At 36.6% G+C, this 144,179-nt stretch overlaps 2 protein-coding genes and 2 long non-coding RNA genes across 6 annotated transcripts; 2 read left to right on the forward strand and 2 right to left on the reverse strand.

Annotated features, from left to right (window-relative positions):
* Positions 1–35,169: 35,169 nt before the first annotated feature.
* Positions 35,170–87,133, forward strand: LOC149817055 (uncharacterized protein At2g38710-like). Of its 3 annotated transcripts, XR_016427603.1 has the most exons (7): positions 35,170–35,469; positions 54,050–54,169; positions 64,563–64,677; positions 66,479–66,569; positions 66,808–67,076; positions 86,748–86,819; positions 86,914–87,133. XR_016427603.1 is itself a non-coding variant. In XM_089987074.1 (5 exons), exons 1-5 carry the CDS (start codon positions 35,366–35,368, stop codon positions 67,005–67,007), a joined length of 630 nt encoding a protein of 209 aa, XP_089843200.1. In that variant the 5' UTR covers positions 35,170–35,365; the 3' UTR covers positions 67,008–67,156. The 3 variants fall into 3 exon arrangements, 1 of the variants encoding a protein (XP_089843200.1); XR_016427602.1 differs by lacking the exons at positions 86,748–86,819; positions 86,914–87,133 and adding an exon at positions 69,566–69,693; XM_089987074.1 differs by lacking the exons at positions 86,748–86,819; positions 86,914–87,133 and having other exon boundaries at positions 66,808–67,156.
* LOC149817056 (uncharacterized) lies at positions 47,051–47,863 on the forward strand. Its single transcript, XR_016427617.1, has 2 exons — positions 47,051–47,377; positions 47,470–47,863. It is a non-coding gene; the product is annotated as an uncharacterized LOC149817056 (long non-coding RNA).
* A 24,032-nt stretch (positions 87,134–111,165) lies between the features above and the next one.
* LOC149817057 (uncharacterized) lies at positions 111,166–112,502 on the reverse strand. The gene has a single exon (XM_089987514.1). The coding sequence runs from the start codon at positions 112,183–112,185 to the stop codon at positions 111,451–111,453; it is 735 nt and encodes a 244-aa protein (XP_089843640.1). The 5' UTR covers positions 112,186–112,502; the 3' UTR covers positions 111,166–111,450.
* A 5,851-nt stretch (positions 112,503–118,353) lies between these two features.
* Positions 118,354–119,407, reverse strand: LOC149817058 (uncharacterized). Its single transcript, XR_016427759.1, has 3 exons — positions 118,940–119,407; positions 118,637–118,703; positions 118,354–118,476 (listed from the first exon to the last, which is right to left on the reverse strand). It is a non-coding gene; the product is annotated as an uncharacterized LOC149817058 (long non-coding RNA).
* Between the last annotated feature and the right edge of the window lie 24,772 nt (positions 119,408–144,179).

A 144,179-nucleotide genomic window follows, 5' to 3' on the forward strand; every position in this document is an offset into this window, starting at 1 on the left:
CTGTCAAACACACAAACAGGTAGGGGGCGAAGCCCTTGCCTGACGCCAAAGAAGAGGGAGTAGGGAGGGGGCTCGACCCCTCCCCTGAACAATGGGGGTGCAAGGAGGGGCTCAACCCCTCCCCTGCTAAAGGTGGTGCAGGGAGAGGGTTCAACCCCTCCCTTGGGCACAAGGAGGGCTCGGCCCCTCCCTTGCCATACCAGTGAGTAGGGAGGGGCTCGACCCCCTCCCCTGCCGTAAGGAGATGAAGGGATGGACATCGACCCCTCCCCTGCAGCCAGAGGACACCGGGAGGGGGCTCGGCCCCTCCCTTACCAAACATGGCACAGGGAGGGGATCCACCCCTCCCTCGCTAAAAGAAGTCGCAAGGAGGGGGGCTTTGCCCCTCCCCTGCGATCTAGAGCAGCATGGAGGCGGCTCACCCCCCTCCTTGCGCAACAGAGAAGTGAGGGAGAGAGAGAGTCGAGGGAGTGAGAGGGGAAAATGAAAAAAAGATGGGAGGTGGATGCGTACCTGGGGCTGCCAGAAGGAGCTCGCCGGAAGGAGGGGGTCGTCGGTGGCGGTGCTCGGCAACACAGAGGAGAGGGAGTCAGCCGGGGGAGAGACGAGAGAGCAAAGAGGGCAAAGGGGGTTTCGAGACCCCCCCCCCCCTTTGTCTCGTTGTTCAGCGAGGGTGGCGGTGCCTCCAAAGGGTCCGGGTCGGGTCCGGATCCAACCCGAATCTAAATAAATTTTTTTTTTTGGTTTTACAGTAGTCACTGATGACTATTAACTATGACTCATGGTCGTCGCTAATGGTATTTTTTTAACATGTGCACTTGAAAGATCTAGGACTAATTCACGTTGAACACATATATGTCATGTGAAGTAGCATAAATCAATCCACTATAAATAAATATATCAAAACAAAAGTACATGTTGATAGTCACGAGCTCATAAAGCACAAATACAAAAGCGGAGACCTTTTTATTGATGCAAGATGGTAACTGACCAACAGGCCTTAGAGGAGCCATGATTTTCAACAGAAAAAGGAAAGGAAAATATCCATTGCAGAGATATATATTAGCACAAACTAAAACTACAGCAAGAAAGCATTGCAATTTACCTGTCGAGCATCAAACTGTATATAAACTTCTTGAAAACCCCTAATAGTTTTGTAAACTCCTTGAACAAATATCTTCCGTAAATCAAGAAAGAAAAAGAACAAACTTCTACGTAAGGTGATAGAATCATTATCTATATCAAAAAATGAAAATTCATACTGCAACTAAAAAAACCTTTTAGACTGTACATCACATACATGACCAAATAATATTGCAAAAGCTAAGAAACATGTGATTGTGAGGAGATAAAGGAAAAATGATAAGAGGGAGAAGAGTAGGGCAACTTGATAAATCTCATTTCAGCCACATGGAGCATCTTTACATGTCCACTAGACAAAAATGTCCCTAGAGAAAACAAAAAGTGATATAAATGATACTCGGGTAAAAGACAAAAAATACCCCTGAAAACAACTAAAGAATAAGAAAGTGTATGCATGCTATCAGTGCGTAAACATCTTGAGAACCCCTAATAATTTCGTAAATGTGTAAGCATGATGTCAATGTGTAAACTACTAATGGATGGATAAAAACTGTTGATGGTTTGCTTGAGAAGATGCAGCTTACATCCATGATTTCTAGTAGATGGGTGTAGGTGTTCCAGAAGCACCATAGTTTCTCTCTCTCTCTCTCTCGATATATATATATATATATATATATATATATATATATATATATATATATATATATATATATATATATATATATGTGTGTGTGTGTGTGTGTGTGTATCTATACACACACATAGGATGATACCCAAATAGTAATAGGATGGTTAGAGACAGAAACTAATCTGATTGAAACAGTTTAAGAGAGGTAATGACTTGACATAAACTCCTCATCAGATCTGATATGATCTGGTTCAGAAACACATATGGATCTCAAACCAGGTCTTGAAAAATGCACAGCAAAACAGAAAGAGTACTGGTCAAAGGAGGATCGATTGGGAGATTAGATATGAAAATAAATGTCAAAGAAAATACGAGTTTCTTAAACAGGAAGCAGAAACTGAGATGAAGAAAGAAGAATGGAATATCAAGAGTCAATATTTCTGAATGTACCCGAATAGGATTTGGCCCCTAAGGAATTGGAGAATAGAGAGAGATTTCTGAATATGGGGCTGAGGCTGCATGACTCCCAATGCAGGTAGTTCTATTTATAGATGGATTTGGTTACATAAGGATGAAGATACAAAAGGATAAAGATAACCACTATAGGTGGTTATCTCATGTTACAATCGCAGAACTACCCTTAATGGTAGATTTTACAACAGTACCAACTCAAATATAATACAATAATGTTTCAAAAGATAATATACAAAAATACCCTTTTTAATATGTTCTTTTTCACGTGTTCTGCCATCCTTATGTTATCCAATATTATAGACCTCCTAGAAGCATTGTCATTAGGACCATTGATCAAATTCTTACAACATTGCCAAGCCATTTTTTAGTGACTATAACAACAGATGCCATGAAAAACATATGTAATTTATATGGGAGTGGATATATAAAAAAATAAATATGTGCTCCTATTTGGGAGGTGCCACTTTTTAAACTGTCCAAGAGTCAAAGTTTTCCATGTACATTTCAAAATCTTTCTGTAGTAAAATGGCCATATATTATTTGGCCATCTAAGAATCTGAAATATAGTAGTGCTGCTATGGTGACTCAGATGATGGCCAAATGTCAAAGTCTTGAACATTTCATGCTGGCAGCTATAGAAAATTTGGCTTGTTTTTGGAATTAATGTGAATTTGATTTTAGGGAGAAAACTTTCACTACATTGCATGGCATCTATCAGCTATCAAGACCATTGTGACAAATATCGCAATATTTATTAAAATCTCGCGAAAAAAATGTGATATGTATTGTAAACGTTTTAAACGGTTAAATCTAGCGAGATTTACAAAATCTCGCGAGAATTTTGTTTTATGACAAATTCTCGCGATATTATCGGGAGATTTACTAAATCTCGTGATAATATCGCGATATTGTTTGTCACAAATTTTTTTCCCACTTGAAACCCTAGGTGAATCCCCAGACTCCCCGGTTGTTTGCTAAAAACACAAAAAACTGTTTGCGGCTCTGCCTGTGAGAGCACTGAGAGGCAACCCGACTGCAAGTATGCAACAGCCAGGTTCAGTGAGAGAACTGAGAGACAAAACCCCCGCTTGTTTGTTGCAGGGCTCCATGCTGGATTCTTGCACCGTACAAGGAGCTTTTTTCTTAGCATTATGTGGTTATTAATTATAATTAGCTTTCTTGTTCTAAAATTTACGCTTTTCATGTCCAACATCTCATTTCCAAGGTGAGGTGCGGTTCTCCTTTCTCCAGGTTATTGAATGTAGGAATGCCTTTTCAGGATATATTATTCCATTTCATTCAGTGAGATCGATTCATGTTTGTGGGGGATATCAAGGGCTAGAATCTGAATATGCTGCTGATGTTCTTCAGTTTATTCTATTCTGGTTGGGAACCATGACCTTATGAAAATGGTTCCTTCTGATGATCTACTGAATGTATTTGCATGAGCGATGCATATGGTGCCATCCATAGTGACAAAAGTTTAAAACGGCAATTTATAGTGAATGAAAGTGCATTTGCATTTATACTTTTTAGTAATTTATTTGAATGAAAGTAAAAATACTTTTTAGTTTAATTTGTGCCATCTATAGTGAATGAAAGTGCATTTTATACTTTTTTTCATGTAAAATTAAATTAGTTTGTTTTTTTGTTTTTTTTTGTAGATTTTTTGAGAATTTATTTAATTTTTTAAATTTTTTCCGAGATTTTGCCAAAAAAAACTCGAGAAATATTCAAAAAGTTGAAAATCTCTCGAGAAATTCACTATCGAGAAATTGCCGTTTTAAACTTTTGTCACTATGATCAAGACTTATCTTTTGAAACCAATGGCTGGGTCAAGAAATGACCACTAAAATTTAATGTCATTAGACAATTAGTTGTTCTTATATGCACCCATAATATGGTTGTCTAAAACCTTAAATTTCAATAACCTTGAATTATGAGCATGAAATCTTTCTCTGATGAAGATTACTTGTTCTGCCAGGTTTTGCTGGTCAATCAACTGCAAAATATCTTGTTGATTCAGGATATGAACCTCTGCTATTGGAGGCAAGAGATGTTTTGGGTGGAAAGGTTCGAAGAAATGATCTACAATAATTCTGATAACTTTTTGTCCATCTTTTTAGCTGATTTATCTGTCCCCTGTCACATAATGTCTAGCAATTCTTTAAGTTTCAATTTTGAAAATGTTTGTGCTCATATACCTTGCCAAGTATGTCATGCATGGACAATTGATGTTTCATATGTACTTACATGTGATTCATGTAAGAAAGGAGTGCATCTGAAGTGTCGTTGATCCAGAGCATTCAGATATTATCGAGGAGCAGAAAAGCCGATCTGGATTGCAAGACCCACGACCCCATGTCAAAATTGCCCATTTAGGGTCTATTTGGGGTCGAGGGTATTTTGGTCATTTTATGCATTTAATTTTCTGAAATTTTTGCTTCATTCATCTCAAAAAACATATTTTGTCTTGTGGTTCCATTTTTTGTGATTTTTTAAATCATCTTTGTATTTTTATGTTTTATTTTTTTATTTTTTCTAGGTGCCAGATTCTACGGATCTAGATAGTTCTGGTGCCCTATAGGAATTATTTTGTGCCACTAGAGGGTATACGTGGATAATTGGGTAGTTTTTATTTTTATTTTTATTTTTATTTATTTTTTGGATCTAAAAGTCACTTCAATTTTCGAGATCCATTTGCCAGTAAAGTTGGATCCATATTGGCACCCTTGAGGCGAGACCAATATGGACCCACATCAATTTACCATTGACCATCCAGAAAAGTCATTTAGGGTGAGTTATGAGCCCATTCAGAAAATTGTGTGAGGTGATTTAAGAGGGTTCCAAAATTTGTATTGGCCCCTTTATGATAATTTTGACTGTTAGAAAGTTAATTCAAACCTTGAGCTTTTATTGGCCACAATTAGAGGTGGCTTTGGAATCACACTACAACCTTAACTCAGCTTGTGTTGAGTCCTATAAAGCTTTGGAGAAAAATATGAAGGGGGCTTTTCTCTTTTACTATCTTTGAAAAAAGTTCGCCTAAAAAATGATGGAAGTCTCTTAGATGTCTCCTACCTTGGACGACTCTTACTGAACAACTGCTGCAACCAGACCTTGGTGCAAGCAATCATGGTTGTTGTGTGAGTGAAGGATTTGCTGGTGTGAAGCTCTAGTTGGTTCATGTGAATCTTTATTGTTGTTCAAGCCCCTCCTGTCCATCCTTATGTGTTGGAATTTTGTTACTGCCATTAGATCAAGCTTCGAACTAGTGGTGACTTACTGCCATTCCTCACGTTGTTGGGAAAATCTTATGAATGAGTTGTAGGTCGTGGGTGTATTGTTTCTGTGACCCACGTAATTTCTCGAGTTCATCTCCATTCCTTAGTTACTGCAATTCTTCCTTTGCCATGTTGACAAGGAAGTCGTGTTTGTTGTTCGTGATTTGTCCGTGCCTGCGTGAACCTTCGCGTATTGTTGGAACCTTTGTCTTGTACTTACAAACCCAGTTTGACTAGAACTCACTACATTAGACTTAAGTTTGTTGCAAACTTGATTGAAGAAAAAATGTTTTGTTAAAGTATATTTCTGTTTAAAAATCATGTTTAGTTGTTTTAGCTTGTGGTGTGTTATTGTTTCCTTTTTGCTTAGACTAATCAGAGTTGAGGTAAGGTGGAAGAGAAAATTTATATTGTAGAATTCATCATTGAAGTGTTTGTGTGTGCAGGTTGAACAGTAAACACTAAAACTAAAATTTGTTTAACTAAATTGATGTTTGAAAATGTATGAATGCTTATTTTTATTTTTCTAAACTCTATCTATAAGGACCAGTCGTTGTTGTTTGAATCATATCTCTCTGTTTCGGTATCAAAATCCTATGTGTGATAGCTCGTTGAAAAGCTATTAAACACGTCTACAAGTTTCATGTTCAGACTTTTCTGAATCTGGCATCTGTTATAGCAAAAACACCCCAGAACAAGGTGAACAATTTTGTGTGTGACTGTTTTGGATTATACCAGTCCATCCCATTAATTAGGCCATATATGAGTCATATGATCTCTAATTACTAATTTTTATTTTCTTGGATTCATAATCAAATTACCTAAAACATTTGTATTTAGACTTTTGGCAGAATCTGCAATGATCAACCTCATTCTGGTATGTCCCAACTGAACTATTACAATGGTTCCAGCTTGTGGAAACTAGTCCATTGTCCTGGTGTCTGTCCTGTTTCTCGACCTCCTATGGTCAAAAAATTACAAGCATAGACTTGTTGGAAATGTGAGTATGTATCCTACAAATCCGATGTTGTCACCTTTGGCCAGTTAGGAACATAACTAGATCAAAACAACCTCGAACCTAATCCTGTCAGAACCCAATATCCCATTCTTTAGCTTCCATGCATGACAATCCAATTGGATCTTGGGTCATAGATCGACCTGCTATCAGATCTACATCATTTTGGTATCAGAGCGTTATAGTAGGATCCATTATTATCCTAAAATATTCTTGGCTTTTTTGCCATGTCTAGGCTATTGATTAGTCGTGGTGGAGGTGAACCTAACCTCAAAAATAAAAACCAAGACCTTAGGTATGAGAATTATTACTTGCGACAACAAGTTGAAGAATTAAATATAAGAATAGAAGAATTAACCAAGGAGAGAGAAAGACAATCCGAGCATAGCATGCATGGATCTTGAGGATGTCATGACACTAGCTTATATGATTGGGATAGTGAGTTTGACACCCATAAGCAAGTATATTTCGATAGAAATCTGAACCAGCCTAGGAGATCGAATTGAGAATCCAAACTTAACTTTGAAATCACTAAGTTTAAAGAATCTAGTACCTCTAAAGAATTTTTAGATTGGATAAGCGAGGTTTGAGAAATTCTATAATTTAAAGAGGTTCCTAAAGAAAAACATTTTGGGCTAGTCGCCCTTAGGTTAAAGGGTAGAGTTGTAGCTTGGTGGAGACAACTGAAGCATACCCGCACACATTAGGGTCGTGCACCTATCGAGCATTGGGAGCATATGGAACAAAAGCTACGAGCTTAGTTTCTTTCTCTCATTTATCATCGAGAATTATATCAGAAATGCCAGAACCTAAAACAGGGTACAAAGTCAATTGAGGAGTACACTTAGGAGTTCTATTATCTAATTACTAGGAACGATATGCGTGAGTGCGAAGAGCAATTAGTGTCCAAATACATTGGTGGACTAAGTTTTCATCTGCAGTATATGTTAAATTTTGTCGAATGTTGGATTGTGTCTGAAGCTCATCAGCTAGACAGTGGGAGAAGTTTTCGCAAAGGAAGGCTTTAGCTAGGGTTTGTTCGCCAGTGAAGTTCCCTAGTCGTGCACTAGTGACCCCAAATAGCACGATTGTTCTGCCTTACTGACACCCCAATGCCACTTCTCATCGTGGGACAACGAGCCAAAATGTGATAGGTCTATCCCAGTCTAGGCCGACAAGTTTGGGTGCCCCCATTAAGTGTTATACTTGTGAAAAATTGGGTCATAAATCCACTAAATGTCATGAAAAAACTTTGTTTACTAAAGGTATCCATGAAGAAGACGACTCAGGATTTGATCCAGAGTCTGATCTTGTATATGATTTGGAAAATAAACAAGTTGAAGAAAGAATTGAAGAGATCGAGGGCGAGGATTTGTTTTTGCTTGACAGAGGAGAGGCATTGATCTTGAGGAGAGTGTGTTTGGCCCCTCATCAGGATACAAATGATAGATGGCTTAGAACCCATATCTTTGAGTCTGCTTGTACCATTAATGGTAACGTTTGTAAATTCATTATAGATTCAGAGTGTTGCAAAAATGTTATTTCTGTAGAAGTCGTATCAAAATTAAAGTTGAGAACTAGAGCTCATCCTCGACCTTATCAAATGTCGTGGCTCCAAAAGAGCATAGATGTTCGAGTTGATCGACAATGCTTGGTCAAGTTCTCGATAGAAAACACCTATTTTAACCAGGTTTGGTGTGATGTGTTCCCGATGGATGCGAGTCATTTGGTCTTAGGGAGGCCATGACAGTACGATAGGTCTATCATGCAGAATGGTAGGACTAACACCTATTCATTTATGTATGAGAGAAAGAAGATACATTTGTTAAGTTGAAGATTCTCGTAAAGAACCTTCTCGTATCATCTTTGACAATCTGATATTCGACGATGTCGATGAGGAAGTCCAAGGAGAATCCTTACCTATTTTTGAAGAGGTCCTATTAGTTGATGAGGTTCGTAAGGAACCTATATGCAAAGTTGATGATCCATCTATTTTTTTCGATTGTGAGAGCAGTGAGGATCAACAAGAAAATCATTTTGCTGAGCATTTAGGAGTTGAGAAAAAAGTTTCTCATGTTGAGCCTTTAGAGCATGCAATTATCCATTTTATTTCAAGATATAAGTCAAACACATTAGATATTTCAAGCATAGCAACCTCAATTTTTTTTTGGGCTCATCAAGATTTGATTGGGGTTAAAAATGATTTGCATACTGCCTTTGCATTTAGAGAAAACTCATGTAGTAAGTTTGCATTGTTGATTTATTCGATGTGTTTCATTTTTAACTCTAAAAAAGGAAGTGCACCTTATAGTAAATTTAGAAAGCGATTTTTTTTTTTTTTGAAATGTTAAATAAAAATTTTCTATATCTTGATGATTCAAATATTTCTAAAATTGTTAAATCATTAACTCTAGGCAAAATTGTTAAGTATCATGTCTTGGATAAAATTTTGCTTCCAGAAAGTCTTTATGCATTGAATTTTGGAAAGAATATTGATGTGTATATTTATGTTGGATCTTTAGATATTTGATGAGTTTACCTGAATATTTGCATGAATATCCAGTTATTTTTACATTATCTTATAAATTATTTTATGCATTGATGATTAAAAAATATGTTGTGCAACCCATGATTGAAAGGATTTTGCAAAATTTACATTGCGGACATACTTATTCTCACACTTACCTAATTTTGTTTGCCTTGCATAGTTCATCTGTTATTTTGGGAGACAGATTTTGCGTTGATTTTATTTTGAATTTTTTTAGAGATTATGGAGCTTCGCTTGAAAAGAACAAGGCTCTGAAGACGAAGCCTTTCGACCTAAGAGGAGATGATGTAGAGCATCCGAATATTCGCGAAGAGCAGAAGACCCGATCCAGATTGCATGACCCGTGACCCCATGTCAAAATTGCCATTTTTTTATCCATTTAGGGTTGATGGGTATTTTGGTTATTTTATGTATTTAATTTTATGAGATTTTTGCTTCATTCATCTCAGAAAATATATTTTATCTTGCAGTTCAATTTTTTGTTATTTTTGGAATCATCTTTGTATTTATCTATTTTTCTTTTAGGTGTCAGATTCTACGAATCCGAATACTTCTGGTGCCCTGTAGGGTTTATTTTGTGGCACTAGAGGGTGTATGGAAACAATTGAGTAGATTTTATATATTTTTAATTTTTTTTGCAATTTTTATTTTGGATCTAAAAGTCACTTCAATTTTTTAGATCCATTTGCTACTATTGGATCTTGCAAAAGATCTAATACCGCAAGTTGGATTCATATTGGCGCCCTTGAGGCTGGACTAATATGGACCCACATCAATTTACCATTGACCATCCAAAAAAATCTTATAGGGTGAAGTATGAGCCCATCCAAAAAACCGTGTGAGATGATTTAAGAGGGTTCCAAAATTTGTATAGGCCCTTTTATGATAATTTTGACTATTACAAAGTTAATTCAAAACTTAAGCTTCTATTGACCACAATTGGAGGTGGCTTTGGAATCACACTACACCCTTAACTCAGCTTGTGCTGAGTCCTATAAGGCTTTGGAAAAAAATGTGAAGGGGGCTTTTCTCTTTTTCTATCTTTAAAAAAAGTTTGACTAAAAAATGGTGGAAGTCTCTTAGTCGTCTCCTACCTTGAACGACTCTTGCTGAACATCTACTACAACCAGACCTTGGTGCAAGCAATCATTGTTGCAGTGTGAGTGAAGGATTTGCTTATGTGAAGCTTCAGTTGGTTCCTGTGAATCTTTATTGTTGTTCAAGCTTTTGTTGTCCATCCTTATGTGTTGAAATCTTGTTACTGCCATTAGACCAAGTTTCGAACTAATGGTGACTTACTGTCATTCCTCATGTTGTTGGGAAAACCTTCTGAATGAGCTATAGGTCGTGGGTGTGTTGTTGTTGTGACCCACGCCATTTATCGAGTTCATCTCCATTCCTTAGTTATTGCAATTCTTCCTTTGCCGTGTTGACAAGGAAGTCATGTCTCTGTTGTTTGTGATTTGTCCGTGCCTACGTGAACCTTCGCGTATTGTTAGAACCTTTGTCTTGTACTTATGAACCCAATTTGACTAGAACTCACTACATTAGACTTAAGTTTGTTGCAATCTTGAATGAGGAAAAAACATTTTGACCAAGTTGATGTTTGAAAAAGTGTGAATGCTTATTTTTAATTTTTGGAACTCTATCTACAAGGACCAGTCATTGTTATTTGAATCATATCTCTCTCTTTAGGTATCTAAACCCTACGTGTGATAACTTATTGAAAAGCTATTGAACACATCTACAAGTTTCATGTTTGGACCTTTTTTCGAATCTAGCGTTTGTTTTGGCAAAAATGCATTGGAATAGGGTAAACAATTTTGCGTGACTGTTCAGGACTGTACCAGTTCGTCTCATTGATCGGGTCGTATCTGAGTCATACAATCTTCAATTAGCCCAATTTTTATTTTTTTGGATTCATAATTAAATTACCTAAAACTTTTGTGTTTGAACTTTTGGAAGAATCTATAAGGATCAACCTTGTTCTGGTATGTCCCAACCTGTCTATTCCCGTGGTTCCAGCTTGTGGAAACCAGTCCACTGTCCTGGTGTCCATCATGTTTCTCGACCTCCTGTGGTCAGAAAATTACAAGCATAGACTCGTTAAAAAGGCAAGCACATGTCCTACAAATCCCGTGTTGTCACCTTTGGGTAGTTAGGAATGTAACTAGGTCAAAATGACTCCGAACTGAATCCTGTTAGAACCCAATATCCCAACCTTTAGCTTCCGCACATGAAGGTATAATTTGATCTTGGATCGTGGATCAACCCGCTGTCGGATCCACATAAGTTGTCAATCCTCTAATCAGGTGGGAGTCCTTAATAATGAATGGCACTGCCCGAAGTGTCTATATTTAAGCAATAGAAAGCCATTTCCTCCTACCTTAATTATACCAAGTGGACTGGGATGGTGATAGCTCCTTCAATCTCGAAGGAAGGACATATTACCAATCTTGTACTAATGGAATTATCTACAAGGCTCGAGATTATGCCAAGTTGATTATCCAAATTTTCTGGCATATATTGCTAAGTTGCAGGTTAGTGAGATTGCCATATTATTTTCATTGATCACACCTCAATACCTCATTTAGTAACTCCTTTTCTAGCATTGTGGTTATGGAAATATAGAATGCTTGTTTAGAAGTTGGATCACTTTCTGAAATGTGCAGTCTCTTCTAGTAGTTTCATGATACACAATATTATGGACTTATCATTAAAACGTGTGGAGCTAGAGATGTATGACTAACTCCAAGTTGCTTATTTTAGGAGCACTAGAATTCCTTTGTTGTTTCACGTATAACTTTTATTTTGTTTAGTTGATGGGGGGGTTCTAGTGACAGACACTTTGGGAAGATGGTAGGACATGACTAAAATGAACTCATGTAAATTGGTGCTATTAACCAAAGGATCTGTCACAACCTGCTGAATGTCCTGTTAGCACATTGAAGAATGAGGTTTGCAATGTGATAGTACCTTAGTGGCTTGATTGGATATCAATTTTCATCTTATCTCATAACTAATCAAAGCAAAAAAGAACTTCACCTTTAAAGACAGACATGCATATCATTGTGGTTATCATATGCATTCTCCATTGTATAGATACATGTATTCTTGCATATTTATGTAGGAAAAAGGAACTATAAATAGAAAAAGTTAGTTATCTAGATGGTATTGAAAATGAACACATGCAAATCCCAATACATAAAAATGATAGAAGATTGCTCACCTTTAAGAAACTAAAACTTGTAGATGATCATCAGCTCTCTTGTCAGGATGATGATGATGAATGTTGCAAAATTAAAATAAACAATTGTTAAGTAAATATACCATAAAAACTAATGATCCTTTAATATATATATATATATATATATAGTTATAAGATTCAATATATACCTGAGACCTTTGGGTTTGAGTAATCATCTTCTTGAGCTTGGCCAATTGTCTCTCCATTGCATTTACCCTAGTAACCAAGTCCTGTTTTTTCTGCCTCAAGGAACTATAATCTTGTGATGACCCAGATGATGAATGGCCTAGAATGTGGACGCTCATCCCGAAATCCCGCATACTGCCTCACGTGTCTCGACCCAAGACTTGAGACAATACATCATTTCGGCTATTAATGTCGTCTATCCCCTCCTATGACAACTGAGCATGTCGCTCATCTATCCTAGCTTATATTTGTTCAAATTTAATTTAAGTTAATTTGCGAAAAATTTATTATCAAATATGCTTAATAAAATTTTTCTTACAAAGATTTCATATGTCTGGGTATTCAGAGCTCCTTTTGTCTTCCTGATATAACATTGTTTTCATGTTTTTGACCTAGGAGGTGATTTGCCATTGTTCTTTTTTTTTAGCTACAAATAAATAAACCAAAGTCATAGTCAATCCGAAATTATACAACACTTTCAAATTCACAATACTTTTAAATAATAAAGTAAAGTTTAGTTTTATATATAGTCAATGAATTTTGCATGTATTGGGTAAAAACTTACATCATAATGGGTATTCATGTGATTGTATATGCCATATATAATAATTTGTGCTCGATTTGCTTTGTTTTGATCCCTATTTCCCTGTAAGATAAACCTACATTTGTTAAAAAAAAACATAAATTCAATGAAGATGAATCAATGGTTATAGTTTAGAATTTAACCTCAACACCCTCAGTCTCCCAATGTTGAACTAGTACTTGCCACTGGTGATGGGCATAATGCTCAGCAGTAGTCTGAAATGGAACAAATCCTTCTTTCTTTGCCTTGTGCTTATGTCACCTCCATGCGTTGTTTATCGTATCATGCAACCATTTTTCAATCACCTCGTACTCCGGCAAATGAAAATAAACCTACAAGAACCAGTTTGGTAATAAATTAGCATCATCATCCATTATTACTATGAATGAATCTCATTTAATATACAAATATTACCGCTAATTCATTGTAGACATCTAAAACTGGGGTACTAGGCATATCTTTGAAATTTAAAATTTTAAGTACTCCCTTGCAAAAAGACATGCCTTGGTACCTAGCTTTTGCTTCTCCCTATTCTTATCGACAGGTACACCATGTTCACAAGTAATGGAAAGTTTCTCCCCAACTTTTAGCTTTGCAAGTCATTGCAATGAAGCTTCTCTCCTTGTTTTTTTTTTTTGAGATGCCATCTCTAAGCAAGAGAATAATCAAAAGCAATAAATGTTAAAGAAAGAGACAAAAATAAAGATGCATTCAATTTTCAGATTGCAAAACCTAAAGACAACAATGGAAAAGTATGAAGTCTAAGAAAAATGCAAAAGACCATATGTAAAAAAACATACCCAACAAATATTGACACCAGAACCTCAACTGTTAAGAAAAAAATGGAAACCCTTATGATGACAACATATCTGGTGGAAAATGCAAAAGCATAGCAACACAAAAATTTTCAAACTACTGCTTTTACATTGCCAAGCATGTATATAGATAGAAGCTTTGATTTTAACAACCTAAGAAATAGAAAATGCAGCTAAACCCAATAAGGGGGAAACACCTAGACTGGCTGCTACAATTTGCAATGCTGAATTCAAGATGCCTAGAAATAACAAAATATGATAGGTTGGAGCCAACTTTGTGCATGTGATGCCTCATCAAACTCATTTTGACCTGACAAATAATCATGAACCAGCCATATTGTAGTTCAGACCAAAATTGGTTTTGACCAAACATTTAGGCATTAATATACCTATTTAGTTCAAGAAACAGGTCGGGCAAACTCAGCATGAACAATACCTAATACAGGACCATGATCTGAGCCTGACTTGAAAAGACCAAAACTATGACACACAAAGTGGGTCAAACCCACATGCGACATTTATCAAATCAAGTATAGCTTTGACGAACAATACCTAATACAAAGTGGGTCAACAGTTGGACACACAAAGTGGGTCAACATACAAAGTAGAGCTATTTGCACCTCCACCCGGCCCGTACAGTCATCAACTGTTGGACCATGATCTGAGCCTGACTTGAAAAGACCAAAACTATGACACACAAAGTGGGTCAAACCCACATGAGACATTTATCAAATCAAGTATAGCTTTGACGAACAATACCTAATACAGGACCAAAATCACTAGGAAAGCTTCATGGACATTATAGGACTATGTCTGGTTGGATAATATTTAGGCAGAATTCAGGCCTAGTTATAGAACAGATAATCGGCAGAACAATTCAAAGATGGAAGCTATAGTCAGAAGCCTAACAACGGAAGCAATTTACTGCAGAATATAGGATCCATACTAAAAAGGAGTGCAAAACTAGATTTGAAACTTTACAACGAAACAAAAAGCTTTTTATAGGAAACAAAAAACTAGATTTGAAAAGAGCTTCATACTAGCATCAGAAGCAAAAAAGTGCATAGGCTGCGGACTGCTGAACATCTATAGACACCAGCATTACTTTGTGTCTTGTTAAAATTAGGAAAATGGTGATAGAAACTCACAGCTCTAGGGGCTTCCTTCACTACAAGCTTTCCCTTCTGACAGTAAACTATAGACATTGGCAATCCTGTTCACATAGCAAAAGGACACATAAAATAAGAAAATAGCACCATATAACAAGAACAGTAGAAGCAACCTAATGTCAGCCACTGAATATAAACAGACTTTACAGTCTGCCACCAGTAAACAGATATTGTCTGGTTTTGCTGTGCCTATCATTTGAATGTCATTAATTAGGACAAAGAATCACATGTCATCTATAGGATTAATTACTAACTAATTGCTTTCTCTTTTAAGCTTTTTGCTGCATAACAACAGTTTCAGATGGTGAAAATGGTCACATGGCAGCTGACATCTAATCTGCAATAGATCATATCCAACATTTAACATCATACTGAATTCATCCTGAAGTAAATATGCACTAGTTTCACCTTTTTTTTAATTGACTAAAAACCTGCCAAGGAACAACACCCAGTAGCAAACAAACCTGCAAAAAAAAAAAAAAAGACAACAAACCTTGGCTGGGAGCCTAGCCCACTAAAGCATACACACCAGGTAAGTCGCACAACTGCAATTTAACCTGTTTCCTGTAAAACTGAAACAAGGAAAGTTTAAGGCTTCATGGATCCATAACAACCAAAACCATTTACAACAGATTATAACAAGTGCTTATTGAAAGATTCCTAGACAAAACTATCAATGTTTCCTAAAGGTATAATCATGCAGCAAACTGCATACATATGAAAGTGAAAAAATGAATGCAGATAAAGCAGAAGACAATTACCCATGAGGATGTTAGTTCGTTAAGTGGATTCTGTAATGTAAAAAAATTATTCAGTAATGGATTCAGTAATGGGCAACAACTAAATGTGAACATACAAGATGACTCCATAAAGCTAACAACAATGCATTAAATACCAAAAAGTATTTCTTTTTCATGCATAAAGCAGCAGCGTTTTTACCTCTCTCTCTCTCTCTCTCTTCCTTTAATAATAGAGAGTTGTATTGTTGGACCTCATTGGTTTCTTCTCGTACATAGGTAAGAACAAATTACATATCTACAATTGCTTCAGCCATATTAACCCTTACAAAATTGAATTCAGTTACCAATTATGTAGGTCTGCCCTGATCCTTATTTCCAAACGGGTTTATTGTTGTCTCCACCCATATTGTAGGTGTCTCTAAGCTTATTCTTACATACAACATGCCAATCAAGTTCTATTGGATCTCCAACGTAGAAAACTTGGTTCACTTGAGATTCCAACACATAGGGTTCTTTGTTCTGAGATGGAAGTAAATGCGAGAAGTTCACCAGTGTAAACGCATGCCCGTCAATTTTTCTACCGTTATTTAATAGCACATCCACCCAATCACATTTGAATAGCACAAAGTTTAGCCCTCGATAATGCAGTATCTCAATTGTATTTGTTAAACATCCATAAAATTGTATAACATCAACAACTAGATGTTTGTCCTTAGCAGTTGCAAAACTCGAAATCTCTGATATAACCATCACACCACTACTTTGAGTTTTAGCTGATTTATTCTTGTCATAAGTTAAAAATTATATCCATTGATGGTGTATCCAGTTTGCAAGATGGAACAGACCTGAGGCAAGAGACTCAAGAACATCTTCTAATTGTCAGTCGGCCTCCTTAATCAGTCTAATCTTGGACTTAAACCAATCATTGAACTCTTTTTTATGGATTGCTTGCTTCTCCCTTGCATTTTTTTTGCAGTACATCATGTTCAAAACCCTTTGATGTTGTGTGCATAAAAAGAGCATCCCATGGTTATAATTTGTTGAAATTGAAAATCTCAATTAATGATCTTATTATATTAATTTCTTAGTGACATCATTGTGGTTGGACAACATATAGTTATGTGCTTGATCTACCTTTGTATTAGTGAGGTTGAAGAGTACGATACCCCCTCCCCAATTACAATTTCCTCAGCGTGTCTGGACGGTCGATTCAACCGGGTTTCAATATTTCCTAAGTACCTCGAGCAAAATATGAAGGATTCATATGTGAGGTACCCTTCTGCAATGGAAGCTTTGGGGTGGGATCGATTACGCACATGAGTTTTGAGTGCGTACAAGTTCCTAGTGACAAAATAATTTGGTTAATTCATTTACACCTTGATAAAATAAAATTCAATAAATCACTTGGTTCATACCTTTCCACTTTACATCAAATGATAATGGACAAGTCTACCAAGCATTCTCTATGAAGGCAAGTGCACCATAGCATAAAAAAATGTAGGTAAAAAAATATGCTCTAAATTGCACAAAATTACTAGAATGCTTCCATGAAAATACTGAAGATCCTTAACCTACAAAACTTTAGAACATAAATCTTGAAAAAATGAGCATAGCTCAATAAAAATGGAAGCCACCTTTTTAGACAATATCTTCTGAACAACAAGAGGTAAGAATTGTTTTAGACATGTAAAACATGACTTTTTAGCCCAAATATTGTATGATCTTTGATATTTACACACCTTATAATGTTAGAGGAGTAACCTTCAGGGACTTTAATGCCCTCTAGTATCGTGAGAAACATTTTCATCTCAAGTCTAGACATGGTGTAACAAGCAAGATGAATGATTCTTTTGTTATTGTCTATATGTTGTGGCCAAAGCTCGGGTCTTATGTTCATCTCCTTTAAGTCAAGACGAGCATTCAAACCATCATTTGATTTAAACTTAAGATACAACAGGGTTCTAAGCACATTATCACATACATTTTTTTAATATGCATAACATCTAGATTGTGTATGAGTTTGATCTCAAACCAATATGGTAGCTGGTAGAGTATACTCAATTTTTTTTAGTTACTAGGAAATGTTGGCATCTTCTCCTCATTTGGTACTATGTTAACTTTCTTCCTCTTCTGCTTTCCTATAGTCTTAGTCAGATTTTTACCAAGTGTATTTGGAATATGACTTAGCATTTCATCAACCTCTTTTCTTGTTAATAGGGTGGAAGCTCCTCTAAGTTCAATAGTACCATCAATCCATCTTTTGTTTCTACGAAACTGATGTTCTTCGTGTAGGAATTTATGGTTATTCATATAGAAAATCTTACTACTATGTTTCAAATACATGCTACAAGTACCATCTTGGCATACAAGACAAGTCTTATAACCTTTTAGTGCTATAACCCGATACCATACTATATCATGGAAAGTTATGTATTGTCCACAATAACATACACACAATTTAAATATGTCCTTTGAAGAATCATATATTTTCAACCTTTTTTCATATAACTCATTCAACTCATCAACCAAAGGTTTCATATAAACATTTATGGCATTCCCAGGATCTGAAGGACCAGGTATAAGCAACGAGAGGATCATGTTTGACTGCTTCATTGCTACCCATGGAGGCATATTTAAAGGGATAAGAATAATTGGCCACATGTTGTGTCAAAGAGTAATGTTGTGAAAAGAATTGAAATTGTCTGACATTTCGACTCTCCTCCGCAAATGTTGGATACATTGTATCCAAGTATTTTCATGCTACATAATTGACATGATGTCTTAACACCACATCTTTAGTGCGCTCCTCATAATGTCATCTCATGTTTGTTGTAAGTTTTTCATTTTGCTTTAACCTTATAACAAATGACACATACTCTAGGTATCAAACTTTCAATCTCCTTCAACTTGAAAGCCTTGAGCCAAATCTCCTAGCCAAGTGAGTGGAGCTTTTATGAGCAAGAGTCACGTCTAAGTTAATTTACTAAGTGATAAATATAAAAAAGAATAACATTTGTTTGTCTTTATGTCAATGTCAACGGGTCGGGTTTGGTTCAAACCCAGATAGAACCATACTTGGATTAGATTTTTGGGTATGGTATCGGGTTCAAACTCGAGTCTACTATAAGAGAAACCATACCTAGACCTGATAAAAACTACATGAACCAGACACAGACCATACTCGGTAAAATAATATTTTTATCATTTTTACAATGAAAATTTAAGGGTCTTAATCGGAACTTGGGTCGGGCCTGAGTCTGGTATAAAATTTCACAAACTATACCAGGTCCAAGTATTAATCAGACATTCAAGTCTGGACCCGGGTCTTAATCATGTCTTCTTATTCGTCACCTGGATCCTATAGGGTTTGGTCCGGGTCGTCGGGTCTGGGTAAACCCAACCCATTGACACCCCTAATGTCAATACATGTTTGCACCTCCATGAGCATCTTAGTGGAAGTCTTGCACTGGGACATAAACACTGTTTCTATGTGTCGCCAAAATATAGTTGTGGGAATAGAGTTTCCAAAAACATCCGCTTGTCAATGGTATTAAAATGTGGTCTTGGGTTGTCAACTCTATCCATGAAACCAATGTTGCTAGTATCTGTATCATCCCTGTATCGTTTGGCCAATGATTCAGGTGAATCGTTCTGAATCAACAAAAAATAATTAAAAAATATTACATGTCAATTAGAACGTGACACATGTTAAAGCTATTAAAATAATCATTTCAACTGCTTTTTATATTTATTAAAAAATAGCAGGTTCAGGGATGAATGTTTCTACTTTCTTCCTATACATGTATTGGCCGATACACACCGATACTGACAACATTGCTTAAAACAGTCCTCTGGCAACATAATTTCTCCCAAATAACAAAGGGTGCTTAGAGAACAACAATGTGCTGCCGCCAAACAACAGAGGATGCTAGGAAAACCACTATCCACCTCCAATTCAAGGCTCCCAAACAGCACTTCACACAGTTTGGAAGATGGCAGTGGACCGGGGGAAAGAGGGGCCCCGCCTCACCCCGTTTGGACCGGGGATGAAGGGTATGAAACGGGGATGGAGGCGGGGATGAAGGTTAAAATCCATCCCCGTTCAGGGATGGAGGCGGGGATGGACTTACACTTTTCCCTGCCCCGCCCCATCCCCCGTCCTTCTAAAGGATGGCAATAGACTACGGGGAAAGGGGTCCCTCCCCACCTCATCCCCGTTTGAACCGGGGATGGAGGACATGAAACGGGGATGAAGGCGGGGGTGGAGGTTAAAATCCATCCCTGTGTGGGGATGGAGGTTCTAATCTTGAGACGGGGCGGGGGTGGAGACCCTGTCCCCCGCCTCCGCCCTGGTCCATTGCCATCCCTAAATGAATGTGGTAGTCTAATGCATGAGTAGTCAACCTAATGATTATAGAATCCATTTATGTGGCATGAACATAACATTAGGTGGTTTTGATGCTACAAAGTGTTTGAACTCTGTGAGGTAGCACTGTTGTCGGAAGATTTGTGCTCTAGCACCCTTACCATCTGTTTGGGCGCCTTGCATTAAGATGGAAACGCCATTTCCACGTGTTTCCAAAATATGAAGTTGCCAAAAACATCCTCTTGTGATGTTGAAATGGAGAGTGGATCCTGTAAAACGCTGGGTGAGAGTAGAAATTTCATCCAGCGTTTACAACCACAAACCCCACCCCACTGTACTGTAGCTTGTACAGTGGAGTGGGTTTTGTGGTTGTAAACGCTGGGTGAGATTGCTAATCTCACCCAGTGTTTTACAGGATCCGCTCTCTTTGAAATGTGGTGTTCAGGCTGCCAACTTCATTCACAATGCAGTGTTTTGGTAACGCCATTGCTTCCAAACAGTAGAGAGCATTGGGAGAAACGGAAAAGCACTACCTATTCAAGGCTCCTAAATAGTGCCTTAGCGATTATGTTATCAATGATTCTCCTGTCTTGAAACTGTTGTAAAATTGGGGAAGCCATTAAGGCAATAAATTCATACAAATAAGAGAATGAACAAGTAATTATACAGCTTATAAAGGAAAAGAAAATAGGAAATCAAGAACTATGATCAAAACACTTATTCAAGAGCATGTATGAAATCTCATATGTAAAAGAACAATGACTAATGTAAACTCATGACCCTGAATGGTTAAGACTGTTCATGTAGATATGACTTGGGAGTCCAGCTATTGTACAACAGGCTGTCTGCCTACACAAACACAACCTAGATCGAGTCCTAAATTGATAAAAAAGTTATTAGGCATTTCCCAAATTGGGATGTGGGGCCCAAATCACACATATGGAGGTTATATATATATATATATATATATATATATATATATATATATATATATATATATATATATATATATATATATAACGCTTACATACTAAAGCTTCAAGATGGGATTCTAATTTTATAAATTTATCAACTAAATATAATCATGCCTTTTTCACACTTGTTATCCCTAACAAACAAAAAAACAAGTCTGGCCTTCAACTAAAAAAGTTGTCATTTATCTTAAAATGCAACCATGGTTTGTTAAGGACAGAGTGAGGTTCGTATGCAGATTGGTTAGACTTCAATCAAAGTCAAGTTGGCTGATGCAAAACCAAGTAGGATGTGGGTCTATTTGGTTTATTTAAGTCTAGCTCGATGTGGTTCACATGTTGGTTAAATCTTATTTTGACCAAAGCCAAGCATCGGTTGTTTACAGCGGCTCATCCATCTCAACACTACTTAAGACCCATAGCCTATGATATCTTTTTCTTTGTTTTCTTTTGTTTGTTTTTTTAATTTGGGTGTACCAGTAAAATATGATCCCTTTTGGCAAAACGAGAAAAGTTAGTGTAATCCAACCAGTGGTAACTACTAGGGGTGGCAATCGGGTCGGGTTGGCGTGTCAGCATACCTCAACCCGAACCCGACCCGTTTATTAAACGGGTCGGCTGTGGCAAACACGAACCCGACCCGTTTAATAAACGGGTAACCCGACACTACCCGCCAACCCATTTAATAAATGGGTTGGGTCGGGTAAACGGGTTTTCAGGTTCACGGGTCGGGTTGGCGGGTTGACGGATCGGGTTGGCAGGTTGGAGGGTCGGGTTGACGGGTCGGGTTGGCGGGTTGACGGGTCGGCAGACGGGTTGGCGGGTTGACCCACCCGCCTAACCCGTTTATTAAACGGGTCAGCCGGGTTGGCATACCCCCAACCCGAACCCGACCTGTTTAATAAATGGGTTACGCAGGTCGACCCGTTTATTAAACGGGTTGGCTTAAGCCCAACCCGAACCCGCCTAAGAGGCGGGTTGGCGGGTCGGGTTGGCGGGTCGTGTCAGAAATTGCCACCCCTAGTAACTACCAAGCACTTGGATGCTTTGTCCAAGTGATCAACTAGATTTTCTGAGACCAAAAGCCCATTTAAGTTGGAACACTTTATGGGACCTAAAGGAGGCCATTGCTCGGTCTTATGGTGGAGTGCTTGGGCTGTCACCATGAAAATCTAAATTTAGAGTTCCGAGAGCTGCCACCCTGTGTAAAAAGGCAAAAATGTTAGGACCACCCCAAGTATGCCACTCCACAGCATCTGGGATGCAGACCACAGTAGGTATGTACCGAACACTCTGGGTACGACCTTTATTGAATGGCACCTAAGGGTTTGTGTAGATCATAGTCATCACATATTGCAATATATTGAATTTGGCATGTTTTTAAAGCTTTAAAAACTCCAAAATAGCACAGTAATTTTAAGAAGCTCTAAAAGTGAAAATATTGCATTAATATTGTGATATATATGATATTTGTAAGAAATGAGATTCTTTAAATTCTTTAAATGTAATCCTTTTATTGTCATTCATTTTTAAAACCCTGATATTTTCACAATGTTTTCCCCAGAAATGCCACTCTTTTTTTTTCTTGAAAAAAACTCGTCAACATTTTCATGAAGCTGTTATTGGTGACTGTGGTTTAGATATAACTCATCAATTTAATTTAGAATACAAGCCTCAGACAGAGGATAGTTGACAATGGGACTGGAAAACATGCATGCACTTCAGTTATCATTACTCTTCTAGGTTGCTCTGTAGATTTCCTATTGTTTATGAGTGGGACAGGCCCTTGAGCACCTTATTCCAGAGGTTCTTGTATTATACCACAGCAAAGATGCATTGACTGGTCCATAGAGTTCACCTTGTGCCCAGTTGTGGTGTTGATTCCATTGCATCACTTTAATAAGTTTGAGTGTTACGTAAGGATCACAGATTCACAATTAATGCCCTGGTGTGATATTTGCTTTGCATGTTGAGAAATGCTCATGATGCATGATATGCTTATCCGACAACCACAATGGTTGGTACATATGATTATAATATCAAAACTTGTAATGTTTGCGGGAGCGAAATCATAAATCATCATTCAATTTTAGTTTATGCATATCAAAGATGACATGTATTTTATGAACTTGCTAGTATATGATTTTTTTCTTTCAGAAAAAAGGTATGTAATTTGTTGCATTGCTGATATTTAAAAGAGATGAGCAGCTGTTGCATTCAATATCTTTGACTTTGCTGGGAGTCATGTATCAAGAGTAATGATTTGGTAATTGTATGAGATTGATTTAGAAAATTTCAGAACTTAAAGCTTGTTCTTGCAATGATAGGTAAACTTAGCATTTAGTTTTAGAGCCTGCAAGGAATAGATTTTGTGATTAAAATGATGCGTAATTAAACACTCGGGAATATGGTCCATGATGCATCATCAAATGAGGAGGTAGGACATGATAGACTTTTAACCTAATTAAGAGTGACAAAAAAGATAACAGGTTAACCGCAGTTGGATATGTTTTGCGTTTGATTAGGAATTATAGAAGGTTAGTGCTCTTCTTTGTCCTCTACCATAGAGTTGTATCACATAGAGCTAAGTCAATGGATTTATTGATAATGATGGCCAGTATGTCACCACAGCCAGGAGTAGGAAACAAACTCAAAACCCTTTTAAGGGATTTGGCTCGTGATACTGACTCGGACTAGGTTACAATAGGTTGAAACGCCAGCAGCTTGTCTTGAAATTGGATGCATTGCAATAGAAATGGTTGCCTGGATTGGATAATTCAGCGGTTCCTAAATTTTATGGTAGCCTTTTGGCTCAACTTCAGTTATAAGCTTCATGTTTTAGACGCAATAGTTGTACTCTAAGGGCATGTTTGCAGCGCCCTGTGATTCTGGAATTTTCATAGATTCTTGTGATTCTAAATCACAATTACAGCAGAATCACTAGGCATTGCAAACATAAGAAAGTTTGCATGTGGTTGTGACTACCCTTGTGAAAGTTTCAAGCCTTATAGCTTGTGAAAGTTTGGTCACAGGTGCGACCCTATGACCAACTTTCGTTGTAAATTCTCAACTGAGAATCTGAAAAAACAATGATTTGACATCGCTTTATCTTTGATAAAGGCTGATTTGACATTTTACTTTTTTTTAGGGAAGTGGTTATGCTTTTTCACACAAAAGCAAACATGAGAAATTTTGTCCTTGAGCATTCTCTAGCACATTCCTAAGGACAAACTTTCACATCTTGTGAAGCCTGTGATCAAAGCAAACATGCTCTAAATTATTGCACTTTCATGACGCATTTTACTAAGTTTTGGATGGATTTCCTTATTGGGTTATATATTTGGTTCTTAGGTGCGGCATTGACAAAGACTCCTACTGCTAAACAAAATGCTGCTCTAACTTACCCCAGCTAGGCTATTTACATTAAGGGCACATTTGGAAGTGAGAAAATAGTAGGAAAAGTGAAGGAAAGAAAAAAGTACATCTTTTCTAACCGTTCCAAATGAGAGAAATTTTTTCAAAATGAAAGTTTTTCTAAAAAGTATGATTTTTTATAGGAAAAATTCCTCCCACCTGGGGGTTGAGGAATTTTTTCTAGCAAAATAAAATTTTGAATTTGGGTCATTGTCGCTACATCGTCCCCAGCTAGTTTCTCATCGTCAACCCCAAGGGCCATGCCATCGTGATCATTGCCTGCGAGAACTAGAAGCTCGTCTACTCCATCGCTGTCGTCGACTATAGCTTCGACAACCCCGTCTGCGCCACCATCGAACTCAACTACTTTGAGGCTGACCAAGACTCTTCTGGCCAGACCGCCATCGACGACCAGTAGCACCTCACCTTCTACGAGCTCGACCACGGCCTCAACCACGTCTCTGTAATGAACAATGCGGAAATACAAATAACAAGATAACTCTTAGAAGAGTTTAACAAAGAGCCAAGAATTACGAGCACATAATGTGCACAATACACAAACCCACTAAGGGGAAATGCCAAAAAGGCAAATGCAATATTATTGAGAGGTAAAAAGATGAGTACAAGCCACACTTACAAGAGGGGAGAGCCCCTCAATTTATAGAAGGGAAAAAGGCAACTAAGAGGGGGCCATTGGGGCTCCCAATATAGTCGTTGGGGAGCCCCAACAGTCATATTAATGACCGTTGGGGACCCCAACAACTATATTGGTGGGCCCCCCAATGGTCCCAATTGCATAAAAAAATAAAAAAAAGAATACACAAAATGAAAAAGAAAAAAACTTAAGAAAAAATAAATGTTACAGTGAAATTACCAAAATACCCCTATCATGTATTTTGATATAAATACATAAAGAATATATATATATATATATATATATTTTAACACCCCTCCTCAAACTTTACATGGAGAAAATCAAAAGTTTGCTATGGAGAAACAAGAAGCGAGGAGTCGGAAGCACCTTGGTGAAGAAGTCAGCCAATTGATGTTTTGATATAACAAAGGGTAATGTAATAGTTCTCCTGAGGTATTCATCTCGAACATAGTAACAGTCCATTTTAATATGCTTGGTGCGCTAATGAAAAGTATGATTGCTTGCAATGTAGATCGCACTCTTGTTGTCACAACATATCTTGGAAAAAGTTGAGATGATGACCCCCATATCACTGAGAAGACTTCTAAGCCATACAATCTCCATGATTGTAGTCTCCATGGCACGATATTCAGCTTCAGTTGACAACAAAGATACTTTTTGTTGCTTCTTGCACCTCCAAGAGATAAGTGAGTCCCCTAAGAAAATACAAAACCCAGTAGTTGAAATTCAATCATTGGGATTACCTCCCAAATCTGCATCAATATAAGTAGTCAAATCAAAAAAAGAAGAGGAGGATAAAAAAAGTCCCTTAGAGATAATATTCTTTATATATCACATAATTCTCATGACAACGGCCATATGAACTGTCATAGGGGCATGCTGAAACTGCTTACATAATGAACGTGAGCAATATCCGGCTAGGTGATAGACAAGTAAGTAAGTGATCCAATTAATTGTTGATACAGAGTAGGATCATCAAGCAGAACACCATCTTCAAGTCTTAATTTGGCATTTATAACTTCAGGAGTTTTTACTTTCTTATCATCAGAAATCTCCGACTTAGCACAAATGTCTGCTACCAGTTTCATTTGAGATAAAATATATCTTTGCTGCGAATAAGCCATCTCAATACCTAGAAAGTATCTCAAAAAACCCAAGTCTAACATATCAAAAATTTTCCTTAACATAGATTTAATGTCATTTACTCCCTTTTTGTCACTTCCTGTGATGATCATATCAACATAGAGGAGCAAAATTACAATAGAATCACCTCTTTGCTTAACAAAGAGAGCAATGTCAGTATAGCAAAAAACAAAACCCAAGTTAATTAGTACATTACTAAACATGTCATACTAAGCCTTGGGAGCTTGTTTAAGACCATACAATGCTTTCTTAAGTTTCAAACCTTTTCCATTTAAAATCATACCAGAAGGAGGATTCATATAAACCTCTTCACTAAGATCTCCATTTAAAAAGGCAATTTTAACATCAAGTTGATAAATATGATATTTTTTGATAGAAGCAATTGCAATAAGAGCTCGAACACTTGTCATTCGAGCAACCAGAGCAAACGTCTCATCATAATCTATCCCATATTCTTGTGCATATCCTTTAACTACCAATGTAGCTTTATATCTTTCTAAAGATCCATCACTTTTATTTTTTACTTTAAAAACCCATCTACATCCTATGAGTTTCTTTTCTTGAAAAGAATCCACAATTTCCCAAGTTTGGGCATTCTTAAGAGCATTAAGTTCATGTTCCGTGGCTTCATTCCAATTGTGTATATTGTTTAACATCATTGTAATGAGATGGTTCGTAAAAGGAGTGAATGACTAATAGACAAGTTCGAAAATGTGGTGAAAAAGACTCATAAGACACAAATCTATTTGGTGCTTCAGAAATACGGTTTGACCTTCTTTGAGATGATTCTTCTAAAGACATATTTTGAGAAAATTTATCAAAAGCACATGGATAAGTATTTTCACTTCTTCTAGTATAAATTTGAGTATTATTTGTTACATGCTCATCTATATTTTCATGAGATTCATTTCTTTCATTGTCAAAAAATTGATTATTTTGATTTTAAACTTCATTGAGAGGTTCAATATTCTCAATTGATTCATCTTGTCGGGGTAGTAAATCAAATAAGAAAGAGAAATTATTGTTTTCTTTTGGCTCATTATTTGCAAAACCATCTTCTTTTTCAAGGAAAGTAACATCTTTTGAGATATAAAGTTTATTATTTGATATATCAAAGCATTGTATCCCTTTTGTTTTTCATCATATCCTAAGAAAATACATTCAATAGCCTTCGAATAAATCTTATCATTTTTGTGAGTAAGTACATAACATTTACAACAAAAAATCCTTAGTCTTTTGAAATCCGGAGACATTATAAAGTTTTTCAAATGGAGAAACATTTTTTAAAGATGATGAAGGTGTTCTATTAATAAGATATGTTGAAGTTAAAGCGGCTTCGGTCTCAAAAAGATTTTGGAATATTTTTAGAAATTAGAAGGGTTCTAGTTGTTTCCATAATATGCCTATGTTTTCTTTCCGAATGACCATTTTGTTGCGGTGTGTTAGGACAAGATCTTTGATGATAAATTCTATTTTGTCGCAAATAAGTTTGAAACTCATTTGACATATATTCTCCTCCAGAATTAGATCTTAGAATAGACAAATTACTTAAAAATTGATTTTTGATCATTGCATGAAAATCTTTAAAGATGGAAAACACTTCGGATTTTCTACTCAGAAAGAAAATCTATGTGTATCTAGTGAAATCGTCTACAAAGATTACATAATATGAGAAACCTCCCTTAAACATGATAAAAGAAGGTCCTCAAACATCAGAATGATCTAATTCAAACGGTCGTGTAGAGACAAAACTTCTTTGAGGAAAAGGAGTGGCTTTTGATTTACCAAAGATGCAATCTTTACAAGGTATAACTTTTTCATTACAAGAATTTCTAAAAAAAGAGAAGAGAGACATCTTTGAAAAATTCGAATGGTTAAGTCTCTTGTGCCAAACATCTATACTTTTGACATTTACAAAATTACAAAAAGACTTGGATGGTAGTGTCAAAAAATCCATGAAATACGGATCACCTCTCCTATGGCCTTGCCAAATCAGCTTCCCTGACTGAAGATCCTGCACGGTGCAATCCTTAGGTGAGAAAGAGACTTGACATCCTTGATTGGTAATTTGAGAAATAAAAAATAAGTTTAAATTGATTTTTGGAACCACCCTTACTTTTGAAACAAAAATTTTTTGACAATGTTTTAAATTAAGTGTTCCAATGTTTTCAATTTTCAAAGAAGTCCCATCGACCGTTTAAACATACGATGTTATGAGAATGAAATGAACATTAGAAAGGGTGTGTTTATGAGATGTCATGTGAAAAGAAGCACCGGAGTCCAAAATCCATGTACTTGGAAGAGATGAAGAGGTTGCTATAGCGGCTCCCGAAGTAGAGTAACACTTAAGAAGATGTTGAAGTGCCTTTAAAATTTGATTTAGAGTGTCTTTAATGTCTCCTTCGTTGTTGCTCACCTCTTCTTTATTTTGGACATTTTCACCAACCGTAGCCACTTTTCCTTTGAGCTTAGGACAAACCGGTTTCTGTGAACTGGTTCATTACAATAGTGGTAAATGAGACTCTTTCTAAATCCATTATTTTTGGTAAAATGGGGAGGTCTATAAGGCTTAACATTGAATCTCGGCCTAGTGACAACCAAAATCTCATCACTTTTATGAGTCATGCCAAGACGAGTTTCCTCTTGGCACACTTTGGCAAGGGCAGAAGGGATGCTCTTGTTCAAATTCCGGTCTAAGACCATGGAGAAATTGAAAGAAATGTTCTTTCTCAACTTATTCTCTTCTTAATTCAACATCTTTTGGAGCCACCCATTTTGGCTTAAGAAGAGCAAGTTCATCCCAAAGGGGAGACAAGACACTAAAGTAATCACGAACATTCATGTCCCCTTGTTTAGTAGATCAATTTTTTTCTTGACAAAAAAAATGTTCTTTTTGGGTATACATACCCTTAATAAAGAACCAATCTTCATTGGCTCTTCTAAACATAGCAATGTTGGCACAAATTTTTATGTCAACATTGTTTATGAACCACGCCAAAATTTTGGTGTGGTTACTTTCCCAATCTTCCTTTTGTTTGATGCTCATTGATTGCTTTAATGCGATCTTCACCATCAAGGTTCTTCTCGATGCCACCTTCAATCTTTGTGAGCTTTAATGTTAATTCAAGAGTAGTCCCCGTTATGAAGCCCCATAACTTTTTTTTCACGAAGGTGATTTTCCATAGCCGATGCCCACGTCAAATAATTTGATCCGTTGAGCTTGAAGGAAAGTTCAACTCTTGTGTCATGCTCCATGATGGTAAATAGAGGTAGATATGAGAAAAAACTTAGAAAAAAACTTTCAAGATCACAAGTAACCCAACTGGCTTTGATACCATATAATGAACAATGCGGAAATACAAATAACAAGATAACTCTTAGAAGAGTTTAACAAAGAGCCAAGAATTACAAGCACATAATGTGCACAATACACAAATCCACTAAAGAGAAATGCCAAAAAGCAAATGAAATATTATTAAGAGGTAAAAAGATGAGTACAAGCCACACTTACAAGAGAGGAGAGCCCCTCAATTTATAAAAGGAAAAAAGGCAACTAAGAGGGGGCCATTGGGGCTCCCAATATAGTCGTTGGGGAGCCCCAACGGTCATATTAATGACGGTTGGGAACTCTAACGACTATATTGGTGGGGGGCCCCAACGACTATATTGGTGGCCCCCCCAATGGTCCCAATTACATAAAAAAGAAAAAAGAAAAAGAATACAAAAAATGAAAAAGGAAAAACTTAAGAAAAGATAAATGGTGTAGTGAAATTACCAAAATACCCCTATCGGGTATTTTGATATATATATATATAAAGAGTCTCCTGCAAGTGGTCCAAGCCCATTGACAATGGTGCCAACCTGCTCGTCACCATTATCAGTGTCCTCATCTACGTCGATAACTTCGTCATCTACAAGAACCAGGGCCACCCAGACGTCCACACCCTCATCCCCCACCATGGTGACCTCGCCGCTGAGCATAGGCTGATCAACTCCACCCACCCCTCTCTCTCATTTTCTCACATTTTCCATTTTGTTTTTCTCATGCTACACACAAGTGAAAAAAATTAATTTAGAAAAGTTTATCATATCAAAACTTCTCATAGGCAAAATTTTCTTTTCGTGTGAATTTTTCTTGCTTCCAAACGTTCCTTCCCTAAGGTGCATTATGTTTAAGGTTGATGTTTTCTTACAAAAAGGTCATAATCATTGTCCTAGTAATGGTTTATTTGACACGTTGGGAATATGCATGCCAACTAATGAGCTCATTAGGCAACCATACTGGTTAATGCACATGATTGTGATTTGAAAAGTTGAATGTAGGTGCATACAAATAAATCATAATGATGAATTTTCAATGTTAGAAAATGTTTAGTTCGAATTTTCAGGTTTCTCAGACCTTGCATGTTAGGGTTAGAAACAATGCCACCAACTTCAAGTTATTGTATTACAACAATATAATAACCAATGTCATTACAAGATATAGCATGCTATATCCAAATGTTACTTGCATGTGGAGGCACAACAATGCCAAAGGCCAAAAAGAGAGAGTTGGCTGACACTTGTCAGCTTAACTAAACTACTATATAATAAAAGGAAAATGCTTGGGTTAATCCTGGCATCATCTTAAAGCTAAGTTCATAATGGAGCACTGCTACCTTTACAGCTAAACATCACATTCTAGGAAACCCTAATGCATTAGACATACCTTGCTTTTTCTTTACGTAGCAGCACTTTATTGGAGTCTTGTTTCTAAGATAAAGTTGGTATTTACATTATTAATGCCCATATAGAATGAGCATATATGATGATGAAGCAAATAATCTACATGTAGGAAACATTCGATGATGATGGACTATTATAGCAAATAAATGTTATGAAACTCAAATTTCAGCCTGTGAAGCTCTTGGTTAGTAGTTTGGAGACAAGATAAGGAGGCATTAAAAAAAATTTGAAATCACAAAACCTTGAAGGGATTGAGGGGCAAAACATCTAGAAAATAATTTTCAAAGATGTTATGGGGAAAAGAAAATGAAATTGAAAGGGATTAAACTGTGAAAGTGAACGTAAAGATGAAATATAATTGGAATTTTGCTGTCTAAAAGGTAATTGATGAGTGAACCTGGTGGCATTTGTCTAGTCCTTCAACATTGTTGATGACAGCTTGAAGATTTTGTTCTTTTAGGCTCATATTCTGACATGATTGAGTTAACCCAACATTTTAACCATATGGATATGGTCTTCAATTTCTTGTAATTTCTTACTGTTTTGGAGATACAAGCCGATTACATCAATGCTAATGATTTTTAAAATTAAATTCAATCAAGCATTAATTATCCAAGAAGCAGTTTTTTAAGAATAACTCTCGTGGATGACTTGAATGATGCTTCACGGCTGAAATCTTTTTAGAATACTTAGCTTTTAATATGTTTATTTCTTTCCCTGCTGAAGTGATCCAATTGATCTATTGTTATGTATTAATTTCATATACTTATGTGACTTTTCGTTGTCTTGCCAGAAGCCAGCTGAAGAGGGTCACAAAGGTTAATTTGTCTAAATCATGGTAATGCTGCCTGGGAAGGAGGTTCTTCCTGTACCTTTTATGAATAATTGTACATGTTCTACATGATGTCGGTTGACCTCTTATATCATGTTCAACTCTGTTAACTTACAGCACTAAAATTGTTAACTTTGCTTTTCTTAAATTATGGTTTGGATTTCCTTTTCATGAATACTTTCATATTGGAAACTGATAGACCATTCCATTCATGTCGATAGTTGGAACTTTTCCTGCTTGGCACAAGGTGAACTGGAAAATTCCTTTTATTGGACATTGTCCGGTTCCCTGTTATCTACCTTTGGTGAGCAGTGAAGTATCAGTTGGTTAAGATTTGGTTATTCATACTGTTTTTGCTAGCTGGGCTTCTATGAGTTCCAACTCGTGTTCAGTTGAAATGCATTCTGCATGCTTGTTCCTGCAAAGCGTGTTTCTGCTGCACTCTTCAACTGGGCCGTAAATGTCTATTGGTTGGAGATTCTTACTGTTTTTTTTTTTTTTGAAAGGCAAGCTGGAGTTAGGCAGACCCCCACCAGTTATTATTCAACGTACCACTGGGGTTTGAACCTGCAACGTCCCACCACAAGGAGACGTGTACTGACAGTTCCTACCAACCACATGGAGGCCCCTTTGGTAGATTCATACTGTTTTTGCTAGCTGGTTTTCTCTGAATTCCAACTCACGTTAAGTTGATTTGCACTCTGCATGCATGTTTCTGCAAAGCGTGTTTCTGCTGCGCTCTTCTGCCGGGCCATGATGTGGGTTGATTGAACTTTCTCTGCTCAACACACTCATTTGCTGTTGAACTGCAAGTTGTATGCATGATGCACCTCTGTTAACCCTAACAATTCATGTTGAAAGAAGCAAGGATCGCATAACCCGTTTCACACAATGGTGCACCAGCAAGCAGCTCTACAATGGATGGCTTCAAAGCCGTGATATGTTTGTACAACTAGCTGGCTATGTCACAGGCACACCCCATCTTGGGTCCTTTGTTGAGGGGACACGACACAACATGTTGACATGCTGAGACACGTATGGGTATTATTTCATTGTTTTTAATAGTTTTTATAGGTTGAGATAATAATTTCAATAAAAATGCATTTTTATGTATTCAAATATCAAGAAAATATTTTATCAATTTAATAATTGAAAAAGTCTGTATCCTTGTGTATTTACATCTCGTACTCTTATGGAGATTCCCTAAATGTCCGTGTCCTCGTGGAGTTGCTATCTAGTCATAACCACATTGGCAAAATGAGATATTTGGTTGCAGCATTAGTTGTAAATCTTGTTTTTTTCTTGCTTAGTAAATCTTGTTCTGCAAAAATTTCAGTGAAATTTTGTTAATAAAACTAAAGAAAAAATGTAAATTATATAAGGTGGTTGAAATGCTCAAATTAGAATAGCAAAATTATGAGAAATGAGAACCTACTAAATGGGCACGGTGCTAAATGGAATATGCTATTGGATTTTTGGTATTTTTTTGGCACAGATGTGATCTATATGCTTGCTTTTATAGGAATAACTTCTTGGAGCATTTGATTCGATGCATGGATAAGTTTTTATAATGCTTCAAAAACCAATGACCTACAAATTTTGAGGGCGCAAATGCCATTTTTCATGTGAAATGCATGATTCAGGTATGGATTTTTAGTAAATCAATCATGTTGAACTCATCTATTGGGTTTAAATTTCAAAAAAGAAAAGCCAAAAATCCAAAAGCATGTTTCATTTAGCACCATGCCCATTTATCCTGTTTCCATTTCTTGCGAAATTATAAGGTAAATCTTAAAATCAGAATAAAATGACATTATTTTAAGAGTAGATTCTGATTTTATCAGGACTTGTTATGTAAAATTAGAATAAACTCAAAGTATTGCCAGTATTTGTGACCATGAAAATATAGTTACACTTGAAAAAAGGCTTGCATAAGACCCACTGAATATTCTCAGAAAAGAATGCTGAGGGAAAATTTATAGCGTTTCAAAAGTGGGAACTCTCAAATGTTAAGATCCGATTTGGATATATAATGTCAGTCTTTTTTGTATGCGAGCACTTGGAACTTGGCAAAGCTGCTCTTTCTACAGGCAGTCGTGAGAACGAGGTGCAGAATGCAGTATTTATACTTCCCTTGTAACAACCACAAGCCTCCAAGGGGTTTGATATAATGGGAGGGGACCTTGGCCACTCGAAGGTTGGTCAGGGTTCCATTCTCATGAGTATCAGCCCCTTGCATACAAGAAAGGAAAGGGGCATTGTGTTCCTGGGGGCAAGGGGTGCGCCATAGGTTTATACCATCGGAAAAGTGATCGTAATTACAACATACATAGCCAGCACTAGGTCTTTGATCTCGGGGGCAGTTTCCTCGTTAGTCATGGCAAAAAATAAAAAACACATGGCTTTGTCTGGGAGTCGATTGTGATATGGTCTTACATACAAGACTGGTAAATGAACATCCATAATTTGAATAAAAAAAACCAGAAGATTAGTGGGGAGCTGGTAAATGAGCTAAGTTGCTTGTAGTTTGGCCGCCAACATAGCTGGACCTGTCAAGAGGCCAATGAGACTTGGGCCTCAGGCTCTTGAGCCAAAAAAAAATTTAGGAGCCTATTTTTAATAGGGATTCCATTTTCAATAAGGGCCCCAAAAAAATTGAGGCGCTGCCCTCGAACTCCTACTATTAATAGGAGGCTCAAAAATTTCGAGGCGCTGCCTCGAACTCCTACTATTAATAGGAAGCCTATTTTTAGGAAGCCCATTTTTAATAAGGACTCAAAAAATTTCAAGACCTTACCCCGAACTTCTACTATTAATAGGAGGCCCATTTTTTCCCTCAGCCATGTGCTTCTTTTTTGAAAGAGAAAGCTGGGCTTAGGCAGACCCCTTAAGTTATACAACCATACCAACACATATCCAAATTTAACGGACATTGGAATCCGATTACACCTAAAAGATAGGTTTTAGTATGAGCATTTCACCATTAGAATCCAAATCCCATTAGTCAGATCTGGTATTGACCACAACCACCAAGCCTAAACCATTCACATCCCTAATATGATGTGTTCAACCGGAACCATAATACCATGAATATAACCCAGAATTAAGATCAAAATGGTTAAAGGACGTGATTGTCATTCGTTAAAAGATAAGAGGTAAATATGGAAATCTCATATTCAACCCCAATAATTTGTCGGGAAGAGTGGTTGACCGACGACTCTTTCACTGAGAGGTTTTGCCACCCCCCAACGTTGGCCCCTCTTTCATTCACTCATTCAGTGGTGAATGGGCCTCCTCCTCCGTTGCAAAACCCTGATTTCCTAAAACTCCTTATTCTGTTTGGTTTCTTGATTTTCCTCTTCTTTCCCGATTTTTGGGGCTTCATTTCGACCCTGATTTCCTTATTTCCTGATTTTTCTCGGTTTTCTATTTCCTGAAATTCTGATTGCTAGAATCGCTATTGCTTCCGATCATCGTAGATAGAGCGATGGTTTCCGCAAATCGGGAGATGGTGGTATATTGCTTCGACACACTGGTCGCCCATTACAATAGCGAGCAAGCGCCTCCCCCGGCCTTCGACGAGGGCCAACAGTAACCTTCCTCCCTTCCCACCCTCTTTTTTTTTCAATGATTCTTAGTATTCTCTTGATGGGAATTGTTTAGTTTTGTTATTTTTCGTAATTTCATTGTTTGGTTGTTGGACATATTCTGGATTTTGGTGAGTGATATTTTGGGTGTTTTCAGTTTTAGTATGAAAACGTTTTCTTTTTCCTTTTTGTTGATAATTTTTTTTAATAATGTGGGAACTTATTGAATATTTCCAATTGGGTTTGGATTTTATTCTGGAAGGTCTTCACTATTAGGGGTAAATTTCATGTTGGGTATTCATAGGATTGGTTTCTTGGGTTAGAATGGTAGTTTTTGGTTTGGGGATACTACTTATGAGGTTTCTGTCAATTTGTGTTTCATGCATTTGGATTTTGGTGAATGGTTTTGCCAGGTAATTTGTATGTTAAAACGGATATGAGTGTATTTTGCATGTTGAAACAGATATGGGTATATTTGTTTTGCTTGTCTTCCTTTTCTGGTGTGGTCTGTTTCATGTCTCTTTTGGATATGCAAGGATATTGGCAGTTGTAAGCTGTGATTGAGACGGAAATATACTACTGTTACTAAATTATCTTCAGTTAGGTTCACCTGAATCTCTGGCTATTGGAGGTTTGTGGTCCTGTTCAAGTATTGATTGTAAGGACAAGCCCCAATAGATTAACAGGTGTGGGCTCATCCTGAGCGTGGTTGCAACTACCTTCTACGATGCTCAAAGACTATTTATTGTGAACACCTCTCTGGATTGTGTTACCTACAGGGTCATTGTCGATAAATACCTATTCAAATGTTCGGCCTTTATTTGTTTTCAAAAAGAAGGTTTGACCACATTCTTTCTTTCATTCATATTCGAAGAAGAAGAATCATATTGCTCTAAGAGTAACTAGATGTGTTCTTTGATGTAGCTTTATATTTTTTTGGTCATTTTATTGTCCTCAAACACACTAATCATGATGTCCTGCAAGAATATTAACATGGTTATCCTAGCAAGTAGGTGAAACCCGGTGGCGTCCCTTGCCGCAATGTCAAAGCTGGGTGTACTCCCTGGTGGGCAGGGGCAACCTCAAGGGTTGTACCAATTAAAGGCCAGCCAATGTGCGGTCGATGATGGGGTGTGTGGTTTTTCCCTTGGACTATCCAAAAAAAAGAGGAGGTGATACTTGAGAAAAATTTCATGGTTTCTTTTTCCTTTTTCAATGAATTTTCATTTGCTACTAATGAATGTGTTTTTGAGTTATCCCTTCTCATTTATGAGGGTTATAACCTATGCTACATGTCCACATATTAAAATTACTCCTGTCTGGCTTAGTGGGTGCTGAAAATTCGTGCCTTCCACCAAGATCTGAATGTGCGTGTGAGAGAGAAAGTGAGAGAGAAAGGAGAAGAAAGGTGAGGACAGTGCAGCCAAAACCCACGTTTTCTCTCTTGTAGGTTCCATTCACATTAATCAGGATATAAACAAATACATTAGGGTGACTGGTTTACCCTTAATGCAAATGGCTAATGATATGACAATACAAACATAACATCAGACTATTTTACCCTTACATACAACCATGATATTTCTAATAGCCTCCCTCAAGCTGTACATGTCTTCTTTATCATGGATAACTTGCCTTTAAGAAACCAAAATCATGCCTTCGATAGCCCTTTTGTGAATATATCATCCACTTGATTTTCAGAACCAACAAACCTTGCTTCCATCTCCTAATCTTTTATTTTTTTCCCTTATGAAGTGCTGATTAACTTGGATATGATTTGTCTTCCCATGATAAATGAGGTTCATGGATATCTTGATAGCACTCTGGTTATCACAATATATCAGTGACTTTCCTATGCTCTGAATTAAGACAACAAGTAGATGCCTGATACAAGTTACTTTTGCTGTTAAGGCTGCCATGGATCGATATTCAGCTTCCACACTTGATCTTGCAATGGTTTCTTTGTTTTTTACAGCTCTAGGATATCAGGTTCTTACCAAGAAACACACAATATCTCGACACAGACCATCACACATCGGGATCACGCGCCCAATCAACATATGTAAAACCAACGACAACCAATGGGTTATCACAGATCATGCATATATCGGGACACTTGATTGACTGCATAAGAGATATCTGGCCACGTAAAGGTTAAATACTGAAGTGCTCCCACTATACTTCTGTATTGTCTTAGATCTTTACACTGCCCTCCTTCATCCATTTTTTGTTTTGAGCCAATTGGTATAGGCATGAACACATGCTTGCAATCTCATATCACTCCTTTGGATTCGATCAATTGCATATTTTTTTTTGCATCAGAAACATCCTTTTTTTGTTGCAGTCCACTTCCACTCCAAGGAAATAACTTAAACACCCAAGTCTTTCATCAGAAACCACATCTGTATGTAATTCTTCAAGATATTTATATGATCTATAGAGGTCCCGGTGATGATAATGTCATCCACATATATCAATAAAATGGCATTGCCATGAATCCCAATACTAGTGAATAACAAATAGTCCATCTGACTTCGTTGAAAACCATATGCTCGAATTTCATTTGAGAATATCTGAAACCAAGCCCTAGAGGCCTGTTTCAAACCATATAGGGACCTTTTTAATTTGCATACCTTTCGATGAGGATCGCCTTCTGTATAACCCGATGGCTACTCCATGTAGACTTCTTTTTTCAGATCATGCAAAAATGCATTCTTTACATCCATTTGATACAACTCCCAATTATGTATCATAGCCAAGGACATAACTAACCTTATAGTCCTCATTTTATTAACACGACTAAAGATCTGTGCTCTTTGGTGTATCCTTTAGCAACTAGACACACCTTGTATCTCTCTACACTGCGACTTGCTTTGTATTTTATCTTATATACCCATTTGCGCCCAGCTACATTCTTATCTACTGGTCTATCAACGATTTTCCATGTTTGGCAATAATGCAACACACTCATCTCTTCATTCATTACTTTGACCCACCAATAATTCTTACTTGCTTGAGCATAGAAGATGGGTTCTTGTTCATGTTGAATCTCATTGAAGAAAGCTTGATATTCCAAACTGAAGGTGTCATATGAAACCCACCTATCAATCGGATGCTTTATGTTGGTTGACCTCCAAAGAAGAGATTCTTGAGTTTGCAAGGCAGCAATGTCTTTGTTATTTTTCAGAGGATCAAAATAAAAAAGGGTCTTTTTCTTGTTCTCAGTTGCTTCCCTAGTGGTAACCTCCCTCTGGAACTTGAAAATTCTTCAATCTTTTCTTGAGTCTGTCCAGCTTCATCAGTCCGATTATCATTCATCTGTTCATATGTATCAACTCTCCCAGGCTGAATTCTTCTTCTTTGATAAGTCTGGCCTTAATACCTGCCTTTACTTTGTTCACCCTGCTGATCAATTGTTGCTGCTGTGCACTTGTAGACCGCCAAACATAACTGCTAACATTTGTATTTTCTGCATGTGGCTGAATGCTGGCATTTCTACACAAATAGGTGCATTGATACTCGATGATTCCTCACAGTTTTGCATGGACTGATCATGGTCTAGATTGCATTCATCACTAGCGCCCTGCAACAATGACAAATCTGACCAAGATTCAAAGTCATCTACACATATATGAGAATTGCCATCATGGGCCTGTTTGCACTTTAAGGTTTCAGCAATATCAAATTTCTTTTCATCAAATACGACGTGTCTCGATGTGATTATGCATGTCTTCTCTTGGTTCCAACACGTATAGACTTCGGCATACCCAACAAATCTACAAATTTGTGCTTTTGGAGAAAACTTATTCCTCTGTGAATCATCTATGTGAACATAACACACACAACCCCATACACTTTTAATTCATCATACTATGGATTTACACCATACATTGTGTAATATGGTGTTTTCTCTCCTAAGAATTTTATTAGTATCCGATTGATGACATGCACAACGGTATGAAAGGCTTCTATCCACAGCTCCAATTGTGCACCACTCATGTGTATAATACTGAGTGCACTTTCAACAATGTGCCTGTGTTTCCGCTCGGCAACTCCATTTTTCTGTGGAGTATGCAGGAATGACTTCATATGATGTATGCCATGTTCATGCAGAAAATCCCTGAATGCATGAGAACTATACTCACCCCCACCATTACTTTGAAAATTGACTATGTTTTACCCAAATTTCATGAAAAATATCTAGGTATATCTACTGTAATCATCGATGAAGGTGACATAGAATCTACTAATGAAAATAAATTTGTGGGCGCAGACCCCCATGCATCAGACTGGATGATTTCAAAGCTAAAGTAATCTCTCTTATTTAATTGTTGAAAGGGAAGTTGGCGAGTCTTGCAAATTTGACAACTTGGACACAACAATTCATTCACCAACTCATTACAAGACACTTTAGATATGACTCCTTTATTAGACAATGACTTAAAAACAGAACACTGCAATGTGCGAGACAACGATGCCAAATATCAAAATCTTCCAAATTAGGCTTGGTCATGGAAATCAACACCTCAGATTTCGAACTCGGACTTGAATTGAATGAACACAGACTAGAAGGATTAGCATGAGCTTCCTTAATGACATAGAGACTCCCGCATCTTACTCCTTCAACGTACCTTTTGCTCGCGCGGAGATCCTTCACATGCACATGAGTGAAGAGACAATGTAAGAAACAGTTTGATCACACAATTGGGATACAAAAAATAAGGTTTTTCTTAATTCCAGGAACAAGAAAGGTATTGGGTAAGGACAAGCGACCCCTTTTACACACTACTTGGGCATGTCCTACATGAGTGATGGGGTGAGGAGTGTAAAGAATCCTTGCAAACAATCAAGTTTTCAAATAACTTGATACTTCAAATACTCAATACACAAAATAAATGCACACTGTTTATAAGCTTTAAGAAGTGCAATAAATGCACAGTGTTTATAAGCTTTACACCAAAGAAAGTGCAATAAATGCACAGTGTTTGCAAGCTTAAGGAGACAGCTCCTTACTCTAATAATCCATACAATGGGCTCACGTAGCCTTATTTATAAGCAAACCTAAGAGACGTTGGGCTATTCCCAACATCTCTTATTAGAGACGTTGGGAATCAGCCCAACGTCTATATTTTTAAAACTGTGTACACAGTCAATGGCTGACTGTTGTACACTGTACACAGTCAGCCACTGACTGTGTACAAAAACATTATATAAAAAACAAAAATAAGAAATGAAAAAAAAACTACAAAAATAAAAAAAATAATGAGGAATTACAATCATATTCAAAAACATGGATATGCGTAAAATGTAGAAATGACTAAAATACCCCTACAGCCAATACAATAAAGAAATATATATTTTATATATACAAGTAGATGAATACATATACATATATGAAATATATATATGTATATGTATATGTATCTTCTTTTATATATATAAAATATATATAGAAAATACATTGTCTTATAAATTACAATTTAACACCCCCCCTCAAACTTAGGGCAAGATGACCGAAACTTTGCCAAGGAGGAAATTAAACCGCGGAGCACACAAAGCTTTGGTTAAGAAATCTGCCAACTGATATTCTGAAGTTACATATGGAAGATCTATAACTCCTTTCAGATACGCTTTCCGAACATAGTGACAATCCATCTCAATGTGTTTAGTCCGCTCATGAAAAGTATGATTTTTGGCAATGTATATTGCACTCTTGTTATCACAGCATAACTTGGTGATTACATCTTCAAGTGAGGGAGATATGAAAGTGGAGAGAAGAGAGGACCAAACTTGTTCAAATTCGGGTCTAAGTCCATTTAGAAAATTGAAGAACCGGTCTTCCTCAAGTTGTTTGTGCCTTAATTCGATTGCTTCTCCACTCCATTTTGGTTCAAGGATGACAAACTCGTCCCAAATAGAGGATAATTTAGCAAAGTACTCCCGAATGGTCATTTCATTTTGTTGGAGGGTCAAAGCCCTCTTTTGGAGAAAGTACTTGTGAGATAAGTCTCTTGAAGTGTACATTTTCTCAAGATACAACCAAGCTTCAGAAGCTTTTTTAAATTTGATGATATTGACATTTATCTTGGTCTCAACGGATGAAAAAATCCAAGATAAGATCTTGAAGTTCTTCATTTCCCAATCATCATGCTTTTTAGAATATTCCTCAAGAGCCTTTTGTCTTTCATCCCCTTCAAGGATCTTAATATCCCCTTCTTCAATGATGGTGATTTTGGGTTCCGGTTCCGGTATTGATCCATGAATGTAACCCCAAAGCCCCTTTCCTTTAATATGGGCTTCCATATTACCGGCCCAAACATGATAGTTTGAGCCATTAAGCTTAAACCCAAGAGAGAAATGAGAGTCTTTTTCGCCCATTAGAGAGGAAAGAAGACAAGAAATAATACGTACCTCAAGTATTTTTCGCGTCTTTCTTGATAAAAGAGGCTTCTAAAATATTGCCCGAAGAAGATGATCCACTTCGATCTCAAAACGCTTGAAGGCACACTTTTCGAGGTATTCAAATGGAGGAGAATCACAATTCTTCTTCTTCAACGAGGCTCTGATACCATGTAAAGAATCCTTCAAACAATCAAGTTTTCAAATAACTTGATACTTCAAATACTCAATACACAAAATAAATGCACACTGTTTATAAGCTTTAAGAAGTGCAATAAATGCACAGTGTTTATAAGCTTTACACCAAAGAAAATGCAAGCTTAAGGAGACAGCTCCTTACTCTAATAATCCATACAATGGGCTCACATAGCCTTATTTATAAGCAAACCTAAGAGACGTTGGGCTATTCCCAACAGCTCTTATTAGAGACGTTGGGAATCAGCCCAACGTCTATATTTTTAAAACTGTGTACACAGTCAATGGCTGACTGTTGTACACTGTACACCAGTGTTGTTAAAAGCGCGCCTCAAGGCGCAAAAAGCGCGCCTCGCCTCGAGGCGAGACCCTTTTCGCCTTGAGGCGCACGTAAAAAGTGCAACAGCCTCAAGGCGTACGCCTTGAGGCGAGGCGCGCCTCAAAGTGAGGCGCGCCTCAAAGTGAGGCGCGCATTAAACATCGGATGGCCCGGACCCGAGTTCGACCCGGATCCGGGCCCGTATTCTCGAAAGATCGAGAACCTGTGTCTTTAAAAAAGACACAGGTGCTTCGGGGCGAGGGAAAGCCCTCGCCCCTTCTCTCTCCACTCCGTCCCCTTTCGTCCACCGCCACTGCTCGCCGCCGGCCACCACTCGCCGCCGGCCACCACTCGCCGATCACCGCCTCTGCTGAGAAGGGATCACTCGCCGTGCGACCACTCGCCGCCGCCACTGCTGTCGCCGGCCACCACTCGCCGCCTCTGCTGAAAAGGGATCACTCGCAGTGCAACCACTCGCCGTGCGACCACTCGCCGCCGGCCACCACCCGTCGCCGATCATCGTTTTCCTTCAGGTATGGCTTTTTCGTTTTTTTTTTATTAACCAGGGGCGTATCTAGGGGGGGGGGGCAGGACTGGGCTGTAGCCCAGTCCTGCCTCCCGAAACAGTTAATTTTTTTTTTTTTTAAAAGCCCAGTCTTACCCCAACCCTGATGTTAGAAAGTGACTTGAAATACATTGGGTTCAATAATGAACCCATACTTATGCACGTGAAGTGCAAATATACCCATTAAAGGGAAACAACATAAGCACATAATGTGCTAACACATAAAACCCATAAAAAGGGAAAAATATGACATAAAGTCATAAGTTGCATATCATTGAAGAATAATGGAGAAGGGGTAAAAACCCCATTACAATGGAGCATAAGTTCCCTCTAGGATACAAAAATACAAAGGGGAGAGCCCCTATTTATAAGCATAAGAAGGAGCCACAAAGGGGGCTCCCAAGAGAGTCGTTGGGAGCCCCCAACGGTCACATATGTGACCGTTGGAGGCTCCCCAACGACTCTTTGGGGAGCCTCCCTATGTGGCGCAAAAGCCAAAAAATAAAAAAGGGAAAAAGAAGAAAAATAAAGAAGAAAAATAAAGAAGAAAAATAAAGAAGAAAAATAAAAATAAAAATAAAAATAAAAATAAAAATAAAAATAAAAAAAAAAATAAAAAAAAAATTACAAGCATTATTCCAAAATGAAATATGCGTAAAACAGGAATTTATAGAAATACCCTTTTGGGTGAAATAAAGTATATATATTTATATTCATATATATATATAGATATATATATATACATATATATATCTATATATATCTATATATATATGAATATAAATATATACGAGATTACAAATGTCGATAATACACATATTTTAACACCCTGATTCCATATGAAATAGATTTTTATCCATTTTTGTAGCTCAGCCCAGTCCTAGCCCAACCCTGACTGCAGCAAATAGTTTGATTTGTCCATATGAAATAGATTTTTATTAATAATTGTAGTCATTTTTTGTCCATATGACTGCGGTCCCTTGTTTTCCTTTTTTGTCCATATAACTGTAGCGATGATGATTTCTTGGTGTGCAATCAAATATGCGATGTCCTTAATTGTTTAAGCATGCATTGATTTGGTTTTTCGTCAATAATGCTTGCTTACTTGAGGCATATGAGAGAGAGAGAGAGAGAGAGCCTGGACATCTTGTGCAGAATACAGTCCAGAAATTAATTCCTTGCTGCTAAATTTGCATATTTTATTATTCTTTTGGAAAGCATCATTTGCTTTTCATGGTGGCGAATATCAATCTACTTTGAAAAGAAAGGAATTGAAAAGGCTCTTATGGAACTTGTATCCCTTGTCATGTTGGTGGTCACTTCAGCGCAACTTCTCTTGAAGATAAAAGTTGGACATAAAGGAGCAGTTGTATGGTTATTTCAATCAGTTTCTGATGTATAGGAGCCCACCCGACCTACATTTTGGAAATAAATTTGTTGAATGAAACAATAAAAAGCAACTTTTTCTTCAATCTGACTATTTAAGGATCTCTCAAGATGCTATTAGGTCTATCTAGATGTTGATCCATAGGATATTTTACACTATAACCCATTTTAATTGAATTAATTTGTGATTTTTATTGGCTCACATCTTTGAGTATGAAAACAGTCTCAGTTTTGAGTGCTTTTACAATAGGATAATGAAGCAAACTAAAACAGATTGTGGGGTTGTAGGTTTCTTTTCACTACTGTGTAAACTGAGATAGAACACACAATTGAAATATTCAAACATAATGGTGACCTCTGTTTAGCATATTCAATATATGTTTTTTTTTCCGGCATTTTCACAATTTCTTGGGGTTGATCTCCGGAGTTGGTTGGTGTTTTCTTTTTGTTTTTGAGAAGAAATCTGGGATCCAAACCACCTCCACTCTATCTCTACTATGTGTGTGTGTGGCTATAAGTGTGCATTATTGAATGAACTTTGAGACCCAATTAAAAAACTGACCTAATTATATTTATTATTTTTTTCTCGTCAATTATGTTTTTTTCTAGGATTCGTATATAGCTTATACACCAAGATTGTCTATTTTGCATTTGTTTTCATGTAATGTGGTCAGCAGAATGCATGATGTTAATATATATTTTGTGTTATGTATTTTTGCAGTTGAAAAATGGCAAAAGATGTAGGATGGGATCATGGAGTTAAAGTTTCAAATCCTACTAAAGATCCCAAACTTGTAGGACATGTAATTTGCAATTACTGTCATAAACAGACTACAGGAGGCATCTATAGGCTAAAACATCACTTAGCTGGCACAAAACATGGTGTAAGCATGTGCGAAGCGGTTCCACCTGACGTGAAAAGATTTTTTCAGAATCATCTAAAGGATCAGAGGCTAAAGAAAGAAGAGTTAGAGCAAACCAAGTTGGATATCGGGAGAAGTGTTTATTTTGGATCATCAACCGGCGATAATGTGAATAAAGAAGCTAGTAGATCAGGTAGTGATGCAAAAACAAGTGCAGTTGGTCCTATGGACCTTTTTGTGAACAAAGAAGCACGGCAAACCACAATAAACACTGCTTTCAAAAGGGATGAAAGAAAAAATGCATGTCGTGTCATTGGTAGATTTTTTTATGCAAATGCCTTATCATTTAATCTTTGCAACAGTCCATATTTTGGTGCAATGGTAGAAGCTATTGCAAATTATGGGCGAGGGTTCAAACCACCTTCTTATCATGAGATCAGAACGTGGATTTTGAAGGACGAGGTAGATTGTACTCATGAAATTTTGAAAGAGTTCAAAAAAGAGTGGCCAAAGGTTGGTTGCAGTATTATGGCAGATGGTTGGACAGATGGGAAAGGAAGAAACTTAATTAATTTTCTTGTGAACAGCTCATCTGGGACAGTATTTTTGAAGTCCGTTGACATCAGCGACATGGAAAAAACTGGTGCAAATTTGTGTCAGTTGTTTGAAGAAGTTGTTAAAGAAGTTGGTGAAAGTAATGTGGTGCAATTCATTACAGATAATGCACCAAATTATGTGGCAGCTGAAAATATGTTAACAACAGGAAAAAACATGTTTTTGGACACCATGTGCAGCCCACTGCTTGGATCTTATGTTAGAAGATATTGGAAAGATATCAATTTTTAAAGATACAGTGGAAAAGGCAAAAAAAATTACAAGATATATTTATAGTCATGCATGGGTATTAAATTTAATGAGAAAATTCACAAAGAAGAAAGAACTTCTGCGTCCAGCCGTCACTCGTTTTGCCACAACATATCTTACACTTCATAGTATTGGATGTTATAAGAAAGAGTTAAAGTCGATGTTCTTATCTTCAAATTTTAGAACATCTAATTACTATAAGAAATCTGATGCTAAGAACATTTCTTGTATTGTTCTTAATGATCATAAGTTTTGGGCTGCCATATCATATGCAATTAAAGCTACACTACCTCTCTTCAAAGTGTTGCGACTCGTTGATGCAGACGAACCTGCTATGAGATTTTTGTATGAGGCAATGGATAGAGCGAAGGAGGAAATTGCTTCAAACCTTGACAATGTCCAAAGAAAATATAAACCTATTTGGGATATCATTGATAGACGATGGGACTTGCAACTTCATAAGCCTTTGCATGCAGCTGCCTATTATTTAAATCCACATTTTCATTATGCTGACAACTTCAACCCTGATGGAGAAGTTATGGGTGGCTTTTATGATTGTGTTGAAAAATTAGTTTCTGATGCAAATATTCGGTTGAAAATTTCAACACAAATCGATGCATTTAAAAAGGCAAATGGCTTGTTTGGCAGAGAGGCAACTGTTACAACAAGAAAATTAAAAAGTCCTGGTAAGTTTGCAATTATGTTGTTATTTGTCAATATTTTTTTATGTTTTTGTTAATTATGACATTCTTAATGTTTTTATCAATTTTTTATTATTTTATTTGAATGCAGCTGATTGGTGGAGTTCATTTGGGCATGAAAATCCTGAGTTGATGAATTTTGCAATTCGAATTTTAAGTTTGACATGCAGTGCATCGGGCTGTGAGAGGAATTTGAGTACTTTCTCATTGGTTTGTGACTTTGTATTTTATTTTTGAAATACATTTTTATATTTTAATTATCTTATATTTGATTATCAATGATTTGAAATTATAGGTGCATACAAAACGAAGGAATAGACTTGAAAAAGAGAAGATGAATGCATTGGTTTTTGTAATGTACAATATGAAATTAAGAGAGAGAAATATGAAGAGGAGGGCTACCAAAGACCCTATATGTCTAGATCATATAGACTCAGACGATGAGTGGATTGTGGAGAAGGAAGATCCAGTGTTGCCAAGTGATCCCAATTGGTTGGAGGATTCATGGTTGGATCCGAACTTCGACATAAATGCCATTGAGCATGTTCCTATTGAAAAAGTCACTTCACCTCATGTTTCACAAAGTGGTTCTAGGCAAGACATGTCTTCAAGAGATCGAGGTAAAGTTATATTCCTTTTACCTAGCTATGAATATAAATGTATTTTTTTGATTACATAACCTAAATATTTAATACATGTTTTTTTATTGAAGGAAAAAGAAAAGCAAAAGAAGTAATTGAGGACGTGGATGAAGAAAGTGTAGATGATGAAGAGTCAGAGAATGAAGATGAAGAAGAACCTATTTATATGGATTCTTCAGATGATGATATTGAAGACTTAAATATTGATGATGACGAGACACAACAAGAGCCTAGGCCCTAATTCATATCATAGAGCTATTGGCCATTTATATGTTTTTTGGGACTTTCAGTTGTAATTGTGAATGTTAACACTCTCATTTTGAAGAATTCTGGACAAATACATTAACATTTGGTTGTTAATGTTAACATGGATTTTTTAATTATGACATGATGTTGTTAGTGCTAATATGCATTTTGTTGTTAATGTTAGTTTTTTATTGAATGAATGCTCATATTTATGCAATTAGATACTTATATATATCAAGTTGTTGCATTAATGCTACTTTTACATGTTAATCTCATATTTTTTTCGTATTTATTTGAGATTTTTTATTTCGTGTTGGTTGGCGCTTCATCAATAAAGCATTTCTTATTTATTTATAATTTTAGATCATTTTTATAGTTTTTTTTAAGTTTAAAAAAAAAAATTTTTTGAGGCTTACGCTTTGCGCCTCGAGGCTTACACCTCGCCTCAGATTTTGGTGGAGCGCCTCGCTACGCCTCAACGCTTTTAACAACACTGCTGCTGACTGTGTACAAAAACATTATATAAAAAAACAAAAATAAGAAATGAAAAAAAAAACTACAAAAACAAAAAAAATAAAAAGGAGGAATTACAATCATATTCAAAAACATGAATATGCGTAAAATGTAGAAATGACTAAAATACCCCTACAACCAATACAATAAAGAAATATATATTTTATATATACAAGTAGATGAATACATATACATATATGTATATGTATCTTCTTTTATATATATAAAATATATATAGAAAATACATTGTCTTATAAATTACAATTTAACAGTCCCATCTCCAGTGATAATTCTACCATGATTTTTAAAGGCTTTGTGATTGAAAATCATACCCAAATTGTCAGTCAAATGATTGCTGGCCCTCGAATCTATGTACCATTCACCTTGGGAAGCATGCTGGTCTAGCTTTAACCCTTCTAGAGTGGCTGCTAATACCTCATTGCTTTGCTGTTCATGCTGGAAAGCAAGCCCTATAGTTTGGAGAGAAAGATTCATATGACCCAAATCTAGTCAGAGGCCTATGGATTCGTTCAAATCTTCTAACACTAGTTTCCTCAATATTTGTTGTTTGATTATATCTTTCAAAAGCACATGGTTGCTCCCCATTATTTCGTCTAGAATATTGTAAGAGATTTTGGGATAGTTCTCTTTCTTCACTAGAGTCATTAATAGACTCAAAATTTCCAGTGTTATTAATAATTTTATTATTTGATTTAGGTAACAAATCAAATAAAAAGGCATACTCGGTTTCCTCCTTGGATTTTTTCAAAATAAAATCTATTTTCTTTTTCAAGAAAAATAACATTTCTAGAAACATAAAGTTTGGTATTTTTTTTATCATAACATCTATAGCCTTTTTTATTTTCGGCATATCCAAGAAAAATACATTTTATGGCTTTGGGAGAGAGTTTGTTATATTTTTCAAGAAGCACAAAACACTTACATCGAAATACCTTGAGTCTTTTCAAGTTAGGAGAAATTCGAAAAAGTTTTTCAATTGAAAATTTGTCTTCCAAAACTTGAGAAAACATTCTATTTATTAAGTATACTGCGGTGAGTATACCTTCGGCCCAAAATTGTTTTGGAATATCCTTTGAAATAAGAAGGGTTCTAGCAGTCTCAATAATGTGATGATGCTTTCTTTCAGAAATACCATTTTGTTGAGGAGTCTTGAGACAAGATCGTTGGTGTATAATACCATGAGTTTTTAGATATGTTTGAAATTCATTCGAAAGAAACTCTCTCCCCGAGTCGGAATGGAAGACTTAATATTTGTTTTAAATTGGTTTTTAACAAGGTTATGAAAATTTTTAAAACCCGAAAAAACTTCTGATTTAAGCTTGATGAAGAAAATCCAAGTATGTCTACTGAAATCATCTATGAATGTAACATAATAATAATATGAATATCCTCCTTTTGATATGACAAGTGCAGGACCCCATACATCCGAATGCACCAATTCAAAAATTTCACTAGGTGAAGAGGTTCTTGATCCAAAAGAAACCATTTGCATTTTTTTAAGTATACAGTCTTCATGTACAAAATCCTTATCTTTACAAAATTTTTTCAAAAATGGAAAATGAGATAGTTTGGATATACTTAGGTGTCCTAATCTTTTATGTCAAAGATCTAAATCCATGTCTTTGGCATAATTATAAAAAGAGTTTTTTGGTAGACATAAAAATTTCATATAGTAGAGATCTCCTCTTCTATGGCCCTGCCCAATGAGCTTCCCTGATCGGAGATCTTGCACCTAACAAGCCTTAGATGAGAAGAAGACTTTACACCCATTATCAAAAATTTGAGAAACTGAAAAAAGGTTTAAATCTAATTTTAAAATAACTATTATGTTTGGAACAAAAAAGTTTTTTGAAGTGTCTTTGAGATTTCCTGTACTTTTGACTTTTAAAGAAGTGCCATCGGCGGTTGACACATATGAAAATTATGAATTGGTGCAATCAGATAGTAGGGATTCATTATATGTCATATGAAAAGAAGCTCCTGAATTCAAAATCCAAGTAGACTTACCCGGAGAAGAAGAGGAGGAGATGACAACGCCAGATGTAGAAGGAGTGGCTTTAAGAATGTGTGAGACGACCTCCGCTATTTGAGCAATTATCAAATCATTGAAATTGCCTTCTTTCTTGATATCTTGAGGTTCTTCACTCAAAGCAGCTATCTTTTTAAATTTGAGACAATCCGGTCTTATATGTCTCGGTTTCTTACAATGATGACAAATGATTTTTCCCTTGTATCCTCCTCCATTATGCCCTTCTTCATGTTTTTTCCTCTCAAAATAAGGGGGTTTGTATGTTTTTACAAAGTTTTTGGGTGTTGCCATGGCAAGGGCCTCATCGTTGGACTTGTGCATGCCAAGTTTTCTCTTAGCAAATTTGTGCAAGAGCATCACTTGTAGAAGGAGTTGAGGTCCTATGAAGTAAAGATGACCTAACTTGTTCAAATTTTGGCCAGAGGCCATAAAGAAAAGAGAAAAGATTTTCTCTTTTTATTTGAGATTTTCTCGTTTCAATAGCCGAACCTTCCCATTTAAGTTCTAACATGGCTAATTCATCTCAAATAGGGGATAAAACCTCATAGAAATCTGTTATGCTTTTGTCTCTTTGTTTTGCATTACGTACCTTGTCTTGGAGATAATATAGTCTAGCCATATCTTTTTGAATGAAGGAATTCTTTAAGAAGATCCATGCATCATATGCCTTCTTAAATTTGATGATGTTGGTGGCAATCTTAAATTCCATAGTATTCATAAACCATGAGAGAATTTGAGCGTTGCTCGCTTTCCAATCTTTCCATTTATCTTGGTATTCTTGTAAAGCCTTTTTTTTTCTTCTTCGGACAAAACTTTGACTTGATCTCCTTCTCTTCTAGTCAATTTAAGTTGGGGTTCATTAGTGAAGCCACTGACAAAACCTCGTAGCTTTTTTTCTTTGATGTGATTCTCCATTGCTTTTGCCCACATCAAATAATTGTTCTCATTTAGCTTGTATGTGATGACGGAGGCTGAACCTCTTTCTCCCATAGTGCTTGCAAAAATTTGAGTAGGGAAATAAGAATGATGAACACGAACGTGAAGAGCACCACCACAAGTAAGAACACCAATAAAGCTTTTTCAAGAACAAGAACTTGAAGAGTACCATCACAAGTGTAGAAGAGTCTCCTCAACAAAGCTTTTTCAAGAACCATGCTCTGATATCATGTAATGAAATGATATTGCACTATTACAATGCCAATGAAAGGCTACACAAGTGCACAAATATGATATGGTCACTAATGGACCAACAACAATCTCACAAAGGAGTTGACAAATATCTCTTTTACAATACAACAAAGGCACAAAGCCTAAAATAATAAAAGAGGATTTTATATATTCTCAAAATGCTTCTCAAAAGGCATATGTTACAAGAGAGAGTGAGGCTCTATTTATAGAGCCTCACTTATGCTCAAAAGGGGGCAGTCCAACAGTCGTTGGACTGCCTAATGTTCAAAATTCTGACCGTTGGAGGTGCAGTCCAACGATTAGTTGGACTGACAGCCCCCAACAGCTATACATGATTATGAAAAATAAAAGAAAAAACAAAAAGAAAAATTACATTTCAGTCCTTAATGGACTGTGTTAAAATACTATACATAAAATATCCATAATGCCCCTGATATACGTATATTTATAAATATACTTGTATCAGTGATTACATACAATTTTAACAGTGTGCAGTTCTTCATAAAAAAAAGTTTTGTTCTGGTAATGAAGAGAGACAACCAGCATGGTATACTCCAGGCCTAGACTTGCAAGGATTTGACGAACATGTTCATCATCGGGTATGGGCCTACCAATCAGTGCCAACTCATCAATGACTCTCTTCACCTTGTTCATGTACTCCATGATTGAAGAATCCCTCCTTTTGGTATTTAAAAACTCCTTCAACTGCATGACCCCAGATTCCAAGGCATGCAAATATGATTGACGAAGCTTGTCTCATAATTCTTTGGCTGATAATTCATCGGCGAGACCGATAAGAATTTCCTGCGAGAGTGTAGACAACAAATATGCAACTGACATTTTATCCTGCCTCACCCAACTACGATATGTCGTGTTCAGCGAGGTGACTACCTTCACACTCTCTCCTTCTTCTTTCATCTCTGTAAGAAACTCGGGCGGCTTAGGATCAAAATTGTCCAAGTGTCCCATCAAATCTAAGCTCTCAATAAAGGGAGTTATTTGACTCTTCCAGATCAGAAAGTTGGAAGTTATAAATTTCTCTGGAACAAGCTGAGAGAGAAAGAATTTATGGGTAAAGGAAAAGACAAATTTGCAGTCATGAAAAAAACACTATTGTAATCGGATCAGAAAAATAATACAGCAACTGTAACAGGCATCCTTTTTTTTTGCAGATGACATGTAGCAAGCAGACGAAGGAGATCCCAATAAGTGAATATCAATTTCAGTTCATATGAGCAACAATCAATCACCAAATAGTTTGTAGACAAAATATATAACATGAAATAAATGGTTTCATGTTATTTCTGATCCAAGACAAATAAAAGGCTGCAAGACGTGATGAGATATAACTGAAATAAGAGATTAAACAAAACAGATCTGAAGAAAACAATATTAAACAAAAACAGGATGAAAGGAAGGGGCACACAGATTGGATTGGCTATAGAAATCAAGATCCAAGACGTATCCTGACGCGAGGATTCAGATCTGATTTGGTAAAACTCAATTCAGATAAGATGTGATCAGAAATACAGCAGATCTGTATAAGCAAGGACTGGTAGGCTGCAAGATATATTTTGACACAAAATATCAGATATGAACCTGATTAAATTCAGTTTAGATCAAATCTGATCAGAAAATCAATGGATCTGAATCAGACTATAGCAGGTTCAACGACCCAACAAGAGAAATAAAGAGGAGAAAGAAGAAAAAAGCACAATAGAAAGAAAAGGAGAGAAAATTGAAGGCATGGATCTAACTGAAACCTTACCTGGACTGAGCTCTGATACCATGAAAATTCGTGCCTTCCACCAAGATCTGAATGTGCCTGTGAGAGAAAAAGAATAAGAAAGGTGACAAGAGTGTAGCCAAATCCCACGATTTCTCTTATGTAGATTCTGTTGTCATTAATCACTATATAAACAATACATTAAGGTATGATAAAAGACTAGTTTACCCTTAATACAAACAGCTAATGGCATGACAATACAAACATAACATTGGACTATTTTACCCTTACATACAAAAATAAAATCTTAGAAAGCTCCGATGATACCATCTTAGCCTCAAGGTTTTTGATGCCCTTAGTCTTTTTTAGGTTTAGGTAGGGTAAAAAGCTAATTTTTTGCCAACATTTTCACGATAGACAAATTACATAACTAACAATAAGATGCAATTTGGTAATTTTGAACTCTAATCACATTGTAACCTATAAAGCTTGCAAGCTTTTGTTATTAAATTGTGTAACAATATAATTGGAGTTTGGTTTAACCAAAATTGTATAATGTATTGAATAATACTTATTGGTTATTAATAGTGATACAACCAAGTTGGTAGATGTTGGCCATATCAATCATCACAATAATAATAGTATGTTACAACTATATCATATATCTATACTGTAAGCTAGTGATTTATGAGAGTGCTCTATTCTAATAAGTTTAGCAGTAAAAAGTGCTATATGCTATGTCACATAGGTATGGGTGCGGGCATGGGGAACACTTTTTTATTTTAGGGAATGTTAGATTGCCATATGATAGAACATGTAAAACATATAATACTTCTGTCATGATTTAGGTGAAGTATACATTGTCCTCTGCTTAGAAGAGGTTTCAATTCAACTTCTAGAATAATATGTGTAACTGTGTGTATTTCAGTCCATTGTTTGTCACTTGGAAGAAAGCAGTCAATGGTGGGGAACCTCGCCTACGAGGATGTATTGGAACTTTGGAAGCGCGGTGCTTGATCAATGGATTCAGGGATTATGCTTTAACAAGGTATGTGTTAAGGAACTATGTTCTTCTAGCAGGCAATGACATCCACTATTCATGAATATTTTCATGATATCATTTTGTGAAATGCTTAATTTATTTCTAGTTTGTATTTCAGGTGGTTGTCCTTATTGAAATGCTGTGAGAAACTGTTTTGTTTCTCATACTTTTTTTAAACTTATATCTTGCAATTGCCTCCTGATGAATTTTGAAAAAGACTGCAAGTTTGAATATTTTCATGGATGGCAAGAATCATTTTTTAGGAGGCCAAAATAGTGTTACTTTACCTAGTATGCTCATTTGAAATTCTACTCTTGGTTCATCTAAATTGGTGTAGATATTAAGAAAAAAGTGTGATTATCATTCCATATACTATGATTTAAAATTGTACTTAATCTACTTCACATATGAAATTCACCTGCACAAGACTGGTGATCAATTGTTTTTATGTTAAGGTGGTAATTCTATATTTCTCCTAATGTAAGTGTCTTTTTCGCTAAAGGAAGAGAATGAGAAACATTTTATGAAAAAGCAAAGGTGAAAGGTGCAGACAACACGAGTCTTTGCTATATGTCCATCCAAATTTTCTTTTGGCTGAGAAACCGGAACGGTTTGAGTTTGGCATGTTATGTTCCTTGGTCATTTGGTAGTTATCCAGTCATACTGTTTATTTTGCATTTTTTCTACTCATGTATGCTGTCCTTTGACCACTCACTTGTCCCTCATGCAACAATCAGTATGCAGGAGCTACTCTTGTTTGTGTGCTGGTGCTGGGTGCTTTTGGCTGTGACCACACATTCTTATAATAAAATCTTTATAAATATAAATGTATAAATCGTAATCACCTGTATTATTCAATGTAATTTATTGCCGAGGGTTTTTCTCGGAGATATTTTCAAGAAGTGGTTTTTTCTCAGGAAAACCTTGGAGATTATAAAAATTGAAAAAATATAAATCATAATAAGAAAAATAGGAAAGTAATAGGGTTCATATTATTTTTCCAGCAAAAATATAAAGAAACAAGTTTTAAGAGTTTTCAGAATACAAAAGAAACAAAAAATAGAAAAACTGAACTTAAATTATATAAAAATAAAGTTTTAAAAAAATATCATGATATTATCACGTTTTTTTCATTTTAGTGATATTTTGAAAATAACACGATATTTTGTCAATATTAAAATGGTGATAATAGCGCAATATTTTCAAAATATAGTTGATATTGCTGACTATGAAATAAATAAATAAAATCTCTCTCTCTCTCTCTATATATATTGTTACATATGCATTGTTTATTATCTCTTTGTTCTATAAAACTGAATGAGCTGCATTTGTTTACCCATCTTTGGGAAAATACCAATGTTGTACAACATACCAGCATCAGTGTTCATGTGGCATAGCTTGTTTCAAATTTGGAATGCATTTATGTGATTTATGGCCACTGAGGCTAAAGGAAAAGTTCTTGGTACCCCATAGTGATTGAAGAAAAATATAGTGTTATGGCATAATGGGACATTTAAATTGTTCTTATTTTAGTTCCTTTATTGTGTAGTTATAACGAGCAATTTTTAATCCTGCACTGAATTATTAATCGATGGCATGTATGTAAGTTCTGACCTTTAGATATAACAGAACAATGTCATCTCTCACAATGAGAAGTCTGCAGTTAAAACCTCAAAATGTCTCCCTTTCAACTCTTCTTCTCTCCTCTCATATGTTATCCAAGAAAAATCTAAGATGGTATCAGAGTGGTTCAGTTGATCTCATTTAGTTATGTCCAAAAGATCTTTGCTCTAATAGTTTCTCCTTAGATTCTTCTGCTTTCTTGTTATGATGTTCATCATTTGTTGCCCTATTTCTTTCCTCAATCTCTTTACTTGTTTCTCTCTTCTCCTCTTAAATTGTTTCTTCCTAATTCTAATGGCATTATATAATTTATTCTTGAAATCTATCTTTTTCTTTTTAAATATGTTTCTTTCTTTTATTCAAAAAGGCTGAGATCATTCAGATCTGATTGTAACACATTTGATCAGGCCAGATCAATAAGATAAACGTGGTGCCTTGATAAAGTCAGCCTACATACGGTTTATGTCATCCCTCCATATGATGAGTCACCTCTTGCCCCCTCTAATGGTCTCAGATTTGTTCAGATCGACTTGCATATTAAAATGAGAGTGAACTAAATATATTTTGATGCCAAAAAAAAGAAAAAATCCATATACACTATGTATAATCTTATCCTCTATTTCTTTCTGAAGTTTCTTTTTTCCCTCACATTTGTCCTCTTGTTTTTTTCTTTCATATCTAGGGATGTAAACAGGTCGGATCTAAGCATTACTGAGTATGACCTAATCGGATCTATCATAATCAGATCCGGAGTAGAATGGGCATCAGCTACAACCGAATCCACATCCGGCTACCTTAGAATCTGACATTTACATGTACTCTGATTTGGATCTTACTGGGATTTGGATTTTATTCGGAATTGGACTAGGATTTGGATGCAAAAGTCAATACCAAGTCCAGATCCAATTATTAAATGGATCCAACTTCGGGTACCAAATCTGACTAAAAGGATTTTGATTCGGTTGGATGCCTGACCTGGATCCTAACCGTTTACTCCCCTTTCATGTCTATGTTTAATCTTTGATCTTTGATCTTTGATCTTTGATCTTAGATCTTAGATCTTAGATCTTATGGACTTAAAGATAGTAAATCTTTTACTTAGAAGAGGCAAATAACCCCCTTTTGTTAGAAGCTAAGTCACACAGACTCGGCTATAAGGTCGATGCACCCGCGTCGACACGCCCGACACGGGTGCGGCTTCGGACACGGTCAACCAAGTGTCGGACTCGGTCAACGCATCGGGGTTGAGCCCATCCACATTTTGGACTTGGTCAACTTTGACCGAGTCTATTTTTGTCTATTTTAGGGCAAAAAACTAAAAAAAATTGATCTTTATATATATATATATATATATATATATATATATATATAGTTGTGTCCCCTAATGGGCACAACTTTGACCGAGTCTTATTATTTATATATATATATATATATTTTAAAAATATATATACATATATATAGCCGTGTCCCCGTGTCCAAAATTTTTGAAATTGCTCCACACGTATCGCACCCGTACCCGCACCCGCACCCGCACCCGCACCCGCACCCGTGTGACATAGGTTAGAAGCCATGTGACCATTTTGATTTTATGAGGAGAAAAATAAAAATGTGGCTGCCAAACATATATCTATCATGGGTGAACAGACATCAAGCCCTTGTTGCTTATGTCACTTCTACCCTTTCTCAGGGAGGCACTTATAAGTATATTTGATGATTACATAGTCCTTGTTGCTTGTGTCATTTCTACCCTTTCTTAGGTGGCAGTTATAATCATATTTGATGATTGTATTTCCCTGGAAGTATGTGGTGCAAATTTATTCCTAGATTTTGAAATCAAGAGTGATGTATTTGAATTTGGAATTTTCAAGCTTTGAGAAAAAATTCAATGTCATGGAGTCCTTGAGAAAAATGAAAGGCTATTATCTATGTCACACGGACTCTTCTAACAGGGCACCGCACCTGCGTCGCACCTGCACCCAAGTGGGTGCGACACTTGGACACAACTTTCTTTGTATTAGGTGAAGTCAACCACACAGGTCCATTTCTATCCAAAAGTAGATTCTGTTAACCCTAATCAAGTCCATTTTTATCTATATTATATATATAAATACATAAATGCACACAAATACACAGTGTTAGCTTAAAACTGTTAAAAATTATATATATATATCCTCCCCACACCCCCACACCCAAGTTTTTTTAAAGTGCTGCATCGCCGTACCCGCACCCGCACCCGCACCCACACCTATGTGAGAGGCTATTATGGATCAAATTTCCATGGTAGGACAAAGGCAAAGTCCAGCAGGTTTGAATGGTTTAGGATCTGAATGTTGTGTTCTGTCCTCTATCTCTATCTTATTGTGTCTTTTCTTGCTCTCCTCATTTGAGGATCACAAGCCCAAATTAAATTAATATGAGATCACCTTACAGTGTAGACACCCCAAAATTTCATTAAAAACTATTTTGAAAAATTTCCCAACCAATTTCTTAAGAAGAGCACACTGCGTCCAGTCATGAACCCAAACCTTGAATCTAACCAAGTCGAACTTTGGTCGAAAGACTTGGTTTGAACTAAGTAGGGGCTTGGTCCAACCTCCAAAACTCTTAGTCAAAACCGAATTAGGTAGAAACCTAGTCAAATAGGACAAAAACTCTGTAAAATCGATTTAAACCGAGTCATATCAGGCCCAATTAGGTTGAATCTAATCAACTAAAACCTTAGTTGTCAAAGGCGGTAGACGATGAGCCCCTAAAAAGACTAGTCAGATTAGTTGGTACCTCAATTAAAAAAATACACAAAATATATAAACAAACTGTTAAAATTAATAACAAAGATGTATACAATCAATCAACAATAAGCTGTCACATGGGTGCGGGTGCGACACGGGTGCGGCGCAATTTTTAAAATTTTGGACACGGGGACTCGGCTATATATATAATATATCCTGTGTGCATATACGTGGATATTGTCCTCTAAAGTTTGGCACCAGCACGAGTGTTTTTATAAACTTTGCAAATTGTACTTTTGCCCTTGCAGAAAGGGGGTTTGGGGGCTCCCCCCGGTGCGGTTAGCGGGCGGGGGTCCAGGGGGGGCGTAGGGGGGTAGCGCCCCCTGGATTTTTTTTTCTGGGGCTTATGTTTGAGACTCATGCTATATATATATTTAAAAAAAATATATATAAAAAGATCATTTTTTTTTGTTTTTTACCCTAAAAATGGACAATTTTTGGACTCAGTCAACATTGACCGAGTCCAAAAAAGGCCGAACTCGGCCTCAACTCGTTGACCGAGTCCGACTCGGTGTTGACCGAGTCCGACTCGGTGTTGACCGAGTCCGACTCGATGTTGACCGAGTCCGACTCGGTGTTGACCGAGTCCGGGACGCGTCCGAAACCGCACCCGTGTTTGCACCCGTGTCGGGGCGTGTCGACTCGGGTGTGGTGCCTCCCTAGCTGAGTCCGTGTGACATAGACAATAAGCAATAGACAAAACATGTCATCGAACACTGTAAAACAATTATATTAAATAACATGCTCAAAAAAATTAAGAATAAATGAACAATTGAATAAACAAACCATACAACTTACAATGTGAATAAACAGTATACAAAAAATAATCATGTATACAAAAATTTAACAACAATAGACATAAAATAAGAAGAAATAGACAATTGAATAAACAAACCATGCAATAAGAGCCGACAATGTAAATAAAGGGCAACTACATAATTTATAATATGTTAATATATATATATATATATATATATATAGTGAGTGTTAGTTGCATTACCCTTAGGTGCACAGTTACTGCGCAATTGCGCTGGCCATCCATCACAGGGCATGATGGACGGACACAAAAAAAAACTCGAAAAAGGGGCAAAACTGCAGCGGTGATTTTTGACCTCCGGAAAATGGGACCTTTTGTGGCGGTACAAAAACTGTCACTAAAGGCCCCATTAGAAAATTGGACTTTTAGTGACAGTTTTTTGACCGCCACTAAAAGTCTCATTTTCTTTGGGACCTTTAGCGGGCGGCGGTCAAAAACCGCTGCTAAAACATCTAAAATGCTCAAAAAGCACGATTTACCATTTTTTAACATTTTTGCGCTGGCCGTCCATCAAGCCTGCGATGGACCGCCAACCACTTTTTCTATATGAGTGGTAGCTGCGCAACCCTTAGGTGCACAACTACTGCACAATTGCGCTAGCCATTCAAACATAAAGTGTTTGAAGCTATGTCACATGGGTGTGGGTGCAGTACTTTAAAAAAACTTGGGTGCGGGGGTGCGGCAAAAATTATATATATATATATATATATATATATATATATATATATATATATATATATATATATATATATATATATATATATATATATCAAGTCCAAAAGTTGGACATAAATGACACTGGGTGCGTTGACCGCACCCAAGGTCAGATTGATCGCACGACACCTAGTTGGCTGAGTCCTTGTGACATAGGTTTGAAGATAGTTTGGACAAAGCATGGCCGTTGATCATGCATGATCAACGGCGATGCTGCAATGTTTTTTTTATGCGCTCAGGAGATTTAGCAGCGATCTTTGCCGCCGCTAAATCTCTAGGCGAAAAACAGAGATTTAGTGGCTATACAAAACCTCCGTTAAATCGTCTTTTTTTTTGAGAAAAAAGAACGCCCGACATTACACCACACGTTCGTTTTGAAGGAAAACCTGTTCGAAGATACGGTTTTCCTATATATATATATTTGTGTGTGTGTGAAGTATAAGCTGTGAAAAAGATGGCTTAGAAACATAAAACAGAAACAATCAAACAAATTATATATATATATATATATATGTGTGTGTGAAACCACAAACACAAAATATATATAATATACATATTATAATAATACAGAAATATATAATATATAACTGAAATACAGAATATTATAATACAACAACAACAACAACTACGCCTTCATCCCAAAACAATTGGGGTCGGTGATATGAACCAACAAAGAAAATCATTCTGGGTCTTCCACATGAATCCTTCTCCTCCAATCATTAGATCCAATGCTCGGTGCGGTTCAAAGCATTCATATCCTTTCCTATCATCTCCATCCAAGTCTTCCTAGGCCTACCCCGACCTCTTTTAACTAATATATTTTCCCATTTCTCCATCCTTCTAACTGGAGCATCATTAGGCCTTCGCCGAATATGTCCAAACCACTGTAAACGATTCTCTCTCATCTTATTTTCAATGGGTGCAACGCCTACCTTCTTACGTATCTCCTCGTTCCGAATCTTATCTTTTATTGTATTTCCACACATCCATCTATGCATACGCATCTCAGCTACACTCATTTTTTGAATATGATGTCGCTTGGCAGCCCAACATTCCGTACCATATAGTAAAGCGGGCCTAATAGTCGTCCTATAAAACTTTCCCTTCAACCGCAATGGCATTCTACGATCGCACAACACTCCAGTTGCACTTTTCCATTTCATCCACCCAACCTTTATCCTATGATTTACATCTCCATCAATTTCTCCTTACTTTTGAATGATAGATCCCAAATATTTGAAACAATCATCCACCGATATTTCTTGCTTACCAAGCTTCACTACACTCCCATCACTACTTCGTTACTTACTAAACCGACATTCCATATATTATGTCTTACTCTTACTCAACTTAAAATCTCTTGCTTCTAATGTTTGTCTCCATAATTCTAACTTAGCATTAACCCCAACTCTAGACTCATCAATCAAAACAATATCATCAACAAACAACATACACCACGACACATTTTCTTGAATTGATCTCGTAAGCTCATCCATCACTATAGCAAATAGGAAAGGGCTTAAAGCAAATCCTTGATGTAACTCAACCATTATAGAAAAATTGGTTGTCACCCCTCCACAAGTGCGGACATTGGTTACCACTCCTTCATACATATCTTTAATTATACTAATGTACTTGAGAGAAACACCTTTCTTCATCATTGTCCACTAGAGAACGTCCCTAGGTACTCTATCGTATGCCTTCTCCAAATCAATAAAAACTATATGCAAATCTTTGTTCCTCTCTCTATATCTCTCAATAAGTTGTCTAAGAAGATGTATAGCTTCCATAGTTGATCTTCCAGGCATAAAACCAAATTGATTCTCCGATATCATGACAATCTTCCTCAACCTAGACTCAATCACCCTCTCCCAAAGTTTCATAGTATGATTCATGAGTTTTATACCACGATAGTTTGTGCAATCTTGTATATCACCCATATTCTTATATAGAGGCACCAAAGTACTCTTCCTCCACTCATTAGGCATCTTATTTGTCCACCAAATCTTGTTAAAAAGATTTGTCAACCATTCTAAACCTTTTTCTCCCAAGCATTTCCAAGCCTCGATAGGTATACCATCTGGGCCAACTGTCCTTCTTGATTTCATTTTCTTCAAAGCCTCTGCAATTTCTTTCTTTTGAATCTTGCGCGTGAAGTCATGATTCATCTCATGAAAAGGAATAGAGAAGTCTCCAAGATCTTACTCTCCTTAATCTTCTCATCTTTGACTAAAACCCTTTGCGTTTCATCTTTGATACATCTAACCATACCTAGATCCCTCGATTTCCTATCTCTCATCTTTGCAAGCCTATAAATAACCTTGTCGCCCTCTTTGGTATCCAACTTGTCATAAACCTCCTTATATACCTTATTCCTTGCATTTCGAACTACTTTTTTAGCTTCCTTCTTTGCTATCATATACTTCTCCAAATTCTCATTATCACGACTCTTACTTAAATTTCTATAACACTCTCTTTTAACCTTAATAGCTAATTTGACATCCTCATTCCAACATGATGTATCCTTACCTAGCGGTGCACCACCTTTAGACTCACCCAATACCTCCTTACCCACCTTTCTCATGCCACCCACTATCTTATTCCACATTGATTCTGAATCTTCCTCGAGACACCAATCCGCTTCCTTAACTACCTGCTCTACAAACATTCATTGTTTAACTCTTTTCAGTGCCCACCACTTAATTCTAGGATATATCTTATGTCTATTCCTTTTGCGGCATTGTCTAATTCTAAGATCTAAAATTAAGACTCTATGTTGTGTAACTACACTTTCTCCCGGTATAACCTTACAATCGATGCAACAACCCCTATCTCTCTTTCTAAGTAGGAAAAAATCTATCTGACTCATATTAACCCCACTTTGAAATGTTACTAGGCGAGATTCCCTCTTCTTAAACCAAGTGTTTGTTAAGATCATATCATAGGACAAACCAAAATCTAAAATCCTTTCTCCACTTTCGTTTCTTTCTCTTATACCATAGCCTCCATGGATACTCTCAAATCCATCCCTAGTAATGCCTACATGTCCATTAAGGTCACCGCCGATGAAAAGTTTTTCTCCATAAGATATCCCTTGTACTACTCCATCTACATCTTCCCAAAATTGACGCTTAATGGAATCATCTAAACCTACTTGAAGTGTATAAACACTAATAATATTAATAATATCCGTACCTAATACTAATTTAATAAGTAAAATCCTATCACCCTTCCTACGTACCTCAACTACATTATCTATAAACTCACGACTCATAACAATCCCTACTCCATTCCTATTTCTATTTATTCCTGTATACCAAATCTTATATCCTCAAGGTTCTATCACTTTTGCCTTCTCACCTACCATTTGGTCTCTTGTAAACATAAAATATCAATCTTTCTCCTACACATAACATCTACTAACTCTACCAACTTACTAGTGAAAGACCCTATGTTCCAAATGGCTAACCTAATTTTATGGTCTTGGACTAACTTCTTTACCCCCGCCCGTCCAACTAAGTGAGGGAACCCTTGCCTATTTGACATCACACCCGGGCGCGGCGACGACCTCGCAACCCTTGCCCATTTATCACTCTGGGCCTATAGAATAAAGCGCGTCGCTCAGTAGGGAACGCCCCAACGAAATTCTCGTATTGGTTCATATTCATAGGGTATGACTAAGTTTTTATGTTGGCTGTCACTGGCCTACCACAAGCCTCCTTTTTTATCCGGGCTTGGGACCGACAGTGTATAACTAAACAATTATACACAGGCGGAGTTATAATAAATGCTTATAATATGTTAATATATATAATTATATATATTTACACACAGAAGGCACATATATATCTGTCCATCAGCATCTATGTGTGAGTGTGTGTGTGCATGTGAAGTGTGAGCATGGTTGGGAAGAAGTGTCCACCTCTAACCATCGCTCATACTGAGTCAAACCCACATCACGTGTCTAAGTCGTACCCATATCCTTGTGGCATAGCTTTCAGCAGAAATGGGACAAATTTGTCTGAACGACAAGATATGAAGAGAAGTGAATAAGAATGGAGTCACTTATATTACAAATTAAGAATAAAAGCTACATGAAAATATCACAATATTTTAAAAGAACACCATTTTGAAAAATAAATTACTAAAAATAATGATAGGTGGGTTTTCTTATTGAACCTATTGTGCTTCTGATTTCGGACATTACCCTGTTGAACTGCAGACTTAGCACTTTGAGATGTTGAATGAGATATTTTGTGTTATTTTGGTACATGCATTTAATGTTTATTCATTTTTCTTTTATATCCATTGATGTGTGGTTGATTTCTTTGCATTATTAGTTCTTCAGTCCGTCTTTAAATTATAGTGATCTGATTTGTTAATTGAACTGCAGACCAGGATGTAGAAGTGTGGCTATCCATATGATTCACTCTCTCACTTATTTGTTATCTTGCAGTGCATTGAGGGACCGTCGGTTTCCTCCCATTCAGGCGAAGGAATTGCCTTATTTAGAATGTACAGTTTCTATTTTGACCGATTATGAATCTGATCTCCACTATCTTGATTGGGAGGTACAAGTTTTACCCTTAAGGCAGATGTTATACAAGTTGGAACACCTAAGTGTTGCTTCTGTGATGTCGACATGATTTTTGGACAGTGTCTACACACACACACACACACATATATATATATATATATATATATATATATATATATAGAGAGAGAGAGAGAGAGAGAGAGAGAGAGAGAGAGAGAGAGAGAGCTGAACATATTAGGCTCCATTTTCTCGTTCTCTATAGTTTAAAGTGTTTTATGATAGATCTGAACCGTTAGATGTGTTTAGCATGCTTGATTTAGTGGGAATAGACTCTTGGATCTTATTTTTTAGACAAAAAATTGGATTTTTATGAGTCGGGAAAAATTGATGTCTGTATACAGGTCAGATTCTGGTGATCCAAAAGCCAGTTCCCACTAAACAAAACCTATCGATCACATCTATGGTGTTGGATGTGAGAAAAAATACCAAAAAACTACAATTTTGAAGGGGTAGAACAAGAAAGTGGGCAGAACCATATATATATATATATATCTGTGTGGTTTCTGGTGATGGTGATAATGAAAACTTTTGGGGTTGACAACATCTTGCATGGCATCACTCCCTCTACCAGTATCTGGCCTTGCCAATTGCCATGGCCAGAAACTGGAGGTGACATGCATATTTGTGCAGATACGCTTTATAGCAATAGATGTGTTGATTTTAGTACCATTTATCACCACCGTACCACTTTTGCTAGTCTGATTCAGGTGATACCTGAAAATTCTATAATGGGTAAGAATGAATCTTCTTGGGGTCCTTAATTATAATTGTATCCATTCGAAGTTTAGATTGTGTAATGGACAGCCTTTCAAACTATGTAGATAGGTGAATTTGTGGAGGTAACATTGGGCTGGAATTATTATTGTAATGTTAACTATTGTTTGTAAGAGCATGTGGTCTTATTGTAATTATGCTATGAGAGGGAGAGGGAGGCTGTGCATGGGCTATTTACCTACTCATCTTTCTGTTTTTTTTTAAATTGAACAGTAAGCACTTTAATTCCACCATTTGCCATTATAAGCATGAATTCTACCTAACATTTTCCAAGCTGCTTTGTATTCTTCTCCGCCTCACTGATGCCACCGACATCCTCTTCTTAGCCCCTTGTCAAAACCCTCACTCCTCAGTAGTGTTAGGTAAAACTTCTTCCTTCTAGGGTTCCATTCAGGATGATTGTGGAACTAGGATTATTTTTGTCATAGATCACTAAATATACCCGTGGTGATTCCTTGCTTCTAGTTGTTTGACTGCATGATGAGAACAAATCAGTTTCCAGCCAAAGATTTAGCAGAGGCCCATCCATAGAGATATCTAAAATTTATGCATAAAGAATTCTGTATCAAACGCTTCTTATTCTGATAATAGTTTTGACTGGACAAGTCTCACCTGGATGTTGCTCCCATTTTTGCAATTTCTTTGAGGTTGGTAAAATCTTTGTCAGCTACATCAATTGTTCTAGTTCTGTTTCCTTCTCAAAGAAGGGAACAGTTGCTATTCAGCATAAGCAACATAGTACTCTACTAAATATTTCGTTTTTAAACTTCTGTTTTTTGGGGAAGCATGTTTTATGTGGCAGATTGGGCCATTTGTATGCCAATGAGCACATTGTTCTACGAAAATAGGTAAGAAAATTGTTTTTTTTCTTTTATATATATAGGGTTGAATTAATTGATGAAGCTGGCATGAAAGGCATTTGTTTCTCATTTTGATAATCAACATTATCAATTCAATTTACTCTCATGGGAAGTCATTTTTTATTGTGCTTAATCTTGCAGATCGGAAAACATGGTTTAATCATAGATTTTATTGGTACTGACAATAATAGACGAAGTTCCACTTACTTGCCTGAGGTAGCTGCCCATGAAGGTATGTTGTGTTTCTTTTAGCTGAATGGATTTTTGTGTTTTTCCTGGATTAAACTCTTTCCCATATTTTCAAAGTGTACTTGAGTGCTGGATCCCCATTGGTGAATTCTCCAAGTTCCAAATATAATTTTTTGAATACTAATAATCATTTGCTTGCCATTCTTAAGATTTTTGATGGTTTTATTTGGTTTTATGTCTTTCCCTGAGCAAGACCCTTTAATCTTTTGTATGTGAACTAGGATGGACAAAGACCGAGACAATTGACTCTTTGATGCGCAAAGCGGGTTATGATGGTGCAATCACTGAGTCACTCCGCAGGCGAGTGCGCTTGACTCGCTACCAAAGCACGCTGTATACAATGCACTTTAGTGACTATGCCTCGTACGTCAAAAGAACAAGAGGACAAGCTCCACCAATTGGTTCAAAGGCCTTCCATTGACTCGTGAAATTCTTCTCAATTAACTGGTGAAGATCTAGTCATCAGACATTTAGTTGTGGCAGAAATAGGGTGAGGCTCTGTTTTCATGCACCACCCTCCTGCCAATGATCATTGTTAACTGATATTTTTCTCTATAAGACTATTTAAAAGCCAATGGGTTCTAGATGCAATCAATTGAGGTTAAGATTCTCATATTTCATAACCAGACTTAAGGGTTTTGCCATTTTGTGCTCTACTATGCAAGCATGTGAGATGATTTGCATACTTGTGAAATTTAACTTTCATGAGATTTCATAGGAAATGCCACTAGATTGATTTAGGACTGAACGTGGAGTTTAATGCTTTAGTGTCACAAAAGTCAGTCTTGACAATATTTGTGAGGGTTTTCTTAATGAGATTTCAAAAATATTTGGTTCATAAGTCTTGCACTGTGAATGTCAGACCCTCTCGGGTTTATGAGCACTATGGAAGTTATCTATTAAGTTACATAACCTATATATGTAATAAGTGACTTCAACAATCACTCAAAAAAAAAAAAGAGAAAAAAGAAAAGTGACGTCAACAAACAGAAAGTCATGTCTCTTGTGGTGGCGGTGCCACATTGAAGCCAGGGTGGGCACGTGCCCACCCTAACCAGAAGATCCCCCCAATAGGGGGGCTAAGGTCAGGGTGGGCAGTGCCCACCCTAACTCAGTGAAAGTTGGATCAGAGTGCCTTCTTTTTCGTGCCAGAATAACGAGTGGGGGAGTTTTTCATGTGAGAATAACTATTTAAAATCCAGATTCCACTTTGTCATCTCAGATCTAGTTCAGATTCGGGTCCAGACTCAGATCTATTGCACAATGTTCAGATCTGGACTAAGGTATGACATGGTCATCTTGTTAAAAGAACATTCTGGATACGTGACATGATTAGCATGAATTTTGGATCTAGGGCCAAGTCCGGGCCGAAAAACTGAACCAAGACTGTCATTTGGTTCGAGCAGGTTGTAAAGGGGACAAACCTGTTCATTTCAAAGGTTCAACCCACTTAGAGTGGTTTGATCAGGTCTCACTGTCAAGATCTGACCAAAATATGGTTGACCAGTTTACTGCCTGACTTGATCATAGTAGACTAGATCCAACTGGAAGCACACGGGTTGGATCAAGGGTTTGGACCATGACTCTACTAGCATATTCTTGATTTGCCTCCAACCTGTTGGATCTGGTCCAGATCTATTCACTAGACCCCGAAAGCAACCTTAACCCAGTCAGAATATGTGACCAAGAGATTTTCATTATAGTTGAAAAAGTGTGGTGCATTTAATTTGCTTTTCTAGAATTCAAATTGGGGAAGCTTGTTTCAATTAGAATGTCTATCGATGATGTTTGTTACGATTTAGTGTTTTGATTCTGACATAAATGTTTAAATATAATTTTTGGGTTTTTTGTATTTTTTTTAATTACTATTAAGCATGAATAATGAATGCTTGATTTTTAGTAGAATATTAGGGGCTTCATTTTTTTTATCAATTAGCATAAATACAAAATTTATGACATTTGTAGAAATTGGGGCTTATAAATTGTCATGAACATTTTATTATGGTTTTAAGGTTTATATGCGTTTTTTTTTTCAATTAAGATTAAACATGAATCCATGAATAATAAATGCTTGATTTTGGTTAGAATATTAAGGATTTCATTTTTTTATCAATTAGAATATATGAGACTTCCATGATTTTTATCAATTGCTAATTTTTTTAATGAATTAGCACTGAATCAATTATGAATTTTTTCTAAATATGGAAAATAGATGTCAATTGTAAAAGGTACACTTTAGATAACTATTTGATTTTTTTAAAGGTATTATTATAGTTTATTAAATAATTACTTTTTCTCTTTTACTGTATATTTATGCCCACGCTAGTTTAGATTCCTGGCTCCGCCGCATTTCACCTATCATGTAAATGATTAGATTAAAACATGTCTCCTGTATAATAGGTGATTTCAGCAGATAGGGACTCGCATAATCAGTCTTGGGCTTATTTCTGTAAAGTTATTTATATAATAAGCAACTTCCAAAAGATAGAAAGTCCTACCCTCGTCTGGGTGTGGACACTACTTTTTTTTGGTGGAACGATCGTTTTGCTTCTATATTTCTGATTTGGTAGCACTATTTGAGTATGGTTTTGTGCTGAACAATTCTCCTTGTCGCATGTATGAGTAATCTGCCAAGATCCTGCTTTCTTTCAGTTTTAATTTGGTGTATACTAGTGTTTGGATTCATGCGTGTGAATGTGCTTGATCTTCGGTTTTTATTAAGCTTCCACTCTTGCAGCATAATGTTGCAATTTTAATGTAGATGCATTTTTATTTATCTGCTACTTTATTGTGAACAATCATCTCGATACTTGTTCCTTCAGTTTTTGTAATCCTAATTAGTGTTTAAGTAGTGGTTGCATATGGTAGTACAAGTATTGTAGACCTCACCCGGACAACCTATTGTGCGTCTTTGCTGATTAGTGGGGTGCAAGTTTCTAACTGTTGACTAGTTTAAACAATGTTTATTTTTTTCGACAGAGAAAGCTGGGGCTAGGCAGACCCCTACCAGTTATACAACCATTCGGTTGGGATTCGAACTTACAACATCCCAACACAAGGTGATGTGCAATAACTGCTCCTGCCAGACAAGCGGAGCCTCCCGTTGGTTATATAAACAGAGTATTACACAGAACAAACAGCACTGCACGCGTTTAAAAACTTGAACCCTCTTCATTCCATCAACCATACTACAATTATAAATGCAAGAACTGCTCCCACAACCATCAACTTGAATCTGAGGTTTTGTAACCACATCTTCTGCTGCAGTTGCCTGCCTTGCCGCTGGAAGCTATCAGCCTCAAACAGGAGAAAAAATTAAAAACAAAGTACAATATAGTGAAATCTCCAAACACAAGTCAGATCCATCTTCCACCTGGAATTGCAAGCTTTCAGTTTTATCCACAAGTTCAATTTTTCCCCGACCATCCAGAACCCTGATAAAAACAATGCAGAACAGAAAAGGTGTCATAGTGCATTGCAGAATAACAACCAAACATCTAATGAAAATTCTATCCTTCTCTATGAACCATATCACTGACCTACCAAGAAGCAGCCCAAGAACTTACCAACTGACAACTTAAATTTGCTTAACAATGATATATTGATTCTAAGTAGAGACAGTTGGAGAAAAAGGGGTGAACCCTTCACAGAAGAAAAGTGGGGCAACACTGACAATTCCTCCCAAACAAATAAATGTGATCTCCAAGTTGCAAATAAAACAGGACTCATCGAAGGGGAGAAATAGGTAGCCAATTTGTATTAACTGTGTTTCGTTACTCATGTAGAATCTTCAGTGTACATGTGTGTACATGCATGCATAAAGGCACATACACATCATTCTCAGATGAATATTCATGTCTTCATCATTTTAAATCTAGACGATTCAATATGCATGCCAGCATTTATAACAACAAACTAAACCTTCAAGCAGTGGATATTAGGTACCAACTACCAAGACTGTTAATAATCTCATTTTCCATTCATGAATAAAGGTTTCAAGCATCCACCTCCATAATATACAAGCACAGGTCGTATTCCAGACAGTGACATGCACATCGATGAAAGATGTTGGAAGTTCACAATCCCCTCCAAATCATACCAACGGGGGTTCTGCTTGTCTGGTAGAAGCAGCTAGTGCACGTCACCTTGTGTTGGTACGTTGCAGGTTCAAAACCCAATGATATAGTTGTATAACTGGTAGGAGTCTGACTAACCCCAGCTTGTGTGTTTCAAAAAAAGAAAAAGAAAAAAAAAGCTAGCATGAAACAAAAATGATCACCAAGTATGCAAAGGATATTAACTAACCTATTCTCCTCAACCAACGGCTCCGAATGTTTGGTAGGAGCAGTTGTGTAAGTCACCATGTGATGGGACTTTGCAAGTTCGAACCCCACTAGTATGGGTGGTTGAATGACTGCCTGGCTGTAAGGGAGGGGGGCCTTAATCCCCCAGCTATGAAGCTCACACAGCTCTAACCTCGCTAGTGTTCACCCAGAGGCCCAAGGAATTCTCATTTGTGTTTTGAAAGGCAAGCTGGGGTCAGGTAGACCCCTACCAGTTATACAACTATACCATTGGGTTTTGAACCAGAAACTTCAACATATGGGTGATGTGCACTAGCTGCTTCTACCAGACAAGCGGAGCCCCTGTTGGTACAAAATAGAATTCCCCTCGCCTTATTATCATGGATTCTTAGCCTAAGACCTGGCGAGAGTATCATCCTAGAGCTATGAAGCTTTAGCTTTCACAATGAAAATCGTTCTTCTTCTCGCCTGAAATTGAAGGATTGTTACAGTTGTCTCCTGCAACCTTATTGAGAAATCAGTCATTTTTTATGGCGAGGAACACTCACAGAAGCGAAGCCCCATGACCACGCTGCCTTCCATGGCCCACCTCTGAAAGTCACGGATACACCAGCGGGGTTTAATCCGGGGTCTTCAACTCAACACCTTCAAAATCCCCCGGCTGGCCACACAGGCAACCGCGTGGTGGTGAGAAATAGGTTGTTTTATTATAGACAAAACATCAGATCCTTATTAGATGGGGGTTTGCCGAGTCCTTGTGGTAAGTATAATAGGCAACAATAAGTAGTTCATCTTCCACAAGGCCTTGCCGTGTGGTTCACTGACTGATCAAAGGACAACTGAAGAACAAAATGATTTTCATCAATCATTGGAGATAGGGGTGTCAACTGGTCGGGTTTACACTAACCCAACCCTATAAGATCCAGGTATGGTGATAAATAAGAAGACCCGATTAAGACCTGGGTCGGGTCTGGACCCGAAGGTCCGATTAATACATGGACCCAAGTATAGTTTGTAAAATTTTATACCAGATCCGGACCCAATCAGAGTTTCGATTAATACCCGCAAATTTTCATTGTAAAATGATAAATATATGGTTTTGCTGGGTCAGGTTTATGTAGTTCTTATCAGGGTCCAGGTATGGTTTTTCTTATAGTGGACCCGGGTCCAAACCTGATACCATACCCAAAAATCGGGTTCAAGTCTGGTTCCACCTGGGCCTGAACCAAATCTGACCCGTTGACACCCCCAATTGGAGATTCATGATCGTGCCTCTGCAGAAGCATGGTGAATTGGTGATAGCTGGTACATCTGTAGAAAGGCCAATGACATGGAAGAAGCAATTGCAGTCCTCAGCAGTCTTAGCAATAATGTTAGGTGCAGTTTATGAACCTAAGACAGCAAGATGGTTCTAAAGAAGGACTTGTGTGGAGGTGATGATTTCCAACTGGTATATTAAAGCAAGAGGAAGCAAGAATATAGGACGGAGAAGAAGATAAACCTCTAGCTATCAAACATCATGTCTAAAATAGGAAAGAAATAACCCTTTTTTAACTCAAATATTGACCCTGCAGCTACGGTACAATTATAGTCAGGAATACTATATGCACATAAGAGGGCTAACACCAACTGAAGTACACTATTACATTTCTCAACTGCGGATGGCCTAGAGACTTAGGGCACATTTGGAAGAGAGAAAACAAAAATAACCACACTGCTAATTTGATGTGATTCCCTAAAAACCCTACAATTTTTTATATTCTATTGATGTCAAAAATCGCAAATATCCGACACCATTAGGACACTTTTACCCTTCACAACTGCAAATTTACACATTTTTTTGATAAAATTGCACTGCCCATCGAATATGTCCAACACCCACTTAAATCCAGAATCACATGTTTTCTTATGCAAATTTAGACCTTACGAACATACATAAATTTATTTGCAAAATCTCGATGAAACTGAAACCACCAAAATTGCAAATATCATACTCTTTCGCATATAATAAATATTTTTACATAAAAATATTTGTGAAACATCTCTCACAAATAACATACTTTCGCATATATCCTGAAATCACATAAATTTATGTGTGAAACTCCACTTAAAGGGAACCAACAAAATCGCAAATATGCTACTTATATATTTGCAAATTTTTTATTATATGAGATTTTTTTAATAGTTGCAATTTTATCGAATTATATATATACTCATTTTTGTTCTAGGGTTTCTTCTTCTCTTTTGTGTCTGCAAAAAAATTTCTCTGTAGAACCCTTACAATGATTTTTGCATTTTGAGGAGGTCACAGTATCATCCTTGTGATCAACTTTCCCATTTATAGTTCCGAAAGGTGAGTTCCATATAATATATCATGCATATTTTTTAGACGATTACAATATCATCCTTGTGATCAACTTCTATTTAAGGTTTACTATGTTTATGATTTTTTTATAAAAATATATATTATTGTAGATGATTTATGATTGTTTACTTGTCCTTTAGTTAATATTTATTGTTCTTGTGTTGGTGTAATGGGGCTAGGGTTCACTGTGCATAAGCATTAAAAGGACTAAAATATACCATCGTAGTTGTTGTAAGCAGTCAATGATGATGTTTGAAAGATCTAAAGTACACTACCATATGTACAAGTTATAATTTCAATGTACTTTATGGTTGAGATGCAGGTGTGATGATGAATGTGACATTTTGATGGTTAATCTTGAATGTTGAAAATGCAAGAATGATGTATATATAAAAACAAATGAAGCAATGGATACAATGAATTTTGATATAGTTGGTGAAACTGAACAATCAATGAGTAATAGTAGTGATCATGTTAACAGTGCAAAATCAAATGATATCGATGATGATAAGTATACCATGTCAATAAGAGAGGGTGAAAGTGATGCACCAATGTCATTGGAGAATGTGAACCCTTGGTTCTCATTCAATGAGTTCTCATGCAATGAAGAGAAATTAAAAATAATTGAACCAAAGAAATCTGATTTGCATAAGCAATTGCATAATAATAGACTTAATGATTGTGAACAATTCCAATGGCTATTAAAATAATCAAACGATTGATAAATTTTTTTGGGCAAAAGATTTAATGATCTCTAGCACTGCCGCGAGTTTTTGAAAGATCATGTGATCATAAATAACTATAAATCAAAATTCTTAAAGATTGCAATAACAGAGTCACTGTCATATGCACGAGAAAAAGCGCTCATACAACAATTGATTGCCCTTGGAAGATCCATTGCACAAAGGTACACAGACCAGGTTTCTTTCAAGTGAAGATGTATGATAACGAGCATACACGTAGTGGATCATTGGACAACCTTATAGTAGAGAAAATGTCTTGTAAGTGGATTTCAAGTGTTATTTACAAATGTATGCACGATAACTCGAAGATAACTCCAAGAGAAATCAAGAATGACATCAATCGTGAGGAAGGTGTAGAGGTTACTTATAAACAAGCATAACATGAATGAGAACATGCTAAGGCTGCATTATATGGTTCATTCAAACAGTCCTTCAAGATGCTTCCCACCTATTTTGATCATCTGATGAATGCTAACCGAGGATCGCTAGAGTATATTAAGATCGATTTAAGTACATGTTCTTATCCTTCCAGCCAAGCATCGATGGGTTTTTGAAATGATGCCCTCTAGTTGTTATAGTAGATAACACATTCCTAAATAAAGATACACAAGTATATTATTATCGACACATAGTATTGATCATTGTGGTGAGATGTTTCTGGTAGCATTTGCAGTTGTTGATAATGGGTCCAAAGATTCATGATCATAGTTTTTAGAGGTATTAAAACACAGATTCATATACTTTGATGAGTTTAGAGAGAGGAGTAATGACAATTATCTCAGATAGGCATCCAGGTTTAAGGTATGTTGTCCCCCATACATGACCTATATGTCATATTAGATTTTGCATGAAGCATTTGATGTAAAACTTTTTGAAAAAATTTGATTCACCACTCAGTGAACTTTGGTGGAGTGCAACTCGAGCAACCACGAAACAATAATGCAATCATTTTCTTGATAAATTTAAAGAACAAAGCACATACACATACAATTATATTGCCATTGATGTGAATCAAAAATATTAAGCTAACTGTTACTTTCAAGTGAAAATATATGGCTGCTTAACATCTAATATATTGGAAATCTTCAATTCATGGATTCTCAACATATGTGACAAGCTTCTAATTTCACTTATTAAAAAGTTTTGTCTTATGCTGATGAAACTTTTTGAGAAAAGAAAGATTGCGGGGTAGCATATGACAAGCGTTTTGGTGTTGAAGGTCAAAGAAAAGCAAAAGGAACTGAAGAAAAAGACACAATAAATATGTGTGCAAGTAGTGAATTGCCTCCGACAATGGTACGAAGCTCGTGACCGATCTCACGATTACAATGTTGATATTCAGCGGCACTTGTGCTCTTGTGAAGAGTGTCAGGTTAGCGAGATTCTTTGCGAGCATGCAATCACATGCATTTTGTATGAAGACAATTTATCAAAGGATTACTGCGACAAGTGGTTCAAAGTTGAATCTTATCGAGAATCATATAATCAATATATATTCTTTTCGATGGTGGATAATGTCCCATACATCGCTCCACCTACTCTTATAGCTGTCTATCCACCAAAAGTAATTTGCAAAGCACGACAACCTAAGTTTAATGGATGAAGAACAAAACACATGGATGTTGTGCCATATAAGTGTAGTGTATGTGGTGAGGTTGGCCACAATAGACGGTACCATGAATAATAGTATGTATATATATCCAGCATTGTTTAATAAATTACTTCTTTGTGTGCATATCCAGTGTCTTTTAATTAATTACTTCTTTGTGTGCATATCTAGTATTTTTTAATTAATTTATTCTTTGCGTGTATATCCAATATTTTTTAATTAATTGCTTATTTATGTCTATATCCAGTATTTTTTAATTAATTTCTTCTTTATGTGTATATCCAATATTTTTTAATTAATTGCTTATTTATGTGTATATCGAGTATTTTTTAATTAATTGCTTCTTTATGTGTATATCTAGATAGTTCGAGATGTATGGCCATACATGTTCTTACAAAAGAAAGGAATTCAAAGAGCCCCAAGTTTTGAAGAGCAAAGAACAATCGATCATACATGATGTATAAGATGTTACGACAATGAAGCCATACATGATACTTCAAGTACAAGGTTTTGATGATGAGCAAGTGGAATCAACTGCATTTCAGCTAAGGCTATGAAGAAATTGAAGAATTCGATGAAGAATCTTTGAAGACTAGTGTGCAAATGTTTAATTCATTAAAAGTCTTAGATTCTTGTAAGAGCCTTACTTAGAGTGCATATTTAGGTTGCATTTCACCTTAAAAGTCTTTAGAAAAACTTTTCTAAAAGAAACCCTCTTGAAAATCTTTTTAGAAAACTCTTTTCTTAAAATTTCATGTTTATTAGTCGACCAATCGACTTACCAGTCGACTAATCCTTTCGTGCCATATTTTCTAAAAAGTCATTCTTGTCAAATTAGTCGACCGAAGGTTTTATCAGTCGACTGGACAGAATGTCTGTTTTCTGGAAAATTAGCAACAGTCGACTAATGGTTTTATCAGTCGACTGAACAGAACATGTGTTTTCTGAAAATTCAGCAGCAGTCGACTAATGCTTTTATCAGTTGACCGAACAGAATGTTTGTTTTTCAGAAGATTTTAGCAGCAGTCGACTGAAAAGTTTTTTAGTCTACTGATGATATTATCAGTCGACTAACTTTTCTCAAGTCGACTAAGTTTCAAAAGTTCAGATTTTCAAACAGCTCGATTAACAGATCAGTCGACCGACGATAACTGTCAGTCTACTAATAACTAACTATTAGTCGACTAACTGATGTTTCAGTCGACTAATTTTGCCATTTTCCTGAAACTTCAAAAAGGCGTGTCTTTTCATTTTTTAAATGTTTTGATCGTTCAAAATGGACAGTTTTGACACCCTTTCATACTCTCAACGTATGGAAAACTTTAACTATAAATATGAGTGTATTTTACACTCAAAATAACAAGAATTCAATTGGTTTGAATCATTTACTTATTGCTTTTCACTCCTATTGAGTCAAGTATTTGTTTTCTCACTCACTTGATATTTTTACTTCATTTTTTCACTCAAATCACTTTGGGAGATAGTGAATTCGTGAGTAGAGTATTTCAACAACCTCAAAAGCCAATTGCATTTCATTCGCATTCAAAAGAAAGGCTCATAGGTTGTATTGTAAGTTGTTATTTCTTTTCTGTAAAAAGAAGGACTCCTTGGTGTAAAGGAGTTGTTTGCTTTCAGTAGGGTTGTTACTGAAAGTGAGACCGGTTTTGGTCTGTGTGATCTTGTAGTTAACAAGATTGATAGTGGAAATCTCAAGCAAGTTTTGCTTGGGGACTGGATGTAGGTCGGGATAGACCGAACCAGGATAAAATCTTGTGTTCTTTGTGTGTTTGCTTTTCGATTTGCAAAATCCTTCAATATTCCGCAGATTATTTATAAAAGCACTATTCACCTCCCCTCTAGTGCTCGTTGCCTCGATCCTAGTGCACTTTCATTTGATATCAGAGCACAAGTTAGCTATTACTTTGATTTGACCATCATCTAGCATGACAACTACAACATCTCTGCACAAAGAAGGAAGCTCCTCTGTTCGTCCTCCTCTCTTCGACAGAACAAACTATGGATACTGGAAAGTAAGAATGACAATATTCTTGCGATCCATGGATCTCGAAATCTAGAGAGTTGTTTCAGAAAAGTACCAAACTCCATCAATTGATTTCAGCCAATGGACCGATGATGAAAAGAAGACTGCTTCACTGAATGCCAAAGCCATGAATGCATTGTACTGTGCCGTTGACAAGGTAGAGTTCAATCGCATCTCTTAATGCTCTACAACAAATGAAATATGGCATACTCTTATCGTGACTCACGAAGGTACGTCAAAGGTAAAGGAATCTAAAATTGCTTCTTTAGTTCATAAATTTGAATTGTTCAAAATGAAGCAAAATGAATCTATATCGGATATGATAACTAGAATGACCGATATAACTAACACTTTAAAATCCCTTGGAAAAGAATATTCACAAGTGGATTTAGTCAGAAAGATTCTAAGGTGTTTAACTCCTGAATGGGAGAGAAAAAACACTACTATTGAAGAAGCAAATGATCTCAATACTCTCTCTCTTGAAGATTTAGTTGGTAACCTTATGACATATGAGGTCCAACTTCAAGACAGACAAGAAGAAGAGCCCAAAAAGAAGTCTCTTGCTTTTAAAGTTACTTCTGATTCAGAAAATTCAGAAGAAGAAGAAGATGAAGATATTGCCCTCATCACAAGGCAATTCAGAAGATTCATCAAAAATGGAAGATTTCAAAGAAAAGTAAAGAAAGCAGATTCTTTCAATCCCAATGAAGTCTAGTGCTTTAACTGCAAAAAAGCAGGACATATCAAGAAAGATTATTCTCTTCTCAAAATCAAGCCCAAGGAACAATTCAAGAAGAAAAAGGCATTTCAAGCATGTTGGGATGATAGTGACTCCTCTTTCGATGAAGAAACAAATGAAGAAGTCACCAACATGTGCTTTGTAGCACAAGAAGATTCAGTAAGTCAAATTGACTATGATGATTTGTTAGAAGCATTCAATGATTTATATGCTAAATTTAAGAGTCTAAGTTCTAAAAATAAAGAGTTAAAAACTGAAAATTTAACTCTTGACTCTCAAAATAAAGTGTTACTTCATGAGATAGAAGATCTCAAGAAGGAAAACTCTTGCCAAGCTTTTGAGATAAAAGAAATTGGAGTTAGAACCAATCTCTTACAAAAGGAAATATCTAGTCTTAAAGAAAAATCAAATGATCTTCTTTCCATAGTGACCAAATTCACAAATGGTCAAGAGAATCTAGAAAAACTTCTTGGTTCTCAAAGATGCTCGGTTAATAAAACCAGATTGGGATATAGCTTCTTTGATACTCAAAATAGACCAAACTATGTGGTGAAAAATCAAAGACATTATTCTCAACCATTTGTTCATAAAACTAAACTTTCTAGTTCTAATAGAAATGCATCTAATCATGGAAACTATAATGCTTATTTTTTCAGACATGATTATTCTAGACATGATAAATCCTTTTATAGAAAGAATATTTATTATCAAAGGAAACCAAAATCCAAATGGATATGGGTTCCTAAGACTAACTCTCATGGACCCGAAAATAGAAAGGGGTCAAATGCTCTATTTTCTAATTTTGTTGTAGGTACACAACATAAGGACCAAATGGATATTGGACAACGGCTGTTCCAAACATATGACTGGAAGGCCGGAGTTATTTTTCACCCTCCAAAATAAGGATGGAGGAACCGTCACCTTTGGTGACAATAACAAGGGAAAAGTAATAGGTATTGGTAATATTGGTAATCCAAGATTTCCCTTGATAGAAAATGTTCTTTTAGTAGATGGTTTAATGCATAATTTAATTTCTATTAGTCAATTATGTGATAAAGATTTTCATGTTTCTTTTGAAAATGATTCATGCTTAATTTCTGATTTTCAATCTAAAAAGATCATTTTTAAAGGTAAAAGAAGGAACAATGTGTATGAACTATATCTAGATGAATTACCCACTTTTAATGAAAAATGTCTTATTGTTTCAAATGAAATTCAATGGTTATGGCATAAGAGACTTGGACATGTTAACTTTAAAATTATTTCAAAGTTATCCAAGAATGATCTTGTAAGAAGCCTACCTAGAATACCATATAAGAAAGATCACTTATGTGATGCTTGCCAAAGGGGTAAACAAATCAAGAGTTCTTTTAAAGCAAAAGATATAGTTTCAACAAAACGTCCTCTTGAACTTTTACATTTAGATCTATTTGGACCATCTAGAATTCAAAGTTTGAATGGTAGCAAGTATGCTTTTGTTATAGTAGATGATTATTCTCGGTTTACATGGGTAATTTTTCTAAAAAGCAAAAATGATGCTTTTTCGGAATTTTCTAAACTTTATAGAAGAATTACAAATGAAAAAGCTACATCTATTATTAAAATTCATAGTGATCATGGTGGTGAATTTAAAAATGAATCTTTTCTAAAGTTTTGTGATTTACATGGTATATCTCACAACTTTGCTTTTCCTAGAGCGGCTCCTCAAAATGGAGTTGTTGAAAGAAAGAATAGAACTTTGCAAGAATGTGCTAGAACCATGCTTCAAGATAAAAATTTACCAAAATACTTTTGGGCTGAAGCAATTAATACAGCATGTTATGTTCTAAACCGTGTTCTTATTCGACCAATTTTACATAAAACATGTTTTGAATTGTATTATGATCGTATACCAAAGATCTCATATTTCAAAATATTTGGTAGTAAATGTTTCTTGTTAAATACCAAAGATAATCTTGATAAGTTTGATTCAAAATCAGATGAATCAATATTTCTTGGATATTCTTCTAGAAGTAAAGCTTATCGTATTTTCAATAAAAGAACATCTTGTATTGAAGAATCTTTACATGTTGCATTTGATGAGAATTGTGAGCAGGTTATACCTCTAAGCGAAGGAGAAGAAGTAATACTTCAAGAAGAACCCTTGATAAAGAATACTTCTCAAGAAAATATTCCTCTTCAACCGGTTTGGAAAGAAGTTCCTAATCATCCACATGAACAAGTTATTGGTGAAATAAAGAGTGGTGTCCAAACTAGAAGGCAATTAGAAAAATATATTGCAAATGTTGCTTTCATATCTAAATTAGAACCAAAGAATATCAATGAGGCTTGTGATGATGAATTTTGGCTTTTGGCCATGTCTGAAGAACTTAACCAATTTACTAGGAATGATGTTTGGGATCTAGTTGATAGACCAAAGGATCATCCAGTAATTGGAACAAGATGGGTCTTCCGAAATAAGATGGACGAAAATGGTGAAGTCATTCGTAACAAAGCAAGGCTAGTAACACAAGGCTATAATCAAGAAGAAGGCATAGATTTTGATGAAACCTATGCACCAGTGGCTCGATTAGAGTCAATTCGTATGATGCTTGCTTTTGCTAGTTACATGAACTTCAAGTTATATCAAATTGATGTTAAGAGTGCATTTTTAAATGGACACATCAATGAAGAAGTTTATGTAGAGCAACCTCCAGGCTTTGAAAATGAGAAATATCCAAAAAAAGTCTACAAATTGAAAAGAGCTTTGTATGGACTCAAACAAGCACCAAGAGCGTGGTATGAAAGACTACGAAATTTTTTAGAACAATCTGGTTTTTCTATTGGTCGGGTAGACTCCACTTTATTTATTAAAAATCTTAATTTAGATATTCTTATTGTGCAAATTTATGTTGATGACATAATATTTGGTTCTACTAATGATTCTCTTTGTAAAGAATTTGCTAAAGCTATGCAGGAAGAGTTTGAAATGAGCTTGATGGACGAATTAAACTACTTCCTTGGACTTCAAATAAAGCAAACTGAAGAAGGAATCTTCATCAATTAGGCTAAGTATACAAAAGAACTTCTCAAGAGATTTGGGATGGACTCATCGAAATCAAGAAGGAATCCTATGAGTACAATTAGTTCTCTTGATAAAGATGAAAATGGTAAAAGTGTAGATACTAAGCTCTACAGAGGTATGATCGGATCTCTATTATACTTAACTGCTAGTCGACCTGATATTATGTTTAGTGTGTGTATGTGTGCAAGATTTCAAGCTAATCTAAAGAAATCTCATTTAACTGCCGTAAAACAAATTCTTCGTTATTTGAAAGATACTTCAAATTTCAGTTTGTTTTACCCAAAATCATCTTCCTTTGATTTAGTTTCATATAGTGATGCAGATTTTGCAGGAAGTAAATCTGATCGCAAGAGTACTAGTGAAACTTGTCATTTCTTAGGAAATTCCTTAGTCTCTTGGTTTAGTAAAAAGCAAAATTCAGTATTACTCTCAACAACTGAAGCTGAATATATAGCGGCTAGTTTAGCATGTTCACAAGTACTTTAGATGAAACAGACCTTAAAAGATTTTGGTTTGAATTACTCCACAACAACTATTTATTGTGATAACACTAGTGCTATAAATCTTTCGAAAAATCCTATTCAGCACTCAAGAACTAAGCATATTGAAGTTAGACATCATTTTTTAAGAGATCATGTGTTAAAAGAAGATATTTCGTTAAATTTTATTTCCACTAAAGAACAACATGCCGATATCTTCACTAAACTTCTTAAAAATGATGATTTTATGAGAATTAGGAGAGAACTAGGTATTTGCTCATTTTTAGATTTGTAAAAATGTTGTTTTTTTAACAAAATCTCAAAATTGCACTATATTAGTCGACCAATAAAATTCTAGTCGACTGATGTTTTAGAATTTTTAGAATGAATCGCACCATATTAGTTGACCGATATATTTCTAGTCGACTGATGATATTTTTAGAATGAGTCACACATTTTTAGTCGATCGATAAAGTTTTAGTCGACTAAATTTTTTTTTTTAAATTTTAAATGAAGGGACCCGATACCCCTTGATTTTTTTTAACCCATTTTTTTTAAAATAGGCATCGTTTCACTTTGTTTTCGTACCTTTTCATTTTTCTTAAAAATGAAACCCTTAAGACGAAAACCCTCTTTCTCTTTTGCCTCTCTCTCTTCCAAAAAACCCTCGGAGTGCCGTTCGATCCCATCGTCGCCGGGATTTTCTTGCCGTGACAGGGAGACGCCAGAATCTTCTGGCCGTGATCTTGAAACGCCGGAATCCTCTTGCAGTAACTAACGCATCTTCAAAACACGTCGAAACTCTCTTGCCGTGACAGTGTATTGCCGGAATCCTCTTTTGGCCGACTTCACACTCGCCGTCAGCCACCGCATCGTCCTTCGTTTCTGAATGTCGGACAACATTTTCCCCTTGCCGGACGTCATTTGGAAGCCGACATTTTTTTTTGGTAAATCTGTTTTTAACCATGCCTCGTACGAAGTCTGCATCTGCAAAAGGTTTAGGTTCTCCTCCTCCTACACCTACTTCAAGACATGGTTTTTCACTCAGATTACTCCGAAATCCCCTCTTATATGATACTTTTGGATCAATTTCTGCACTACCTATTTTACCAGGCCGAAATGTTCTATTTCACTTATTTTCTCGTTACAACATAAGAGAATTATTTCCTGGAATTTCACATCTCTTTGATGCTTGTGCATATACTCTTCACTATCCTTTTCTTATTCACTTGTTTTACACAAATCTACAAATGGATCATGAAACTGAAATTTTGTCCTCTTGTTCGTGATATTGAAATCGAGTTTGATTCGAAACTACTTGGAGACATTCTTGAAATTCCACCTTTAGACACTCTTTTCAACACTATTGAATTAAATGATGAAAGAGTTTTTGAACAAATTCTTCTTCCATGCGCACCTCACTGCCCTCCTTTCAAAAATACTAATCTTCAAACTCGTGCACGCATTGCTGGATGAATCCTTGCCCATAATGTTCTACCTAAAACTGGTTCTTTTGATTATTATTCCACAGATCTATCTACGTCTCTTTATGTCTTATTTGGAAATATTTCTGTTAACTGGGCCAATGTGTATTTTACAAATTTGTGGAAACAAAAACCATTTCTTCCTTATGGTTGTCTTTTAACTCGTATTTTTAGACATTTCAAAGTTCCTTTAACAAATGAAAAATGTATTGAGCAAAAAGAGTTCTTTGATCAAACAATTTTTAAAAGAATGAAAATTAAATATTTGCCTCCTTTAAATGTTGATCAAACTGAACCATCTGATCCTACTGAACCATCAATTTCTGAACCTTCACCTTCTGCGACACCTTCATCTCATGCAAAAAGAAAGAAATTTTCGACAAATCAAGACAATGATGAAGTTTTGCAGAGACTGGAAGCTTTGGAGCTGCATCAACACACTTTTCGTGAAGATGTGACTCAACAACTATCTTCGATTCATAAGGATGTAACTGCAATTAAGGATTTGCTAAACAAACTTTTCTGATCTTTATTGTCTAAACTTTCACACTTTATGGATTGTAATAGTTTAAACTTGTATCTCTATTTTGCTTATGCTATTTCTGCTCTTACTCTTTTTTATTCTGACAAAGGGGGAGAGAAAGTAAAAGATAGCATTACATTGAAATTGCAGGAGATCTTGCATGAGAATTGCAAGGAAATTAAGAGAAAAAGTAAGCTTTGAAATTCAAGTAAGCTTTGAATGAATGCATGAAGTAATGATGAATGGAAATGCAAACCAATCAATATGTGATATATGTGCTTTGAAAGTACTAACTTTTAATGTTTTGCAACATATTGATAGGGGGAGTAAAATCTCCATCTACGCATCTAAATGCTTCATCTTTGATTAAGTTTGTCATTATAAAAAAGAGGGAGATTGTTACGACAATGAAGCCATACATGATACTTCAAGTACAAGGTTTTGATGATGAGCAAGTGGAATCAACTGCATTTCAGCTAAGGCTATGAAGAAATTGAAGAATTCAATAAAGAATCTTTGAAGACTAGTGTGCAAATGTTTAAATCATTAAAAGTCTTAGATTCTTGTAAGAGCCCTACTTAGAGTGCATATTTAGGTTGCATTTCACCTTAAAAGTCTTTAGAAAAACTTTTCTAAAAGAAACCCTCTTGAAAATCTTTTTAGAAAACTCTTTTATTAAAATTTCATGTTTATTAGTCGACCAATCGACTTACCAGTCGACTAATCCTTTCGCGCCATATTTTCTAAAAAGTCATTCTTGTCAAATTAGTCGACCGAAGGTTTTATCAGTCGACTGGACAGAATGTCTGTTTTCTGGAAAATTAGCAGCAGTCGACTAATGGTTTTATCAGTCGACTGAACAAAACATGTGTTTTCTGAAAATTCAGCAGCAGTCGACTAATGCTTTTATCAGTCGACCGAACAGAATGTTTGTTTTTCAGAAGATTTTAGCAGCAGTCGACTGAAAAATTTTTTAGTCTACTGATGATATTATCAATCGACTAACTTTTCTCAAGTCGACTAAGTTTCAAATGTTCAGATTTTCAAACGGCTCGATTAACAGATCAGTCGACCGACGATAACTGTCAGTCTACTAATAACTAACTATTAGTCGACTAACTGATGTTTCAGTCGACTAATTTTGCCATTTTCCTGAAACTTCAAAAAGGCGTGTCTTTTCATTTTTTAAATGTTTTGATCGTTCAAAATGGACAGTTTTGACACCCTTTCATACCCTCAACGTATGGAAAACTTTAACTATAAATATGAGTGTATTTTACACTCAAAATAACAAGAATTCAATTGATTTGAATCATTTACTTATTGCTTTTCACTCCTATTCAGTCAAGTATTTGTTTTCTCACTCACTTGATATTTTCACTTCAGTTTTTCACTCAAATCACTTTGGGAGATAGTGAATTCGTGAGTAGAGTATTTCAACAACCTCAAAAGCCAATTGCATCTCATTCGCATTCAAAAGAAAGACTCATAGGTTGTATTGTAAGTTGTTATTTCTTTTCTGTAAAAAGAAGGACTCCTTGGTGTAAAGGAGTTATTTGCTTTCAGTAGGGTTGTTACTGAAAGTGGGACCGGTTTTGGTCTGTGTGATCTTGTAGTTAACAAGGTTGATAGTGGAAATCTCAAGCGGGTTTTGCTTGGGGACTGGATGTAGGTCGGGATAGACCGAACCAGGATAAAATCTTGTGTTCTTTGTGTGTTTGCTTTTCGATTTGCAAAATCCTTCAATATTCCATAGATTATTTATAAAAGCACTATTCACCCCCTCTAGTGCTCGTTGCCTCGATCCTAGTGCACTTTCATAAGAAATATCCTGAATCATGTATGTATATTTGATACCAATCGTATATAATTTATTTTGTTGTTAAGAACTGGTTTATGAGAGAAAAAGCTATAGAAGAGAACACCCCAGAGCCTAAAGATTGTGAGTTTGGCAAAAAAACTCTCTTGGCAAATGACATAAGTGTTAGCTTTGTAAGTTAATTTGTTTGTTTTTTTGTTACGTTTACACATAATTTTGTTTATTCTTTTGTTATCACATTGGATTTACTATGTAGCATCTAGCAAGGTTCGTAGAAAGAATCCAAATGGCTCACAATGAAGTTAGGAAAAAAGACAACTTTCTGAAGACCCTTTACCTTATCTCATATTTCTTTGAGTTATAATAACAATGTTTATATTGTTTTACTATCGATTAATAAAAACTAATTGGTAAACATAGTCTTTTAACAACAAATGGTTGCAACTAAAGGGCAGCGAGGTGAGGCAACTGACTGCTTGAAGAGCAACGACATGTATCATTTCTTTGATGTTGACAATGTATGTTTTTACACAACTTTGCATACTTACAAATAAATTTTCACGTGCACAATGAAGTTATACTAGATTTATGTTGCCGCTTTTAATTTTTTCAACTGGGGCAACATACACTAGGTTTTTTGGGAAATGAACATGAAGGAAAATGACTTCAAGCTATACAATTCCATGTCAAACACATATTTAGCAGATAAAAACCTCAGACAAATAGTGTGATAACATAACTTACTCAATAATGTGTTTTTTTGTGTATGTTTGATATTTCCTTTTTTGTGTATGTTTGTTATCTCCTTTTTGTGCCTATGTGTTGCAGGTTCATTTTTTAGTGCAATTTGGGTTCGACTATTGCAAAAAATGGACAACATAGAGGATGAAAGGTATTCCTCAACAAGAGAACAAGCAATTACTTTGCATTTATTTGTTAACTTATTTTGTACATGTACATATTTTTCACTTAGTATTTTCTCATTTTATAGGTATGACTATGGTATATTGTCATACAATATATGCAGTACTTAGGCAAAAACTGGAGATTGAACTTCATGCATGTATGTGTTTATATTTCAGTTGTTCACTAGTTTGAGATATTCGTTGTAGTTAGTTATTTGCTAATAAAAAGTTATTTTTAGCAAGGAGTCACAGATATAAGGAATCATATGATCAAGTTCTACAAGCACATGTAGGAAAGGGCTTCCAAGGGTGCAAAAGCAATGAAAAGGTGGAGACATCAGTTAGAGAGGTGTCAAGAGATTCTATCAAGTTAGCTGAGCTATGTATAATTATGTACCTTTGTAATAGATCAAGTTAAACTTATATTTATAATTGAATGGATCAAGTTAATCTTTGACTATAACTTTGTAATGAAGCCTATGTATTGAATGTAACTTTGTAATTGTTAAACTTCAAGTTATCTGATTTCGTGCAAACCAACTATATTTTTGCAATTATTAATAAAGAAACAATGTTGCAAAAGTGCCTAATTTTTGTTGATCAGTAGGATTTTCACAAATATACTTCATGAGATTTCAAAACATATATGCGAACAAATATGATATATGCAATGAGTAGGAAATAGTTGTCAGAATTAGTAGTCGGACGGGAAGCAGGTTGTGGACCACTAGTTGGGGGAGAAAAGACAAAAAAAAACCCTAGATTATACGAAAATAAACTGGTTGAGGACCACAATGAGTTTCTATATGATTCAAAAAGTTCTCAAAAAATAAGAAATATTGCATATTTGTCATAGTTTCTCAAATATTTAAGTATGATATTTGTGATATCTGGAGATTCATAAATAACTTCATGCGAGAACATGCAATATATGAAAAAATGTAAGCTATTTGCAAAATTAGTAGTAAGTGTTTCACACATACATTTATGCGATTTCAAGATATATACGAAAGTATGTTATTTGCGAGAGATGTTTCATAAATATTTTTATGCAAAAATATTTATTATATGCGAAAGAGTATGCTATTTGTGATTTTGGAGGTTTCAGTTTCATCGAGATTTCACAAATAAATTTATGTGAGTTTGTGAGGTCTAAATTCGCATAAAAAAACTTGCAATTCTGAATTTAAGTGGGTGTTGAACATATTCGATGGGAGGTATAATTTTATCATAAAAATATATAAATTTGTAGTTGCAAAGGGTAAAAGTGTCCTAACGATGTCAGATTTTTATGATTTTGAACATTGAGAGAATATAAAAAATTATAGAGCTTTTAGGGAATCATGTCAAATTAGTCATACAGTATGGTCATTTTCCAGAGGAAAAAACTCTCATAGGAAAAGAAAGTTTTGCCTATAGGAGTTTCTGATATGAGAAGTTTTTAAAAAGAAAGTTTTTCACTTGTTTGTATAGCATGAGAAAAATAGAGTGTGAAAATGTGAAAAAATGAGAGAGAGGAGGAGGAGGGTGGTGGTGGTGATGGTGAGATGGTGGGTGATGGTGGTGAGATGGGTGGTGGGGAGTGTAAAAATAATTTTTCTCTTGGTAGAAAACATTCTTCTACCCCTCCCATGGATTTATGTTTCTTATCAAAAAGTGTACTTTTTAAAAAAACTTTCTCAGCGAAAAAAACTCTCTTGTTTGAAAGGGTCAATACGGATTTTCCATTTTGCGTCACTTTTCCTACATCTTTCTTGTTTCCAAACATGCCCTTGTGGCAACCCAGTTATGTGACATGGTTCCATTGTCAGATGTCATAAGGGTTTTGATTTTCAAAGCTTTTAGAATGTCCACCAGTAAGACTGGATCAAGTGCATGCACTCCATGTAGGCCCATTGGTTGAGATGCACATGGAAACTATTTGTGATATTGTATTTGTTTCGATAGGTTGTGGTTCCTTGCTTAACCTCATGCATTTCGCAGAAGAGTCCCAACCATGCACTAACTTTTTTCTCATACTCAGTTATCACTAGCCACTTTCTCAAAATTGGATGGAGAAAAGTGAACATCCTCTAGGGTGCTCATGCATTACAAGCTTGGAGGTTAAGGAATGATGAGATCATAGCCAAACTATTGTAAATAATCTATAAAGGTCATTGGGCTGGATTTCAACAGATAAAATGATAGACCAGTTATGAAAATAAGTTCCTAGCCTAGTGCTTGTCTTTCAGACATAAAGCTTGGCATCCTAGCTTCCTTTAACACTAGTCCATATTCTTAGGCTTTAGGGTTGGTAAACAAATAGAGCAACTCGTGGCTCGGTGATGATGCATGGAATGTATATCATATTTATCATAAATTCATGCATTTATATATGCTTTTATATGATAAATATTCATGTTTGTGTTGTTTTAGGTACAAAGAAGCTACAATTCAAATTTCATGCAAAATTGGTTTAAAATAAGGACGATAGAGCTATTTCAAGGTAATTGGATTGGATTGGATTTCGAGATGATTTGGATCCAAATCTGACCCAAAACCTTTATCTTGAACTTTGGACCAGATCCAAATTTGTTTCTACCCAAGATCCAAGGACCCAAAGTATGAAAATTATAAAATTACCCTCAATAGGCAACACCAACCTTGTTTTTAGAAAATAGTTGATTTTAGGTAGTTTTTCCTAATAGTTTCTAACCTAGGTGTGTTTTAGGATTTTTTAACAAATGGCTTAGTATACAAACTAATTGTCCTCATTATGAAAAGGGTCCAGCAAGTTGAGAAACACACCCTCCCCTCTTCCTTTCTTCTTCTTCTTCTCCAACGTCCTCTCCTTATTCCTCCACGTTCCATCTTCTTCCTCTCAACGGTTCTTCTTCTTCCCTTCTTCTCCATTGTTTTCCTTCATATTTTTTCTATGGTTTTTTGTGTTTTTCTTTTATTTTCTTTTTGGTGTGAGAACACCATCTACTTCCATAGCCGACGACCGAGAATCTCCTTCCTTTACAACCACCAACCCTCTACTCTTCTCCATTGATCTCCCTCCTCGATGATTTGGGTCCAACATCGATTCCAGCAAGAGAACACATGTAGCAGCAGACCTAGGAGACATGTTTTGTGGTCTTCGAAGCTTTGGACCACTCTCTTCTTCCCCAATCTCATCGGGTAGCCCTTGAGGTGCACCTTCTCACCCATCGCTTGTAGTTAAGATCGAGTCTAATTAGGTTTTTGCATTTATATTTTTGTTGATGCATCATAGCTTAGACATTTAGGACTAGATCTTCTTTTCCCACATTTTTATCTAGTTTGGGTGTTATTAGTAAAGGGGGATTAGTCTTCTTTGTAAGTAATAGGGTGGTTAGAGTGTTTTAGCACAATGAGATTTTTGAATTACTTTCAAAAATCGATTTGGCTTTCTTTCTTGGGTGGTTAATTTTTGTTTTATTTTTTTTCTAGTAGTTTAATGCGTCTAGTTTGTAGGAAAAACAAGTTTTGGGTCATCTTTGGCCAAATTGTCAGTATTCAATTCAAGAACCAGATCTGTCCAGAACCTGTCAGGCGACAAGCCTAAAACATAACAATGAATTGTTTTGATCATTCACTCCAATACCAAAGCTATTTCTAGCTGAAATTTGGGGTCAATTGAATCAGTAGTTTTAGAGATATTGGCATTTTATTAGGGTTTTGTCCCGATTCTACAAAACCAGTTTCTGCAGAATCCAGGTTTGACCAAGCTCTGATCCCAGATTTTTTTAGGATAAACTAACTCAAGTTTTCTGTTGATTTTTGTTCCTTGGTTTTATTAAGATCTAAGAGAGTTGTGTCTGTATTTTTTCCTGATTTATTAAGTCGATTTTAAGATCTATTTTCTCTTTTCCTTCTCCCTTCATAAAACCAGCTTTTACAAGTTCAAAGTTTTGTTTTTGTAAAATCGTGTTCTAACCTTTTCCTAGTTTAAACTGTTTCTTTTCTTAGTTTTGATTTCATTAAGGTAATTAAGAGTTATTTTAGCATTAGATTGGTTTATTTAGATTTATTAGTTGCTAATTTTCTAGGGTCTTGCATGTGGTTTAGGAAGTTGCTAGATTAGAATTTCTATTTTCTAATTTGGTAAGTAATGTTTGTCTAAATAGTTTCTAATTTTATTAAATCTACTTTATAATTTAGTTAATTAAGTTTTTAGAAAGTTTTGTGCTGTAAGTTTAGGATAAGTTTTAGTTTCTAATTTGCTTCATGATTAAGTTTTTAGAAAGTAGCTAATTTATGTTTTAGTAACTTTCCTTTTGAGAGTTGGTCAAAGTATTGACCCACTTTCCTAGTTTGTTTGAGTCTAGTTTTGGGCAATATAAGTCTTAGAAGTCAATGTACGCCCAAGAGGTAGGCGTCAACCCTAGGTAGGTCCAGTTTAGATAGATACTTTTCCTTTTGTTTTTGTTAATTACTTCAGTTAGATAGCTTAAGTTAGTTAGTTAACTAGTCTAGTCTTGGGCTTCTTAGACATTGGTTAGATTTAGTTAGATAGATTAAATTAGATAGTTTACTTTATTTCTTTTATTTGCTTTGCATTATTATTTTTTTTGTTTTAATTGCTAGATTAATTAGTCTTCATTGGCTTTATGCAGTTTAGTTGGTAATATTTAATTGTTAGTTTACCTGGTTATTGTCGATATTATAGTTAGTATAGATAATTTAGTTTTACTTATTTTTAGTGGATAATTGATTTTCTTTAAGTATTTAGTGTTTTAGAACAGATTATCAGTAGTTAAGCTTCTATTCTTGTCAGTCATTTAGTTTAATGTAGTTGTGTTTAGTCAATTTTAATTATAATTAAGTTGTAGTTAATAGTGTTAGTTGCAGAAAATCAGCAAAATTTTGTCAAACTTTGGGTCATCATTTTATGTAATTTTCTGTAGAATTTTGACCCAGGTAAGTTTCTTTAGATTCGTCAGAGTGTCAACTTAAATTGTGGAAAGATTCATCTTATTTAGAGTCGATTTGACTGTGTTTCCATTCTATTTTCAAAAACCGGTTTTCTGTCAAATTGTAGTCTTTATTTCATAATAGTAGGGGTATTTTTGTCCTTTCTATTATTGTTTAGCATAGTTTTCGGTGTAGTTTGGTCCACAGACAAGGCACACATGTTAGTCTATGGTCTTGGCTAGGTCTCAGCTGAATTTGGTGTGATTCCAATCTGGTTTAAGCTCGCCCATTTGTTGTCCAAACCAAATAGTCCCCGTCTTAGCCGTAGAGAGCTTGTTAGTACATAGTTTAGGGCAATTTAGTAATTTTCTGTAATTTTTATTTATGCTTTGATGCTGTTGCATACTTTTAGGTTTATTTAAGTGTTTTTAGCAGGGTTTAGGCTCTGGCTTTCATCAAAAAACCAGAGAGATTAAGTTGAGTAAGTTAGCTTGGTTTAACTATAGTGTAGTTCTTTAATTGCTTTACTTGTTTAGTTATTTTAGTGGTAAATTAGATAGTTTATTGCTTTGGTTATTTGCTGTTATTTCTAGTTTAGTTAGAGAAATTTAGTTGAGTAAGCCTTATTTTGTTGTTTAGTTATTGCATTTAGTTAGTAGAATACATATAATGTAATTTTGCTTTTGCAGGTAATTCCTCTACGGCGTGCTACTGAACAAGGAGGATGGTGGGTTAAGGTGGATATCATTTGGAGTTTCTTGGTCGTGCATGAAAGTAGACCCGAGTTTAGATTAGGATTTACTTTTGTTTTATGTCTTCTTATTTGCATTATAATCCAGAGATATTGTAATTTTCCTTTTTCTTTGAGATATTAATAAAGTGAGTTTGTAAGTGAAATTGTGTGCCTGGATCCCATTTCCTGAGGAGACGATCCGACTTGCCACTCTACACGAGTGCAAGAATTGGTTTGAAAATTATTATTTGGTGCACAGTTTTTGGTTTAAAATTATTGTTTTTAAAAATCGCATCAGTCGGCTTGTTCAATGCTCATTTGTATTTGGTTCGTTTTACACTAGTCCTTATTCTTAGGCTTTACATTTCTCATTCGTGTTTGATTCATTTGGATGGTGAGCCGAGAATGGGTGCGATCGTCTGATGGAGAGCGTCTTCTGACTCATTTTCCAAACCCTGATGCTGATAGTGAAGCTGCCTACTCATATGACCATTGGGCTCAAACGAGCCTCTACGACAACGTCTGTCTGGAAACACCGATGACTCGGTCGTTCGGCGGACACCAGCTCTCTGATAGAGGTACCTGGTGGTGGCTCAACTGTCTGGTGGGCACAACATAGTTTTTCCTTCTTTTTTCTCATGGCAAAAGGGGTTTTTCCCTTGTGAAGGATTTTTCTGGTGAGAGTGTTTATTCTACCCTCTCTGAATCCGTTGGATTTTGGTGAGGCAACTCCCTTTTGTTTGATTTTATGGTAAGGGTAGGTGTAGAGTTTTCCCGACAAGGGGTTCTCTGGTGCCCTTGCTTTCTGGTGAAGAGTGATCCCCTCCGAGAGGGTTTTTTCGTTCACCTAGGCATCCTCTCTCTGGCAGCCACCCGACAGAGGCCCCTCTCCTCTGCAGTCAATTCCCTCAAGAAGCACTGTTGGGCACAACTGACAGTTGCTATGGTTTTTTGGTGATGGATGTGTCTGCATCAATCTTCAAGTGACGATCAGTGTTGAGTCTATGTGCACACCGAAACCATAACTCTAATACCATTGGTGGATTTTTGTGACCATGGATGTTATAAATGAGGGAGAGAGATTGAGAGCAAAAAAGGAGAGTGAGGGATATATGTGAGAAACAATCTGCTATCAAGGGGTATTAGTCCTTCTTAAGATTCCTTATTGTACGCATGACTAGGGGTTATATACACCTCCCTTGGGTAGCCGTTTCCTAGCCCATGAATGCCTCATGAATTTTATAACCACCTTCAAAACCAAAATACGGTTACATATGCTACCAATGAATGTGGGGATTTCAACCACCCATAGATTTCTTTTATGAGATCCAATGATTACATTGGATCCAATACCAAGATCCAACATAAATATATACTCAATCAAATAGAGAAATTGCTTAGAGGCACACATATGAATGCTTTCTTTAAAGCAACAATTGCCTATCTAGGATCTAGTGCTTGGTGTAATTTAGTTGACTGCAACTTTGCTTTTAGAATACAACCAAGTCATGCCTTCTCACCTTAAATGTGACCCCAACTTGCACTATGAAGGTCGCCTACCATGACACGATCACCCTTGAGTAGCTTTAGATAGTAAAGATGAGGGATGAGATGCAAAATAATGAAAATGACGCAAATCACAAAAGATTCTTGCTATATATAAGATTAGGTGAATACATGTCTTAACAATCATGAATAAATGTCTAGCGATCACAAATAAATATATAACAGTCATATCCTAATTGTCACTAATGGCTAACTGTAAGATAACAACCAATCTCAATTAAGTGTTAATGGTCAGGTAATGGCTAACTTGTTTAAGAGCCTAACAATCAATAGTCAATGTGTCACGGGCTTACTTTTTCAATAGGCCAATGCGATGCGATGGTCTTTTCTTACCGCCGCAAGCCTTCTGATAGCTTTTTCACAGATATAAATTTTTTCACAAACCTGGAATGGCGCCAGACTGCCTAGTCTCGCTAGCCTAATTGTCAAAGGTCGTACACCAACACTTTTCCATGTGGTGAATCATTTCATTGGCCCTGCGCACCACCTCATGTGCAGCAGTCTAGCGGAAGCTGATCAAGTGCATATTCAAATGCGAATTTCATCTAGTCCATGCCACTTAGTGCATAGCTGTCCCATACCAGCTATCACTTTTGAAAAGGGCACAGACTTGCCTTAGCCTTGTGTGCCATGAAGCGTATTGTGATTCCATGCGCACGCTACAGCCAAACCTCGCCATTGAAGAAACAATACCTTTCAGCCCCCAGTCTAAAGACCAATTGATGATTGAATACTATAGCGAAGAGCACCACCCAGACTCATTCATCAGCGCCTAGTCATTCACTCGCCTAGCCTCGAGTCATCATACTCGGTTGAAATCACCTAAGGTGATTCCTGGTGGAATTAGCTCTAACCCACACGCACCCTCGTGTGTCCAACCACTACACATGGAAAACTCCTGCAAGCCGAGAGGTCCTTAACCAAATCTCCAAAGGCAACATCCTCTGATCCGCTGGCACTACTTAACTCAATAATGCTCCACGTATGTACCGCCACACATCGATGCATTAACGACGATACCATTGCCTATCGCATGCCGTGCTACCACTGCACATCACTGATCAAGCCAATGCACACTGCGTGTTCCTACACTCGATGCATTTTCTACTTAGTAGAGCTCCGCATAGCAACTGCCCAATTTCGAAGGCTCGGTCTGGGACACAATACCTCTACCAACTAATTTAGAAAGTCAAAGTCAAATCAAGCATGGCCATAGTTGGCTTAGTCAAAGACAAGTAAAAAATGATCAAGAGTATAAGCTCGATAAATGCATAATTTTGAGTCACAATTCTAACAATATCCTACTTGGATCAAAATTATCAAAAGTGTAAAGCTACTCATGAAACTCCTATGCATAAATGAAGGTACCTTTTAGGTTTGAACATTCTCTTAGTGTTATTTTGTCATTATAAGACTGAATCATTAGTAGCTTGGCTTTGAACTAAAGATCATAATAGACTTTTTAGACACCATAACACACATTCACTTTAGGTGGTATATGTGTCTAACATATATGAAGTTGTGCATTAAGGGTCTTATATAGTATCCTAGATTCATGAGTGCTCTAGAGACAAGCTAAGTATCATAAAAGGCAACCCTACCTTCACACTCATATATGTGAGTCCGTCAAAGGTGATAAACATATTAGAAACACCTCAACTATAAGACATACAGTTCTCATTAAGAGTTTTATATAAACTCATCATAAATATTACAGGTTTTAAGAACTTGACATCAGGAATGCGATAAAAATACCCTCTATTTTTATATTTATATAAGTGTTCATCTAATTACTTTAATGACTTGTTCTTCCCACTGAACCACTAGACTTGATCTATATCATGTAGTTGAGTTTTTAATAGGCTTTAGCCCCATTTTACTTGATGTACGTATCATCTTATAAAGACCCTTTAAATTAATTGAGAGTGTCATTAACAAGCAAAAATTTAACTCATTCTTGAGTATTTTCTATCATTAGACAATCATTTGTCTAGATACACATTCACAAGGAGCACAAAAAATATTGACCATATTAGCGATGAACTGTATCCACCATGTAGATTGTGGTTATGGTTCTTAGCCATGAAGGACTACATAACTAAGGAGACCTTGCTCACAAGGGCTCCATGGTCTGCACACCACGTTAGGTGGGTTGGCTTAAGGACTTCAAGTAAGGAAGTAAAAAGTTCGATACCCAAAATGCACACCCTTTGCCATGAAGCTAAATTTATGAGAATATTTTTTATTTTTTTATTTTTTTGATAATCCAATAGGAATAACCCTCCATCATGAATTGCACATTGCTTGGACTTTCTTGGTAGGCAGCAAGAGAGTGACCCATAAACCAACACAAGATCGCAGTCATGGCACCTCCTCTCAGCCCAAAATCATAATGGTATTTACTCGGGCCACATAAAAACACAGAAAATCTCTATCGCATGCAGCAATTCTCCATGTAAACCATAATTACACAAAATCACTACACGTGAGGTGATTTTATGTGTATTCCTTGTGTAAGACCCATGACATTTCTGAGATGATATTACATGTGATATGTTTTAGTGTCAGTAAATTCTTGTATTACTGAGAGAATTTCTCGTAATATTGCATATATAGCTATATGAGGTAATAATCACATAAATTTCAATTTATGAGGTGATTCAAGGCAAACCGGGACGAATCAAACTTCAATATCCCTAGATTAAATTTAAAATATATCTAAATTGTTACTCTCCGAATTTAAAACCTAAACGAGGAAAATGCCTCGTTATTTTATGTAAATTGGCAAAAAATGGTACATCGATAAAATACGAGTCGTAGCGAGGACAAAATTTGTCGAATTTGAAAACCTAAGTAAATGATTTTAACACTTAGGTTGTACTTTATGAAAAATAAGTTTGAAATAAGACATTTGGATTATTAAAAACCTAGTTTTTAATTAAGAAAGCAATTAGGGTTTTTAAAACGAGTAGAATGCAATTTTTACAAAACCTAAGGGAGGTTTTTTAAAAAGGTTCAAAAGAAAGCTTGTTTTTGGAATTATTAGAAAGTGGTTAGCATGGGCCCCACCTCAACCCATGTTACCTTAATTTAAATTAAAAAGAATTTCAAAATGATGTATCTAAGTATGTATTTTTGAAAAGTTTGAAAAAGACAAACTCAAGGTTTGTCTTTGAAATTTTAAGAAGGTGGGTGGCATGAACCCACATGAGCATGGGCTCAACCCATGCTACTTCCTTTAAAAACAAAGAAAAAAGTAGCATTCATAAAGGTTGTTTGACCCATGGTCAAAAATGGAGTCAAGATAAGGGACAAGCTCCCTTGATTTAAGGAGGTTAGATAAGAGAGTGGTTGGACCCTTGAAAGGGGTCTTTCAAGGGTCAACCCTAGTGAGCATAAAGGGGGGGGGGGGGGGGGGGGAGGGGAGGAGGAGGTTAGGTAAGAGAGTGGTTGGACCCTTGAAAGGGGTCTTTTAAGGGTCAACCCTAGTGAGCATAAAGGGGAGGGGGGGGGGGGTGAGATGGGAGAGCCACCCATCTTGCTCTCCCAAAGCTCAACCCTCCATTTGAATTTGGTGCTATAAAGGGGTTGAAGGGGGAGAGGAGAGAGAAAACTCCTCCTCCTCCCAACATTTTCTCTCCTTCCTCCATTTTCTCCTAAGTGTGAGAGTGAAGAGGGGGAGGTGTGTGAGGTGCTCTTGAGTGTGTGAGCCTTGTATGAGGCTAAGAAGGTGAGCTTGTGTGCAATGAGGGCTGGGTGTACGTGGTGAGCAGTCAGAGCCCATCCCCATTTTCGTTTTCGTGTCGGAAGACCCCAAGGTGAAGGATTTCTATATTGCATTTCCATTTTCTTGGAAAATCCCATGTAGCATGAAGAGCATGGTGTTCTAGTTGTTTTTCATGGAGCTTATGTTGTTATAGAATGAATGAGGTGTCACCTTAGCATGTGCACACACACCGGATGTTTTTCGCAAAAGGGTTGCATTTTTGGTATTTTCGGAATTCTGGAATGCTGGAGACACCTCTGCTAAAATGACTGTATCGTACTGGATACTGGTCAAAATGAAGCGTTCTCAGACTCCTCGGAAAGCTGAGATGACACTCTCCAACTTTCATGTTGACGATTTTCCCTGATTTGGTCTGCAAACCCTTCAAAAAATCACGCTTTAGCAGACTGTCAGATTTTCATCAGCAGTCCAGAATGTCCCAGATGTTGTCTGGTAATTTCGGGGTATCTCCCATACCACTGCATGCAAATGCATGTTCTTGGACTCTGTGCAAAGCTAACAAGTAGCTCTATGATATTTGTGTTTGGCACTTTCATTGATTCGGCACGTACGAACCCTGAATCTGGATATATCTTGGTCGCTGCCTGAGAAATGCATTTAACTATAAAAAAAATGTATGGAAGGCACCTGTTGTGCCTTCGCACAAAATGCTGCAACCACCATGTTTAGCAGGGTAGTCTGACCCACCTAGAGGTCCAGACCCACCCAGGCTTGTCTTCCCCAACCATTGGGGTAGGGCACCACGTGGAAATCGGGTGCACGCTGCACCCGAGTCATTCCCAATCTTGGTGCGCCCTACAACCGACGTCCTAGCCGGCTGGACCCAGGGGTACACACCGCTCTTAGACCCAGCTGGGTCTGGTCCAGCGTGGACCAGACCAGCTGGACGAATTGGCCTAGCTCACCTTTGGCGACACCCTAGCCGCTCTGACTAGTGGCGCGGGCTGCGAGTTGTCCAGCCGGCTGAAGTGGCCCGTTGCAGGCTGCTGCCACTTTGGCAGCCCAAGTCTGACATACATGTCAGACCAGGGCCAGGTCTGGTCCAGTGGACCAGACCTCCCCAAAGTTCCATGTGGGGCAGCATAGTTGGTGTCGGGTGCTAAGCGCACCTGGGCGTCTTAGCCAACCACTTGGTGGCTCCGGGTTGTGCTGCACCCACACGGCAGCCTTGTCATAGAGCCTAGTGGGGTTCATATGGGAGGTTGTAGTAGACCTACGGGTCCGGTACGAGGGCCCGGATTACCGGCCCTTGAGGCTCCCATTTCGCCGCTAACTCAAAATGCACAAAAATACGTGAATGAAAGCAAAAAGAAAGGCAAAAAAGGGGAATTTTTCTTGGGTCGTGTGCACTATCCAACAACCTTGTTTAGTACCCTTGGCACCAATGGTGTAAGGTACGAAGCCGCCTATAGGGCCTTGCGGGCCGCGGTTAGCTTTTTTGGCACTTTGGCCCTTGTTTCGCCGTTTGGCTTTTGCCTATCGCGTGGTCGGTCCAGAATGACCACCATGGCCTTCGCTGCCTCGTCATGGCAGTATTAAAGGGTATAGTGTGGCGAGTGGTACGCTGCCCACGTATCGATACATGACTCTTACGTATTGGTTTTTTGATGTTTCATCAAGAACCATCGTTTTGGCATTTTTGAGTTTTGTGAGCGCGACGACACATCGTGGACGTGCTAACATAATTCTCATATGTATGAAATTACGATAAGAAGCATTTCTCAACACTCGTGGGTGTTGACATCGCGAATTCCCTAAGTGAGTGCCCTCGCTACGCATAATGAGCCGATGTATAGCGTTTGAAATACGCAAACTTGGAAAATTTGGATTCAAAGCTTTGGACACTCGTTGCACGTGTGATCATGATTGAATATGCATTTTGAGCCTCGTATCGCTCAAAAATATTGAAATGTGCCTTTTTATAAATATGTATTCGTATTATTGCTTTCATTTTGCTATTTGTGTGAAAGGCGGGAAAATGTGTGGCTTATGCACGTTGGCACATCCTGACACATTGTATTGTTTAATGCGTACCTCGTATGATACACTATTGTCTCATGCTCGAGACACCGAAAAATGCACCAAAGGCGTGCTATACACTTGATGTGACCCATGAATGAAACTGGAACACCATCTGGGTATTGGCACAGAGCCCCTGTTGAGGGTTGCGACTCGGCTGAAATCTTTGGGTGATGGCCCCATGATCGTGAGAGAGCTCACGTACTGTGATACCTTAGAGATGGAAATGGTAGTGGTGGGAGATTTCTTTCACCGATGACGTGCTTTTTCTTGGGTCGTGTGAGGCCGAGCACATGAATGAAATGGCTAAGACCTCGTTGCGTACCCATGGGGACCACACAACATTTGTATCTAAACATCTATGCAAAGTTTTAATTCGTTCAGAGGGGCACGGGTTTGATAAGCTTGCATTGTCATAATTGCAAATATCATAATACAATCACTTGGCATCTAAACATAAATAGAAATGATATACATAAATATTAATATTTACGTTTGATGGTTGAGCAATTACACTTCGCACTTGTACATATTGACACGATCATTCTATGGATCGTATGCGACATCGATGTAGATATATATGCGATAATTCACTTCTTGGCATCAAGCTAATGAAAGTTGCACACTTCATATCTAACATGTCCCGACAAAGGTTTGGGATCAAAACACTACGTTAAGATATTGACATATTTTCCAATCGATATTGTTGAACTCTATACGAGTTAAGCATGGGCGATGAACCCATCTCGTGAGTGAAGCTCACTTGTTAAATTATGTCACATCCTTGATTGTTAATGTATTGTTATCGCCTTCATCGGCAAGCTACTTCTCTATTCTTGTTATGCTGGAGCACGTAAATGTTCGAGTGTGACCTCGACATCTTTGCTCGTGTTGCCCTGCAGAGAACACAAGGTCGGATGGGACTAAGTACCTCGGAAGAAGAAATTGTGACTAGATATGCCTAATTAAGGTTAACTATTGATTAATGAATGCGATGATTTCTATCATTGTAATTGCTCCATTATTTAATTATTTTACATCTTAAAGGCTTGGATATTTTTGTGTACATTTGCATTGGGCACATGGTTTACCCTTGACACTTGATCTATCCTGTAAGTACAAAGGAGACTTGAAGCACATTATGCTTGTCTTTGAGACTGGATTGGATGCTAGAAACTCCGTGGCGAGTTTGTGTAGGCAATAAACCCATCTCGTGAGTTGATCTCACTTGTGCTATAAAACATGTGGTTACACGTGTCTTCCTTCGTAGTATATCCTGTGTGCTTTGGATATATATATAATTGATGAAATATTCATCGTTGCCCTTGAATGCAAAAAGCTAATTCCGTGATCCTGCTAATCGTTTGATCACGATAGTACTGCTTATCTGGGATCATGACGCTGGAGTTGTATCTTCCTTGTTCACTTACTTAGATGTTTGATGTTGCTGTCTAAGTGTGTTAATGCTTGGTATTATCGCTTACCACTTAGCATTATCTTTACTTCACTGCTGGTGTTAGTACTGTTCTTGTACTTATCTTGCTCATGGTCCTTAGTTACTTGTGGTTCAGCAGATGTTTGGCTTAGTTCCTTGTTTTGTTTAGTTCCCTTGTTTCGTTGTTTAGTAGTCGCTTGGCTTGTTTTTACTTGTTCAGTTCGTAGTAGTTCCTTGCACTTGCTACTTTCACTGTTGCTTAGACTTGTAGAACGTGCACTTACCTGACACATGCACATATATATGCCACTTTGCCTTTACATACTATATGCTTTTTCCCTGATAAATGGATATACAATGTTGTTCTTCTTCACCAACTCGCGAAAGTACTGACCTCATTTTATGGGGATACAGGTGACTGATTTGGCATGGTGCGATGGAGCTCGATGTGCAGCGGAGGACTGAACCCACACTCTAGAACTTGAGATCTTGGCAGTTGTATTTTGAGAAGGGAAAATTATGTATATTCCTCATGTATCAAATGGGTAATAAATAAAAATGTTTCTTTTTATTGTTTCTTCCTGTGACCCGCTCAGAATTTCCAACTATTTTCCCTTGCCAGTTTTCCGCTCTGCGCAATGCTTTAAAAAAAATTACTCTCAAAATTTATGGATTTTTCAAGTTGGAATTTTGGGGTGTTACACCTTGTGGTCCGAGTGACCACTGTTGTGTAAAATACTCGGGCTTCATCACTGGATCCTCTTTGTGTTGAGAAAAATCGTGTAGGCCTACATATGACAAATCACACATTATAGGTTGTCTCAAGTTCAGGCCCACTTTATGTGATCTAGTTTGGATGGGCCAAATGATATCTCATATGGTATGATTGTATTATGTGAAGAGACTTGTTCTGTTTGTCTCTAACTTTATGATGGGCTGAATTGGATACATACTCACAATTGGATTCAAATTAGATTATGATCCCCAAACCTTATATAGTGGCCTTATCTTTAGACTCTCCATTATCATCAAGAGAAATCAGTCCCTCTCATAAGGTTTAGAGAAAGGAATAGGACCACGTATATAGGTTCTGCAAGATCATACTCATCAATGATCTACCAGAGCGTCAATGGATTCAAGTATGTTTCTACATTAAAATTCTGTTTGTCTTTTGGGTTTCAACGATTTAACGCGAACATGTATATTGATCCTTTAGTTTTCAATGGATTTTTAAATCCAACAATTGGTATCCGAGCACCTGTTCTCATTAAGTCGTTAAAAATATGATTTTATTGCATAATTTTCTTTTATTGGCGGCGCCAATCTGGTGTGATCGGTGGCTGGGCATTTCAATGGCACCCGGTTGAGTGAAAAGGGCCATTCAGCCCTTTCCCTTTGGAATACCCAACTACACAAACGCGAGGGCCGATCAACCTTCCCCTTTATTTTTGGTTGGATGCCAGACAATGTATTATCGTCATTCCGTTGCTCGACCGTCGAATCGAGAAGGGTCGTCAGGCCCTTCTTTGTTGCTGATGATCGGACGGAAGGGCCATTAGGCCCTTCCTCGATTTATCTTGGCCCATCCGAATGACGTGCGACAGAAGACTCCCTCTGTTATTTCGTTGTTGGACGGCGGGCGATCGCGTCTCTCATGACTGGTTGAAAGGGGTTTCCCTTTCCCTTTTGGTCATCGGCAATAAGGAGATGCATCACCGCTGAAATTGTCGGTCGACGCTGCTGCTCCGCACGCTGTTCGTCGGATTGACTGGGTCTCGACCGACCAATCGGTGACCGATAATGACCTGGGGTATACGGCTCGCCCCAAGCCACATCTCTGGTGACTTTTCTGAGTTGTCCATGATCGACAATGGTATGTGCGACATCTGGCTCTTATCGGCCACCTCAAGGCCGATGACAACCCTTGATCACCTCTACTATAACCTCAAATAACTGAGACCGGTTCGGTTACCAGACCGATTCGTTGACCTAAGTTTTTTACCGGCTTTCACCGGTTCAGCATTGCACAGGGGTGACTTGGGTCTGAGCCGATACTCATATTCAAACTGATCAGGCAGGCTTTTGGTGACTCTGTCGGGTCAGGTGGTTTGGATGTTGGGTGGGCTAGTTCGTCTGTGCTCGAGCAGTTCGACCAACGATCCAAGGTTGATTCGACGCCCCTTCAGTCGGCTCTGCTGGGCTAGGGCGATTCGACCATCAGATTTGGGCCGATCCATTGCATCCCCTTTAGTTTGCTCAACCGAGGCCGGCAGTTTCGGCCTTCTGATGTAGGCTGACTCAATTTTCAGCCGACCAGATCAAGGACGATTCAACATTCTGGTAGCCAAATCATTTGAGGTTGTATTAAGGGGTGAAAAGTTTGGTGACCCAGTTCAACCCCATTCGGTTGAGGGGTTAAACAGAGTCAGGTGCAGTTTTGTGTGGATCGGGCCTGATTGAGACCCGATCCATTGCACAGGCTTGCACCCGACTGTAGATTACCAGGTCTGACCCGATTGGGTTAGTCCAGTTATGGATCTATGCCCGGTTGTAGTGCACTGGGTCTGACCCAAACCAGGTCAGATTAGCCTTGGACCCGTAGGTGGATCCGATCAGGTCCGATTGGCCAGACCCGTGCACTAGCCATAATAAAAAAAATACTTTATGAGGACTTTATTAAGGCTATTTGGCATGCATTGAGAGTTCCTTTTGGAGGGCCATCTTCAATTATATTTTAGACCTATACAGATTATGATTGTGTTTATTCATATGCATAGATTGACATATTTGAACGTTAGTATTCTTTTGATTAGGGGTCTGATATTCTGAATTGAATTAATTGAATCAATAAGTTGCCAAAGTAACCTCTATTGTGTAGATTAACTTATTTTGAAATATTGTGATGTTTATATGTTTGTGGTTCATACAAATAGTGATCGGCCCAAAGAAAGATTACTATTTGGCCGAACCCAAATATATATTTTTTTCAGTAATAAATATGGGACAATTGTGTAGTTTTTCATGTGAATAATGAATCGGTCTAAAGAAAGACTCGTTGTTTGACAGGACTAATTGTCTATGCTTGATTACTGTCTTGAGAGTACCACTTACAAGTTGACAATTCTATCCAAAGACTAAATGTCAATATTGTGCTGGGTATCTTATGATGGGGTTCACCATAATTTAAATATGTTGTTGTTCTTATGTTAATGCACATGAATATGTATTTTAATTATGAGCTTGTTTTATTCTTGATTCAGTTAATACCTCTACTTCTACGATATCTGCAAATATTAATTTAATCTCTGTTTTGAGTGATTCCAATTTTAAAAACTGAAAAGAGAATGTTATGATCGTTCTTGGATGCATGGATTTGGATCTTGCACTATGAGATGATCAACCACCTGCTCTTACGAATATGAGTTTCATTGAAGATAAAAGGGACTCTAAGCGGAGGGATCGATCCAATCGCATGTGTATCATGATCATGAAACGTGTAATTCCTTAATCCTTCAGATGCACTATGTCCGAAGAGGTAAATGCCAAGAGGTTTCTTGAAGAAATAGAAAAACATTTTGCAAAAAATGAGAAGGCTGAGACAAGCACTCTTCTTTCGAGTTTTATTTCTATGAGGTATAAAGTCAAAGAGAACATTAGAGAGTACATTATGGAAATGTCTCATCTTGCTTCAAAACTAAAGACACTAAAGTTAAAGTTGTATGAGGACTTGTTTGTGCACTTGGTTTTAATATCTCTTCTTGTACAATACAGTTAATTTAAGGTTATTTATAACTGCCAGAAGAATAAATGAACTCTTAATGAGCTCATTTCACACTGTGTGCAAGAAGAGAAAATGAAAACAGAATGTTATGATCGTTCTTGGATGCATGGATTTGGATCTTGCACTATGAGAGGATCAACCACCTGCTCTTATGGATATGAGTTTCGCTGAAGATAAAAGGAACTCTAAGCGGTGGGATTGATCCAATCACATAAGTATCATGATCATGAAACGGGTAATTCTTGAATCCTTCGGGGGCACTATGTCTGAAGAGGTAAATGCCAAGAGGTTTCTTGAAGAAATAGAAAAATATTTTGCAAAAAATGAAAAGGCTGAGACAAGCACTCTTCTTTCGAGTTTTATTTCTATGAGGTATAAAGTCAAAGAGAACATTAGAGAGTACATTATGGAAATGTCTCATCTTGCTTCAAAACTAAAGACACTAAAGTTAAAGTTGTATGAGGACTTGTTTGTGCACTTGGTTTTACTATCTCTTCTTGTACAATACAGTTAATTTAAGGTTATTTATAACTGCCAGAAGAATAAATGAACTCTTAATGAGCTCATTTCACACTGTGTGCAAGAAGAGAAAATGAAAACAGAATGTTATGATCGTTCTTGGATGCATGGATCTAGATCTTGCACTATGAGAGGATCAACCACCGGCTCTTACGGATATGAGTTCCACTGAAGATAAAAGGAAGTCTAAGTGGTGGGATTGATCCAATCACATAAGTATCATGATCATGAAAAGTGCAATTCTTGAATCCTTCAGGGGCACTATGTCCGAAGAGGTAAATGCCAAGAGGTTTCTTGAAGAAATATAAAAAAGTTTTGCAAAAAATGAGAAGGCTGAGACAAGCACTCTTCTTTCGAGTTTTATTTCTATGAGGTATAAAGGCAAATAGAACATTATGGAAATGTCTCATTTTGCTTCAAAACTAAAGACACTAAAGTTAGAGTTGTATGAGGACTTGCTCGTGCACTTGGTTTTGATATCTCTTCCTGTAGAATACAGTTAATTTAAGGTTATTTATAACTGCCAGAAGAATAAATGAACTCTTAATGAGCTCATTTCACACCGTGTGCAAGAAGAGAAAATGAAAAGAGAATGTTATGATCGTTCTTGGATGCATAGATTTGGAGCTTGCACTATGAGAGGATCAACCACCTGCTCTTATGGATATGAGTTCCGCTGAAGATAAAATGAACTCTAAGCGGTGGGATTGATACAATCACATAAGTATCATGATCATGAAACATGTAATTCTTGAATCCTTCAGGGGCACTATGTCCGAAGAGGTAAATGCCAAGAGGTTTCTTGAAGAAATAGAAAAATATTTTGCAAAAAATGAGAAGGCTGAGACAAGCACTCTTCTTTCGAGTTTTATTTCTATGAGGTATAAAGGCAAAGAGAACATTAGATAGTACATTATAGAAATGTCTTATCTTGCTTCAAAACTAAAGACACTAAAGTTAGAGTTGTATGAGGACTTGCTCATGTACTTGGTTTTGATATCTCTTCTTGTACAATAGAGTTAATTTAAGGTCAATTATAACTGCCAGAAGAATAAATGAACTCTTAATGAGCTTATTTTACACCGTGTGCAAGAAGAGAAAATGATAAAGTAGGAGAATACCGAAAGTACTCATTTGTCAATATCCTTTAAGGACAAATTCAAGAAAAAGAAAAAGACTAAGGAAACTGTAGTTGACCCTCAATCACAGAAGAAACAGAAAAGACTTCAAGACCCAAAGTCCAGTTGTTTCTTTTGCAGAGGGGAGGGTCACATAAAGAAGGATTGTACCAAGTATCATGCTTGGCGTGAGAAGAAAAATACGCTCCTTACTTTGGTTTGTTCTAAAGTTTATTTAACTTTTGTGCCCGAACATACTTGGTGGATGGATTCTGGTGCTACCACTTATATAAGTGTGTCTATGCAGGGTTGTCTAAGTTGTTGAATGCCAATTGATGTTGAAAGATTCATCTATGTGAGCGATGACAAATAAGTTCAAGTTGAGGCAATAAGGACATTTAGGTTACTTTTAATGAGTGAAAACTATTTAGATTTAAAAGAAACATTTATTGTGTCATCTTTTAGTCAGAAATTGGTTTCTATTTCCACTTTAGACAAATATGATTATTCTTGTTTATTTAAAAATAATAAATTTTAATTGTTTCTTGATTCAAATCTTATTGAGACTAGTTTTTTTATCTATGGTTGATAACCTTTATTTGGTTAATATTGTTGCCTCATATAACAAAACATTGCATTTAAGTTCTCATGATACTAAAAAAAATTGACAAATGAAAATTCTGCTCTATTATGGCATAAGCGCTTAGGTCACATTTCAAAACAAAGAATTAAAATGCTTATATCGAGTGAGATTCTGGTTTCCAATGATTTTACCAACTTTTAGGTTTGTGTTGAGTGTATAAAAGGAAAATGAACAAATATAAGAAAATTAGGTATCGAAAGGAGAACAAACGTCTTAGAACTAATTCATACAAATATTTGTGGGCGCTCCCCTACGGCTTCATAGAATAATCAATAATATTTTATTACGTTTATAAATGACTATTCTAGTTATAAGTACCCTATATTTACTTTATGAAAAGTCTCAGTCCCTGGATATATTCAAATCTTTTAATGCTAAAGTTGAAAATCAACTTGACAAAAGAATTAAGGCTATCAAATCTGATCGTGGTGGTGAGTACTATGGTAGATATGATGGATCAGGTGAACAACATCCAGGGCCCTTTGCTAAATTCCTAAAGGAATGTGGGATCGTCTCTTAGTATACCATGCCAAGTACTTCTAGTATGAATGGTGTTGCTGAGAGACAAAACAAGACCCTTAAGGATATGGTATGGAGTATGATTTCTCATTCTACCTCACCAGAGTCTCTCTAGGAAGAGACATTAAAGACTGCGACTTATGTTTTAAACATGGTACCCTCTAAAGTTGTAACCAAGACCCCATATGAATTGTGGACAAACAAAAAGCCTAGTATAAAACATTTTCATATTTGAGAATGTCCAGCTGAGACTAGGCCCTACAGTCCACATGAAAAGAAACTGGATTTCAGAATGGTTAGCTGCTATTTTGTTAGGTATTTTGAAAGGTCCAAGGGCTATAAGTTTTATGACCTGATGAATAAGTCATTTTTCGAAATGAAAAACTCTTATTTCTTTGAGGGTGCTGAGTTTGGGAGGAGTGATAAAGTAAAAGACATTGCTTTTAAAGAAGTGTCTCTTTCTCTTCCTACAGTTATGACTGACAATGATTAGATTTTTATTCTTGACATCGTTTTCACAAATTCGGATCAAGGCAATACTTTAGATCTCCCTATCCAAAATTAAGCTTTTACTCCTAGAGTACAAACTCAAGAAATACCTCAAGAATCATTGACATTAAGGAAATCCACTAGAGAGAAGAAGAAGAACAATTTTAGATGATAATATTGTCTTTCTATAAGAACATGAGGGTGATACTGGCTCAAGGGAAGATGATCCAATCAACTTCTATCAAGCCACATAAAGTTCTAACTCTCAAAAGTGGATTGATGTAATGCATGAGGAGATTAAATACATGAGGGATAATGACGTGTGAGATCTTATCTAGTTACCTGAAGGTGTGAAACTCATTGGTTGCAAATAGATATTTAAAACTAAAAGAGATTCAAAGGGTAATGTGGAAAGATATAAGGCCTGTCTTATTGCAAAAGGGTTTACTCAAAGGGAAGACATTGACTATATAGAGACTTTCTCTTCAGTTTTTATGAAAGACTCTTTTAGGATTATGATGGCACTTGTGACTCATTATGATTTGGAGCTGCATCAGATGGATGTAAAGGTTGCATTCCTTAATGGTGACATTGATGAGACAATATATATGGTTCAACCAGAATATTTTGTCTCAGGCGATGGCAAGAAAGTTGTTTGCAAATTAAAGAAATTCATCTATGGATTTAAGCAGGCTTCCCATCAGTGGTATCATAAATTTTATCAAGTTGTCCTCTCATTTGGTTTTTAGATGAATGTAGTTGATAAATGCAAATACCATAAGTTTAGTGAGAGTAAATATATTTTTTTGGTTTTATATGTTGATGACATATTGCTTGCCAATAATGATATAGGCAAACTGCACGAAACCAAGAGATTTCAGACAAAAAAATTTGAAATAAAAGATCTTTGTGATGCCTCTTTTGTATTAAGGATCTAAATACATCGAGACCGTTCTCGGGATATTCTTGGATTATCACAAAAGAACTATACTGAAAAGATTCTGGATAGAATTGGCATGAAGGATTGCAAATCAGGTGATACTCCTGTTGCTAAGGGAGACAAGTTTAGTCTCGTTGAGTGCCCCAAACACCAATCTGAAATTAAGGATATAGAACAGATTCCCTATGCTTCTGTTGTGAGAAGTCTTATGTATGCTTAGGTATGTACACGTCCAGATTTAGAGTACATTGTTGAGATGTTAGACAGATATCTTAGTAACTCAGGTATGGATTATTGGAAAGCAGTCAAATGGGTTATGCAGTATTTGCAGAAAATAAAAAGTTGTATACTCACATACAGAAAGTCAGATCAATTGGAGATCAATGAGTATTCTGATTCTGACTTTGCTGGATGTCAAGACAATCACAGATCTACGCCAGGTTGTATTTTTTTGTTGGTCGGGCGAGTTATTTTCTGGATGAGTGCCAAGCAGACACTCATTGCTTCCTCCATTATGGCAGTAGAATTCATAGCTTGTTATAAGGCATTTAATCATGAAATATGGTTACGTAATTTTATCATAGGTCTACAGATTTTGGATAATGTTGAAAGACCGCTAAAGTTATTTTGTGACAATAATTCAACAGTGCTATATTCCAATAACAACAGGAGTTCTTCAAAGTCAAAGCATTTTGACATTAAGTTCCTTGTTAAAAAAAGAGTGCAAAATAGTAAGATATCGATAGAATATATTGACACGAACTCCATGATTGCAGATCCATTTATCAAAAGTTTGCCACCTAAGGTCTTTCACGAGCATACTGCGCGAATGGGTATTTTATCATTTTATGATATGTTGGTTTAGTGGGAGTTTGTATTTGGACGTTCTATGATATAATAAAGTTTCTTTTACCACTTCAGAATAAAGCTAAAGTTTCAGTTATATTCTGTACTCATTTGTTGTGATCTCACTAAAGTTTAAGGAAGAACCTGTTGCAAATAGGCATGTTTGATCACATTACATGTAATTTTCATGCTTCACATCCATACTTGATCCATGTCATTTGGTTATGTCAATATAAGTGATAATTGATGTGTCCAATTACGTTATTTGTAATGAAGACCGCTTTGGTTCTATGTTGACATGATCAATGTACTGGATTGGTAGAGATATCAATTGATAAGACAATGTTTTTTAGTTCATAAGAATATAATATATATTATAAGGTAACATATGTGGTCCAAGTGGGAGATTGTGGAGAAAAATCATGTGGGCCTACATATGACAAATCACACATTATATGTTGTCTTAAGTTCAGGCCCACTTTATGTGATCTAGTTTGGTTGATCTTATTATGTGAAGAGACCTGTTCTGTTTGTCTCCAACTTTATGATGGATTGAATTGGAGACCGCCTCTCAGTTGAATTCAAATTAGGTTATAGTCTCTAAACCTTATATAGTGACCTTCTCTTTAGACTTTTCGTTATTATCAAGAGAAATCAGTTCTTTTTATAAGGTTTAGAGAAAGAAATAAGGCTACATATACAGGTTCTGGAAGATCATACCCGTTAACGATTTACCAGAGCGCGACAATGAATTCAAGTACGCTTCCGCATTAAGATTCTATTTGTGTTTTGGTTTTCAACGATTTAAGATGATCATGCATATCGATAATTTAGTTTTTGATGAAATTTCAAATCCAACACTATGCTCTAAAAATCAGAAAAAGTAAGGAGACCTCTGTTTTTAAAATTGGGGGTGTTTTACAAGTTTTTTGCTTTTAGGCTTTTTACGTGTTTTGCAAGAACAATATCTTGATCTTACCGTATCGATTTATGAGCTTTTCTCAACTGAGCGACTTCCGCTCCACACTAGTTTGAACCATAGTTTCTGTCAGCCAAGCTAAACCAAGCATTGTCCTACGGTAACAGAAAAGAAAAATAAAGAACAAAAGAAAAAAAAAAGGCTAAGGGGATGGTGGATCAATTTTGCAGTAGAATCTTAATATGCAGTCCATCAGTGAAAAATCAATGCCAATTACTACAGACAAAGAATCTTATAAAGAAAACAAGTGGTAAAGAAAAAAGATACAAAATAATAACAGGATTTTTTTTCTTGAACAAATTGGAGACCCCATCAATCATAGAAGACAGAAGAAGATTCTCTGACTTGTATTCACAACAATAAATTCCGTATCTGCATCTGTTGATATTCTTCTCTTCTATTTTGTATATAAAAAAGAGGCCCCAATCTTTCTGACTACAAAGCTCTGCATCTCTAATGGAAGATTCTTAACTACACTAACTTGTTTTCTCTTCCTCTTCATTCCCCCACATCATCATCATCATCATCTGCTTGTGGGGAATCCACTTCTTGGTCTTCACCACTCTCTTCTTCTTCTTCCTCCGTCTCAATCTCATCATCCCTCTGAACAAAACGAAGTTTCAGGCGACCATCTTCGCGACTTGCATGTAAAAACTCTTGGTTGGGGATTCTGATTTCTCTCAAAACAAATCTCCCATCTTCCCTATAGGATCTGAACGATACCCAGGGCTGCCCGTTTCTTCCTATGCTCGAAATCGGCGGTGGGAATCCCTCAGACTTAGCTCTCCTATTCCAATTCCTCTGAGCGTTTCCATTGCCCAATTGATCCGCCGATGGCTTACACGAATCAACCGCGGAGTTCTGGACGGATTCTTCCATATCACCGCAACTTTCCGATCCCAACCCCTCGGTACACATCTGCAGATTCTTCAGAAAACAACCGCCGGACTTCGAATCTGCCGGACGGCGAGAATGAGAATCCGGCGATGGATTCTTTTCATCATCGACGATTGGGAAATCGGGAGGAACAGAGGATGAACCGTCTTGGACGGGTTGATGGGTGTCTTCATGGGGATCCTCCTTGAAGTGGAGTTCACCGAAGATCTCCGTAAAGGTGGCGAGATCGATGGGGGTGATGGTCTTCATCTGGCTGAGCGCACTCAACGCGTCGAGAAGGCTCTTTTCTTGCATTGGGTTGTCGAAGTAATGGCGTAAGGCTTCGAGGGTAGCCATTTTTTTCCCCCGGGAAAAGCTCGGAATTGGGATCGAATCGATCGAAATCTCAGCAGAGACGATCAAAGAGGAGGTGGGTGATGAAGAAAGGTGGTGTGGGGAAGAAGGGCGATACGAAGGGAAGCGATTCAATCGTTGGAAGGAGGATGTGGAGAGAGGGTTGTTGGTGCAAAGCAACGCGTTGCGGTGTCAACCTCAACCTCTCTGTATAATTAGGAGGCTTTTCCTCTGGCGAGGGAAAACAGGAGTTGGATATATCTCGTGAAGTTTTACTCGTTTTCTCGCGAAAGAGATCCAAACATATTATCCTTTTTTTTAGTGGTGGGAAATCTGATCCCTATCGCATCTTCCCAACAAGTTGTATAGGTTGGATCTTGGGTTGCCTCGTGCTCTCCTGCGTTTGATACGTGCAGTGTTCTGCATTAATGACAGAGCAAAGCCCTTCCTGTGCAACGCTTTATAAAGCGTCTGTGCAGGACGTGCCAGTCACACCCTCAGGGGTGCGATTGGCAGGTCTGGGACAAAGGCCTGCGTGTCCTGTCCGTGCAGTGTTTGTGACCTGATGCAAACACACGACAAGGTCTAGATCGGGCTAATATGGAATGAGTATAGGGGTCACCCACAAGGTCTAGATTGAGTTTTTCCCCACGTGTGTATAGGTTGGATATGGATCGAAGAGGGTCTAGATCCGATTTGGACCTGTATTTTTTTGGGTTTGGGTCTGAAGGATTTCCAACCTACAAACCCTGGAGGATAATATGGAATGAAGTAATTTCTTAATTTTGGTTTTTGGTCTTGTATCGGAGCTGGGTGTGGATCAGAATTACTAAAATGAACTGGGTGTTGTCTGGATCATACCTGACGGATATCCATGACATGTGATGTTTAGGACACCATTTTAAACAACATAAATATCATGAATTTTCAAGATGTCATAATACTGTAATTTTAATGAAGATATTATTATCATGATATTTATGCTTGTGTTGGCTATATCCTGAGGAAAAAATGGGTTATCTTACTTTTTATATTCATTTTTTTCCTTTTTATGTATCTTTGTTCTTAGTTTTATAGTTTGTTTGTTTAGGGTGATATTTTACTGATAAAAATGCAAAATAAATAAAGATTGTTCAATTTATCATGGCACAATAGTCTGCTGCTGTTGTTTCCCACAAGAGCTCCGCACGTCTAGTATGGGCGACTTGTGAATGCCACCAAATTGACAGGACGTTACAAGTTCAAAACCCACTGGTGGCGTCCTTTCCACTTAATTAACATGATCTGTATTTAGTTTATTTATCTGTTATGAATCTTATGATTCATTTGAATGCAATCCACATTATCCAACTTATTGACATCTTAAAATTTTTTTTTTGACAAGCAAATTGGCAGGCTTCCAATTCGTAAAGACCCTGAGGTTCTTCCTGCATACCCACTATGGAGCATACCAAGGTTTGATCTTTGTTTTTTTTTTTTGTTCAATTTACAGATATGCTTCTTTTGGTTGCTAGGTTTTTTTGAATTTATAACTCGAAGAAACCCCACCAGATATGAAGACCTGGTCGCGCTGGCTCAGCCTGCCATATCTACGGTCATTGTGCCAGCAGCGTAAAACTTCGAGGCTAGGACTCCTGCCCCCGGGGCCTAGGATCCGCATTGGCTTGCACAAAGAGGCAACACCCCATGAGACTCGAACCTTGACTGCCCGTCAAGCAGCCAAGGCCCCCACCCCACTACGCCAACCCCTCTTGGGGCTTGGTGCCCAAGCTTGACGTTGGAAGATTCCAGGTTACCATTAGGCCCTGTTTGGAATTAGCAGTTCATGGTACCTGGGGAATACAGTATGGAATCCATAAATTTTGTGGATGCAGATACATTTTTGAAGTTGTTTGGATGATGTGTGGATTTCATAGTTGCCTCTCCAGCTACGCTGTTTCCAAAATATAATGTAATTTGTGTGATGATAGTGTGCTGTATTTGGTGTGAAAAAAAAATGCAGCTACCAAGTACCATAGACTAAGATATCATGTCACTTTGAAGAGGTTGAACTGTCGGTTATATTGATAGATTTTGGGATTTTACAAGATTCTGGGCCTATCCCATATGTGCTGAGAGTCTTACATGTAGTTCTGTAAATACAAAAATTATTGTACTGTGATGAAATTCCTTACATTCAACAGGTTTTTAACAAATTTGGATAACTCCAAAGTTGCAAAATTGAAACACTAATTGCCAATTTAACAAAATGGATTCAACAATAGATTCTAACTGTTGATGCTTATAAACAAACAAAATATCCAAATTTACTTGAGGATCTCGTTATCTTGAGCATTGTATCAAACAGTTGGTATGTATGTTCAATGAACTGGTTCAAACCCTAAAAGCAGGGAAATTGAACCAGAGCTTTGAAAACTGAAAAAAAGAAGAAGCAAACTGTCTCTCTGTGTGACAGAATTGCAGCTCTGTAGAAGAGGTAGAAAGGGAACATTGTTGCAGCAGCCAACCTCACAAGCTACGGTTTCTACAAGACGGTAGAGAACGAGAGAAACAGGGGTTTACGAAGAAAAAGAGAGATAAATGGCTGGTTGGCTGGGGTATTTGTGTGGAGTTAAGATGGTAGCTGAGGAGTTAATGTCGAAGGTGGAGAGGGCATCAGAAAAAGTAACGCGACCATCGGAAGAGGAACTGTGGTGGGAGTCATCGACTACCATCTCCTAATGGTGGTAGTCAATTTGTGGAATTGGCATCGGTAAATGCCTTTCCAATTACCTTTTTTCCTTCATCCCAAACACTTTTGGAAGTTGAGTATTCCACAATTCTACTCCGAGACGTCCTCCATCGGTGTGCTTCCAAACAGGGCCTTGGAGAAATTACAAGTAGGGTGTGTATCAGGTACCCGAACCAAACCCAAAATTCAGGTACATTTTTGTTTTATATATGTGATGAGGATCTTCTTAGGGACATGGGTCACTTAACTGGTCAAGCCTACCAAGTGAACCCTGGGTAGTCCAGCAGCCCCATGCCTCGCAGAGACTGACCAGAAAAAGCACTGAGATTCACTTTTTCACAGCTTAACCTTTTATGCTCGGCTGCTTATACAAATCAGATTCACTTTCTCATTCAAATGAAAAAGTAAATCAGAATGATCCAACCGAACGTGCTGTAATGTCCTTGAGTTTGAAGGCATTAAGCTGACCTACCTAATCAGGTGTGCAAAGCCCTTGTTTGCATGGTTTTAGTTAGAGCTGGAAAAGGGTCGGGCGGCCTGTAGCCCTCCCGGAACAGGTCAGGCTTGAACCTAGTTTTTTGAAAAAGAACCAACCCAAACCGGGCTTAAACCCGACCCGACAAAATCTTGGGTCAGGATCGGGCCAGCCTTGAGGCTAATGGGCTACTCTCTCTCTCTCTATCTCTCTCTTTATATATATATATACATATATATCATGTGATTCAAAAAATGAATCTATCTTGGATCCCATTTATTTTTTTACATTTTTTAAATTTTCATTAAAAGAAACTATGGAAACGAATGAAAAATGTGGTGAATATATGGTGGCTTGTAACCCAACCCGACCTGTTCCAAATTAGGCTCATGGGCTTAATGGGTGGGCTGTGAGCATTGTAGTAGACCTGGGGCCGACCCAAGTCAGGCCTAGTCCTGTCCCGGTTGGTAAACGGGTTGGTCTTGACGAGCCTCGGCCCATCAACAGCCCAGTCAAGCCTGTCCACTAAACGGGCTCATTGTCCAGCCCTAGCTTTAGTGAAATATACCGAGGGGTTGGTAGTTGGGAGCGTTGATCCTACAATTGGTAAAGTCCAAATCTGGATATAAATGTGCCCAAACTATAACGCATACTTAGCATATAACACATGGAGAGAGAGGTCAACTTTATTGGGTCCTATTCCCATACAGAAAAGTTAATGAAAAGGAGAGTTTTGTAAGGAGATGCATGCTCTTATAGATTATCCTAAAGCACCAAGGGAATATGCTCGGTGGATACATGCAGCTTTGCACTTTTATAATGAACGTGATTCCCAAGTTCTGCTTCCTACATTCACTGCTCTACTGCTCATTGCCGGAGATTTGCTGCTTGACTAGGGGGCCCACATTGATGGCCGGCCCCCCCTTGGACAGACTCAGGAATGTGATTTGAAGGTCCCACCAATGATGTATAGTTTGTGGCTTCCCCTCATTTAAACCAAAAATTGAAAACGAGAATGGCTGACCAACATCCCAGCCACTGAAGCTACTTGGCCACTTTCCTTCGGAGCGGATCCAGTGATCGGCTGGGTACCTTTCAAGATACTTGGCCACTCAAAACCTAACAGTGTTTCCCTCTTGCCCATGCCATTTTTTCATTTTTGAGAATTTGTGCATCAATTTTTCGCAAAAATTGCTCAACCGATCAGTGATTTTTAGAAGAAAAACACAATTATGTTTTTTACTTAAAAAAAAACACGCATGCCGTGCACGCACGCCCACACAATTATGTTTAGCACTTTAAAATTCGCATTCGGCCTTAGTATTTTTTCAAAAGAAAATCGCCGAAATATATTGAGATTTTGCAAGTGAACTTTTTGTTCTTTGATGGCGAAATGCCTTAAAAGTTAGTCAATCCGATTGCTGGATCTTGTCTCTCCCATGAGACAGCAAAATAAAAATCTTGGTTCCCCCACAGCAACTACAAATCCCACAATTTCTGCTAATATCTTAAAAATCCTTTTTGGGTTTGAAGAATTCTACATTATGGTTTTGCCTGTTTGTTCCAAACGCCTTATTACTGAAGATCAACATTTGTTTGGTTGAGAATCAGACTTTAAGATTGCATCTGACATTAGTGATAAAGCATTAGAACAGCATTGACAGGTACAAAAAGTTTTTGAGACATGAAAACTCCAATTCAAATGAAAACCACAGCTTTTAGACGTGAGAGTGCTCAGAGGAAGGCACCAAATCAAACCCCAAACTCCACTGGTGCAAGGGTGTGTCCGTAGCTTTTAGAGGTGGGTCAGTTTAACCCAGAGTTTTCCTCGTTTCGGTGAGAGTTTTTCTGTTGGGAGGCCACTCCAATGATTGCATTTCCTTTAACAATTTAGTGTCATGGGTTGTGAACCTTAGGGTTGACATTGAACATGTACCAATTCAAACAACAACGCCTTCATTCCAAACAATTGGGGTCGGCGATATGAACCAAAAAGAAAATCATTTTGGGTCCTCCACATGAATCCTTCTCCAATCATTTCTATCAAATATCATGTCCTTAGTAAGGTTCAAAGCATTCATATCCTTTCTTATCATCTCCATCCAAGTCTTCTTAGGCCTACTCCAACCTCTTTTAGCTAATAAATTTTTTTATTTCTCCATCCTTTTAATCAGAGCATCATTAGGCCTTCGCCGAATATGCCCAAACCATCATAAACGATTCTCACTCATCTTATTTTCAATAGATGGAACGCCTACCTTTTTACGTATTTCCTCGTTCCGAATTTTATCTTTTACTGTATTTTTACACATCCATCGAAGCATATGCATCTCAGTTACATTCATTTTTTGCAAATGATGTCTCTTGGCAGCCCAACATTCTGTACTATATGGTAAAGCGGGTCTAATTGTCGTCCTATAAAACTTTCTCTTCAACCGCAATGGCATTCTACGATCGCACAACACTCCAGTTGCATCCACCCAACCTTAATCCTATGATTTACATCACCATCAATTTTTTCATGCTTTTGAATAATAGATCCCAAATATTTGAAACAGTGATCCACCGCTATTTTTTTGTCACCAAGCTTCACTACACTCTCATCACTACTTCTTTGCACTCTCATCACTACTTCTTTGCTTACTAAACCGACATTCCATATATTCTGTCTTACTTTTACACAATGTAAAACCTCTTGCTTCCAAAGTCTGTCTTCATAATTCTAACTTAGCATTAACCCCATCTCTAAACTCATCAATCAAAACAATAACATCAGCATAACAACATACACCACGGCACCTTGAATTGATATCGTAAGTTCTTCATGTACTAATTCAACCCTTTTTAGCAATATAAGAATGACCATGAAGCCAATTCTAAGAATGACGAAAAATGAATGTAACATAGTTTTTTGAAAAACAAGAAATCAGAGAACGGCAAAGACTGTGAGAGAAATTATTTGTCTGTGACTATTCTGTGCGTGTTCAACTCCGGGTCTTCACAAATGTCATAGTTCTTACTGTGGTATCAGATAATAGGATCCCGTCAGTGATAGTGAGCTCCCAGTAATCACCAAAAAAATAACAATCTAAATCAAAACAGAAAAATAAGAAATTAGCGAAAAAGGCCAGTCACTTTTTTCTGTTTTGGCAATCGGTGAACCAGAGATTCATGTTGCAAAAATTCAGTTTTGTTTGAGGGTACTGAAAAAATATAAAAAAAGTATAAAAAAATATAAAATTTCATACCCGTTTTTCCCTTTCCCGGTGACCGGCATTCACTCGGGTCGGCATTCGAAATACTGTCCGACAACACCTGCAATATTTATTTTTTGTAAAAAAAACGTTGAAAGAGGCGAGACTAAAAACATGGAAGGATTCACTCTTTTGGTCGTCGAAAATTGACGACAAGGGTCCTCTCCTCGGGTAACCGAGAAAGTCATCGAACCCTCGAATAAAGTTCAAATACCCATAACATTTGAAGGAAGTAGACACCACCGATCTTAGGTATGAAAATTTGTATTCTCAGAAAAAACAGAGAAGGGAACATACTTAGTATCAAACGCCGGCGGCGAGCATGCTATTACAGTTCAGAGTCGAGGGTGATCAACCCCCCCAACTACGCCCGTCTTCCAACCGAGTAGCCGAAGAGCTCCATCGATCCCCTTGAATGAGAAAAACCCCAACGCCCGAAAAAAGTGCCATCAGCGTCTTCCTCTAGCGCGGGTGAACAAAATCCCCGAAATACGGTCACCATCCAGAACAGATCTCCGGTGGTGAAGTTCAGTCGCTAGAAAAGGGCGACCGCTCGGAGGAAGGAGAGAGGGGCAGTGGCTCCGACGGAGGATCGTCGTCTGAATCTCAAGAGAGGGGGTCAGGGTTGCAGAACCAAATCGATCAGAACCCACGAAATCAATCGATGCTTATAGTGGTCGGACTCTATCGTCGGCCGAGTGGGGGCGAACACCACTGGCGTATCATCGCCAGAATCCGCAGCGGCGGCGGTGGGTTTGAGAGGGGTTACGGTTTAACCCTTCAGTTTCAGAGAAGAGTAAGGGTCAAGAGACCCTTCACATTTTTTAGATAAATTTTATTTCTAGTCCGTAATATTTAAAATATGTCATATTAGACTCTCTATAAATTATTGTACAGTGGTTCTGTTTCTGGAATTTTCCATAAACAGACCTACCTGCTGGAAATTCTGTAACAGGGTCTCTGTTTGTCAGATTTCCAGGAACAACTACTCTAATTTTTCTGAAATTATATAAAAAGTGGGTGAACTTTTCTGATAACCTTGAAAAGATTAAGAATATTTTGGTACGGGCTACTTATTGTTATTTTTCACAGAAACAGTCTTCTTACCTTTCTGATATTTCAAAAAGGTGCTTATACTTTTTTGATTAACTCCAAAAGTCTTTGTATCTATAGTTTGGGGTTTCTGTCTATATTATTTATGCAGAGGTACTTCTAATATTTTTGATATTACAAACAAAGGGTGTGATCTTTTCTAATTAACTCAAAAGTTAAAGATTAGTTATTATAATTTATGTTTTATTTAGAACTGTGTTTTAACTTTTCTGTTTTTACAGAACAGTGATTCAGTTTTACATAGAATCACTTAAGTGCTTTACTTTGCCAAAGTTACATGAATGAAATATAGTGTTTTATGGGAATATAAACACAATTATAATTTTTTGTTGCATGCCTAAACAAGAATAGTAACATAATAAAAGTTTAAATTTATTTATTTTGTGAAATAAATTATTATAAATTGATAGTTGATAAATAACCACTAGTATTTCTCTATGTTTAAGCACATGGCAAACAAAATAATCATGATTTTAGTGAGGCAATTTATATCAAACTAAAAAATAATTTGTTGTGAGTACTAATCTTGTCATATTTGGGTTCATATATGTAATTACCTAGACTTAAAATAGTTATTGAAATCCATTATAATCAAATTCATATTATCTAATGCAACATAGGTCAGTTCGGGTGCTTATACAAGATTATGTGTTGGAAGCTTTCTCTTATATCATGCTATGATAATGCATTTGGTCTTGACATGATTTCTATCATGTTATTTTGAAAAAATGGATTGATAGCAATGTTAAGTGAATATAACAAATGTGAAATTGAGTTATTTCTAATGAACAACTAGTTTAACTATCTATTAAAATTGTATCGCTATACTAGGATTGGATTGGTTCAATCATTTTGGATCAGATCATGCATTTTGGATTTGATTGTATATATTGATCCAAAATTAGACATAATCAGATCTATTGGATTGTACTAATAACCGAGTTAGATCAACCATGAGAAACTATTTCAGATTATATCGTGATGTTATGACCTTATCAGACCAGATGTATTGTATTAGATCCATTTAGATCAGGTTCTGTGAAACATAGAGGATTGATGACTTAATTTTAAAGATAATAAATCCATTTTTGATAAAATTAATCCAAGGCTAGATCATAATAGAATAGTGAACCTTGTTTGGATCTATTTACACCAAATTGGATTTATTTGGGATGTAGTTGAACTTAGAAGATCTGATAAGATTTATTCGAGTCATGCATCTCATACTGAATCTGTTTGGATTCAATATATTAGTTCAAACCTAATGGATTGTATGACTAAATTTGTTTGAATGAGGCTCAATCATGCTTATTGTGATTTGATCAGAATTATGGCAAGTTTATTTAGACCTGTTATGATGATCCAATATGGATGTGACTTAATGGAGTGCTCGAGGTTATATGAAATGGATCAGATACAGTCAAATCAGATTGAATTTAAATGAACCTAGTTAAGGCAGTTTGATCCAGTTGAACTAGATAGAATCCAATATTTAAAGATTAGATCTTATTGACTTAAACTAGATGGATCAAAGTACAGGTCAATTCCTCTTAACCATATATACTAGTTGGCTCAAGTCAATGATAATTAATCTTGACTGAATGAGATAGATCTCATGTATTTGTCTATGTGAATTGAAAATTAAAATTTGAAAATTTGGCTCACACTCATGCAATGTATATATATTAGGATCTAAGATACTTACCCATATGAGTAAGTTTGAAGATGGATCCAGATAAGCATAATGGAAGTAAGAAATGATTTACTTACCTATGTGCTATGACAACTTTGGTCCAAATTTTATATCATGTTGATTAAGAATCCATATTGACAGTATAAGATCCAGGATTGCTTTATGACATTGCATGTTTTGTTGGATACACTGTATTGGTGATTAATGTTTTGTTTTGAGCATATTTATGTATAAATTATGATTTGAAGCATAATTGAATCATATTGACTCATGTTTAAGCATATGAATGAACTTAGTTCGGATCAATATAGAGTTGCTTAACTCCATGCTTGCATCCTTTCTCAATGGCCTTAACAATTTAGTATCAAGGGTTGTAACCCTTGGGGTTGAAAAGACTTTTACATTGAACATCAAATTCAGCCCCCTTTCAGGAATATAAGAATGACACTAATGGCCAATTCTAAGAATGATGAGAAATGCATGTAAGTCTCTTCCTCTTATTGATGAACAATTTCTCATCAAGATGGGGAGGGGTTCGTGGGAGCCAAATTGAGGACTCACTTGGTCCGAGTTCAGCCAGACCGAGCCTGGTCAGAGAGTTAAAAAAAAAAAAAGGAGACGGACCGAGCCCTGTCTCGGTTTTACGTGCTGAACCAAACCCAGACCAAACTGTGTCTAGGTTCAGTTTTTGTGAGACTATGAGACAGAGTTTGGACCCTCTGTCTCTGGTCCAAAACCAAACTGCAATAAGTTTGGTCCAGTCTGTCTGTTTGGTTCCAGTTAGTCCAAACTTAGGTTAAACTTGGTCTGAATCCATTTAAGCCTAACTGAATCTGAGTTCATTTTGGACCAAAACCAAATTGAGACTGGATTGCCATCCCCTGCTAGGATAAGGCATTTACAGCCCAATGTTCACAGAACTCGCCAGTTCTACCGTCAGGGTGTGCAAGCAGTTCGAGGGAGAGCAGTTAGAGATTGGATGCAAGTTGGGAGAGAAGATGGACGTAGAAGACAAGCTCGTTCTACCGTTCCACTGAGTGGTAGAAGGTCAATTGTACTTAATTCAGTGCACCTATAGTTACTTAAAACTAAACTTTGATATGCATAATGAGTACTAAAATTTAATATTCATGGCCGCAGCCCAAAAAGATTTATTAATCAAGTGTATTCGACTTGAGCAACTGACCAAGAAAGCAATCATTGTTGTAAATATCAATGAATATTCAAAGCTCACACCGTGGTTGGATACAACAAATGCATGCTGACAAAATACATATTACCAGATTTTATTAACATGAATCAATCAGCATATATTTATAAATAAAAATATAAAGAAGAAAGGATGGAAGGAATTACTTTTGCTGCCTAAATTCAGAGCCACTAGTCAAGGTAAATTTTAATGAGGATTCATATATAATTGGACCTATAATCACTTGTAGACTTAACATTTTAGACATGACAACAACCATTAATTTCATAGATGATAAATCAGATTCATAATCGAATTTGAAAGTGTAACCGATATGGTTTACATAACAGCATTCATCAGATTCTAAATATTTGAGTTCAATATCTATTTTAAACTCTCCCGCCCACCTACATCAAACAACTTAACGCAGATCCTTGACATGATGTATATATAATACACATTGTTGCTAATCGACGTTTTAAACTATATTATTATTTAGTTATATCTAAAAACTTAAAGAAAATTTCATAAACCAACCAGGCCACTATATAAATAGTTTTTGTTTTGATTCATAACACAGTTCTTGGCCCAAGCCAATACATAGTTGAGTAAAATTTTCTATAAACCTATCACAGAATGTTTTCAAATCAAATACTCAAATTAAACACTCTCTTATGAAATTTATGAGCCAGTCTACTGATCTGAACATTTCTTCATTGAACATACTACCGAACATTTCCAACAAGATTCACGTACATCAGAAATTTAAAGTAATTTTCAAAAGGCCACATGATACAATAATATTTCCAATGCCAAAGCACGTAGATTAAGGATTCTAATGTCTAAAAATAAACAAAGCCCACATATCAGGAATTCTAAAATATATTTCAAGCTAAACCCGCAGATTAAAAGTTAGAACCAAAATACAGAATATTTTTCAAGGCAAACACGCATAATAGAAAGATTTGTATGACCCATCTTACAAAAATATTATCAGAATTCAAAACACGCAGAATTTAGACATTTGAATCTATGCTCCACAGTCAAACCCGCAGATTGGGAGTGAATAATTTCTAATCTAAGCATGAATACCGAAAGATTTTTATGACTCCTCTTCACAAGATATTACCAAAACTTCAAAATGCACATATCAGACATTTAAATCTATGCTCCATAGTCAAACCACAGATTGAAAGTGAATATTTGACAGGCTATTTTCTGGATCTAAGCATATAACATCGACATGTTACTATCGCACCTCTTACAAAACGATTCCACAGAGAAAACTCAGAACAAGCAAATTAGAAGTTTTGATCAGGTTAATTTATACATATCAGTCTTTGGATTTAACACCAAAAATATAAATTGGCAGTTCATCAAGTTCCATCAGGGTTCCAATTAACATGATTCAGAAATATACAGGTACGTGCACACAGATTTTATAAATGAAAAAGAGATACAAAACAGAACAAAAATCCATTCTGTCGCACTCACTTCAAAACATTACACATACGCAGGTCAGAATTTATTTCAGAGAGTTTAATATAGATTCCCAAGTTGAAACACGTTGATCAAGTGACCTGCGTATTGTAATACACGTAGAACAGGGATTCTGCGTTTACACAAGTTAAATTTGTGTCGATGGGTTGTGCGGTAATACATTACACTCTTGAAAACAAGACACAACACAAAAACCACAGCAAATCCTATTGTTCTTTCTCCTCTTGCTGCCATGATTTCATGAAGCCTTTCACCAGACCGTGTAAGAGAGTGAGAGAGAGAGAGAGAGAGAGAGATGAAGAAGGGAGATGAAAGTGATTCACAGCTGATGGGGGTTTCTCCCTTTAAAAATTTTTGTGAGGGAGTTGGAGAAGGAAACGGGAAGAAGGAGAGTCGTGGGTGAGAGGTGGGGGTCGGTTTTCCCCTCCTCTCCCCATTCTGCGTGAAACAGGGGCTTTCACGCCCCCCACTTCCCACCTTTTTATTTAGGGTTCACTAATGAACCCCCCTTTTCACGAGTTACGGTGACCCACGATCCATTACATTTTGGGTCCAAACTTGGGCTATCCGGGTCCATCCAAGGATCTGAATCTTTTTAATTTTAAATTACCAGTATTCAAAACTTCGAATATGGACCCAAATAAATTACTATGGATCCAATATAAAAATTTTAATTGGACCCTTTCAATTTCAATGTAAAAACTACATTAAGACATCGAAATCCCGATGTCAAAGATCCAAATAAAGCATTTTGGATCCAGATTTTTTGGTTAAAAAAATTGGGATCCAATCATCCGGTAAACTATTATGGATCCAAATACAATGCTATGGATTCCATATAAAAAAAATTCCTTTCAAGATTCAATTTAAAATTTGTGGATCCATATAATACGCTTTGGATCCAAAATCAAATCTAACTATGATATCGAGGATTCAATATTAAGGATCCGAACTATTAACTGGAATCTACTATTAGATATCCAATTAAGATATTTAGGATCCAATATCAAAGATTCAAATAGGATATTCATGATCCAATATCGAAGATTCGAGCATGATATCCAGGATCCAAATAAGAATTAAAAATAAAAACAATGAGAATATCCTCGTACCAAAGTTTGACCATGAAATTCAAGTCTAATTAGGCCATAAAATTTTACAAGTGTTACATCAATGATGAGTGCACGAGGATGCCACATATCTTATGCAAGTTACGAAGCTACGATAAGAGTACCAAGCCAAGTTGAGTTGGCAACTGCCAACAAAGAGGTGACAACCATGACCATGAAGGTGCAAGCTGAGGAGATGAGAATGACAACAAAATGAGCATTTATCCCTTCTTCACCTAATTTTATGCATCCCTGTGAACTTAGGCTTTCTTTCCCTTATCAGGCACCACTAGCTGCAACTGGGAATGAGGTGCATGCTGGGGAAGATGGTCATATACTATATCGAGTGTTGGTGAACCAGAAAAACTCATTGGGTGAACCAGAAGACAGAGAGCCCACCTATACTCCAGATTCTCCCACCTACCCTTCGACTTCACCCACCTACAAGCCGGATTAGATCTCTAGTGCTATGACCTCAGATGATACAAAGAAAATTTTAGTTTTAGTTTAGTTTAGTTTAGTTTATCTGAGATGTAAATAAACCTAAGTGATGTTAGTGTTCATCAGTTTAGTGTTTTGATGCTTTCACCAATGTACTGCACTGAAATTTTAATAAAATGCTTGTTAGAAAAATCTTCGTGACATTGCGTGTGCATGTTATATGAACATCCTCATATAGACATAACTAAATACTTTAATAACACACACTTATAGAGAATTGCAATATAGTACATAATGGCCACTCATAGAGGGACTTCGAATCTATTGAAGGAAATGCATACCGCCAGACGTGAGCGAGTGCAGCCAGATGTAATGCTTGGGAATAGTGAGCGTGGAGGTGCATCTTCTAGGAGAGCACCTTCTTCATCTAGCACATCGGGTAGTCATGTTTTGCACAGTTACGGAGTAGAGAGTATAGAGGCTCCACCAGCCTTTTTAGAGAGAAGTCATGTAGAAGTGAACATAGGAGTACCTTCTGAGTACACTACTGATGACCACATGGGCATAACAAGGTCAGCCACAGACTGTGATTACGGGCATTACTTCCTGAGCTGAAAGGTTCAAGAATATGCAGTCTCCAATGTTCGATGGCATCTCAAATGGTGTTATGGCAAAAAACTGGCTTATGCAAGTAGAGAAAACATTAGACGCCATTCAATGCTTGAAGGAACAATGAGTCTGGGTGGTTGTGTCCAACCTTACGAGTGATGCTTAACATTGGTGAAGAGCTATCCGAGACACCTTGAAACTAGACACTTACTTGTTGTTGTCCACTTTCGTGAGAAGGTTCAACAAACAATTATTCCTGATGAGCGAGAAAATAAAGAAAGATGAAGAATTCAATAAGTTATACCAAAGGTGTAACACCTGCAAATTTGTTTATTTTAACATTTAAAATCGAGCAAAATTCAAGTTAAATTTAGGTTAAAAGCATTTTAAATTCAGGCAAAATTCAAGAGTTCAAGTTGAACTAGGACTCAATTTGGTGATTTTGGTTATATGTTGCTTCAAAAAATATAATTTTTAAAATTGACCAACCTTCATTTTGGGTTTTTCAACTTGGAGAAGGTTCAAAATTTGTTTTTTTTTAATTGACTAGGTTGTATTCTGAACTCAAACTAGGTCCCCTATGAGATTCAGAGGGCCACGCCCATAATAGTGGGGTGCCATGAGTCTACATGGTAGCCCGAAGGGGTTTAGGGGTGGCCAATGGCTTTTATGGATCTGGGTTGAGTCATATTCGGATCCAAACCTTAGTATTTGGATTCAATATTAATTTGGACCTCATTTATGAATATGAATCTTTATTTTGAGTATTGGATCTGAAATTGATGTTTGGTACCTGGATTCAATCAAACTTGTATTGGATCCAATCTAGAGTTTCAGATCTGAATCACATAAATTGGACCCAAGAGGGGCGCCACCTAAGTGGGGCCCACTCTATCTTCTAGAGTCCTCATGAAAGAGGAACTCTAGCTAACCCAAGGGGGTTCTAGAAAGGGTGGGATGCCCCCCTAGTAGACCCCACATTTAATTAAAAATAAGAAAATAATTCTGGAAAAAACTCTTAAGAAACCTATAGTTTTAAAAGTCTGAGTTGAAGACTCAATAAAGAGCCTTCTAGGTGGGACGCCCCCCTAGTGGGGCCCACCTAAGGTTGTTAGAGATAGATCCTATCTCTAGAACCTAGATAGAAGTCCAATAGGAGGGAACACTCTCTTATGAAACTATTTATGCAACCTCTTCTAGTTGAGGCGCATCTCTTCCTTCTTCTTCCTCATATCTTCTTCTTCCTTCTAACCTTTGTGGTAGTCCAAACCTCCATTAGAGACCTACAACTACCTTCGTGAAGGTCTAAACCAGCCCGAAAGAAGGTGCATGGGGAGGAAAAAGTGATGGTCTCGTTGAGGAAAACTCATTTTTTGTAGAGATTTCTACTTACATGGTGTTCAATTTTGGGATGCATTAACATACCCTCTTTTGATCCAGAGCTTGAATCTACATGTGATCTATTATGCCTAGAATGTCTATGGCTATGAGATCTACATGAAAAAAATTTTCAAAAAACCAAAAACGGTATTTCAGTGAATCAATTTTGAGAAAAATGCTTTTAAAAGAAACTAGTTTCAAATATGCAAAATTGATTTTTGTAGAATGATTTTCTTATTTGATTCATATTGTTGTGAGCATGTTAACGGATTATATCTTGTAAGAAAAGAGAATATTGATGTTATCATGTCTACAATAATATGAAATATCATGTTTTAATTTATTCATTGTGTGATTAGTGTTAAATACAAATTAAAGATTAGATTCATGTTATTTTATGATTTACTAATGAAATTTATGATATTTAATGGTGGGTCAACATGAAAGAAGGCTAAATTTTGTGTTGTATTTACTGTATTCATGTTAGAACATCATCCATGGTGTTGAATCGTGTTTCAATCCTACTTTTAGCCTATGGTTTATGTTTTCATCAAGAGCTCTAATAAACTTGGATTGTTGTTTTTGTTTGTGACTTGACCAATTTTCGAAATAAATATGTTTCTTGTAGAATACGAATTAGAAAAAAATAAATAAAAATACCATGATATTCTACACATCTGGGGCTTGATTATAACATATTATTTTGTTTGATTTGGATCTGTTTTGTTGGAGAAACATCCGTTGTAACAGAGCATAGTTTTCTGGCTCTGGTTACAGAATTGTTTTGACCAATTATTTTGAAAGTACCGAAAACCTATTTAAAACAGATAAAAAAACAATCATAAAATAATTATGATAGATCTAACATATATTAGAGGATACTATAAAAATGATTTTGCAAAAAGAGTTATCAGTAAATCCACAGAAAATCCCAAGTTGAGAATTTTTTTGCAGATTGCAGAAACTGGTCTATCATTTTTCTAGAATAGTATGCAGTTACAAAATTTTTATAATATTTGTATAACTAATTTCCAAGATTTGTTTCTTGAATTGTTTTTTAACATATTAAGGCATACTCAGTAAAAAGATGGAAGACAAATCTATTTTTTGTGATTTCTGATTGATTTTATAAAAACAGGCTAAGAGAGGTCTGAAATTACCTCACTTATTTATGCATATGCCTAAGTCTCTTTTAGTTGATAATTCATGTTTAGCAATACATGATGCATAAATTATGATATTTGATGCAGATAAATTGATTGTACAATAAGCTTAATGAGGCAATAAAATTGGCAATGTTTGTGCCATGTGTAATTGCATAAAAATTTGCAATTGATATACCTATGATTGAATATATGCACAAATTGATATATGATATGCATATATGATAACATGATCTAAAAATGCATAAGTGCATACATAAAGTGAATTGTGAATACTTCTCATATTAAATTGTGCATGCATAAATATAAATTATTAGTCTACCTTGACTATGTAAATGCATAGTGATTGCATTATTGTAAAATTTTATGGTAGAGACTGATCAAAAGCATGCATAGAGTGTCATTAATATTATTGCATATGAACCTTAAATGTGGTTGCATGTTTGCATTGACACAATTAACAAGAGAGTTAATTAAGAAATCAAAGTGTGATTAATTCTCTTGTGGCTTATTGAGAAAGTAAGCATGGTACTTAATGGCTTTGTGGGGACATTGTTTTAGCATGAAAGGATGGTTTGACCCCCTATCCACAGAATTGGTAACCGGGAGAACTACCATTATTTATCCGTGGTGTGGTAGGTAAGACTCATGAGAAAAAACTGATATATCATGTTGTAGGGGGTTGAAAACTCTCTTTAAAAATTATATTTTTCTCTCCAGAATAGTCACAGTTAGGGCGTCATGCAGGTTAATATAATTTCTTGAATATACAAACCTGGGTCGTACCTCCTTACTGAAAGAGTCTGTGTTGTACCCATAGACAGGTAATATTGGCAAGTGAAAACAAGAATGTGAAATGATATAGATAAAACATTGCATGCATCATATAAGCAAGAAAATAACAATTGAAGATAAGAACTTACTCTTGCATGAAGGACTCACATCATGAAATGGTAAGTTCATGCATCTTGTATATGTTCATGCATTTCTGTAAATGTTTATGCATGTGCATAATTTATTTCATTGTTGAAAATCTTAACATGAGTTGACTTACTAATTTGTTATTTAGCATGATTTTATGTTTATTGCCTACTAAGATATGTGTTGTGTGATTGATGTAAGATGATATGTTTGAATGTATTTTGATATAGTGCATTTATTGCAAGTATGTTATTTTCTACCCGGCTTTCACGAGTTTGACCCATTTTATGGGGTTTTAGATACGTTATGATGTGCGACTGCAGAGCGTATGCGGAATGCTTAGCCAATGTCGAGCCATTCTTTTTCTTTCTTGAGGATAGTTTTGAAAAAATAATTATTGTTATCAAAATACTCTTATATATATTTTAAACTATTGAGACTGAATTAAATCTTAATGTTATTCACATTTTAATTCAGTTATGATGATTGATTGTATTGTAACCCACTCAGAATGTTTAACTTAAAGAAAAAGGTCATTTTCGTTGAGTTTAAAAAAAAAAATCTCTACAATTTTAGGATTAAAATTTTAGGCCATTACAAAGGGAACATGACAGTGACACAATACACAGCCCGCTTTGCAAAGTCATTAGTGGTGGTGAAGAAGGAGAATTGTGGACACTACTAGAGGGGCTTGAGGCCCAAAATTCTGAGGTTGGTAGGGCCGCTACAAGTGAAGAAGTGCAACCAACTTTTCGATCTGGCATCGAGGTATGAGTTTTGAGACTAGAGAACAAAGGAAAAGACCAAGACATAGAAGAAGCTCAAAACCAGCATCTACGACATGCCCGAGACTTCTCAAAGAAAGTCTCAATATGATAGATGTTACCATTAGAGGTACAAGAAGTACTTTAGAGATCAGAATGGTAGACATGACCACAAACCAAAGGATAATATTTTGGGCAGACATCAGGCAAAGAGGCGGAGGATGCAAGATCATACCCATCCTAGTGACAAGTGCAAGACTTGTTGTAACACCTAAAGATTTTTAACCCAAAAAATTTGAGAATTTTTTTTTTTCATCAGCAAAAACATTTTTCAACTTCTTGGATCAGAACCTTGGGCGGGTTACTGATCGGTCAAGCATACTAGCACTGGATTTTTATAAAGAAAACATGTTCATACACAAGTAGAGTATTGCCTAACATATAATTAAACAATACTAAGGTTCTCAAATATAAAATAACAAAAGTTCTAAAAATTTAGTCTCTAGGAAAGGAAATGCTTTGGCTCTCTGATTCCGCCTCAGCTTTCTGTTACCACTCTAGTAGATCATTCAGTGCCTATAATTTTGTAAGGGGTCAATAAGCACACCCCCATAATAATACAATGACAAAGTACATATGTATAGAAACAAGTATACATGAAGCATTATTCTTTTCATACATAAACAATTATCCTTGCATAAATAAGTCACAGAAAAATATAAATACATAATTTTAAATCTTATGCATGAATAAATATATTATACATGACTTACCAATGCAAGTAGACCGTCCATCTATGGCATGAGTGGCTTATAATTCTTTCATTTAGGTATTCTTTCTTAGATGATACATAAGATGCTTCACTAAATACACAATACATTTTTGTTTCTCTTTTTACCAATCTCTGTGAGTACACCACAAATAATATATAGATCAGAGACACGATCAAAGAGTATATTCAAACAATTTGCATCTTATTACCTTGGCCTTACACTTCCTTTCCAGCCCTGAGTGAGGGACGAAACTTATCGAGAGAGAAATCTCAACACCCTCAACTTGATATATTAGAATTTCATTCAACTGAAGCCTTATTCACTACCACCCCGCAACACCAGTAGTAGTTATCACCTATCTCTGTGGTTGGGGAAGCAACCCTTCGTACTTAACTGCTTACTCTATCATTGTAAGCAACATGAGAGTTAACATTCATTTTCTCAGTTAGTTAATCATCATGACATAAGTACTTAAACATTACTTATGTCATTGTAAACTTCAATGGCCTCAACAGAGCACACGTACATATGATTTTCATTTGACTCATCATAAAGTCGTTGGGCACCACTTTGGGGTATAAAACAATACACTTTGATTGCATATGTCCTTAACACATATTGCATTCTTCACTATCATATGAGGCACAATTTCATTATCATGTAGTGATTATCTCAAAATAATGCATTAGCACACAATTCATTTGCATTTTGTCAATAACATGCATGCAGATCACATTTCCATCATGATGCAGTTACCACTATAAACATGCCTCATTCATCATGCATTAATCACACATCGATAGGTTATCATGCAACTAACACAAGCATCACACCCCATACATTATAAAGATTTGATTTTTGCATTTGAACACACGTTTTATCAAAAATCTGATTTTTCATTCGAACAACCATACACCATTCAATAGGGCGCGGTGTTCTTGCAGTGTTCACCAAGGATCGGCCAGGTGGAGGTTGAATAAACTTCAGCGGTCAGAGCCTAACCAGGGTAGCAAAATACAATACACTCTGCAGTACGAGGTGTTCCCTGATCAGGGTGGGCAGACCTTGGTCAAGCAAGGGAGTCTGTCCAGCAAGGTCTAGACATACTTGGCTGCATCACACGTTTTATCAAAATCTGATTTTTGTGAAAGAGAAAACACATGTGAAAGGGCTGAGTTGTAGAAATTCAACCAAACCCTTGACCACACCCCTCATAATACGCAGACCTCCTCCCAAAAAAGGACATGATCATGTTAAAAATGCAAATCATATAAAAGAATTATAGAATTAGCCTAATGTAAATTGCAGACAAAAAATATATGTAATACCTAACATAAACAAAGGCTAAATCACAGACTTACATTCGAACATACAACATATACGATGTCTAACAATACACATATGTTAAACCGCATATTACTTTTGAGCATAAAATGCATACATAGATTAACATACAATATAGGTTAAATCCCAGATTTTTATTTAAACATGGAACACATACATTGTTTTTCATAAAACATAAATTAAATCACAAATTTCATTTGAACACCAAAACACATATATCGTTTTACAAAAACTTAGATTTAACCATAGGCTATAATTTGAATCCTAAAACACATACATCGTTTTTTTTATAAAACATAAATTAAATCGCAGATTTCAATTGAACACAAAACACATGTCGTTTTACAAAAAAACTTAAATTTAACCGCAAGTTACAATTTGAATCATACAACACATCATTTTTTTTCTTTCATGGACCCCTAACCCAAGAACCGGGTATGTTAGAAAAATAACACAATTCCATTGTCATAGAGTTTCCCATGTGATCAGTGTTGGGAAAAAAATGTGTGGGCCTACATATGACAAATCGTACATTATAGGTTGTCTATGGTTCAGGCCCAGTTTATGTGATCTGATTAGGTTGGGACATATGATATCTCATATGGTATGGACTTCTTATGTGAAGAGACTTGTTTTGTCTACAACTCTATGATGAGCTGAATTGTAGACAAACTCTCAATTAGAGTCAAATTAGGTTATAGTCCCCAAACTTTATATAGTGACTTTCTCTTTGAGGCTTTCCATTACAATAAAGAGAAATCAGTCCCTCTTATAAGGTTTAGAGAAAGAAAAAGGGCCACATATATAGGTTCTAGAATATCATACCCCTCAACGATCTACCAGATAGCTAATGGATTCAGGTACGCTTCTGCATTAAGATTCAGTTTCTGCTTTATTTTTCAACGATTTAGCGCGAACATGTTTGTTGGTCCTTTTAGCTTTCAATGGATTAGATTAACAAATCCAACAATTGGTATCTGATCCATCTTGTTCTTGTTAAGTCACTGAAATATTTGGTTTGTTTGCCATTGTTTTCTTGTTTTGCAGTCGATTTTTGGTGCGAACATTGTCGGGTGCTTGCACGATTCTTGAGAAAAGGGGAAGAACCATATCCCCTTTCCCAATTTTCTTTTCGACCGTTGACAAGGCATGCGCGGGAGAGGGTCGATCGACCATCTTCGTGCTGTTTGTTGCCCCCAGATGAGAGAAAGGGTCGTTCGGCCCTTTTCCTTTTTTCAGTCACCGGATAGGAAAGAAAGATAGGGAGGGTCATATGGCCTTCTCCTTTGGGCTACCGAAACTAATGGACGGGAGGGATCTGGCTCTTCCGTTTGTTTTCTGTTTATCAGACATAGGGGAGGGTCGTTCGACGCTCCCCCTTTCAGTTTACCACCGACCAAGGGGGACGTATTTCAGACCATCGAACGAAGGGGATCCAGTCCCTTTCTCATCCCCTTCAGACCATCGTCGACAAGGGGTTCACCCTAATTAGGACTCTGAATGACTAAATAGGGGTTTTTTCTCTTTTAAGATTGTCGGTGGGGTGTTACCCAATCGAAACAATGGACGAGCAATATTTTTTTTTCAGACCACCGAACGGCTGAGGCAGGCAGTCGCCTGGCCTTGGCACAGTTGGGTTCGACAGTTACACAAACTCACTTTTTTGATCAACATCAGTGATGCTCTCGGGCCAATGTTTTTTTTATGGTTTGTTTTGATCCTTCGTCGGCGAACATTGGCATCCAGATCCTCCATTCGCAGGTGGGATCTGGCATAAGGATCGACCTTCAGATGTGTAAATCAACCTGTAACCCATGGCCGATTTGCGTGCCAGCCTGTATGCCATCCCAAACCGGTTCGATCGTTTGTTAAGGAACGTCTTGGGACCGACTGTTGTGATTTATCAGCTCAGCATTTGGATGATGCAGCATATCTCGGGCTGGTTCGGCTTTCAACCGAACCGATGACCTGGGTAATTTAGAGGTGCATCAATGTGCAAGCCGGTTCAGCACACCGCCAGACGACTCAACTGGGCAAACCGATTCGGCTGACTGTCCCAGGCCGGTTCGACTATATGGTATGGGACGGTTCGACAGTCTTCACCCAAAACTGTTGCCTAGGTCAGTTCAGTCATTTGAGCTAAGCCAGTTTTGGTCACCTGCATAGGACCGATTTCGGTCCCAGTGCATGTTGAGTAGGGGCTTCACTTGCACAGGACCGGTTCAGTGCCCAGTTTAGGGATGAGTCAGTCAGAGTATCATGTTAAGGATGGGAGCCTACTGACTCGGTTCAACCCTATTTAGTTCAGGGGGTTCGGGACCAGTTCAGTCCCTATTTGGATTTAGAAAGAGTTGAACCGGGTCAGACCATGTTTTATCTTGGGTCGGGTCTGACAAGACCCGACCCATTGCATGGTAACCCACCAGGTTGTTGTATGATGGGTCTGACTTGATCTAGGTCAGATAAATCTTTGGACCCATAGGTGGGTCCAGCCAGGATCGATTGGCCGGACCTGTGCACAAGCTTTATAATAATAATATAAAAAATTTGAGGATTTTATTGTAAGGCTAATTGGCGTGCAATGTGAGGTCACTTTAGAGGGTGATTTTGGTTACTTTTTGGCCTATAGATATTATAATTATGTTCTTTTTATGTTCATGTGCATAGATCAAAATATTTAAACCTTGGTATTCTTTTGATTATGGGTCCGATATTCTAAATTGAATTGATTGAATCAATATGTTGCCAAAGTAACCTCTATTACGTAGATTAACTTATTTTAGAATATTGTGATGTTTATATGTTTGTAGTTCATGTGAATAGTGATTGGCCCAAAGTAAGATTACTATTTGACCGAACCTAAACATATATTTTTAGTAATAAATATGGGACAATTGTACATATTTTCATGTGAATAACGAGTCGGTCCAAAGAAATGCTCGTTGTTTGACCAGACTAATTATCCATGTTTGATTACTATTTTGAGAGTACCACTTACAAGTTATAATTTTGTCCAAAGACTAAATGTCATTGTTGTGTTGGGTATCTTGTGATGGGGTTCACCATTGTTTAAATATGTTGTTTTTATGTTAATGCATGTGAAATGTATGTTAATTGTAAACTTATTTTGTTCTTGATTCAGTTAATACCTTTGCTTCTACGATATTTGCAAATATTAATTTTATCACTATTTTGAGTGGTTTCAATTTTAAAAACTAAAAAGAGAATGTTATGATCTTTCTTAGATGTATAGATTTGAATCTTGCACTATGAGAAGATCAACCACCTGCTCTTACATATAGGAGTTTCGCTGAGGATAAAAGAAACTCTAAGCGGTGGGATCGATTTAATCGCATGATTCTCATAATAATGAATTGTACAATTCCTGTATCCTTTAGAGGCACCATGTTTGAGGACGTTAATGCCAAAGGTTTCCTTGAAGAAATTGAAAAGCGTTTTATAAAAATAGAAAAGGTTGAGACAAACACTCTTCTTTTAAGTCTTGTCTCAATGAGGTATAAAGGAAAATGGAACATTACAAAGTACATTATGAAAATGTCTTATCTTACTTCAAAACTAAATGCACTAAAATTAGAGTTGCCTGAAAACTTACTCGTGTACTTGGTTTTGATATCCTTTCCTGCACAATACAACCAGTTTAAGGTCAGTTATAAGTGCTAGAAGGAAAAATTGACTAAGAAAGCTTTAACAATAGCCTCTAAGGACAAGTTTAAGAAAAAGAAAAAGACTAAGAAAGTTGCAGTAGACCCTCAATTGCAAAAGAAATAAAAAAGACATTAGGACTCAAACTCTAGTTGTTTCTTTTGCAAAAGGGAGGGTCACATAAAGAAGAGTTGTACTAAGTACCATGCATGACGTGAGAATAAATGTACGTTCCTTACTTTGGTTTGTTCTAAAGTTAATTTAACTTTTGTACCCGAACACACTTGGTAGATGAATTCTGATGCTACCACTTACATACGTGTGTCTATACAGGGTTGCCTAAGTTGTCGACCGCTAATTGATGTTGAAAGATTCATCTATGTAGGTGATGACAAAATAATTGAAGTTGAGGCAATAAGTACATTTAGGTTACTTTTAAAGACTGTGAATTATTTAGATTTAAAAGAAACGCTTATTGTGTCATCTTTTTAGCATAATTTGATTTTTATTTTCACTTTAGACAAATATGGTTATTCTTGTTTATTTAAAAATAATAAATTTAAATTATTTCTTGATACAAATCTTATTGAGACCGATTCTTTGTCTATGGTTGATAATTTTTATTTGCTTAATATTGTTGCCTCATATAATGAAACCTTGCATTTAAGTTCTCGTGGTACAAAAAAAATTGACAAATGAGAATTCTGCTCTATTATGGCATAAGCACTTAGATCATATTTCTAAACAAAGAATTGAAAGGTTTGTGTCAAGTGAGATTCTTGATTCCCTTGATTTCACTGACTTTCAGATTTGTGTTGAGTGTATAAAAGAGAAAAGAACAAACATAAGAAAATTAGGTACAGAAAGGAGAACAAACATCATAGAACTAATTCATACAGATATTTGCGGGTAAGGCCCTACGGCTGCTTGGAATGATCAATAATATTTTATTACATTCATAAATGACCATTCTCGTTACAGGTACCTATATTTAATTCATGAAAAGTCTCAATCTGTGGACGCGTTCAAATATTTTAAGGCTGAAGTTGAAAACCAACTTGACAAAAGAATTAAGGCAGTCAGATCTTATTGTGGTGCTGAGTACTGTGGAAAATATGATGGATCAGGTGAACAACGTTCAGGGTTCTTTGCTAAATTCCTAGATGAGTGTGGGATGATTCCTTAGTATACCATGTCAGACACTTCTAGCATGAATGGTGTTGCTAAGAGACAAAACATGACCCTTAAGGATATGATAAGGAGTATGATTTCTCATTCTACTTTACTATAGTCTCTTTAGGGAGAGGCATTAAAGGCTATAACTTATATTTTGAAAATTGTACCATCTAAAATAGTAACCAAGACCCCATATAAATTGTGGATAGACAAAAGTCCTAGTATGAAACATTTTCATATTTGGAGATGTCCAATTGAGGCTAGGCCCTACAAGCCACATAAAAAAAACTGGACTCTAGAACGGTTAATTGCTACTTTGCCGAGTATTCTGAAAGATCCAAGGGCTATAAGTTTTATGATCCTATGAATAAGTTCTTTTTCAAAATAAAAAATGCTTGTTTCTTTGAGGATGTTGAGTTTTAGGAGGGTGATAAAGTAAAAGACATTGCTTTTGAAGAAGTGTCTCTTTCTATTCTTACAGTTGTGGTTGATAATGATCAGATTTTTATTCATGACATTGTTCTCACAAATCTAAATCAAGACAATGTTTTGGATATTCTTATCCAAAATCAAGCTTTTACTCATTGGGTTCAAAATCAACAACCTCAAGAAACACCTCAAGAACCAGTGTAATTAAGAAAATCCATTAGAGAGAGAAGAAGAGCAATTTTATATGATTATATTGTCTTCCTACAAGAACATGAGGGTGATACTAGCTTAAGGAAAGATGATCCAATCAACTTTCATCAAACCACACAAATTTCTAACTCTAAAAAGTGGATTGATGCAATGCATGAAAAGATTAAATCTATGAGGGACAATGACATGTGGGATCTTATCCCATTACCTAAAGGTGTGGAACCCGTTTGTTGTAAATGGATATTTAAAACCAAAAGGGATTCAAAGGATAATATGGAAAGATATAAGGTCCATTTTGTTACAAAATGATTTACTCAAAGGAAAGGCATTGATTACACTAAGACTATATCTCTGGTTTCTACGAAAGACTCTTTTAGACTTATAATTAATGGCACTAGTGGCTTATTATGATTTAGAGCTGCATCAGATGGATGTTAAGATTGCATTCCTTAATGAGGACATTAATGAGACAATATATATAATCTAACTAGAATATTTTGTCTCAAGCGATGCCAATAAAGTGATTTGCAAACTAAAGAAATCCATCTATGAACTTAAGCAGGCTTTCCGTCAGTGGTATAATAAATTTCATCAAGTTGTCCTCTCATTTGGTTTTGAGATGAATGTGGTTGATAAATGCATATACCATAAGTTCAGTGGGAGTAAATATATTTTCCTGATTTTATATGTTGATGACATATTACTTGCCAATAACGATATAGGCATACTGCACGAAACCAAAGATTTCTGACAAAGAAATTTAAAATAAAAGATCTTGGTAATGCCTCTTTTGTATTAGGGATCCAAATATATCGAGATTGTTCTCGAGGTATTCTTGGATTATCGTAAAAGCGTCATATCGAAAGGATTCTAGATAGATTTGGCATGAAGAATTGCAAACTAGGTGATACTCATGTTGCTAAGGGAGACAAGTTTAGTCTTGCTCAGTGTCGCAAACACTAGTCTGAAATTAAGGATATGAAATTGATTCCCTATGCATCTGCTATAGAGAGTCTTATATATGCTCAGGTGTGTACGCGTCCGTATTTAGCGTACATTGTTGGGATGTTAGAAAGATATCTTAGTAACCCAAGTATAGATCATTGAAAAACAACCAAATAGATTATGCAGTATTTGCAGAGAACAAAAGGTTCACATACAGAAAGTCAGATCGGTTGGAGATCATTGGGTATTCAGATTCTGACTTTGTTGGATGCCAAGACAATCACAGATCCATGTAAGGTTATATTTTTTTGTTGGTCAGGAGAGTTATTTCCTTGAAGAGTGCCAAGGAGACATTCATTGCTTCTTCCACCATAGCAACATAATTTATAGCTTGTTATGAGATATCTAATCATGAAATATGGCTACGTAATTTTATCATAGGGCTGCGGATTTTAGATAATGTTGAGAGACCACTAAAGTTATTTTGTGACAATAATTTAACAGTGTTATATTTCAATAACAACAAGTGCTCATCGAAGTCAAATCATATTGACATTAAGTTTCTTGTTGTTAAATAAAGAGTGCAGAATGGTCAGATATCGATAGAACATATTGGCACAAACTCCATGATTACAAATCTGGTTACCACAGGTTTGCCACACAAGGTCTTTTACGAGCATATTGCTCGAATGGGTGTCTTATCATTTTATGATATACTGGTTTAGTGTGAGTTTGTATTTGGACATTCTATGATATAATAAAGTTTCTTTTACCACTTCAGAATAAAACTAAAGTTTCAATTTCATTTTATACTCATATGCTCTGATCTCACTAAAGTTTAAGGAAGGACCAATTGGAAATAGGCATGTTTGGATCATATTACATGTAATTTTTATGCTTCATATCCATACTTGATCCATGTTATTTAGTTATATCAATATACATGATCATTGATGGGTCCAATTATGTTATTTGTAATGAAGACCGCTTTGGTTCTATGTTGACATGATCAATGGACCGGATTGGTAGAGATATTAATTGATATGACTACTTTTTTTAGCTCATAAGGTTATAATATGTGAGTATAAAGTTACATATGTGACCCAAGTGGGAGATTGTTGGGATAAATCGTATGGGTCTACATATGATAAATCGTACATTATAGGATGTTTATGGTTCAGACCTAGTTTACGTGATCTGATTAGGTTGGGTCATAGGATATCTCATATGGTATAAATTTTTTAAGTGAAGAGACTTGTTCTGTCTACAACTCTATGATGGGCTAAATTATAGGCAGACCCTCAATTGGAGTCAAATTAAGTTATGGTCCCTAAACTTTATATAGTGACCCTCTCTTTGAGGCTCTCCATTACAATCAAGAGAAAATAGTTCCTCTCATAAGGTTTAGAGAAAGGAAAAGAGTCACATATACAAGTTCTAAAAGATCATACCTATCAATGATCTACCAAAACGCTAATGGATTCAGGTATGCTTCCGCATTAACATTCAGTTTCTGCTTTATTTTTCAACGATTTAGCGCGAACATGTTTGACGGTCCTTTTAGTTTTCGATGGATTAACAAATCCAACAATCAGCCTATAAAACACATGCAGGATAACCTTATGTACATAAAAAAATGCAGTTCATGAAAGAAATGCAAATAGTATAAATAACGAATTGATGACCATTTGATTTAAGAAAAAAAATTGCATAACCATCTTAAAGAGAATCGAATAAAAATCATATTTCTCGCATCCACATAATCGTCTATAAACACTTAAGAAAATTTCCATTATGAAATGAATTTGAATCACTCAGACTATGTCTACACATGTATACTCTATCAAAGTACCTACCTTACCAACAGAAATTCAAAGCTAGGTCGGAACACGCTGTTGCGCCGGTTGAGCTAGAATGGTCGACCGAATAGTGATCTATCCACAGCCACTTCTAATGGAAGTCACCTTCCAGCTGTGAGGAGAATGAAGCAAGAGGGAGAGAAAAAAAAAGGAAGAAGTAGTGAAGAAAGTGACTCATGTATGTTTTTTATAAAGAGAGGGAGGGAGATGGGAGTTCTAAGATGTTAAGGGGAAGAGTTGGGGTTTTAATTTAGGGGTTTCATTAGCATATTAAGGGTCATATCTAAATAATGGGAAGAGTGGTTTTGGATGGGAGAGGTTCACATGTACATGGATTTTAAATAAGAAAGAGAGAGACGTGAGGTAATGCTAAAATGCTAATTTACTAAGGCTCACCATCATGTGCTATACATTCCCATCGTATATCACCATCATGTGCTATACGTTCCTCATCAAGATAAGGAGGGTTCGTGGGGAGTCCCCTCCCACAATTTTGTGAGAGTGGAGCGTGTGTGTGTGTGTGTGCGTGTGAGGTCCCTATTTAAGGAACCTCGCAACCCGCCTCCACCCCCATCTTCTCAAATGGAGAGAGAGAGAGAGAGAGAGAGAGAGAAATCAAAGATATCAACATTACGACAGGTTCAACAGCCGTTGAAACCGACAAACAAGACAAAGAACACATAAGCCAAAAATAGACACAAAATACAGATAAAATCCGAGGCGATCAGTCCGGATCCGGGGGAGGAGAGCGAGAGAGAGAGAGAGAGAAGGAAACAGCGCCACCATCGATAGGTAAGCCCTCCCCCTTCTTTTGTTTTTCTTTTTAAAAGGGAGAGGCGTCGATCGATCACATGAGAGGGGACATTTGTCGACACCCATTGGATGAGAGGAAGATGGTGTGAGACCAAGGGCGATCCACCACCATCAAACAGATGGTTGCTGACGTCTTTCTTTTTGGGAGAAAGAGAGGGAGAAGGCGAGGGATAGAGGTGGTACCTCTGTCCCAATCACCGACAAGGGTTGCTGGCGATGCCACCTTGTGTAGGGGAGAGACGGGCGACCCGTCTCGGCCACCGGGGGTCGACATCGGAACATAAAGAGAGAGAATGGTCATCGCGATTGTTCCCTGTTGCAAGCCTGACCAACTTGGTCTGAGTTGAACCAGACCGAGTTAGCCCAACCCAAACTGATGTTGTTTTGGCCATATGCCTGACTGAACCAGTACGAGTGTGAACCCAGTCCGGGTCAGGCCAGATTGAGGACGGACTCGGTTTGGGTTTAGCCAGTCTGAGCCTGGTCAGGGAGTTAAAAAAAATAAGACAAGGACTGAGCCATGTCTCAGTTTTATGCGCTGAATCGGACCCAGACCAAATTGGGTCTGGGTTTAGTTTCTGTGAGCCTATGAGACTGAGTTTGGACCCTCTGTCTTAGGTCCAGACCTAGACTGGAATAAGTCTGGTCTAGTCTGTCCCAACAGAGACTGAATCTTTGTTTGAATCTAGTTGGACCATACCCAGGTTAAACTGGGTCTGGATCCATTTAAGCCTAACTCGATCTGAGTTTAGTTTGGATCAAAACTAAATTGAGACTGGATTTGGTCCAGTTGTACCAAACTAGATCTAGATCTTATATGCTACCTTGAGAAAGAGAGAGCCAGAGACTGGATCTCTGTCTTTGATCCGGTATGAACCCAAACCAGGTTGAACTGAGTTGGTTCAGTTTGTACCAATTGGAATTGGGTTCAGTTTGCTGAACTAAAGAGGGAAAGATTGGGATTGAACCCTTCAGGTTTAGTTTAGATTGAAACCAGATTGGGACCCGGATTGAGTTAGGTCAGACTCGCAAGATAGTAAAAAGACCAAAATACCCTTATGACATAGATTAGTAAAACGATCATAACTTCTCACCTCAAAGTCAGAATTGAGTGAGATTTGGTTCATTGGAATTGAGACACAAAAAAGAATCTGCCATTCTAATCTCATGACCAAACATGCAGCATGAAATCAAGGCCAGACAAGATAGACTACCTTTGGAAGGGATAGTTTGATAATTTTACAAAATATAAGAAATGTGATTTAGTAATTAAACAAGTCTTTGTGTTATGTACAAACTCGACTACTATTGTGAGAAACTCAACCATAGGTTAGAGTTTACTGCTTACATTCGAGGTAAGGGATATTATAAGTTTGTCTAGTTAATAATAAATAATACTTTTGTTTGCATATATGAGAAATTATATATACTTGAGAATATGATTTTTACTTTGAATGTTATGTAGTTGTATTTCTAGAATTATAAACCATTGAGAGATAAAATGAATGCATATGAGTTAGCGACCACACAGAAAATGATTTCATATATTCTTAAGTTTCAATATGATATGCATGATTAGAGAAATATTATATTTTAGACAAAAATACATATATTGAGCCTAAGAATATAGAATTAGATGCATAACAATAAAACTGAGTATTTAAGTAATTTTCTTGAGTCTCTTTTTTTAGTTATGTTTATTGTAAGATTTAAGTTATTTTAGCATGTTATATTTAACCTCATAAATCCAGGAAGAGACGATGGATGGAAAGGGCTACCTAATAACCATCAGAGTGAGAGCCTCCATAAGTGTGGTCACTAACGATTTATTGATATAGAGATACTATATCAATGTAGAGACACTACATCTTCTATATGCTTAGATATTTATGAATATCATAACCTTAGGAATATTCTGAGAAACTCTATATGCTTAGATATTTATGAATATCATAACCTTAGGAATATTCTGAGAAACTTACTTGAGATAGAGAGAAAACTAACTTAAGGTAGTTCATGTGAAAAAGAAAGAGTTGCATAAAATATCCTAGGGTTATTTTCACACAGTGAGTGAGACAATAGGCAGATTAGGATGTAGCATAAGCCACGAACCGTAGAGGCAGGTATAGCTTCTTAGTCTGTCTCTTCGACTAGCTATCAATGGGTCCTCTTTCACTAGAATTCCTAGTGATTTTAGCCAAGATCACTTAGAGTGGTTCATAATTTGGCTAACATCATAAAACTTGGGTATTTTATATAGGTTGTTACGCTTATAGTAGGTTATTTCTGGTATAGTCAATCTAGTATAATAGTTAGCATTGAGTGGATACTAATTTGTGAGTTTGAGAAAGTTAATAAAGAAATTTAAAATAGATAAACTTGTGTCTTCTGTGGTGAAAACTAAACTATGACTAGGGGCTTAGAGTCCATTACAATTATAAGT

The sequence above is a fragment of the Nuphar pumila genome, chromosome 14, assembly GCF_984573655.1.
Source record: "Nuphar pumila chromosome 14, dmNupPumi1.hap1.1, whole genome shotgun sequence".
Lineage (NCBI taxonomy): Eukaryota > Viridiplantae > Streptophyta > Magnoliopsida > Nymphaeales > Nymphaeaceae > Nuphar > Nuphar pumila.

What these genes read in the sequence shown, in the direction of transcription:
- LOC149817057 (XM_089987514.1), bottom strand. Translation starts at nt 112,185, where the DNA reads ATGGCTACCCTCGAAGCCTTACGCCATTACTTCGACAACCCAATGCAA.
- LOC149817055 (XM_089987074.1), top strand. Translation starts at nt 35,366, where the DNA reads ATGGTTTCCGCAAATCGGGAGATGGTGGTATATTGCTTCGACACACTG. An exon ending in GCCTTCGACGAGGGCCAACA is followed by an intron (nt 35,470 to 54,049) that starts GTAACCTTCCTC and finishes TGTGTATTTCAG; the next exon opens with TCCATTGTTTGTCACTTGGA. An exon ending in AGGGATTATGCTTTAACAAG is followed by an intron (nt 54,170 to 64,562) that starts GTATGTGTTAAG and finishes GTTATCTTGCAG; the next exon opens with TGCATTGAGGGACCGTCGGT.